This window comes from Malus domestica, chromosome 15, assembly GCF_042453785.1.
Source record: "Malus domestica chromosome 15, GDT2T_hap1".
In the NCBI taxonomy this organism is placed as follows: domain Eukaryota; kingdom Viridiplantae; phylum Streptophyta; class Magnoliopsida; order Rosales; family Rosaceae; genus Malus; species Malus domestica.
The window spans coordinates 19312353-19451672 of NC_091675.1; the positions used below are offsets into that span (position 1 = coordinate 19312353).

Here is a 139320-nt window from a genome sequence, read left to right on the forward strand (position 1 = left end):
AGAATGTAAAAGAGTTTAGGGTCGAGTTGGCTAAATCACCTCTTTATTGAATTCATACCAAATGGTCTTTGTTACATAGGATGGCAAACGGCTATAGCTTAACACTTGTACAATGTGAGTCTATTTGTAATAGTACTTCAAGTGGTCAGCATTCCATGGATGGCCAAGGGTCTTTCCGTCGAAGCTTTTGAGCTTGTAGGAGCCAGGGCGGCTGATGCCGACGACCTCGAACGGTCCGTCCCAGTTAGGACTGAGTGTTCCTTCACTCGGGACTCTATCACAGAGTAATATTTTCTTCAGTACCCAGTCTCCCACTTTGAAATAGCGAGGTTTGACCCTTGAGTCGTAGTAGTTGGAGATGCGCTGCTTGTAGGCGACATTCCTCAGGTGAGCTTGATTTCTGTGTTCCTCGACTAGATCCAGGTTGAGGGTGAGTTGTTTGTCGTTCTCACTCTGCATGTAATTCTGGATTCGGTATGTTGCTTGCTCAAGCTCAACCGGGACAACTGCTTCTGTACCAAAAGCAAGTGAGAATGGAGTTTCTCCTGTGGAAGTCCGATATGAAGTGCGGTATGACCAAAGAACTTGGGGTACGAATTCTGGCCAACAACCTTTAGCTTTGTCCAAGCTAGTTTTCAGAATGCGTTTGATTATTTTGTTAACGGCCTCGACTTGTCTATTAGACTGGGGATGGGCTGGAGAGGCAAAACATAAGTTGATGTTGAACTTAGAGCAAAACATCTTGAACTTCTTGTTGTCGAACTGCCGCCCATTGTCAGTGACTATCGCATTGGGAATGCCGAATCTGCAGAGGATGTTCTTTTATACGAAGTCTTCTATTTTTCCCTCAGTAATGGTTGCCAAGGGTTCTACTTCAGCCCACTTTGTGAAGTAGTCAACTGCAACGATTGCATAGCGGACCTTACCCTTCCTTGCAGGCATTGGGCCGATCAAATCAAGTCCCCATTGGGCGAAGGGCCAAGGGCTGATCATAGGAGTAAGCGGCTCGGGAGGGGAGTGAGGGATAGTTGCGTAGCGTTGACACTTATCACATGAGCGAGATATTCTGATGGCATCTTGGTGGAGTGTTGGCCAATAGTATCATTGGCGAAAAGTCTTGTGTGCTAGGGATCGAGACCCAGCATGATCTCCGCAGACTCCTTCATGTATTTCCCGAAGGATAATTTCCTCCTCTGCAGGTGTAAGGCATCTTGGGTATGGCAGGGTAAAACCGCGCTTGTAGAGTTGGTCATTAATGATCAGGTAGCGGGCAGACTTGTATCGAATCTGCTTAGCTTGGACTTTGTCATTTGTGAGGGTGCCATGGGCAAGGAATTTATAAATTGGGGTGATCCAACTATCTCCTTGTTGTAAATTGCACACCTCCGCGACCATGGTGCTTGGTGCTGCCAATAATTCGACACGAATTTTTCTCCCAATCTTGTCTTCCACTGCCGAGGCAAGGCGAGCCAAAGCGTCTGCATGACTGTTTGCCGCTCGAGGAACTTGGGTGATCTGGTAGTGGAAGTGCTTGAGCAAAAGTCGTGTTTGCGCAAGATATGCTGCCATGGAGCTATCCTTAGCATCAAAGTTGTTCGTGACTTGGTTGACCACTAATTGGGAGTCATTGAAGATATCAATTTGTTTAACCCTAAGGTGTTTGGCCAAACGTAAGCCTGCTAGAAGGGCTTCGTATTCGGTCTCGTTGTTCGATGCCTTGAATTTGAAACGAATAGCGTATTCTATCGCCACTTTGTCGGGGGTAGTGAGGACTAATCCTGCTCCGCAGCCCTGTTGGTTGGATGAGTCATCAACATACAAACTCCATGCTAGGGTTGTTGATTCTATCTTCTGAGCTTCCGATGGTAATGAAGCTACTGCTTCAGGTGTAGAAGCAATGTCAATAGGATATGTGAAGTCGGCGATGAAATCTGCTACTGCTTGCCCATTTTCAGCTGGTTTTGGTTTGTAGGAGATGTCAAACTCACCCAATGCTATCGTCCATTTAATCATTCGCCCAGACATGTCAGGATTCTGGAGTATCTGTCGAAGAGGGTGATTGGTAAGCACGATGATGGCGTGTGCTTGGAAATAAGGGCGAAGTTTTCGAGCAGACATGACCAATGCTAGAGCTAATTTCTCAATGTTGGAGTATCGTGTCTCCGCATCTTGTAAGGCCTTGCTAGCATAGTAGATGGGCCGTTCGACACCACTGTCCTTTCGAATAAGAACAGAACTGACTGCTGAAGCCGAAATCGATAGATAGATAATGAGAGTGTCACCAACTTCTGGTTTGGAGAGCAGAGGGGCTTTACTCATGTACTCTTTGAGGTTCCTGAATGCCTTGGCACATTCCTCTATCCATGTAATGTATTTCTTATTTCTCTTGAGTGCTTTGAAGAAAGGAGCACATTTGTCTGTGGCCTTAGAGATGAATCTGGTTAAGGCTGCCACCTTGCCAGTAAGGCTTTGGATGTCTTTTGAAGTTACTGGCTCTTTCATGTCGAGGATTGCTTTGATCTTTTCGGGGTTAGCTTCAATGCCTTGTTGGCTAATCATGAAGCCTAAGAATTTGCCAGAGCCCACGTCGAAGGCACATTTGTTGGGGTTCAACCTCATTCGATACCTCTTTAGGATGGTGAAAGTTTCAGATAGGTTGGTGATGTGTTGGTTAGCATGTTTGCTCTTGACTAACATATCATCAACGTAAACTTTCATGCTCCTCCCAATCTGCTCGGCGAACATTGAATTGACCAGTCTCTGATAAGTTGCTCTTGCATTCTTTAGACCGAAGGGCATGACTTTGTAGCAATATAGTCCCCTGTCAGTAGTGAAGGTTGTGTGTTCTTGGTCTGAGGGGTTCATGAGGATTTGGTTGTATCCTGAATAAGCGTCCATGAAGCTCAAGAGCTCACACCCTGCCGTAGAGTCTATAAGTCTATCAATGAGAGGAAGGGGGAAACTATCCTTCGGGCATCCTTTGTTTAGGTCGGTGTAGTCGACACACATTCTCCACAAGACCTTTTGAAGCAGGAGACTTTCCTTGGTCGGATTTTTCTTAACAAGGACAACATTTGCTACCCATGTTGGGTAATTGACTTCACGGACGAAGCCTATGTCCTTGAGTTTTTCAACTTCTGCTTTCATCGCCTCGTATCGTTCAACATCATAAGATTTCAACATCATAAGATCTTCGCTTCTGTTTTACTGGTTTGGTCTTGGGATCAATACTCAAGTGGTGACAGATGATATCGGGAGAGATGCCCGGCATATCTTTATATGACCAAGTGAAGACCTCGACGTTCTCTTGCAAAAATGAGATCAGCGACAACCGAAGGGGTGGTGACAAAGTGGTGCCAATCTTCACCATGCGATCTGGATGGTCTTTGGAGATAGAGACATTCTCTAACTCTTCAGCGGGTTGTGCTTGCTGGGTGAAGGAGTCATCTCGAGGGTCATCGGGTTGACTGTTGCCATTATGAAGATCCGAGTTGGCTTCATCTGGACTGGTCTTTACTGCTTGGTTATGTATAGAGAGGGTCTCCTTAGGGACATGCAGGTGTTGCTGCTTAACTGAAGTGTTGTAACATGATCGAGTACTAAGTTGATCTCCCCTGATGTATCCATTGCCGAAAGGGGTTGGTAACTTCATCAACAACATATGTGTGGATACCATGGCCTTGAGATCACTGATGCCTGTGCGCCCAAAGATGACATTGTATGCCGTCGGGCAATTGACCACTAGGAAGTTAGTGGTAATAGTAGCTGTGTAGGGGCCTGTACCAATGGTGATGGGTAAATGTATACTCCCTAAAGGTTGCAAGATATCGCCAGAGAAGCTTATCAGAGGAGAAATCGAGCGATCGAGCAAGTGTTCAGCTACATTAAGTGTCTTGAAAGCTTCAGCAAACATGATATTGACTGAAGCACCTGTGTCTATCAGGATTCGTTTCACATCAAAATTTGCTATGTGAGCCTCCACGATCAGCGGGTCGTTGTGATGGTAGATGATACCTCTTTCTTCCTCAGGGTAGAAACATAATGGATCCCAGTTAGGCTTTTGATACTTACCTCCCCTGATGTCTTCCACGTGAAACACTTAATGGCCAGGTCTCAAAGTTCGTTCACTGTTTTTCATGGCCCTATTGGAAGATTCAGACATAGGTGTGCCGCCGCTTATAGAATATATCACATTCACCTGGCGTTGGTTACGGTTATCCCTTGGAGGGTGAAGGAGGAACTGATCAATTTTTCCTTCACGTGCCAAAGCTTCAATATGATCACGGAGGATGACGCACTTCTCGCCATCATGGCCATTATACTCGTGGTAGCAGCAAAACATGCCCGTGTTTTTCGTGGACTTGTAATTTGGCTGTCTTGGCTTTGGCTTTGGTATCAGATAAGCTATACTGGGGTAGATGGCCGCGCATGTAGCGTTCAAAGGTGTGTATGTCTCATACCTCGGGGTAGGGCCTGTCTTGACACGTGATTGGCCCACTGCATTGACTGCCTGGGGACGGGCGTTATTGTGACGATATCCTGAGTTATCGCGATAGTGCCCCTTATTCTTTTTATTAAAATGAGATTGGTGAGGATGGAAATCTTTCCTTTTGTCCTGGGATTGATATGTCTGCTGACTTGGCGAAGCATTAAATGAGGCAGGGGGTGTGCTGCTACCGTTTGGAAGGTTGAGGTCTTCTCATTCGGTTGGATCTGGCCTCCACTCCCTACTTGCTGATAAGGGGTGACTGTAGGGGGTTTCCCTTGATATGTCCTTGCCTCGGCAGAGGCATGGTTGTAAGCTTGTGCCATCACCTCAAAGTAAGTCTTCCAAGTGTTGGCATTGATCATGTACTTGAAGAAACAATCACGTAAGCCTGCCGTGAAAGCCTTGAGGGCGATCTTGTCATCTGCCTCAGCGCAACGAGAATACTCATGGCTGAAGCGGCCAGCATACTTTCGTAATGACTCGTTCGGCTTCTGGCAAATAGTGTACAAGTCATCTGCGAAATGCAAGCGATCGGTTTGGAAGATGTGTTGAGAGACAAACAGCTTCCTCAACTCTTCAAATGAGTCTACTGTCTCAGGCGGAAGACGGCAATACCAGTTTAAAGCTCCGCCAGAGAGGGTGGAGGGGAAGAGAAGGCACCGTTCTTCGTCGGTGTGTCTCCGGTATACCATGGTGGACTCAAAGAGGTTAAGGTGTTCAATCGGGTCTTCCTTTCCAGTATAGAGTTGTAAGCCAAGCTTCTGCTTTGTCTTTGCTTGGAGGGGGTGTTGAGGATCCTTCTTGTGAGGGGCCCATGCCTGGGTTGGTTCCAGTCAGGTATCTCAGCTTGACGTTCAGCCTTCAACTTGTTTACTTCCTCCAAGAGCTGTAGGACAAGGGGGTCCTGAGTGGAGTCGTGCACCACTGAAGGTTTATTCCGTAAGTCCCCATCGCCTCTTGTAAGTAGGAAAGTTTGATCAAGATAACGTGATTTTTTCCTTGGACTCGCCACACTGACTCCTAGAGTGAGTATGTCGAAATATTTCCGAGTCCCCTGTACCTTCATGTTCTTCTGGGACTTGTTGCCCATTCCCTAGATTGGCCGCTGGCCTGGGTCGTGGAAGAGGACCGAGTCTTTCAGAAACTCTTGGGTCGTTGATCTTCGAGCTTATGTGGATGAGATTCTCTCGACGTTGCTTTAGGAAGTCTCGACAATCACGATAGACGGCTTTTGATCCTTCCACTCCCTCTGTGAAGAGGTGTTTTCCTCTACTTCTTCTGCTTCGGGTTGAAGCAGCTGGGTTGAGAGAAGTCTCATGTTGATTATCACATTGATGTGTAGCTCGATCCCTATCAGGGATGTCCGTGTTGGATATCGGTGACCCTCCGTGTTGGGGGGCATTCAGATGATTATTGACCTCAACAGGGGCGACGAGCTTGTGTGCTTGAGCATGCCTAGCCTCGTGAAGCATCTCGAAAAGTTTTTCATACTGCTCTTGGAGGACCTCGTTCCTCATCACTATCTTGTTGTTCTGAGCTTCTAACTCATCGACTTTAGCTTGAAGAGTAACTCTATTTCCTTCCTGCTTTCGTTGCTTCATACTAGGTCCAAGGGGGGTGTCATTCTGTGTGCTATGGCTTCTTTCGCTCCCCATGTCGGAGAGAGATGCTTGGCCAAAAGAGAGTGTACAAGCGGTGGAAACCAGCTTGACAAAGCTGAAGAGAGTGGGAATAAGTGTCGTTTCCCACAGACGGCGCCAAATGTTGATGCACAAAATCAGCGAGGACTTTGGTACAACAGAAAGTGTCAGGTTTGTGACCTTCGCTTGGTTGCTTCGATCACTAGTGAAGATAAGTACGTAAATGAATAGGGACAGGAAAGCAAACACAAGATGTACGTGGTTCACCCAGATCGGCTACGTCCACGGAGTAGAGGAGTTCTCATTAATTGTGAAGGGTTTACACAAATACATAGGTTCAAGCTCTCATTTTGTGAGTTCTAGTGAATAGTTTAGTACAAAATGACATTAGAGATTATTGTGGGAGAATGATCCCTATTTATATAAGAGAGTTTCTAGTTTTGTTCTAACATTGACACGTGTCGTGTTGTGATTGGCTTCTGATGTTGACACGTGTCGCGCTGTGATTGGCTTCTGATGTCGACACGTGTCGCATTGTGATTGGCCTCCTGGTTGAAGGGAAGCTCTTCTGGGTCCTTGACGGTATAACGTTGACCGGTGCTCAGTAGTTTCGGGATTGGTCAAGTATGGTACAAACAAGCTCCAAAAAAATAAGGAGCTTTTCTCTCAATTAATAAATTGCCCGGAACCATCCACATAACAATCAAGCACCTCTAGTACTCCCCGAATCCTGTACTCTCGACAAAAGATCACCGAATCATCCGCAAAAAATAAATGTGAGATAGACACACCCCCCAGGGCAACCTGCATACCGTGGAGCACTCCAATTTCTTCGGGATACTAAACTTAGCTAGAAACTTTTTTTTTCTTAGTTTTACATATATTAAAATAAACGGTTAAATGGGTACCCGTTTATAACCACGGATAATACCCATAACCGCCCATTTAAATTTCACGGGTAAACGGTTATACCCATAACCGTTTATTTATTTAAACGGTGATCCATAACCGTAACCATGAAATTTAAATGAGCGGGTAATCGCAGTTATCCATAACCAATGGGTATTTACCCATCCCTACTTTAGGGGAACTTTTAGGGTTGGACTTGCCTATAGCCTAGGGGGACTTTTAGGGGTAGAGTTGCTCTAAATGATGTGTCACTGATAAGAAATAAGCACGTTAATCAACACTTGATAATCCAATCATCAACTTCCATATCATTTAGTTTAAAAAAACTTGGTTTACAAATTTAGTCTAACATTAGCCGGGAATAATCTCAAGGGTAATGCTAGGGTAACCAAAATTATAAACCAAATTTGGAAATCAAATGATATGTCACCAATAGGAAATAAGCACATTAATCAACGTTTAAGTAATAATCCAATCATCAATAACCACATCATTTAGTTTAAAAGATTTGATCTCTCTAGTATTATCCTAATAACTCCCAAAACACAGAATCTTGTCAGCAGTCGCATCCACCACCAGGTGTACATACATGTAAAAACGAGCAAAGGTTGAAACTTATCCATGCAAAAGTATGTGTGCCTCATTTTTTAGTCTATCTGAATACCAAAACAACAGCTAAGACTTCAATAATTAGAAATATGATGGCGATTTCTCTGACATGACACCCCCATTAATCCTCCCTCACAACCATTTTCCAAAATTGCTCTGATAAAACTGCAAAGCTGCATTGCAATCTGCAAATCTCAGATACCAAAAACCTAAATAATTAGAAATATGATGGCGGTTTCGTCTATATCATCCTCCTCTTGCTTTACTAGCTCTGCTGCAATTCGACATCCTTCACTTCTTTCTCACAAAAATCTCATCCACAAATCTTCATTTTCTCTAAACGGGAAGAGACTTGGCACTGGACTCCAAAACAACTTCAACTTCTGGTAAGTAGAAGAAAAAAAAAAACCCAACAAAACTAGAAAAATAAAATTATTTTTAATTATGTAAGTATAATATTGTTAGGTAACAAATTTCAGACTTGTGCTTTCTCGCACCCCTCGCCTTTTGTTAATGTCTCTTGATTCTTTTTGATTATTCGATCCCAATGCGAGCAAAAAATGGATGGCGCGAGTGCATGGGGAGAAAAATGGGAGTAGGAAAATCATTACTTCCAGATTGTTATTGTGGTTTTTCACTAACTGGATCTTATTTGGTAACTGGGAAAGTGTGAAAGTTTCTCAGAAGAGGAATTTGGAGGCCGTTGGAGTTCCAACTTCGGTGCCAGTTCGTGTGGCTCACGAGCTTCTTCAAGCTGGACACAAATATTTGGATGTCAGGTAACTTCTCTGTTTTCTTTTTAAGCCTATTTAATTTTTTTGTATTAAGTTAAGCACTTTGTTAATCTTTGATTAACATTTTGTTTAACTGTTCTTTTTTTTGAGTTTTTTTATTTTTGTGTAGGACTCCTGGGGAGTTTAGTGCAGGGCATGCACCTGGGGCTGTTAACATCCCTTACTTGTACAAAGTTGGCTCAGGTTCAGTATTTTCTCCATTCTCCACCCCTTTTTCCTCCACTATTTTGTTAAATTATTTTTCAGAATTATAATCACCAAAAAGAGTGGCTCAAGAACCACATTTTATTAAACAACTGCAGAAAAATTAATTAATTAACATTGTTTTTTCTTGCCCTAGTTGAGTAACATTGAAAATGTGCAATCTTCGTTGCAAAAAAAAAAAAAAAAAAAAAAAAAAAAAAAAAAAAATTCTGAATTGTGCTTTGGAATCCTTTAGACCGTCATATATGACTGTTGCATCCATAACATTTACATCTAGCCGTAATTTTAACAATGTATTTAGTAGAAAAATTCATAGTTTTTGTGTCTTTTTTACAATGTATTAAAAGTGTGAGGTGTGGGCAGTCCGAGGGATAGCTTCGCCTCACGGGACCTAAATTTTTTAATATATACACTGAGCGTACACATATATTACATAAAAAAAATTATTAATCAATAATCACCCTGAGCACACACATATATTATAAATACATATACACACATATATATGCATATTATATATATATATATATATATATATTATATAATAGAGGATAAAAAGCACAATGAGCACACATATAACAATGCACGTAGACAACACACACATCCATTATATAAAAAAATAAAAATTAGAAAAAAAGGCAGAGAGATGATAGTGCAAGGAAGAGGTATGAGGCAGTTAAAACCCTACCTAAACTTTGGGTTTGGGAGTAAAAAGAAAAAAAAAAAAAAAAAAAAAAAAACTCCCCTGAGGCATGCCTAGGCAGCTCCAGTGACACCTTATGCTGCCTTCCGCCCACTCCCTCAAAATAGAGGCCGCAACCCTCAAGCCCAGCCTCACAGGGTGCCTAGGCAAGCCCTGAGGCGAGCCTTTTAAAACATTGTTTTTTTTATTACAGTTTGAAATTGAACCATAGGGGTCATCTCTCATATTTAGGCAAAATTTTTGGTCCTACTAGAAATTGTAGTGACATTATGGTGAGAAAAGTTTATTTTTATTTTTCGAACTCGAACGATCAGGGAATTCGAATAAAGATGTTGTTTGACAAGGTTTGGCATGTTTTGTGTTATAATGGTATAGTAAAACATTTTGGCAATGTTGTTCTATGCAGGGATGTCAAAGAACCCAGAATTTCTAAAAGAAGTGTCATCACATTTCAGAAAACATGATGAGATTATAGTTGTGAGTACAATTACTCAAAATGTTTTACTCCTAATTTCTTCTTCTTTTTTCTTTCAATAGTTTTTTTGTAAATTTCTGTCGTGGTTAAGCTTTGTTCTTATGCCTTTCCACAGGGATGCCAGCTTGGGAAAAGGTCGATGATGGCTGCAACTGATCTTGTAGCTGCTGTAAGCACATTACCCTTACTTACCTTTCACTGCTTTTTTACTTTATCTCTAAGTAAGTGGTTGATGAAGATGAAAAATGTGCATCGCATTTTGGTTGAACGTCATTGTCAAATAGGTTGCATAACTTGTATTGCCGATTAAAATTCCGAAAAGAATTTATCCAAAGCCAGAATGTGTGTTTTAGACATGTTTTGTTTCAGTAATCGGTACTTAACGTTAGTAAGAAACACTTCGAGGATCCAATTATAGAAAGAGAAAGAAAAACTCTTACCTATCAATTATTAACGTCGGTGAAATAATAGTCTAGTGAAATAACAGCTCGATCCAATTGTTAATGTTGGTGAAAAAATAGCTCAAGAATAAAGTTAGAAGACAAAATCCCTCAACTAACAATTAAACTAATAATCGGTGCAATCTTTGTTCGGGCAACCAGGTCCTTTTCCTTATTCAGAACGGTGCTTCAAGTGTTTTTGGCTAATTAAGGGAGTTACAAGGGACTTATCTGCGAAGAGTCCCCTTGGAATTGGTATCCTTGCAATCAAAGAATTGATAAAAACTGACCAGAGCTTTGTTCTTTGATCTTCTTTTTGCAGGGTTTCACTGGCATTACAGATATAGCTGGTGGGTATGCTGTTTGGACACAGACTGGACTTCCAACAGAGATATGAAATGTGATTGTTTCTTGCCTTGCCAAAGGGGGAGAGAGAGAGAGAGAGGAGAGAGAGAGAGAGAGAGAGAGAGAGAGAGAGAGAGAGAGAGAGAGAGAGGACTTTGGAACCAAAGGTTATGGTGCAGGAAAAATAAAAACACAGATAAAGTGGCAGTAGAGCCCTGCGGAAGCATAGAAACTTGGTTCCAAAGAATATTATTGTAAAAATGTGGCAACAGGAAAAAATCATGTAAAAGCAAAATTAGTAAATAAATTAAGCTATCACAACCACAAAGTTGGCATCCAATATTATAGTCGCTTACTAATCGACGCTCTATTAAATTGAAACTATTTTAGTTCTTGACTTTTAAAGGCGTTGTTTGTTATAATTTATATTTAAATTATTCTAATTCTTGACTTTTAGTTTTACCTATTTATATTGCATATGAAATAAAAAAATATATACTCATGTCACGTTAAAATCAATAATCTAACAAATAAAAAAAAGCGGAAACTGTTTGTTGTTCATCTGATTCTCATCCTCTTAATCCTTCACTATTTATGATTTCCCCTGTTTCGTTTAAGTAAACATGTCATAAAACTCGAACCAATCAATCTCGAAGCTTGAAAAACCGACATGTCGTTTTCTAATTGAAAAAAGATGGAGGTTGTATTTTATTAGTTTTCAACCTATTATTTATGTGTTTGAGACTCTGTGTTGGTTTGAGACTTCAGCGTAGGATTCATCCCACCACGTTCTCCGTCTCAGACAAGCAGAAATCATCTCTCTCTCAACATGGTGGCCACATCTCCTTCCTTTACGTCACCGTTTCAATTTGCTTTTAAGTGGAAAATGCCCCAACAGAACTCTCATACTTGTTAGATATCACACGCAAAACTATACAAGAACATGGGAACTACTCGCAAGTGGTTCAGAACAATCCGAAGAAAGTTAGTCGGATCATCCAACAGAGATATCGTCGTCGTCCACACCAACACCACCCCAAGCACTCACGATGAATCAGCCTGGTACGAAAAAATCCACGGCATTGCTTCGTCATCATCGTCGTTCGTTGCTTCGTCACCTTCGGCATTCGAAAGGAGAATTTTCACCAAGGAAGACACTGCAGCCATCAGACTCCAAGCCTTTTTCAGGGGACACCTTGTACATTACCCCAACTTGTTCTTTTTTTTTTTTATACGCCAAGTTTTGCTTTGATGGATGATAATTGTGATGATTTGAACAATTTGACAGGCCAGGCAAGCGTTTCGAGCACTGAGGAGCCTGGTGAAGCTGCAGGCGTTGGTTCGTGGGGTGTGTGTGCGGAAACAGGCACGTATAGCTCTGTATTGCATGCACTCGATGGTCCGGTTGCAGGTCAAGGTTCGTGCACGGCAGCTCCTCAGCGGGGTCTACTGACGGCAGATCCGTCGCAAGTTAACCAGTGTTTGCTGAACAAGTCTAGTGATGTATGATTTTAAGAATTTGTAACAACGATTTGGTAAGTGAATTTCCTAGTAAATGGATGTGTAATTTTAAGTTCAAACTCTCCGGCTAACCGGAAAGATAATTCGCCCGGAAAGTTCCTGCAGTTCAATGTCAATAAATAATATTTCAATGTCAAACAAAAAATATAATACCATACCATATGGGTAGTTAACATTATCTGTCAATGACAGGCTCATTAATATTTACTGTTAACCAGCCGGCCGGACTGAACCAGTAGATGCAAATTCAAGTCTCTGAAGAGAAGACCACTAGGAAAACACAACAAACAAACTACAATAGAACAACTGTGTGATTGGAAAAATCTGTACAATGCAAAAAGTATGTGCAATGAAAATGGTCATGTGCAAGATCAGATTTCTCTCATCAACTGTTCTCTTCTCAGTGATTGCCCCATCTAAGTGCCGAGAAAAAACCACCAGATCTGCGTCGATCTTCTCCCTCATTTCCAACCTGTGTTGAGATTATAGGATTTAATCATTTGAATATGTTTAACGGCCCAGAAGCTTTATGGTTGGGCAAGAAAGTACCTCTTTGGCCAAATTCTGTAGGATTTCTACAATATCGGAGAAGGGGGGCCTTTGAGTCGGGTCTTGTTGCCAGCATCTCTCAAGCAGTTCGGCGAATCTTGGGTGAGTGGTCTTGGGAATTGTAGGTCGTAGGCTCTGAATGCCGTGCCAAATAAAAGTTAATCCATAAGAATATCATGTGGTAGAGTTATGCCAAATTAGAAATTGGGTAAGTACCTTTTGCACCACACCTACTGCTGCTTGTAACGGTGTCAAGGATGAGTAGGGGAGCTGGTAAATACACCATAAAGATGACCGTGAGTTTTGAAATTAATGCCATCATCAACTGACGCGCTGAATAGCAAAGGCAGAAGCAAGCATAGTAACATAAACTTCTTGCAAAGTTAAGTAAGCACTTACTTGTCCAGTTAGAAGCTCCCACAGAACTATTCCAAAACTGAAAACATCTGCCTTGTGATCATATGGTTTGTGTTCGATGACCTTCACAAGACCATGGTAAAAAGAAGCTGAGAGATAGGTTATGTTAAATGAAGTCAGCACAAACTACCAACCAACTTAATTATTGTTGAACCCGATGATAGCAGGCCAAAAAAGCCGCATGATAGCTCTAACTCCCCTTGAGTTGAACCCCATGAATATTTAAAATATGAATTGTATCACTTCAAACAAAGTAGGATTTAAAGTAGATGTCCAAGGAGATTACTACCTCAGGAGCCATCCAGCGGTATGTACCAGTTTCAGCTGTCATCACTCCAGATTGAGTCTGCACTCTGGCAACCCCAAAATCAGCAACCTTAACAACCTGCACAGGAAGGATATACGATTCCAAACATTAAAAATCCGCAAACATGTTAAGAAAGAATAGTTAATTGAGAAACAAAATTTTGTTTGAATTTTGATCTATATAAATGCAAAGGGAAAACATATGTGGCTGACAAATGAATTTTTGATTGAATAGTCATGAATTCCACTTACTTCATGTTCATCCATAAGAAGATTGGCAGTCTTAAGATCCCTGTGGATTATATTATTTTGGTGCAAATAGTTCATTCCCTTGGAAACGTCAATTGCTACTTTGAGTAGAGATGGAAGCTTAAACACACCCTTGTGCTTATGCAGAAAATCGTACACACTTCCTTTGGACATAAACTCTGATAAGCAGGAACATGAGCATCAAAAGGTGGTCATCAGTGAATTCAAAATGCACTATATTTCACAAAATAAAAATTCATAACTGTTGACAATCAATGACACTATTTTCTTCTAGTTGTAACCAATTAGACATTGTATAACAAGGATGAAAGTATGGCAGCCATCCATAGCAAAAACGACTACTCAAGAAATAAGATAGATGCACCCATGAGAATCATTAATATATATATACACACACAACATTATACATACATACATATATGTATATATACATGTATATATATATATATATATATGTGTGTGTGTGTGTGTGTGTACAATCTAAGATATACCTGTCACAATACATAGGTTTGGAGGTCGTGTACATGCACCGATAAATTGCACAACATTCTTGTGCCGAATCTTCCTGCCAAATCTCATGATATCAAGAAGCTTACAAAGCTGCACTGAAAATGACAACTGCCATCAACAAGTATAAGCAGGTATATGAGTGAACCTCAAAATGTAAACTTCCTGTGAAAAATCCCTCAGCATCTCTGCATTGACACGCTCAGGTTTGAGAACTTTTATGGCAACTTCCTGAGTACAATATGTGCCTCTGTACCTGAAAGAAGTTGGAAACAGCATGTCAAATGAGAACCTGCATAAAATACAACACAGATTCAAAATGTAACTTACAGATCACCGAAAGACCCAGATCCAACTTTGTTCTCAAATTTCAGCTGCCTTGTATCAATCTCCCAGACATCTGTTCCATCAGTTGGTATTTCTATGCTACTGGGGAAGGATTCATTCCTTGTTTGATTGTCCTCACCAATAGCAGCGATTGGATGTTGTTTTGACCAAGATTGATCCTAAAATACGAAATCACAGTAAATTGTGTGATCAGATGGGAGCAATGAACCCAAATTTTCTGCATGATGGTAGGTGGTTTCCAGTTTTCATGAGACAAAAACAAAGATTCACCAGATTTTAAGAAACCAACCCAAGTATTCCCATACCACACTAGTCTGAGTCTATTCAAAGAATGAGATATTTTAAATTTTGTTCTACAAGATACAGCCATAAAATTAAGCAAGTCAAGGAGAAAACTTACCTTAAATTTTGAAATTTCCTTTTCTAGCACACTTTTGAGCTCCTCGGTTTCCTAAGTTTTACATGCAAGAACATTTTGTTCAATGAACAAGAAGCATGTGAATCAAATATCCATGAAGAAACATACAAACTCGTACCTCATATTTCCACCCATCAACCACAAAAACATCAAGAGAAAATCCATCAACAGTGGAGAAAGCATGAGCTTCTTGAATATTCAGTCCAATATCAGCAAGTAATGAAGTTAACTGGAAAATTAATCACTAATATGTATCATTTAGTAAGTGAGTAGGCCAAAAACTCACAGAAAGATAACACAAAATTTGCCATAGAAGTGTTGAATCTTAAGACAATACACAATTTAATGTTAACAACCTAGGAACTGCTCCACCAAGCATATCTCATGAAAAAAGATGAGTAACTCTTGAGCTACAGAATTCCAAAATTTAATAGCTACAGGGTTAAAAATACAGAAATCAAGACTTGAGCCCCACTAGTCAGGTCATCCTATTACAGGATAATCTTCTAACAAAATAAAAAGCCTTTCTATAAAAGTAAACAAAGATCGATATGAATTGTCTCTAGAAATAATCTCAGTTGAAGCACAAATTGCCAGTTGCAGACAATGGCAATTGATAAAAGAATGTTCATTTTCAGAATCCATCCATCAGTAACCAGTCACAGCGGAGACAGGATGAGTATGAAAACAAAGAATATGTTACTGCTTAAGATATTCTTTAAAAGATGGAACAAGGTTGAGATAAATATTACGTCAAGCTTGATCTAAAATGTGGAAGGTACAAAATGTGTAACAACAGCCACCTAATAGGATAAACGGTTTCTGTATCTAAACAGAGTTTTCATTGTATGTCTAGTCCATCCAAAGGATCCAACTGTAATGCATTGGTTCCAAGTCAGGTACGAAATAAATATATAAATTATAAGGGACATTCTAAAAGGAAAGTTCAAACATACCAAAATGTCCATAGATATGAACGAACCTATGAACAGAATCAGATGTGCACAGCATTGAATAAAAGTTGGTAGAAATAAAAGGTCAATGGCATGCATGTGGATATATACAGATGAGGACTACCTGACTAAGAAGTTTGGGCTTGTCAACTGTTGAAAACGTGATCTCATGCATAGGCCTACACAATTAACAACAATAATTAACAGTGACATTTACAAACAGCCAACGCAATAAATTACTACCAATATTGTGTCTGTATCCATGTTAAACAACATCAAACACTTTACTTTGTCATATAGAAGCATCTTGAGTGTAAGCCTAAAGTATGTAGCCCCAGACTTCACAAGTACAAAACACTATAAACTACGAAAAGTCGACAACCAGATGGAGAGAGAAAAACCCAGAACAAACTAAACTGTAAAAGAATTATATAGCATAGAATATTTGTAACATAATGTTAACTAAAATTCCTGTTGACCGTCAAACATATTCCACGGCACATGGGAAACTTCTCAGATTTATCATGAAGTTAAGTGGAGAAACCTTATCTCTTTCTGTCTCTATGTATTTTCATAATTTGAAAGAGCAACAAAGTAGCAGACACCTTATCACCTCTACAAAATTAAGAAATCCGTTTCTCCGTGGATGAGTAACTACTTAAGATTGGAATGTCATTTCTTACCGCGAAAAGACTGGTGTTGCACTCATGGCACTACCTCCATCTTCAACATGGTATCTATTGGCTTGAAGTGCAAGTGCGTCAAGAGTAGGAGATGAACCAAAGGTGGGAGGTGCATGAATCCTGTTGACCGACAATTCTATGATTAGCACATATAAGAGTAAAGTACAAAATGCAGAGTGAGGTAATTGAATGAAAACAAGGATGGAGAATACAAGTAACTGATATAAAACTATACAATGTGACATACCCTTGTCTATTAGAATAATTGAAAGTGCTTTGTGCATCTTCTTTCATTGAAGAATCTGAATGGACAGAATCAACAGAATTTCCATTGAAGACAGGACAAACCTGCATAAAAAAAAACGATTTTCATGATTAGCAAGTAGTCATCATGCATCATAGCCTAAGGTAATTACTTTGATTTTAATAGGTACTTCTAAGTCTTCAACTCAAGACTAGATAACTATATTCAAGCAAGAAAAGTTGGTCGAACGGTTTCCACTAGAAAAGAATGCGGACCACAGTCAAACCATTATACATACACGCATAATGCAAGGATAAGGACAAGCATGAACCCACACACAAAGACGGATGGCATTAGGCATCAACAGAGTTACAGCTAGCTAATATTCAAATTATTCCAAGAAAGGCATAGGTGTTCACCTGCACAGAGCGAACTTCAAAGGCGGGTTGGTTAGCAGGGTCTTCTGCAAATTGCAGCAATCTCTTATGTGTTATAACATCTTCTGCCCTCTCCACATTCACATCCAATGCATAACTACATAGAACCAGCAACAACAATTACACAATTATACAAACTTCACTTCCAAGACTTCAAGATTAATAAACCGCGCCAATTCGGTATCTTTTTCTCCTATTATCACTATTTCCAGCAATACGAATTGAAAAATCTAAAAATATGAAACAAGTAATCATCTGATATTTTATACAGATTCCAACTTTTTATTTTCTTTAAACTTCCCATACTTTCTCAACAACCAAACAAGCAATGCCAAAACCCAAAAAGCTAATTACCGAACATACAAATCGAAATTACAAAATTCTAGGGTTAAGAGAGGAGTACCGAGCAGGTAACCGATTGAAGTGAAGCCAAAGCTGATCATCAAATCCAGGAAGATTAGCCTCCTCAAAATTATAATCTTGTATTCGTCGGAGCACCTCGTTGTACACTTCCAATTTTTGGCGGTGGTGGCGGGGCTGCGCCTGCGACGACAGAGCCGCTCTGCTGCCGCAGCTCTCCACGTCTTCGTCTATAGCCATTGGAGAAGCTCGGGGGAAAAGCTTGCGAGAAGTGAATCAAATCAGGCTGTGGAATTATAGATTAGAGGAGAGGAATATGCAGGGGAAGAGTGAGACGGAGATTTTATAGAGAGGAGAGAGAGAGAGAGGAGAGAGGAGAGAGGAGAGAGGGGAGAGAGAGCTTGAACTGGAAAAAGGAAAAGAGTGATAACGAGAGATTCGTTCTGGCTTTCTACTGCAGTTGGATACATCCAACTGTTTCGGTCATGGCATTTAGACTTTAGCGACTGGGATCCACCACCTTCTGACTCATCGGCGACTTATCTGTCACTGCCGGTCTGCCACTAGGTATTTAGTACTAAATATATGATTATGGATTTCATTTAGAATTGCGGTATAGCACCCCACAAATTATTAATTAAATTCTGTACTAAACACACCCTACACTTACTTTTTTAAAAAAAATTGTCTTAATACACCCATATTAACTTCCTAAAATACCCTCATACTCCATTCACCCATAAATATGAAAAATAAAAAACAAAAATTTTCTCTAAGACGCCGCAACCTGCAGAACTGCCACAACCCTTGTTTCCACGACTCTGCTTCAAAACTGTAGTAGTGGATATAAGTACATATCTATGATCATTCATATATAAGAGTAAAAGTCCTGGGAAAAGTCCGGCCCCATAAATCTGGCATGAATACATTTTATCTTTCTCTAATGAGCAGATATTTTGCAGTGGATGTGGCTAAACATTTACCCGATCAAACTTTCAATTGTTAATATTTACATGGTAGTAATTGGTAATCCTAGCACCAAGTTTAGTGTTTCGTGTCAAACTGCAAATCAGTTATAGTTATTAAAAAAAAAAAAAAGGAAGTCTGAGAGTAAAGTTAATTTGAGAGCTCCAAGAAAAATATTTTTGGGGTGTAAGTTTAATCTCACGTTGGATTTGTGGGTTTTATTAAGAAATCAAAGCCTTAAATTTTAGGCCTAAATAGTCATTTCATTATAACATTTTATTAATTCAGTATTAAAATTTTAAATGGGGTGTAATCAACAATTTATGAGGTGTGAATAAAAAAAACCCTTACGGTATTGTTTGGGACCAAAAATATTGGTTTGGGCCGAATTTAGAATTGTTCTTGGCCCAGAGGCTGTGTTTAGGAGTCCTATTACGGGAAGGAGTTTCGACATGATAAGGATGTTGGAGTTTGAGATTGAATGCGGCCTGATAACGAGTTGAGTTCAAAATCCTAGTAGGAGTAGGACTGACCGAGATAAGGTTGGATTGGGGAAAGAAGTTCTAATCCGAGAATGATTGTGATTCAATGCAAGTTGGCTACTATAAATAGAAGAGGAAGAACATCGATAAACCCCCATCCAATTTAACACACAAACTGCCCTGTGTAAACTCTCGCTCTACGCGAAACCTTTCAACAACCTTGAGATTTTTATTTTCTTTTTCACCAACACATCTTCAGTTTGGATAAACAGCACTGTGAAGGCAACCAGTGAACATCTTCAGTTTGGATAAACAGCATTGTTGCTGTAAAATCAGCCGACCGTGAAGCACCTTCAGTTTGGATAAACAACACTGCGATAGGGCTGACTGGTTATTTATCCAAGTCTCGATCGAGAGGGATTTTCGAATCCTTATTGGCAAAGGTCATCTCATTAGCTTTCTCGGTGAAGTGAGGTGTTACAAGTTACTACATTCGGCACATTGAAAGCATAATTTGATATTGAACTTCGCAGAACTAGCAGCCTTGTCTTCAGGCTCTAGAACCAAAAGGCCGAGACGTGTTTCTTCCTCGGCCGCAGTCGCAAGATCAATAAGTCAGCCACGCGCTTAACGCAACATCAACTCATTTTACTCACCAGCCGAGCTCGGCTGTCGAGTTGGCATGCCCCACACACAAGCGAATGACGTAGTTAACTTATTAGTTACTCGGCCTACGAGCCACGTAGGCTTGGTAGTTTTTAGGGTCAACATTTTGGCATGCCCAGTGGGACCTGGTGCTAAAACTACGAAGTTTATGACCATCAAGACACGATCAGTAAAAAAGAAAACAACCATGGGAAAATCAGCGACCGATCTGCCGATTCAGAGTCCTGGACAAGAGGTGTCACATGCGCGAAATCCTATCGTTGTTGTGACCCCTGAGGCTGCAAGTGCGACACACCGAGAAAATGAAGTGTGCCTCGGTACCCAGCCTCGAAACACAGAAGTACCCAACCGAACCACATGCGTTTTCATTGAAGGAATAGTGGATGACTGTGATGATGACGGTGGTGAAGGCTTTGACCCTCCAACTAGGTCGTTTCTTCGAAGACGACTTGATGAGCAATCTCAACAAGTTGAACTGACAGTTGGTCAAAAAATGAACAATTTGCTCGAAGTGATAAGAAGCAATGGTGAGACCCACACCAGATTGCTCGAACCATTAGTTAGCAAAGTCTTCGAATGAGGACCTATTGATCAGGCTCGGCAACTTCCACTTAAAGGTAATCCGCTACAGGCCGAAGTGGTGTCTACTCGGCCCAAAACGATTGACTTAGAAAAAAATAAAGGATCAAGTATTAGGTCAAATGGATCCGACTAGAAAATGGAAACAGCATCCGTCGATATGATCGAGGTCCAACGGATGATCAATTTGGCCATGAAAAAAGGGCCGAAGTTCCCGAAATTCATCCACCCATATCCAACTTATGTGGAAAAGTTCGAATATCCTAAAGGTTTCAATATTCCAAATTTCAGCCTTTTTGCTGAAGAATCGTCCTTATCCTCGTTAGAGCATGTGGCCCGTTTCACTACGTAATGCGGAGATGTCAATAGTGATTTCCATAAGCTACGATTGTTCAACTTTTTGTTAACAGGCTCAGCATTCGCATGGTCCTACCGAATTCCATCCAAAGTTGGGAAGAGCTGGTCGAGAAGTTTCACAAACAATTCTATCAGTCGGGGATGGAAATGTCAGTTTTTTCATTGGCTAGGATGGCTCAAGCTTCTGATGAGTCGCCAATGGATTATCTTACAAGGTTTAAATCGGCCAGGAATTGGTGTCGAGTACCTTTGCCCGAAGTTGAATTTGTTAGGCTTGCTCTGAACAAGCTCGACGTGGAGTACAAAAAGAAATTCCTGGGGGCAACCTTTTAAGATATGTATGAATTAGCCCAACATGTCGAGCAATATGATTATCTGCTCCGAGAGGAAAATATCTCAAAGTCCCAATCTTGAGGAACAATTTACAAAAATCCCACAGTCAGCTACGCATCGGCCGAAGGCGAAGAATCCCAATACGTCAGTGTGGACGCGGCCGAGATAGTCATAGACAAACCATATGTTTGCAAGGCATTGACTTAAATTAATTCCAAGGATGCCAAAACACGCTCGACCATTGAGGAAACAACTAAAACATCGAAAGTTTACACTTTTGATATCACAAAAGCCGAGGCAATTTTTGACCAATTGTTGTCGGCAAAGATTATTAAACTTCGACCATGACATAACATTCCCAAGGCTAAAGAGCATAAAGGGAAAACATATTGCAAGTATCATAACTCGACTAAGCACGCCACGAACAATTGTGTCGTATTCCGTGATGATATCCAGAACTGGATTGACAAAGGCAAGCTCAAGTTTCCCTAGAAACGAATGACGCTGATCCATTCCCTTCGGCAACAATTGGCATGGTGGACGCCCGTCTGCCCAAGAGCAAAGGGAAAGGGAAGGCCGAGTTTGTCCCAACACAACACGTCCCAAAGAAAAACTCCCAGCCACGACTCAAGATTAACCTATTTTCCAATTAACCACCCACCGAGTTTTCGGGACCAGCCGTAGTCGAATCCATGTCAGATTCCAGTGCAGAAGACAGTGACGGGCCGATAGTTTTATGCAGCAATTGTAGGGCACGTGTCGTACTAATTGAACCCAAGAAGAAACCTCATCAAACTCAGACTCCAACATCACGGCAACCATCTACGACCTCGGCGACACTTCTAAGGAAACTTAGTGAAGGCCAACGCCATAAAGTGTTCGATAGGCTCGGCCCCTAGAAACCAACGGATGGCTCTACATCGGTCAGATGGCGTCTTGATTTTGGCACGTCGTTTTATAATGAGGATTATTATTCACGTAATTCCAGTAGCTCAAGCTCATTAGTAAATCCAAAAACTTTCAGGTCGCCTGAACCACGCGACCAACGTTAGTACAGTTACAATTCTCCCACCGGCATGTATATTGCGCTATCCAAATCCTAGAAATGTCGACATCAACGTATAGACTGCATGGCTCAACGGCAGGCGGCCCAGACTGTTTCGACCACTAAATGGTTGCCGAAAAATGCGGTAGGGAGCACAGATGACCGGCCAACCCCAAAAATCATGGCCGAACTACAAGGGCAAAAGGAAACAAATCGCAACTTCGAAACTACCATTGAAGAGTCCGAGGAGCGCATCAAACTCCTCATTCGGCCCGGGAAGATGAAAGCTCGCTTTGAGCAGTTTAAGAAAGAGGCCAAAAGCCAACTTTACACGTTACCTCTGAAATAGCCGCTAATAAGAGTTCGGCAGAATCTACACCCTTCATTCCTCGGTAAATCCTTGGAATACATGAAAGAGATTCACAAGAAACACTCTGCCAACGATTTGTATGGTTCACCCAAGGCGTGTCAATAAGCTCTCGACCTGGCACTAACTTGCCCCGATGTTGAATAAATCATCCAAAAAACCACTGATCCAACGATGAAAGCTAGATTCCAGCACATATGAGAGGCTAAGGTTCTTGGCTTCTGGGTTGACCCATGCACGGATATTGATATAGCCGAACTCCCATTTTCTCTCGAAAACCTTCAACATCTACGATATCACTTTGAAGTCTTCTCAGCGGTATCCTTATTCGGTCTAACGACCGATGAGAAAGATCGGGTGGCACGTTTGGACGCCTACCTAGACACAAGGGACCCTCGGATCACCTATGAGGAACTAGCTAGTAAGGCACTACAGGGGCAAAATCAGACACCAGATGCAAGTAGGCCCGACTACAACAGTTAAAAGGAAATAAGGTCGGATTACATGGCACAAGAGCAAGAACGTGTTAAGACACCTAATAATCAGGCCGAGAATGTTCTAACAAACGATGTTACAGTCCTTGATAACCTGGAAGATAACGACCATGATCCAATGGGCGCTTTAGTCTTTGAGAACATGGAAATTAGTATGGTCCATGTTCTACCTGCTGAATTTCAGCCACTACACACCAGCCAAATTTCTTGGATGAAGATGTATTGGTGGATGAAGCAACACAAGTTAATTTCATCATGAACATCGAAGAAGAGCAAACAAATAACGACGACAAACTTAAAACAACCCTGGCCATGTTGTTTCCCCACTCATCCTCAGTTAATCTTTAACATTTAAAGCCGTTGTATGTCACAGCCCACTTTGAAGGTTACCCAATCTCTAAAATTTTCGTCGACTGCGGGGTGACAGTCAATATCATGCCCTTAACTGTTATGAAAGCATTATGACGAACTCATCCCCTCAGGGATAACCATGAGCAGCTTCGTCGGTGATAAATCTCAAACAAAAGGAGTGCTCCCTTTAAAGGTAAACATTGTAGGTCGCAATCACATGACCGCATTCTTTATTATCGACTCCAAGACTGAGTATAATGTTCTGCTCAATTAGGATTGGATTCATCAAACAAATTGATTCCCTCTTCCTTATACCAAGTTCTTATTTTTTTTGGATGGCAAATCGGTTGTGGTCCACCCAGCCGACAATCAGCCATTCGAAACCAACATAATTCAGGCCCGCTATTATGATGATCACGTCAGCTACATTACCCTACAGGGTTTTAATGAAGATGGACGGCCGACTCGGATCTCAGTCCAGAAAGCCATCGAGGTAGGCATCGAGACTGTCCACCAGGATTCGGCAAGACTCGGCTTGGCCAACTTGATTCTTAACACTAATGACTGACGCCAAAAATGAGAGGCGTCGGGCCGCGGTTTCATCCACGATGGAATGTCTGTTGGCCCATTGGTATGCTATTTCCAAGTACCCACGTTCGGGTATCAACTTAAGCGAATTTTTGGCTGAGAAAGATAATGGCCCAGTCCTATCGTTAGACAAAGTTCAGGCCGCACCGGCTGATCTCGAAGATAATCGACCCCAGGTTAAGGACCCCTTAGAAGAAATAAATGTCGGAACAATTGATGACCCTCGACCGTTATTTATTAGTGCATTGCTACCCCATTCCATGAAAGTCGAACTCTGTCAATTACTCAACGAGTTTAAAGATTGTTTTGCTTGGCGTTATCATGAGATGCCGGGCCTTGATCGGACCCTTTTTGAACATGAATTACGCATTAAAGTTGGTTATAAGCCTTTCTGCCAGCCCCCTCGTCGATTCTTGATCGAAGTACAGCTCGGCATAAAAGATGAACTAGTTCGACTTTTAAAAGCTGGGTTTATTCGGACCGCTCGATACATCGAGTGGTTGGCCAATATCATCCCAATGCTAAAGAAAAATGGTGCCCTACGCATCTATATCGATTTTCGTAATCTGAACCTGGCAACGCCCAAAGATGAGTACCCGATGCTGATCTCCGACTTGTTAATTGACACCGCAGCATATCATGAGATCTTATCCTTTATGGATGGGCATGCCGGTTATAACCAAATTTTCATCGCCGAAGCTGATGTTTATAAGATCACTTTTCGGTGCCCTGGGGCACTCGGCACATACGAATGGGTAGTCATGCCTTTCGGCCTCAAGAACGTCGGTTTCACATACCAACGAGCTATGAACACCATTTTCCATGATTTAATTGGTACCATCGTCGAAGTTTACATCGACGATGTGGTCATCAAATCAGCCCGACAGAAGACGCATTTGGATGACCTCCGTCAGGCGTTCCTACGCATGCGCCAGCACAATCTGAAGATGAATCTTGCCAAATGTGCTTTCGGCGTATCAGCTGGAAATTTTTTAGTCTTCTTCGTACATCATCGTGGTATTGAGGTGGACGACAAGAAGGCTCGCGCAATCATTAATGCTCCACCCTGACGACTAAGAAACAATTATAGTTGTTGCTCGGCAAGATCAACTTTCTCTGACGATTTATTGCTAATTCGGCTGGGAAAATGAAAGCCTTTTCCACGCTTTTGAAACTTAAAGACTCTGACACCTTCGCATGGTGTGCCGAGCACCAAGAGGCATTCACGCAGATCAAGGTCTCTTTAACGACTCTACATATCCTCGTCTCACCACGACGGGGCCGACCTCTTAAACTATATATCTCGGTGACCGAAGAATCAATCGGTTGCCTTCTTGCACAAGACAATGACGCCGGGCGAGAACATGCCATTTTTTACCTTAGCTGAAACCTCAACCCACCAGAGATTAATTACTCCGCTGTTGAGAAGCTATATCTTGCCCTATCAAAACTAATACATTACATGATCCCGTCAGTTACTCAGGTCATCGCCCAGACCGATGTCATTCGTTACATGCTCACGCGGCCAATCGTAAAGGGCCGAATTGACAAGTGGATGATGGCCCTTTTTGAAATCAGCTTGCAATATGTACCCCAGAAAGCTGTCAAAGGTCAAGCTCTAGCCGATTTTTTGGCCTAACACCCTTCCCTGTATAAATTCACGGGCAATGACGTTGACATCGGCCTGATATAAACACATGATAATTACTGGACGATGTACTTTGATGGTTCCAGTACTTCAGTCTCGGCTGACATTGGGATCGTTATTTAATCCCCCACTCATAATCGTTGGTATTTTTTTCTCAAGCTCGATTTCGATTGTACAAATAATCAGGCTGAATATGAAGCCATTGTTATTGGCCTCAGCGTGCTACACGATTTGCAGGCAACTCATGTCCTTGTTCTTGGTGACTTCAAACTTATCATTAATCAACTCAACGGGGCTTTTCGTTGCATGAGTTGTACTCTGGCACCTTACCACATGGTTGCCAGCTATTTGGCTGAATCTTTCGACGACGTAACTTTCAAACACATTTCACGAGTTTATAACACTGACGCTAACGAATTGGCTCAAATTGCATCCAGAGCCTAACACATACAGGGCAAATTAGGCTGAGAAATACATGTGTCACGACAAGCACTTTCAGCCTTGATTAATCAGCAAATTCTCCAACGTGATTGCGTGATCCATACACGAGTTATGTCCTTGCCTTTGTTGTTAGAACAGAAGGACACTATTGAGGTTTGTGCGGTCGAGGCATTTCCAGACGATTATGCGATATATTGATAACCCTATTGGTACCACATATATTAGGCCTCAGACCTTGACACATTGGGCCTCAACATTTGGGCCTCATTACCGAGCCTATAATTATGTAAAAATATGAGCCTCTTATTCTATAAAAGAGAACTCATCCCCCCTCACAAATCGAACTCGGTGAACCCAACAGAGGGCAATACCCTCACAAGAGTGTTGTTGTGTTTGTGAGGGTATTGCCATCTGTTGGGTTCACCGAGTCCGATTTGTGAAGGGGGAGGAGTCCCCTTTTATAAAATAAGAGGCTATTCCTTTTACATAATTATGGGCTCGGTAATGAGGCCCAATGTGTCAAGGTCTGAGGCCCAATATGTGTGGAACCAACAGTAGTCTCCCAAGTCTTCAGTCAAGAGAGTCTTTTGGTTGGAGACTTGAAATTCAGTCCATGTGTGGACCGAAGTAACTAGATGTCATCTAGAACTAATACTCGATATGAGGCGGTGCTCAATATAAAATAATGCTCAACTAGAAGTAGCACATGTTGTGAGGCTGCTCGGCTTGTAGCTTATGTTGCCTTGGTTGGCTTGCGGCGTTGAAGGTGAGGGAGTCCCTTTTATAGAATAAGGGCTCGCTCCTCAATACATAAATGATGGGCTAGAGTTGATGCTCGCGGCGAGGCGATTGCTCAGTAGGCGGCGATTGCTCAGCAGGCGGCGATGCTCTTTAATGATGGTGAGGGAGTCCCTTTTATAGAATAAGGGCTCGTTCCTCAATACATAAGTGATGGGCTAGAGTTGATGTTTGCGGCGAGGTGGTTGCTCGGCAGGCGGCGATGCTCTCTAATGATGGTGATGGAGTCCCTTTTATAAAATAAGGGATCGCTCCTTAATACATGAATAATGGGTGCTCTCTAATGAAAGTAAGAGAGTCTCTTTTATAAAATAAAGGCTCGCTCCTCAATACATAATTAATGGGTGCTTTCTAATGAAAGTGAGGGAGTATCTTTTATAAAATAAGGGTTCACTCCTCAGTACATAAATAATGGGCTAAGTCCCCCAAGTATTTTTCATGAGGCCCAGTTGCGGAAGCCCAATATATGGTACATAGTGTAGTCCCCCAAGTCTTCAGTCAATAGAGTCTGTTGGTTGGAGACTTCAAATTTAATCCATGTATGGGTCGAAGTGGCGGTTGTTCAGAGGTGGTCTTTGTAGACCATGCACTAAAGCTTTGTAGGTGAAGCTTTGAAAGTGAAGCTTTGAAGCTGGAGCTTTTGTAAATGAAGCTTTGAAGCTAGAGCTCTGTAAATGAAGCTTTCAAAGCTAGAGCTCTGTAAATGAAGCTTTCGAAGCTGATTGACATGAGTGATGCTCATGAATGTTTATGTTGATTGACATAAGTGATGCTCATGAATGTTGACATGAGTGATGCTCATAAATGTTGTGAAGAGGGATGCTCATGAATGTTTATGTATGATTGACATGAGTGATGCTCATGTATGATTTTTTGGAGTACTGGACGTACTTTTGATCACCTAGTTGGTGATAATAATAGCAGGCTGCCGAATAATTTTGGAGTACTGGACGTACTTTTGATCACCTGGTTGGTGATAATAGCGGCAGGTTGTCGAATAATTTTTGAGTACTGGACGTACTTTTGATCACCTGGTTGGTGATAATAGAGGGTGAACTTTAAGTGGATGGATGAAGATTGGAGTTTGAAGCCATAGGGCCTGGCTCTTTTGGGCATATGATCATTCGCCCTCCACATAACATTCCAGCCCATTATATTAGGCTTGCCGTCTTTTTTTTGGCGTGCTGCCTTCTTTCTTTATTTATGATTACCCTCGGTGGGGTTATACAGATGTCTTCAAAAATGATTACCCTCGGTGGGGTTATACAGATGTCTTCAAAATATAAGAAAAGTAAATCACATCATTAAAAAAAAATTGCTGAATGTGGGTATGGCAAATGGTGGGATAGTGGGATATCATGTGCAGCTGGCAGTTGCCCGGGGGGGGGGGGGGGAGGGCCTGCTTAATGGGTCATGCCCATAATTCCCTTCTCTACAATCATGCCATCACCCCGCAATTATCTCTGCTTTTTCCTTCTTTTTATCTTATTCGTTTTTTTCTACTTTTGCTTTCTGTTTTTGCTTTTGTTTCCCCTATCTTGAGATGATGTGCCACGAAGGCCGGTAGCTGTCATCGTCAGTATTTTGGTTATGGAGAAGATATAAAAATAAAAGTATTTGGTGGTCGGTTAAAAACCTTGATCAAAAAAGTCATCCCCAGTAGACGATGACAAGAAACAAAATCCCACTAGAGACTGTCTGTAACCTGAATAATCATACCCCAACAAGTTGACTCGGAGGTGGAGACTCAGCTCACTGAACAACTCGTACATCTGACCTAGATCAGCTGCGTTCCCATGCGAATGCAGAACAGTGAGCTTCGCCGACGGATTCCTTATGTACGCCGCCACGACGTCGTTCCCTCTCTTGGTCCGCAGCTTCAAGACATCGACATTTTCCCTCGTCCCCACCCTGATCATATTCACTGCCGTTACTCGAATGTCTTTCGAAAGAGTTTCTCCCTCTTCTTGTCAGCCTTCAACTGCCGGAAAACCCGCTGGGAACCCTATCGAGCAATGGTTTAAAGATCTTGTGGCGGTTCTCAATAAGGAGTCGATGACTTCTTTGGCAGTGAACATGGGTCAGGTCGACCCTTCCTTTAAACCTCGAGTGAAGAGGATAAGGGGAGGAATAGTGTGCCTAGGACGCGTTTGTTAAAATGTGTGTGTTGTTTGTTGCGTGCGGCTGAGCTCACGGTAGAGAGATCCATTGTTGAGCTGCTTGGAGCAGCGTATACACTTCAGCATCAGAGCGTCTGTGCCAGGTGTGGCGAAGCTAGTCCCCGCTTAGCAATCACCGTCATAGCCAGCCTAGTAAGCTGAAGATCTTGTTCTCAGATAACCTCGACATGGAAGTTTCGTGATGAATATGATCGTACGGCTTGTGATGATTGGGCATGGAAAACAGCGTGGAGAATGAGGAGTTGGATTGGGTGTTGTGAAGGACACTGCACGAGCATAGACCACCGACCATGTTGCCACCATGTGAAGAGCCACCACTGCACCTATGCATGATTTATGTTTCTTTCTATTTCTCTTCCTTATTCTTCAAAAGATTCGAGTAAAAGTTTTGAACTTTCAAATGGGTTTTCTGAAATCTGGAGTGGGAGTGAGAGATGTGGTGGGTTTATAGTTAAGAGAGTAGAGAGAGTGAGAGACGAGGTGGCTCCGTGGGTCTTCTGGGAAAGCTTTGGGTTGTTGGGTTTTTTCCAGATTCACGGTGGAGGTGAAAAATTGAGAGAGAACTGACATAGCTTTTCGTGTCGATTCCTACAGACGGCGCCAAATGTTGATGCACAAAATCGGAGGGGTCTTGGAACAACGTAAATCCGACCATGAATATGCAAGAAAGTAAATAACACAAGATGTATCGTGGTTCACCCCAATGTTTGGGCTACGTCCACACTGATGTTGATTGTGTTTCTCTGTAACTGTATGTATGTATTACAAGCTCAAGGGGAGTCCCCCTGAGAAAGAGAGTGTTGTTGTGTTTGTGAGGGTATTTTGTGGCTTGGATGGACAGGATTCAATAGAGGATCTCCATTTGCAGCAAACGTGATTTCATCTTTGGCCTACACCCATATTTGCACCGCCGCCAGCCTTCTGGTGTGGGTTTCCCTTGACATGTTGGTGTACCGGAAAAGCTCTTCATCGGTGCGGTCCAGGGGATGATCACCGGCCTCGTCTGCATCACACCTGGTGCAGGTAAACTACTCATTGCTCAATTGACCTAACCAATGAAAACATCCTCTTACACGAATGCATGACATGTTATGTTATTATAATATCAATTAATCGTATATTTTGTTTTGAAGTGTAGCGTAAGATACTTTAATATAACATGTCACATATCAAATGATGCTTATCAATATATGTGAACTAGGTTTTGATTAACATTAATTGATATAACTAGGGGTGCAAAATGGATTGAAAATTCTAATTCAAATCGAAAATTTTCATTCCAAATTTGAAAATTTTCCGATTCTGAAAAATTTTGAAAAATTTGGATGGCAATTGGAATGTACCTATCCAAACCGAAATTCCTAAATTCCAATACTATAAAAATAAAAAAAAACCATGGATAATCTTATTTTATCAAGTTTATTGTTGTATTTAGATATGTCTTGTTGATGCACAAAATCAGCGAAGACTTTGGTACAACAGAAAGTGTCAGGTTTTGTGACCTTCGCTTGGTTGCTTCGGTCACTAGTGAGGATAAGTACGTAAATGAATAGAGACAGAGAAGCAAACACAGGATGTACGTGGTTTACCCAGATTGGCTACGTCCACGGAGTAGAAGAGTTCTTATTAGTAGTGAAGGGCTTACATAAGTACAAAGGATCAAGCTCTCAATTTAGTGAGTTCTTGTGAATGATTTAACACAAATGGCATTAGCCAATATTGTGGGGGAATGACCCCTATTTATAGAAAAACTTGTAGCTTTGTCACATTGACATGTGTCATGTTATGATTGGTTCTTGATGTCGACACGTGCTGCGCTCTGATTGGCTTCTAATCTTGACACGTGTCGAGTAGTGATTGGCCTCCTGGTCGGAGGGGAACTCTTCTGGGTCCTTGACAGTATAGCGTTGGCCGGTGCTCGGTAGTTTCGGGATTGGTCAAGTATGGTACAAACAGTGCTCCCCTAAGTTCCCAAGTGAGGGAAACTCCTCGGTTGGGGACTTGCAAGATCTAATCCCTTGAGTAATCACGAAACTTCTAAGTACCGAAGTGTGGTCTGATCTTCATCTGCCCTTCTCTAGAAGTACCTTTCCTCCATCCGGGAATGGTGTATTTAGCTGATGTTGACGCACAAGGTAATGTATCAATTTCACTTGAAGCTTAGTTGTAGTTTCGGGCTTAGTCAAGTGTGATACAAACCCTATAGTAGGAGTCCCCCAAGTCGCCGAGCTAGGAGATCTGCCGAAAGAGGTGACAGACAAGGTAAGCAGTCAAACTTCCAAGTAAGCAACCCAGGATCAGAGGTTTGACTTCGGCTTCCGGTTGATTGTTCTCCTTCTCCTTGTCTCTCATTCAACTGCCAGGATAAGGAGAAGCAAATGGATAAGAGATGATATGAGATACTTTTGCTTTTGAAGAAGTAACTTTCCACAGGCTTATTCTTGAACTGTGCTGGAGGGTTTTCTGGTGCCCTTCAGAGTATAAGGCCGACTCAAAAATTTGAGGGTCAAAACAAGTCCAACAAATCTAGAGTACGTTCGACCTTGATGATATGGGATACTTTTGCTGTTGACGGAATAATGAATGTGGTATGGAAAGGTGTCGTGCTGTAGTGATCTGTTTCAGCTCACCGTTGAACCTTCTGCTTCAATCTTTTGCATGGCAGAAGTGGTGTGCAACCTTTGCATTTAAATGGTCCTTCAGAACATTCCTTCATAGTGACTCATCCACGCTTGGCAGCTTCAGTGTAAAGAGCCAATATCTGATCAACTGTCATGAGGTATTTGCCGGTGGAATTCGTGACCTTGACATCAGTTGAGGATGAGTACTCGAGAGCAATGCTAAGTAAGCAACCAGGCAAAGACTCCAGGCAGTCAGTTCCAAATTGGAGGTTTGATTTCAGGTTCCGACTGACTGCTCACTTTCTCCTTGTCCTGCAGGTGTGGACAAGGACAAAGACAAAGATAGGGAGAAAGCATGATATGGGATACTCTTGTTTTCGACCCTGATGATATGAGATACTCTTGTTCTTGGTGTGGCTTATTTGCTGAGGTATTATCGGGGGGAAATAAAGCTGAGTATTTCGAGAGGTTATGTTGAGGGTGCCTTTTCGAATGCGAGAAAGGGTTAAGCATTTTTGCAGGTTTGCCTGTCCGTTGAGGAGGGAGGTCAATGTATATAGGGATTTCCCAATAACAAGTAGTAATGATATTCCTTTACCCTTCTTGGTCACAGCAATGTAGTGGGAGCTGCCAGCTTCACGTGTTTTAATTTTGTCAGAGCACTTTGAAAAAGTGGTATGTGGTATCTGGAAAGCTGATGTTACGTGTGAAGATTACAGACAAGCTTTATCTAAGGAAATCTGGCTCTCGAAGTTCTGAGAGTTGTGCCTCTTCGGTTTTCGAACAAGCAATCCCGTCGAGGATCTGACCCTCGAGATTCGGAAAGCGGTGCTACTCCGGTTTTTGAGAAAGTAATTATGTTGGGAGTCTTTTCTCGAATGTGAGTAAAGGTTGGACGTTCTTGCCAACCTGTCTTGCCGCAAAACACGGAGGTCGACACACATAGGGACTTTCCAGTTGTCAAGCAGTGGTGCTGTTCCTTTACCCTTATGGGTAATAGTAGGGTAGCTGGAACTTCGAAATTCTCGTGCCTAAACTTTGTCAGAGATCTTTGATAAAGTTATATGTGGTACCCGAGGAGTTGATGGTGCATATGGAGAGCGGTGATTGAACAGTAAGATTCACGTGCTTTCTACTTCACCAGAAATCTTCGACAGATTGCCCGTAATTTCCGCAAAGCTGAGTGTGCATGTGACAGGTGCTGACGAGGCTGAAAAAGCAGGTGCTTCTTCGATTTCTGAGATCGGCCCTCGTGGTCTCTGAGCAGCCCAGCTTTTGAGAAAGCAAACGCCTCTTCGATTTCTGAGATCGGCCCTTGTGGTCTCTGAGCAGCCCAGCTTTTGAGAAAGCAAACGCCTCTTCGATTTCTGAAGCTCCGTCGAGTGCAGATTTTTATAGAGGCTGGCATTAAGTTCCACAGCACACCTGAATCTCTACCAGTAGAAGCTCATTTCTTGCACTTCTAAGATCTTGATTTGTCTGACCTCTTCCTTCTTCAACACATTTGAAAATGTCTGGACCCTCCGACCGTCGTTTTGACCTGAACCTTGGAGAAGAGACAGCCACACCTTCTCCAGACAACATATGGCGCCCATCCTTCATATCCCCTACTGGTCCTCTTACTGTTGGGGATTCTGTGATGAAGAATGATATGACCGCTGCAGTGGTGGCCAGGAACCTTCTCACTCCCAAAGATAACAGACTACTTTCCAAACGGTCTGATGAGTTGGCTGTTAAGGACTCTCTGGCTCTTAGTGTTCAGTGTGCAGGTTCTGTGTCTAATATGGCCCAACGCCTATTTGCTAGAACCCGCCAAGTTGAATCATTGGCTGCTGAAGTGATGAGTCTCAAACAGGAGATTAGAGGGCTCAAGCATGAGAATAAGCAGTTGCACCGGCTCGCCCATGACTATGCTACAAACATGAAGAGGAAGCTTGACCAGATGAAGGAATCTGATGGTAAGGTTTTACTTGATCATCAGCGGTTTGTGGGTTTGTTCCAAAGGCATTTATTGCCTTCGTCCTCTGGGGTTGTACCTGGTAATGAAGCTTCAAATGATGAACCTCCAATGCCTTCTCCTTCTGGGGTTTTGTCAAGTACTGAGGCTCCGGATAACCACCCTCCGGTGCTTTCTCTTTCTGGGGCTCTACCGACTGCTGAGACTTCCCCTAAGCAACCTTTGTGAAGGCTCCCTTTTGTTTGTTTATTTTGACTCATGTATATGTACATATTTGTGGCTTATCGAAAATATTAATAAATAAGCTTTGCTTCATTTCAATATATTGTGTTAAATACACCAAAGCCTTCTTCATAAAGTTCTTTGAATTTTTGCTTTTGTTGAAACCTGTATTGTTGAAGCTTTGTGAGTGAAGCATGTAGTTTGAGGTAGTGTTCCCTTAATTTCCCGAGTGAGGAAAACTTCTCGGTTGGAGACTTGAAAAATCCAAGTCACTGAGTGGTTGTGAGACTGCCGAGTATTAAGGTGCAGTAGCATATGGTGGGAGTCCCCCAAGTCTTCAGGCGAAGAGAGTTGCCGAATGAGATGTCTCACTTGTTACTAATTTGTCAAAGTAACGAATCCTTGTTTCGATGTCACACATTCGCATATGCCTTATCTAAAAATATTTCCAACTTTTGTGTGTTTGATGCTGCATGCTATTGACTAGACAAGATCAAGTGCAATTAGTAGCTTTTCTCTCTTTTTCATCTTTTCTTTGGTGGAATTGCTTTTCGTTTCCACTAATCAGCCTGAGTGGATGCAAGATAACACCATTCTCTATAACTCAGATCGCAAAGTCTTCTTCATGAAAGTTGTTCCTTATCTTGTGAACTACAACATCTCCAAATTTGAGATCCATCGGAGTAGTACAACTCCAGAAATTCAGGTATGATGAGTAACTGTTCATCAATTTTCTGTTAACCCGTCAGACTTGTTGTGAGCTTCTAAACTCCATTTTTTCTTGTTCATCTCAACATACTTTCTTCATCGAAGTTGTTCCTCACCTTGTCAGCTACAACATATCCAAATTTGAGATCCATCGGAGCAGTACAAATCCAGAAATTCAGGTATGATGAGTGACTGTTCATCATTTTTCTGTCAACCTGTCAGACTTGTTGTGAGCTTCGAAACTCCATTTTCTCTTGTTCAGATCAACATACTTTCTTCATCGAAGTTGTTCCTTAACTTGTGAACTACAACATATCCAAATTTGAGGTCCCTCGGAGCAGTATAACTCCAGAAATCCAGGTATGATGAGTGACTGTTTATCATTTGTCTGTCAACCCGTCAGATTTGTTGTGAGCTTTGAAACTCTATTTTCTCTTGCTCAGATCAGCATGCTTTCTTCATTGAAGTTGTTCCTCAGCTTGTGAACTACAACATATCCAAATTTGAGATCCCTCGGAGCTATATAACTCAAGAAATTCAGGTATGATGAATGACTGGTTATTATTTTTCTGTCAACCCGTCAGATTTGTTGTGAGCTTCGAAACTCCGTTTTCTATTGTTCAGATCAGCATGCTTTCTTCATTGAAGTTGTGCCTCATCGTCTCTTTCATAACATATCAAAAATTCAGAATGAACTAATGGTTAAATATTTCCAGATCTTCGAAACATCATAGCAGCTTCGAAATCTGCAAGAATCCGACTGTCATGTTTGGAGCTTCAACACTTTAATTTCCGTCGCTCAAACAGAAATGGTTCCTTCTTGAAAGTTGTTCATATGCTCAAAAACTATAGGGTGTCCAAAATTCAGCTCCATTGGAGAAGAGCAGAGGTTGCAGAAATTTGATAGATGAAAGGAGGCGGAAGAGGGAGAGAGAGAAAAAGTCTCTTGAGTTGGATTTCTATTTTGGGGCAGATTCCAAGTTTTGTAGCACCTTCATTATTGATGAATTGCTTGTACTTTTGTCCATTATGAAACTTGGGACTTTGGCTTGTTGTTGGATCTATTATAATATGTTTGGAAACATATACATAATTGCTTGTTTGGTTATGACAGGGATGTTGTGGGTGTAGAACAAAACAAATGTTTGTGTTGACCTGTGTTTTTGTACAAGTTCAAGGGCATCTTGGGTTTTGTGAACAAAATTTGTTTATTTGGAGCAAGGTTTTGTGTTGAAGCTTTGTAGGTGAAGCTTTGGTGTTGAAGCTTTCTAGGTGAAGCTTTGATGGTGAAGCTTTCTGGGTGAAGCTATGTAGGTGAAGCTTTCTAGGTGAAGCTTTTTTAGGTGAAGCTTTGTAGGTGAAGCTTTTTTAAGTGAAGCTTTTCGGGTGAAGTTTTTTGGGTGAAGCTTTGTGGGTGAAGCTTTTTAGGTGAAGCTTTGTGGGTGAAGCTTTTTTAGGTGAAGCTGTTTGGGTGAAGCTTTTTGGAGGTGAAGTTTTTTTTGGGTGAAGCTTTTTTAGGTGAAGCTTTTTGGGTGAAGCTTTGATGGTGAAGCTTTGTAGATGAAGCTTTGTAGATGAAGCTTTCGAGGTGAAGCTTTGATGGTGAAGCTTTGTAGGTGAAAGTATGTATAGGGAGCTTTCTAGGTGAAGCTTTTTTAGGTGAAGCTGTGTAGGTGAAGCTTTTTTAAGTGAAGCTTTTCGGGTGAAGTTTTTTGGGTGAAGCTTTGTGGGTGAAGCTTTTTAGGTGAAGCTTTGTGGGTGAAGCTTTTTGGGTGAAGCTTTTTTAGGTGAAGCTTTTTTGGTGAAACTTTTTGGATGAAGCTTTTTGGGTGAAGTTTTGGAGGTGAAGCTTTTTGGGTGAAGCTTTGTGGGTGAAGCTTTTTAGGTGAAGCTTTGTGGGTGAAGCTTTTTAGGTGAAGCTGTTTGGGTGAAGCTTTTTGGAGGTGAAGTTTTTTTTTGGGTGAAGCTTTTTTAGGTGAAGCTTTTTGGATGAAGCTTTTTGGGTGAAGTTTTGGAGGTGAAGCTTTTCGGGTGAAGCTTTTTGGATGAAGCTGTTTTTTTTTTTTTTTTTTTTTTTTTTTGGCGCTTGACACGGTCTTCATTTGCTTGTTTTGTAGTGACTGTGGAAGACGGATTGCTTTCTGATTGAGAAGGGTTCCGGCATCGCTTTGCACCATCTTCATGTGGGTAATATAGGAACTTCCTTATGTTTTGATCATGCATGTAGTGATAGAATTTGTTTCTTCTTATTGTAGATGTCAGAGCCTGGAAGTTCTAGTGATGAGGGCTCTTCTAGCTTTAGCTCTAAGTCTGAGTCTGCAATGTCGGAGTCTTCAGGGTCTTTGTTAGAGTCCTGTACTAGAGAAACATTGGATGATCTTCCCAACCGTCAAACTTTAGCTATTGCTAGTTCTTCCTCCATGGCGTTGGGTGAGGGGGTTTCTCCTGATATGTCTTTGCCTCGGCGGAGGCATGGTTATAAGCCTGCGCCATCACCTCAGAGTAAGTCTTCCAAGTATTGGCATTGATCATGTATTTAAAGAAACAATCACGTAGGCCTGCCGTGAAGGCTTTGAGGGCAGTCTTGTCGTCTGCCTCGGCACACCGGGAGTATTCATGGCTGAAGCGGCCAGCATACATACGTAATGACTCGTCTGGCCTCTGGCGGATAGTGTACAGGTCATCTGCAGAGTGCAAGCGATCGGTTTGGAAAATGTGTTGGGAAACAAATAGTTTCCTCAATTCCTCAAATGAGTCTACCGTCTCAGGTGTAAGACGACAATACCAATTTAGAGCTCCGCCAGAGATGGTGGAGGGGAAGAGAAGACATCGCTCTTCGTCGGTGTGCATCCGGTATGCCATGGTGGACTCAAAGAGGTTAAGGTGCTCAATTGGGTCCTCTTTTTCAGTATAAAGTTGCAAGCCAAGCTTCTGCTTTGTCTTTGCTTGAATGGGGGTGTTGAGGATCCTCCTTGTAAGAGGGCCAGGCCTGGGTTGGTTCCAGTCAGGTATTTCAGCCTGACGTTCAGCCTTCAACTTGTTTACTTCCTCAAGAAGTTGTAGGACAAGGGGGTCCTGAGCGGAGTTATGTGCCACTGGAGCTTTCTTTCGTAAATCTCCATCTCCTCTTGGAATTAGGAAGGTTTGATCAAGGGCATGTGATTTTTCCCTGGACTCGTTGTACTGGCTTCCAGGGTATGTCTGTCGGAACACCTCTGAGTCCCCTGTACCCTCATGTCTCTCTAGGACTTGTTGCACCTTCCCCAAGTTGGTGGCCGGCTCGGGCCGTGGCAGGGGACCGAGTCTCTCAGAAATCCTTGGGTCATTGATCTTTGAGCTTATATGGATGGAATTCTCTCGACGTTGCTTCAGGAAATCCCGACAATCGCGAAAGACGACTTTCGATCCTTCTGCCCCTTCAGCAAAGAGGTGTCTCCCTCCGCTTCTCATGGTTCGGGTCGAAGCAACTGGGTTAAGAGAAGCCTCATGTTGATTATCAAATCGATGGGTAATTTGTTCCCTATCAGGGATATCTATGTCGAATGCATGTGACCCTCCATGTTGGAGGGCACCCAGTTGATGGTTGACTTCCACGGGAGCAACAAGCTCGCGTGTCTGAGCTTGCCTAGCTTCGTGGAGTGTCTCGAAGAGCTTCTCATATTGCTCCTGGAGGACCTCATTCCTCATTGCTATCTTGTTGTTCTGAGCTTCCAACTCATCGACTTTAGCTTGAAGAAGAACTCGTTTTCCTTCCTTCTTTCGTTGTTTCGCACTATGTGCAAGGGGGGTGTCATTCTGTGTGCTGTGGCTTCCTTCGCTTCCCATGCTGGAGAGGGATGCCAGATCAAAAGAAAGTGTACGAATGATAGAAACCAGCTTGACACAGCTGAAGAGAGTAGGAATAAGTGTCGTTTCCCACAGACGGCGCCAAATGTTGATGCACAAAATCAGCGAAGACTTTGGTACAACAGAAAGTGTCAGGTTTTGTGACCTTCGCTTGGTTGCTTCGGTCACTAGTGAGGATAAGTACGTAAATGAATAGAGACAGAGAAGCAAACACAGGATGTACGTGGTTCACCCAGATTGGCTACGTCCACGGAGTAGAGGAGTTCTTATTAGTAGTGAAGGGCTTACACAAGTACAAAGGATCAAGCTCTCAATTTAGTGAGTTCTTGTGAATGATTTAACACAAATGGCATTAGCCAATATTGTGGGGGAATGACCCCTATTTATAGAAAAACTTGTAGCTTTGTCACATTGACATGTGTCATGTTATGATTGGTTCTTGATGTCGACACGTGCTGCGCTCTGATTGGCTTCTAATCTTGACACGTGTCGAGTAGTGATTGGCCTCCTGGTCGGAGGGGAACTCTTCTGGGTCCTTGACAGTATAGCGTTGGCCGGTGCTCGGTAGTTTCGGGATTGGTCAAGTATGGTACAAACATGTCTTATTTCGGATTTTGTGTATTTAATAATACTATTATACTTTATAGATGGACAATATTATATCTTGTCAAATATAATTTTATGTCAAACACAAATGTAACGGTCTACAAATATCGCAAAAATTTAGAAATTGAATTGAATGGCAGACATATAAAAGTTTGAAAATTTTCAAAATCTTGCAAAATGTAGGAGGTCCGAATTAAGTTCTGAACATTACGAGATAAAACTGATTCCGAAATTTCTGATAAATTTTGATAATCCAAAATTGCGAGATTGGAACTAATATTGATTCCGAAATTTTTGGATTGGCATTGGGAATGCTTGTTTCCAATCAAACCCAAAATCACTCCTAGATATAACAAATGCAAATGCTCTCGTATAATAAAATACATGACATGTTAAATTATCAGACTGTCACTCTTCGCTAATTGATCAAGTGGATTGTTGTTTTAAAATCCATCATCAAATAGTCTGACAACATAATGTGTCACTTATCTAACAATTAAACATAATGTAATCATTGCTTTCATAAAACAAGAACATGATGGTTAGGAATGTTTATGAACTTGGCTTTGATTCATTTAAGAAAGTAAAAACAAGCAATTTTGCAGCATTCCACCAATAATATGAACATGATCGAGCAGGGATTGTGGAGCCATGGGGAGCACTAATAATGGGAGCAATGTCTGGCTCAATACCTTGGTACACGATGATGATGTTGCACAGAAGATCGGCCTTCTTCCAAAGCGTCGACGACACGTTGGGGGTCTTCCACACGCACGCAGTAGCCGGCCTCTTGGGGGGACTCCTCTCGGGCTTCTTTGGCCGATCCGACCTTCTTCGAATGATGCACCCCCACTAAACCTACGGTCCTGGCGTAATGTACTGCATCCTTGAAGGGAAAACAAAAGTTGGCCTCCAACAAATGGGGTACCAGACCGGCGGAGCACTTTTCATCATCTGGTGGAACGCCGTTGTCAGGAGCTTGATTTGTATTTTGATCAACCGCATAGTTGATCTTCGAATGAACGAAGAGGACCTCGACATTGGTGATGATGCTGCGCACGGAGAAGAAGCGTATGCCCTGTGGGGAGACGGTGAGAAGACGTCTACACAGATTCGATGGCAGAATCCACGGATTCCTTCGATTTGCAGATGCGAGGAGCATAGTTTTGTAGCGGAAATGTAGTAGGTTTTGCAGTACTTTCCCCCGGTTTTTATCGTCCAAAGAATGCGTGGAACTAGTTCAATCCATCATTTTGTTCTCGGCTGTAAAGCGTACATGTTCATACCGGTGAAGAATGTAGCTACTGGAGTACAAGTTGTGACATGTAATTTATGTTCGCGTCACACGTTTTATGTAATTTGGTGAAGAAAAAATAACAACATACTGCAATAATCCAATTTTATCGCGTTATGATTCGAGTTACAACTACTGTTGGAACACAATCGAACTGCTATCGCTGTCAAGGATTCATACACGCAAGCTTTAGAAGAATGTAAATGTAGTAGAAGAATCACTGCACAAATGTAATAAAACATCCATCTTTTGAAACAAGATTTTTTTTCAATTCGATTACGGGCAAACACAATATGATCATTCTTTTCATACAACATTTTGGTCAGATTTACAAACTCTGGAATTCTGGATATCTCCAAGGAAAACTGACCGTCTTTAGGGTTTGGAAGATCCAACTAAATACATGATTTATATTTACAAATTTGAGGAAAACATACTAGGGTAGCTGTACATTCAATAATTTGGAAGTTCCCTCGTCATTGAGTAACTCGTAAAGGTGTTGCTTGCACCAGAATCTTTGTGATGAAAAGCTATGCCAAAAGCCTCAAAAGGCATATTTCTAAGAAACCATTAGAAGAGGATAACCTTCTATAGTGATTAAGGCCCTTGAATTGACTTGCGAAGCTTGAATAGTTCGTCTTTCCACATGGCTGCAGGAACCGGTCGTTAATTTGCAAATGATACGATATATAAAAACATGAATCAGGCAATCAGAAGCAAATCGATGAAAAAAAGGGAAAATGTAACGTGACTTGGTAATTGTATATGTTACAAAAGCAGTGAAAAGTCCTGATAAAATACCTGCATCTTTATATCTTTCCTCTTTGATAGCTAAATTGATATTCTTAACCAAACAAAGTTCTTGAATTAAAGAATCTGGGCCCTCTATAGCACTGAAAAGAATACAACATATGATCATACACACACAAAAAACTGACGAAACAAAATTGAGACCCCTAAAATACAACTCAGTACCTGTCAAGAGATACGTCGTAACAAGACTTTGTATCGCGCACTCTGCCCATCCCATAACTGATCCTCACTGCATCTGTTAAGACAATCTGTTTGTTTACATATATGGGTGCCTGCACGTGGCAAGTGTCACTAGAACTTAACAGCAAGTTCAACGAAACGGTCATGTGTAAACTGAAGGTTTCTTGCTTGGACATGAAGCAGCAGGAATATTTATGTACATAAGGTCTATGAGTATTTGTGTTGAGGAGGGCAAGAGATGTAGATACCTTGCATCTATGTGCGAAATTTATGGCATCTGACGGGCGTGCATCTACACTAAGAAAGCCATTTTCCCCTGGCTGCAGATAGATAACAGGAACCTCAATGTCATAAGGTTGCTTCATTTTCTTTAAAAGATTAGGACATAACTCATAAGGTATTTAACTTTTACCACCTTGCTAAAGTACAATCTGGCAAAGTAAGTATTCCGCACTCTTTCCGTAATTCTCACCATATTCACCTGGAATTGAAGTGGTGCAAAAATAAGACAATGACCCTGAATGGTATTACCTCCCACCTTGTACTTGGAAAACTAATATTGTACAATCAAAGTGCAATGCTACCATTAGGGATCTAAAGACTATCAATGTCTTCTTAAGTCGGACGAATTATATACTTGCGATCCCTTCTCAACACTCACTTTTTTCTACATTCTAGTTATTGGAATCGTCAGAAATTTTATGAACATGCAATAAACATAAGAGTGAGACTAGTGAGTAGCTAAAGCAGGAAAAAGACAAACGACAAAAGCCTTCTCTTCGACCCTTCAGAAAGTAAACTTAATACACACAAAAAAATTAGCTCCATACTTGATAGCCGAGTTTGTCAACAAGGTTTCTAAAGAACTGGAAATGATCAGGGGAGTCCTGCAGCAAGACCATTTACGGGATCAATATACATTACATAAGAAAGAACCAACTTAATTAACAGAGCTCAAACAGTTACCCCATTCTCATCTCCCCACTGGGCATCTATGAGATTTTGTATTGCAAATTCGCCTGAAAACAAAAATCAGATAACAACATTAATAACCGAGGACGTACACTCCAAATCACATTCACAATCATTCATATGACACACATAACTTCATATACCTACAACAATTGGCAGCAAAAAGTCTCCATCACAAGAAATCTTAAGAAAAATCGTGGGAGTTTGGAAACGCTGGACAAAGTTTCGGCCTAATGTATCAAGAATGTTTTGTTGTCGGCTGGCGTGGACCGAAAAGGGACGCAATTTACCAGATAACTGCCATTTCGATTCTTCTTGAAACCCTCGCCTCTGCATACGGTAGTGCGATATAGTTTCTGCACTAATTAAACAGAAATAAACAACTTCAAAGACCTAATCACACTCAATTAGCAACAAATTACTCCACTTTATGTCAAAATTGCTGAATTTAGGCAACAAAGACCATCCTTTGAACGAAATAGTAAGAAACAGAATCAAAATCAATTCAATAATCACAAATACATAGAAACGTACGTATTTGTATATGTATATAAACATGTATGCGATCACACAGAGAGAGAGAGAGAGAGAGATGGGACCTGAGAGGAGGAGGGAAGCTTGGATGTGGTCGAAATCGTGATGATCGTCGGCATTGCTGGATCTAGAGCGAGAGGAAGAGCTGTTGCAGGTAATGCGGAGAGATTTGAGCGCACGACACCGTTTTGATGGTCTGATGAACCCTAATCGAACCGTGAAGACCAAGCGGCGCGAAGAGGAAGAAGAAGGCGAAGTTTTTGGGACCGGACGGATGGCAGCTGAGCGATCCGTCACGTGGAAATGAGCTCCGGCTCCGAGCATTGTTCCAAACCAAAATATCAACGTCTGAGAGAGAGAGGAGAGAGAGTTGATCTTTACTTCGGCTGGCTGCCTTCTTAACTCTTTTTTAATCAATGTGATTAACGAGTTTAATTAACGATTAATTTTCTATAATTTTGTTCTAATCCTCCCTCTCAGGGATATGTCTCCCCGATTAAAAAAAGGGAATCATGTCAGAACATCATTAATTTAAATTATATTTTGTAAATCATATGATATGTTTGTTGATGATTAAATTATTAGTATTAACGTGCATATTTGTTTTTATTAGTGACACATCACATGATTTACAAATGTGATCTAACATTAATCATGAAAAAACTCAAACTCGACCAGTTTCTATGGACCGGGGGCAACTCGATCTATTTCGATTGCGCGAATGTGACTCGGTGCTTGCACAAATAAATGTGCGTAACAATAACAAAATGCAGCATGTCGACGTATCATAACGAGTTTAATAAAAAATATTTAGCATAGCAATGACATATCAGCATAAGATAGCATAATGACACGTGATGTATCATTTTTTCTTCTGATAATACGATATTTTAAATTACTATAATCAATATAATCTATAAAAGAAAGAATTTTGAATTCGCGTGCACGCTTCACCTAAACCCACATAAAACACGTGATTTTACACGTTCAATGAGTTGTCCTCAAGAATTGATTGATGTAGCACACTTTTGTTTCATGTAAACATCATGTATGTACGTGTCCTGCCCCTTTCAATTGCGTTGAGCACGTGCTGAGCTCGTGCTGACTCGAGCTTCTTTTGTGCCTAACACGAACAGTCCAAATATGTAACGAGATATTCTGCAATTCAATTTCAGTGACTTCAAGTACAAAACATTACAAAGTTGGTGCATAGCTAATGATTTTGAGCTTCAAATGTTCTCCTTTCGATATTCCAGTTGGCGTTCTCGCAGTTGTAACAGCATCAGCTCGTGAGTTGGAAAGATGGATCGTCGGATGATAGCTGGACATGCTGAATCTTTGATGTAAAGTTATGGCGGATCAAACCCTGGTTTTCCATGAGATCATTTGGCCAGCTGACACACTGATGAGTCGAATATGCGATTAGAATATCCAACCATTAACGCGACTTCGGAAGAAGCTTCAACAACTTAATTAGCTCGTAAGTCCTCGTGTCTTGACCAGAGTAGAGGCAAAGGTCAAGAGGGGTTAAACCATCCTGCAAGAAAGTATAGATGACTTGCAATCATTCATCATAACATTCGCAAATCTTACGGTCCACATCAAGGTGATGAGATGCATATACTGGAAAGTCAATAAGTTGCTTAAACTTGAACAGCGTTATATAAGAGGAGATATTATGGAGGACAGTTCAAGCATGTGCAGAATCCAGAACTACTATGTATACCTTGTTCTTCAATGTCTTATTCGCTCCTTTAATCAGCAAAAGCCTCACAACATCTGTTCTTCGGCCTTGAACAGCTAGGTGTAACGGCGTCCAACCATCCTATATGGTGAAAGTAACTTTTTTAATTATACTTCTCAGGATTATTATAGATTGAAGTTGCATAATAAAGTGCTAGGGGAAATTAAAATCCGTACGTTGTCCTGAAGGTTTAGATCAACATTATATAACAGAAGAATTTTGATTGCTTGACTGGAAGCTGTTCGAACAGCATAATGCATCAATGTGCCGCCATCCTGGTTTTTACCATAAACATTTAATTAGGACAATAATCTTCACACCAATTCTAAACTGGATACAGTGATACACTAGGTGAATTTGTACTCACTTTATCACGAACAAATGGATTAGCTGATTCTCTCAAAAGATAGTTCGTGATGGCCTGGTTTTTACCAAGAATTGCTTTGTGGAGAGCACTCCAACCGTGCTGGAGACGAAATGAACCAAATCTTAAATCAGGTAATGAAAAGCCAAGAACAATATCCTGCATTCAACATTCTAAGGTAAAAGGCGGCCATTTACGTACCTTATCCACAACATTGATATCAGCATTATGTTTCAATAAAGCATCCATAAGGTAAAATTCTCCCGATGCAGCAAGAGTGTGCAGGGGTAGCCATTTGCTCTGAAAGAGTTTACAAATACTTTACAAACAACTTAATAACTTCAAGTGCATCAAGTTGGAAGTACAAAAACGTGATTATGTTTTATCCTGAACATGTACAAATGATCATAAGAAGGGGGAAGCTTACAGAGGTTGCAGCAGCTATATCAGGTTTTCGCTTATTAAGGAGGGCTTTTTCCTCTTTCGAAAATAACTTTCGGGGTCCTAATCATCCAAGCAACAAACAATGCCTCAAATACCTTATGAATTAAACAAAACCCAAAAAACCCAATTCAAGTTCAACATAAGAAAAGTTATCCATATTGAAAAATTGGTTAAGAAATAGAGTTTGGATACTTGATTATCTAAAGTTTACTAATTTTCCAACAAAATCCAGAGCTCACATCTGCAATCTAATATCCAAAAAAATAAATCGCAGTCACATCCGCAAAATTCAGTATAAACAAGCAATTACCTTCAGATTTCTTAGCACCAGGCTCATAATTCCCACTGTTAAAGTAATCTGCAACATCCTCCAATCCCTTCCCATAAACCGCCCACCTCGGATTCTTCGGCGCCACTCTCTCACTCAATTTCCTAGCATCCCCTTCATTCTCCTTCAACTCCTCCGCCGGAGCTAAACCAGAAGCATCATCCAAAACAAGTGGCTTCAATTGGTTCAATTTCGCCTCCCTATACGCCAAGTACTCCTCCAAATTCAAATCCCTAATCGGCTCCAGCCCCTTCTTCTGCTTCTCCACCCTCGTCCCGAACTGCAACTCCTGCGCAATCTTCCGCCGCTCTTTCTTCGTTATGTTAATCTCCGCCTGCACCTCCCGCCACTGGTCCGGAACCAAATTCTCCGACCCGATTTCGGAACCATCTCTTCTGGGTTTCGCTTTCTCGGGTCTGATTCGGTCGGTTTTGGTATCGTTTTGGAGGTAGGGGTCGTCGAACACGCCTTCTTCGAACACGAGGCAGTCGCCGATTACATGGTCCTCGTCAAAATGGTCGGTTTGGACGGAGTAGGAAGAGGTGAAAGAGGGAAAGAGGCCATGGAGCTTTCGCGGGAACTTTAGGGTAGCAGGCGCCGAGAGCTTGCGAGGTGTGGTGGGGAGAGAGAGGGGTTTGGCGAGGAGGAAGGTGGATTGGGGGTTTAGAGAGAGTGGCATGGCCTTTGCACTTGCCATGCTTTCCCCAAAAATCAAAGATTTAAAATACCTTACAGCTACAGATTTAAGATTGTACAAGACCAGCAGGGATTTAACTTCGCTGCTGCTTACACCCAATTTTGGCTGGACAAGTATATGAGTTTTGATTAATAAAAAATTAAAATTTGGAAACTTGTTCAATCGGATTTGGGTGTAAGCTGTTGAATTTGCAGCAGCCAAGTTTAGTTCGCTTAGATCATCTTTAAATCTGGGCTAAAAGCCAAATTACCCCCCCCAAACACTCTCCAACCCATGTTAAAATTTTAGGCTAAATGCTAAATGTTATTTCTGGGCCAAATACCAGCTTTCCCCCCGGGCTAAATGCCAAATGTTTATCAGAATTTAAATTTTTTTAGATTAAAATGTTCATAAAATTAATTTACAATAATCTACATATTTATTTATTTTTTTAAATTGATTTAAGAAAAAAATTAGCCTAAGTTCATTCTTTAATAATTCCGGGCTAAAATTTTAGGGCAGAAGGATTGGAGCAGAAAAGATGTTTCTGAGCTAAAAACCAAATTTTCCGGGCTAAAAAATTTGGCTTTTAGCCCAAGGGTTGGAGATGGTCTTAGCAGAGGTAAAACAGCAAGCACAATGTGCTTATCAACATTGTTTCAAAGTGTTTTAGGTTTTAGTATAGATTATATTATATTTACAGAGTTTGAACCGAAATTGAAGTAGAACGGGACTAAAGTATCACTATGTTTACTTTTTTTTACTAGTGTCATGAGAAATGAATGTAGAAAGAAAATGTGGGAGGAAATAGAAGTATTACTAAAACAGTAAAAACCAAACTCCTACTATTTAAGTTGTATGCTTTTTACTTCTATTCTTCGACTTCATCCATGGTTATATGTGGTTATTTGCTTTACATAGGCATTGACACCATTTTCGCAACACGTTCATATTTTAAGAAATGTTAAGGAGACTTTCGCAAAATAAGACTTTATAGTGATTCTTAGATATTAACATCTAAGATTTTATAGCGATGCATGTGTGTTAAGAGTATCTGCAATGGAATATTCGGATTAATATTTAATTTCGTTGAGTATGTTGATTATTAAGAGGTCGTACTTGGTGCGATGGCAAGTGCCTTCGCCCATGAGCGGTAGGTCTCGGGTTCGAGACTTGGGAGCAGCATCTCATAAATGGGGGTAAGGGTAGCCGACATTCACCTCTCCCAGACCCTGCGTAAAGCGGAAGCCTTGTGCACTGGGTACGACATTTTTTATGTTGATTATTACTTGACTCTGCATCAGTAGCTATCTGGCCACGAATATGTCTAAAGTAAAGAAGAGTTGCTATTTTCCACTCATAATCAGTTATGGGGCAACTATTTGAGTCCCTATAGGGTGGGACTCCATTTTTGGTCCATTGGAGGATGATTCCCTATATATAATGTGTGATAAAGTTTGAATAGATAAAGATGATTAGGAGAAAGTTTCAATTTTTGGTGAAGAAGATTTTAACTCTATTTTTTCCAACCATGACATGGGCAAAGGCGATCAGCCAACTCAAGCTGATTATGACAAATTATATTTCATGCCTTAGGTAAGACTTGTTCCCTCAATTATCAAAAAGCAGATGCCAAAAGCAGACCAAAATCGACGAAAAGGAAGCCACATACATATTTAAACACCATATCCAAGGTCTAAAACCAGCAAGATCCTACAATTAGTTAAAAAAAAACACGAAAAAACGAAACAAGAGGAACAGCAGACTCCGAGACACAGATCGATACACTCCTACATCGTGTTTCCAGATTCGTCACTTTTGACAGACGGGAGATACATCACATATAGACTCATCTAGAGCCACGAGCATACTTTCTTTCCGGGCTTCCATAGGGAGAATAAGACCTCTCTCTTCTTGATCTTCCGCCATAAGGTGAGCCGCCCCTTGGAGAATAATCACGGCCACCTCTATAGGGTGAGCGCCTTGGAGACCTCCTATATCCATAGTCATCACGAGCTGATCCCCCACGGTACCTACCACGATCACGATCACGATCACGTTCACGATCTCGATCACGATCACCTCGGTAGCCTGTGACCAAGGCAGAGATAAAATATGAGAGAGAGGCAAACAAACCACAGAAAGGCAATAGACCATTTATTATTAAAAGCATATCAAACATACCATAGTCTCTAGTATTTTTCAACCCAAGATAATGCCCAGGTGTTGGCGTTCTTGGTCGCTTCCTCCGAGACTGAAAATAATCATAAATCCTCAATTACTGAAACTTCCGGTACACAATCTCAAAATGAATAAAAAAAGAATCATAAACAAAGTTGTAAAAAACAACAGAAACAGAAATCTCCAAGCGATGTCATTTTTAATAAACAAGGATTCCAGAGTATATATTTTAACAACTTAGAAGAATCTACATAAAGTAGTAAATCTGGACACAGAAACAAGCACAAGATATCTGGGCACCTACGTGATATGATTAATGTCCACAAAATGAATGCCAGTTATGAAATACCATAAAAGCCTGATTAGAAAGTTGTTCGTAATGTCCGTGGATTAGTTGAGGGTTGAAAGTTGAAAGTGAATGCTGAAGTTGTATAGTTGTTGGAATATAGTTGCTATGTTTAGTTGATCAGGCGCATTTGAAATGCTGTTTAAGCTTGCCATTGATCAAGCTGTTTCACTAAAGTTGACATGGATAAACTCATCATCTGTGATTGCTGCCAACATAGCTGACGCAATGACTTCTGAATATAACCAGAAAACTTCCAAGTCAAGAAAAAGTAAACCCAACTAGATGGTTTCAAGTTTATCACCGTATTAAAATCACATTACCCTCTCAACAGTTATGTATCGACCTTCCAGAACTGACTGATTGAGATTTTTAATGCACCGTTCAGCATCTTCAACTGAGTCCATCGTAATGAAGGCAAAACCACGAGAAATCCGAGTCCGAGGCTCCATAACAAGAAAGCATGAAGCTACCTGAGGATGAATGCAAGCAAATATTATAAATGAAAAATTCATCAGTACACCATGTTTCAATAAAAAGTTCTAAAACAATTAACTTTAAAACAAACAATAAAATCGAAGCACCTTTCCCTCCTTTGAAAAGTGCCTTTCAACATCCTTCTCTGAGACCCTTGTAGATAGGCCGGTCACATACAATGTATTTCCAGGATTTATAGCAGCAGCCCTACCACACAAAAAAGACTAAGTTGAGCACTAGCAGCACCATCAGTCCATGTGGCCAGCACAGAAAAATATCAGTGTCATCAATGGGAACAAGGTTTGACAAGATTCAACTTTAGAAACACGCATACTACCCAAAACCAAAACCAAAACTTACACCAACCTGCCAGGACTTCTGGACCTTGATCTGCACCAAAAAATGCCAACCATGTATCAGAAATATAAGTGGTACATGGCCAAAATATTAAAGTTATTAAAGTCAATGAGTAACATAGTGAAAAGTACATATAAGAAAAAAATTAACACCAACCTGCCACGACTTCTAGAGCGAGACCTCTGCCTTGGTGGCCTAGACAATGATCTTGACCTCGACCTCGGCCTAGACCAAGACCTAGACCTGGACCTGGACTGAGCTCTCCAAGGAGAAGGGGATCGTGAATACCTGATTTATCCATACACAATATAAATTTTTTGAACAACTTGAAATAAATAAAAAATAAACATTGATAATCTTATTTGAACTCTGCTGCATAGTGAATATACATAATTAAGACCGCAAACTCAAACCTAATATTCTATCCAAAATAACATTTATCTATAGTGTGAATTTAACAGACCCTAGAATTTTCCAAAATGGAACCATATTAAACCTTGCATAAACATATTAACCTTATTGAGGGATGCTAGAATGTTCCAAATTGGGCATTTCACCCACTATTCAAGCCAAATTTGAAACATTCTTGAAATCGCAATGGAAAAATAAACAAATGCTCAAAGAGCATAAACTTTCAGGTCACTTGATTCTAAATTTCTATAACACATTGAACAACTTCAAAGCCTAATAGTAAATTACAAACATCTATGCTACAATTACAGCACTTAAATGGTAAACAAACCCTCTCGCGTAAAAACAGTTGCCACATTATGGTCTCTCGAAGAAACCCTCAAATTTCACATCGGAATATCTTCCATAGACTATGGCGAAGCACATCAAGCACAACCACATGAACCTAACATAACGCACATGCGCTCCAGCATATCTCAACTGTATTTCTAAAACAATTAGCTAATATTGAAAATCCTAAAACAGGGAATTTGTGTATTGTTCCTTTCCTATAATCGCTAAGGGAGGGCCTTAAAGTATCGGTTTCGAAACAAAAGTTTACGAAAAATAAGAGATAACCGGAGACAAACATAGCAAAAGAAATGTTCCCAATCCATCGCCCAAAAAACCAGTTAAACACACAGCAAATTATAAACTCCAACAGATCGAAAGCCTGGATACATACATAATGTCAAAATACAATTCTTTCTTTCAGACAAACATGGTAGGATGCAATTCCAAACCAGAAATTGAAAACAAGAATTGGGATTTTAGGGCTTACTTTTTGCGTGGAGAATCCGCCTGCACAAAAATTGTAAAACATAAAAGGGATTAAAATTTTGAACCTTTGTCGAGCATGGAACAGCTGCATACGAAGTTCAAGAGAGAAATTACCATTTTCAGAGGGCAAAGGCGAAGGACTCTAGAGAGAGAAAGGGGAGAGAGAGAGAGAGAGAGAGAGAGAAGAATGGAGGTAATTAGGGTTTGGGGTCAATGAGCTTTCTTGGATGGGAAAGCGCTGTTTTGCATCTATTTTCTGCGTAGGACCGGAGAATGACATTCAATATTTGTTCGGGAACGATCCTCTACGGCGAGGCACATTTTTATTAGGTGTAATTTTCTTTTTATTAAAGATTCTTGGGTACACTTTTTAAGTTTGAGTGCAATTACAATGTGGTGAAAAGAATTAAAGAAAAATTAAGAAATAAATAGATTAACTAACAGGCGTATGACATTAAAATAAGTTTATAAGTTTGTGTATGACATTGCAAAGTTTTAGGTATGATTTTACAATTGCACTCATATTTAAGGGTGTAAATTGTATTTATCCAAGAATTAAAGACAAACATAATGGCATAGATGAGTCTCTCGTAGTTACATGAATTAGTCTAAAATATTGCTTAAATAAAAATAACAAAAAAATTATAAATAAAAAAAAAACTAATAAAAATGACTTTAATACTTTAAATTTTAATAAAAAAACCATATAATAACTTTATTTAATGGTTGGAACAAAACACAATATCAAACCAGCCCAATAATGACAGGCCCAAATAAATAATTTATTGAGCTTCCAATTTTACCCTACCGTCAGTATTGACCGTTTATGTTTTCCGTTTCCATCACGGGTGTTCTCATCTGGAGATTGTCTCCTCTTTCCCTGCATGCACTCCTCCTCCTCCTCCATGTCTGCCACGAGGTCATCTCAGTACCTCATAAACCCACCGTCTCTGCAACCACAAAAGCCATCCACGTCTTCCAAAGCGCTCGCATCCACCATCTCTGGCATCCTCAAGATCAAACTCAATTTCCCGATATCCACAAGCTTTCACCTGTCGATGATGGCGTTGTATTTCAAATCCCGCAGGATGCTATATTGCTATATGGACGAGTGGACGGATCCATGGTTGAACTAGAACCATGTTTCAAGAAGACCTCGTCAGCTTTAAGAGCACAGCTTGTTTTAGTGATTATTATTATTTCTCTTATATATGTCAATCCACCATCAATATCTAAAGTTCATCAATCATTCCTATGGCCACCAAAATTAATTCAAAATTCAGAAAACCTTATCAGCTTTGCCTTTCGTTGTGAACTGTTATCTCAAAATTGCCAAGAGCTATTTGTGTGCAACACGGCTCTGCATTTTGTTTTTTGTTTTTTTTTCTTTCTATTTGTGGTCTTTCGAGTTATCGAAATTGAAGTTTTGAGTTTACATGCATTAGGGTGACAAAGCTTTTGCTTGATTTTATATATTCTGTCAAGCTTGAGTGAAACATTAACCAAATAAATATTATTCTTTAAGCTTTGGTTTGGATATTGGAGTAGGATTCTCTCGAATCTCTCCCCTCTTTTTTCCCCTCCCCTTCTCTCCCCTCATATTTGAACAATCACGGTTAAACCACTTCAACATCTTATATTATTTTTTTATAGCAAGAGAAAGACAAAATAAGAGAATGTGAGAGGAGGGGATGGAAAGAGGAGGGGAGAGAATCCTAGTCCTTGGATATTTCTTATTATTTCGATTTTAGACCTTCGGTTAAGATCGGTTCGTCTTGCTAATGTCATTGCGTTTAGTAGTATTCATGTTTATTTGTAAGTGAAAATTACGGGCAACAAATATATTATGTTAAAGGTCTCAATGGTGCGATAGATAAAATTATCATGTGTTTATATAGTACAATTTGCCTATTATGTACTTATCAGGTGGTATCACCGATTACAAGATAGTTTTCTTGACTCTTATAATATTTTGGTTGTGAAATTTTTTTTCTGGTTGTTTGAAGTTTTGGTTGAAGTTGCCAAGAGAGGAGATTCATGTTATTATAAACTTTGATTTTTATGTGCATACATTTTATATTGATAGTACCTATATTCAGTTTTAGAAATAGTATATTACTTGAGTTCAGTTTCATAAATAATCGGTTTCCTAAATAGTATAATACCCCTATTAAGTTTCAAAAATAGTGTAGTACCCGCAGTCAGTTTCATAAATAGTCAGATTTATAAATAGTGTGGTACATGTGTTCAGTTTCATAAATAGTGTGATACTTGTGTTCAATTTCAAAAATAATGTAGTACTCGTGTTCAATTTCAAAAATAGTGTAATATTCGTGTTCAGTTTCATAAATAGTGTGATACTTGTGTTCAATTTCAAAAATAGTGTAGTACTCATGTTCAGTTTCAAAAATAGTGTAATATTCGTGTTCAGTTTCAAAAAGAGTGTACTACCAGTGTTCAATTCAGAAATAGTCAGTTTTCAGAAACAGTGTAGTACTCGTGTTCAGTTTCATAAATAGTGTAGTACTGTTTCAGTTTTAGAAATAGTATAATACTCGTTTTCATTTTCAGAAATAGTTAGTGTTCCGTTTAAGAAATAATGACTGGTATTAACTTTTTTAAACCCACAACAATCTCAAACAGACTATTTGTAAATAACTAAAATGAAATTTATATTAATCTTACTTTGATTCTATTATTTCAATAAGCATTTCAACACGATTTTGATATGGTATTTTAAGGTGGATGCACATATATTTAAAGGCCTCATTATAGTGCTAATAAATTAATAATTAAAATAATAATAACAAACTAATAATTGGGGATGAAGGTTATAATTTTGGAATGAGGATCCTCGCCCGATTAAACTTTCAATAGCAGCATCATATATTTCATTACCATTTAGCACAAAGATAAGGTTAAGGAGTCAGAAGATGAGGTTAAGGGAGTCAGACTCCACAAGTACTTGCTCCCTTCTCAACGTAGGCCCATAAGGCTAAACTGAAGGCTGCCCTCACTCCACCACGACCTCCTCCCAATTGGAACCAACCACTGCTGTTTTTAATCATTCAACCCGTACCACCAATCATCGTCTCTTATCTTTATGCACCAGCAAAATTAACCTTCCACCAACCAAATGCTAGTTTCCTCCACACAACTATCTCCCTCCTTGTATTCTTTTCCAGGGTGACCTGCTCCTCTACACCCTTGCATCCTGACGCAAAATCTACTCCTTCCATGGGAGGTCTAGACTATTGAAAGCTTCAAATGGGATAAGTTTCTTGTTTATTAAATTGAATTTGAAAAGTAATATTTTTGGTTTGTGGGAAATGTGGAGAGGAAAAATGGAAGTGGGGATGGTGGACGCGAGAGAGGAAAAATGGAAGTGGAATGAAATGGGTTTTAATTGGGAGAATGGTTTGCTGCTGGAAAAAGAATTGAAAATTAAATTAATTTTGGTTTTAGATGACTTTATGGGCTCAATGGCAATTTCGTAAATAATGCAAAGTTGTATTATCAGAAGTGGGTTAACTTCTATCAGGGGCAAAACTGGAAGAAAGATTAAATGCTACATGTTGGGTTTTGTTTCAACCCGTGGGATTTAATTGATTTTAGCCTATTTTATGTAACTTTGATCATTTTTCATTAAATTTCAAGTCTTTTTTATTAAGTAAAAGTTGTAGATGATTTTTTATTAAGAAAAGGTTGACTCAAACCTTTTTCATTGCTCCCTAAAAAAAATTCTTAACGGTGGGTAGATAAATAGTTTTTTTGAATCGGGTAAACTTGAAAATATAATTGAAGGATACGTTTTTGTTTAGTGGGATAAAAGTTCAGTATGAGTTAAGTCAATTGGTCAAATAATAGTTTAGTACATCATCAAAAGTAATTTTGAAATTGTAAATTAAAAATACAAAATTAGTCCATTTTCAACTTCAGAAATTACTCCCAGAATAATTTTTTTTTTGAAGTAATGATACTTGTACAGCAAAAAAAGTAAAAAAGTAAAAAATATCACAGTTATAGAAAAAGAAAAAGATTACTGCTACTTCACTATTCACGTTGTCGAAATTCCTTATACATACAATAAATTGAAAGAAAAAAAAAAGACTGCTGCTTCATTTGATACAAATTCACAAAGTGACATCATTTCACCGCACAAATTTACAGATTGAATCAACAACAAACAACGCCCACTATTTTCATCTGGTAACTCGAACACTAAGCAATGTCTGGCCTCAAATTGATTGCACAAATCACGTTTGAACATAAGAATGTCGAGAGATTATGTTGTGAGCATATCAGGAACTGTGGCGGCATGAGCTCCAAGTACTTTACCACCAAGATCAGGGAAGTTTTCATGTCCCGGAAGGGGGCCAACCTTCCCATCAACATCTACCTGTATAGGATACTTCAGAAGGTGACCCTGCAGTAGTGTAAAGTCTGGTGTTGTGAATCTCTTCCAGTTTTCGTCCGCTATCGCATTTACTTTCCTCATACATTCCAAACTCTCAGGCTCTTGGAAGCATGGATCCAACATACCAAGGTGCTCGGCCCAAAGTGACATTCGATATCCAAATATCTGTATAAACGGAAGATTGGAGGTCTCATCAGAGCATGTCCTTCACTATTTCCTTCCGTTGTATACCATCAAAATATTTTTAAGACAGAAGATGAAGGAAGGGACATTTCTGATGTTGTCAACAAATTCTAAATTTGTGAGATAATTAGCTTAAAATGCACTTTAACTTGTTCTTTGAAGATAATGGAATAAAGGGGCAAGAAGGAACTGCTACTCTAAACCAAGGGTCCAAGACAAGAACAATTACGACAGCTAGTGCTAATAAAGTCTCGTGGACGCTAAAGGTAGTGGGCCACTATAAGTTGCGAAAAGCAAGAGAGAAGTACAGCAAGCTACAGACCTGACCAAACGGATGTTTCTTCCTCGCAGCCCAAGTGTGATGGGGTTGATACGCACCCATAGCTATCTCAGTGTCTTTTGTACCAGCCATTGACCTTTGGTTGATATTGGCAGATCCCAGCATTACATACTCGTCATCTACAACCATACCCTTGGCATGAACATAAATCATGAACCGCTTATATTTAAATGAATCGGAAACCTGAAAGAAAATAAATTATGAACACCAACATCTGAAGAGTTTCTCGCAGATGATAAATTAAAGCAGATATCTTATCCACTCCAAAATATAGTATACATGTGACAGATCTTGATAATAACCGTCGAACCCAATAAACAAACCATTTTGTTTTTTTTTTGTTATTAGCCATAGAGATCAAGGGCCTACAATTTAACTTAGGTCAACCAAAGAAGTTAGAATTCAATGAGTTAGACTGTTAGAGTGGTGCAGATGACAATTATTTTCAAATAATTACCGAAGATGCATTGTCATTTGCCATATCCTCAGGAGGTATTTCCCGTTTACCAAGGCAATAGAAACTTAGGTAATCTTGAGGATGTGAGTCCTGAAGCTGCGCCGATTTCAGTGCCTGTGCAACGACACCATACATCGCTTGCATTGTCTGGCTCTGCAAAAAGCAAATATACACAAGTCAGAAAGAAACTTTCACGTGTCCTTTCGGTTCTTATTTGTTATGCAGTTTCTCAATTCCCCTTATCCTAGACATCTAAAGATTAGATACCAACATTATGTGCAACATCAAACAAATAATTCTAATGCTAAGCCAATAATTTCCATGAACAAATTCCTGTTGATTCAGGTATAGTCAAGCTGCTAGCAAAGAGAATCAATCATGTCGAAGCAAAAAGTCCATCACTATTTATCCTAGTCATTAGAAGATCATAACATCCAATTTCGTAGTCCTATTTAACAACCATATGATTTCCGCGTATATTTATATATTAGATAACCACATACCTGCCAGAAGAGAATTTCTTGCATTGCAGCAGTTTTTGGATCACCTTCAGGCCACATAGGTAAAACGACATAGACTGTAAATCTCTCATTAGCTTTAATTTTGCTAACAATCTTTAATGCCAACTCCATTGGGATAAGATTATCAGCTCCTGTACACACCATGAGAGAAAATAATGAGATAAATTTGAATCATAAGAAAGGAGATATCTACTATCAATTAATAACGATGTTTTCTTAAATGTTTGCAAACAGAAGAATTATGAATTTGACATAAGCGAAGTCGTTACTGGTTAGGTGGCAGGTGCAACAATATTGGGTAATTGAGGCTAAAATTTGTGTAAACCCAACAACGAAGAAACAAAACGCAGATGCAAACTTTCAATATTTCTAGACTTATAGTCAATTAAGGATAACATAACAGCAAATTGAGCTGCTTCCCATGTACAAAATGCTTGAACCATAAATTCCAAGTCCAATTATGCACACATGAAATAACAAGCTAATGTACTGTTTTACAAAACTAAAATTTTGCTCCCAAAATACAAACATTAATTCCTAGAAAACAAGCATTAAACATTGTCATCTCACCTGCATTTTCATAATCTGGCCACGCATATGATGAACCAAGAAAATACTGATTTTCAATATATATAAAATGTTGGGCCGATCTGATTGCATGGATGTATGCTGTTTGAATGCTTTTATCTATTACCAGGTTCTTTGAGCAAATAAGATTCTGCAGTTACAATAAAGAGGTATGATCAGATTTAGACCGCACATTTAAAAGTATAAAAATGGAAGACAGATAGAATGGGGGACAAGAGGGGGAATCAAATAAAAACCTGGGCCTCAGCTGCACGGCCAGCTTTGGGAAATCCCTTCAGTGATCCTGAGTCAATGGATCGGAAAATCTACAAGAGAAGGAAGAAATTACCCACTTGATTCTCCTTTTTACTACAGAAACAATATATCGTGTGCGTGTGCATACACACCAATATAAAATTATTAAAAGAAACAGAAAACAACAGAAAGGAGGGCAAGAAAGTTGCATCTCCACCTGAACATGCCAATCTTCAGGATCTTCTTCACGGTTAACCCACAAGGAAGGGTCGTCTTCTGGAATAGTTGTACTATCCTTTGAAACAGATAGGGGAGGACTTAGTATCCAGGAGATGCGGTCAATTTTTATCAAAGCATCATCATGCCAATGTGAAACCTTCTTACGTAGTAGTCCAAACTCCTTCCACTGTGTTGCTTTCCTCCAACGTTGCTCAAAGTTTATAAGAACATCATATGCAGCAGGCCCATCTATTCTACAGTGCAAGTCATGCCATGGTTCTCTTGGAGCCTTGGTTCCAGCCTATTACAAGAATACAACATGAACATGCGGAAAGACACGCATTACAGCAGTCTCATTATATATCATTCTAATTACAGCATAATATACAAAAGAAAAATGGATACAGTATGCTAGAGCATAGAAGCAATGCAGATAATAAAACCCCCATCGCCAATTACTTACAGGAAAAGTAGGTTGATGAAAATCACCCTCAAATACAGTGTTAAGATCACGAAACAGTCTGTGCTCGGGTGTGTCATAACGACCATCACAAAGATCAAGACCTCCTAAAAACGCAGTTATCTTCCGATTATTACCATATGCCTGTGTGTCCACAAGAACACATTTTTGATGGTGGGTGAAGAGGGTTCCAACAACCTGTTCAAACCCATACAGTGCTTGTTAAATTCAACATGTTGATCAGCAGCTCAGTAGAAAAGAACGTCAACTAAACCGTAAACTATTCTGAAATAAAACAAAATCTCCGATAAAAGCAATAAGTGGAATGCAATGAAAAAGTTATTCTCAAAACACAGAAGGTTCTGGCCAATTGTACCCAAATGGTCAGTATTCGGGATACATCCATAACTTGGAGATTGCATTAAACAAAAGAGCAAAAGCAAAAGGGATAAAAAAAACAGTGTCAATACCAAACTACAAAATGTCATAACTGAAACCTGCCTGTTGTTTTATGATGCTAAGCTTACTGCTAGCGTAGCGAGTTGCCAGAACACAATTTACAGATGAATGCTTGAAAAACCTCCTTGTTTCTTCATCATGCGTCGCCATCATTCCTGCCTGCATGCAATCCAACTTTCACGTTATGACCCAATTTCCAGACTATTGGAGTTTTCAAGTTGTATATTCATTGTAAGGAAAAAGATTAAAAGACCTAACCAATATATGTATATCGAAGAGAAGGAACAAGCCCCCTATCCCTCCTTGACTTAAGCCTAAAAGCTAACAACCAAAAGTAAACAACTACTAGATACACATCCCTTGAATTAAGGGGATTGACAACAAGAAACACTATTGGTGACAACAATGTACAAGAGGGCAGAAAACAGCCCACTCTACACGGTACATCAACCCACCCCCCTAAAACTAGGTTAACAACAAGTACACTTCATCTAATACTCCCCCTCAAGTTGGATCAAATGGGTCAATTGATCCAAGCTTGAACCAAAGACGCTGAAAAACAGCAGACATCAATCCTTTTGTGAAAATATCTACTAGTTGATCATGACTGCGTGTGTAGTGAGTTTGAATCACCTTTGACTGAACTTGATTGCGAACATAGTGGCAGTCAACCTCGATATGTTTAGTTCTTTAATGGAATACCGGATTCAATGCAATGTGTATCCCAGCCTAGTTATCACAGTGCAGGGACATCAATTGCTGATGAGAAAAACCTAAGTCCAACAGAAGGTGTTTGAGCCAAATTAGTTCACACACAGTGGATGCCTTAGCACGATATTCAGCCTCGGCGCTGGAGCTTGCAACAACACTCTGTTTCTTGCTTTTCCAGGTAACTAGGTTGCCTCCTACAAAGGTACAAAAACCTGTGGTAGACTTGTGATCGAGAGATTTGCCCACCCAGTCAGAATCTGTATAACCAGAGATGCAAGTGTGACCATTGTTGCGCATAATATTCCTCTACCAACAGAACCCTTGAGATAACAAAGCACACGGTGAACAATCTTCAAATGATACATGGTTGGAGAGTGCATAAACTGGATAACAAGACTGACAAGATGTGATATATCAGGGTGTGTGATAGTCAGATGAATGAGTTTGCCAACCATCCTTTGATAGTAAAGTATGTTTGGAATGACATCGCCGTGAGTTTTCAGCTTCAAGTTGCTATCCAAGGGAGTGCGAGCAAGCTTGGAATCTGTCATATTTGCTTCATGAAGAAGGTCAATAACATACTTGCGTTGGTTGAGAAAGAAGCCTTTGTGAGAGTGCCATCTCGATTCCCAAAAAATATTTTAGAGTGCCAAGATCTTTGATTGCAAACTTCTTGTTGAGATACTGTTTAAGAGCATTGATCTCTGACATATTATCACCTGTCACACTTAGATCGTCAATATATATTAGCACAATGAGTTTACCCACTGAGCTAGAACGAACAAATAGAGAGGAATCCGCAGTGCTTTGACGAAAACCAACTCTTTCTAGAACATGACTTAGCTTGGCATACCATGCACGTGGACTTTGCTTGAGACCATAAATGGATTTATGAAGTTTGCACACCATTTCTGGGTTATTTGATTGAGGGTGACCTGTGGGAAGCTTCATGTAAACCTCTTCTTCAAGCTCACCATGCAGAAAAGCATTTTTTAACATCCATTTGCAAGAGAGGCCATGCATTGTTGATTGGAACTAACAACAACACCCTAACAGTGTTCATTTTTGCCACGGGAGCGAATGTCTCCTTATAGTCGGCCCCATAGGTTTGTGTAAATCCTCGAGCAACCAAGCAAGCCTTATCTCTTTCAACCGTGCCATCTGAATGGAACTTGGTTTTGTACACCCATCGGCTCCCCACTGCCTTTTTCCCTTTTGGCAATTTCACTATGGTCCATGTGTGATTTTCATGAAGAGCTTGAAGCTCTTCTGCCATGGCAGTTCTCCACTCATTATGAAGATTAGCTTCTTGAAAACTTTGTGGTTCACGAGCTTCATTAATAGCACTTAAGAACGCAGCAAAACATGGTGAGACATTGCTATAATCAATAACATCAGTCAAAGGATACCTGGTAGTGTATGTCACATAGTCATGTAACTTGGAGGGAAGTTTCCTCTCACAAGCAGGATTGCGACGAACTGGAGGAGAGTGGACTGTAGGCAATTGAGTAATGTCATTGTTGGACGGAGCCTCTGAAGGATGAGACTCTGAAGGAGTAGAGAATTCCTCTTCAGGATGTGTCACGGAGTGAAGGTTGCAACCATCTAGTTCATGCTCACTAGAAATGCATGTTGCATCTTCTTCATATGGAGTTGGAAATAAATCCAGTAAATGCTCCCCCTGTCTAGAATCATCCAATGGTCTTGAGAAGTAAGGAACTTTTTCTTCAAATCTAACATCTCTTGAAACAATCATTTTTCTAGTTGTTGGATTGTAACACTTGTAACCTTTTTGGGTGGATGAATAACCTAGAAAGACACATTTGGCAACCCTTAGGTCTAGCTTGTCACAATTTTGTGCTTGAATGTGAACAAAGCATGTACACCCAAAGACTCTCAAACGTGATAAATTGATCTTTCTGTCTTTCAAGACCTCATAAGGTGATTTAAAGTTCAACACCTTACTAGGTAATCTATTAATGAGATATGTTGCAGTGAGAACTCCCCGAGACCAAAATTTCTGAGGCACATTCATGTGAAACATAAGAGCTCTAGTCTTCCCAAGTAGATCTCTATTCATCCTCTAGGCTACACCATTTTGTTGGGGTGTTCCAACACAACTTGTTTGGTGTAGTATACCATGCATGCTCAAATATTATGACATGTAATGAGACATATATTCAGTGCCATTATCTAATCGTAAAACATGAATTTTTGAAGCAAATTGTGTGATCACAAATCTATGAAAATCTTGAAAAACATTTATCACTTCATTTTTAAATTTCAATAGGTACAACCAAGTGATCCTTGTGAAACATCCACAAAAGTTACAAGGTATTTGTATCCATCAAAAGAACTCTAGAATTGGTCCCCAAACATCGAAATGCACGATTTCAAAAGGATTACTAGCCCTAGACAAAGAGGAGGTAAATGGTAGTCTAGTAAACTTAGAGAAGTGACACACGTCACAAGAGCTTGTAATTTTGCACAAGTTTGGGAACAAAGTGGATAGGACTTTTTCAGAAGGATGTGCTAGTCGTTGATGCCAAAGTTGTTGTTCTTGAGCTAAGCTTGAAGTGACTTGAAAAACCTTGGGAACTTGAGTATGCTTGGAAAGGTAGTAGAGACCACAACAACAACAAAGCTTTTTCCCACTAAGTGGGGTCGGCTAAAAGGTAGTAGAGACCATTTAAGAAAAATCTCTCACTAATCGTCTTCTTGGTGACTAAATCCTAAAAAATCACATTTTTTTATAGAGAAAATGGCAAGACAATTTAATGAGTTTGTGATCTTACCAACAAATAAAAGTTGACAAAGGGAATGAAGGAACATAAAGAGCCTCAGACTCGACATCACTGGAGATTAAGTGTGTTTTTCCTTTTCCCACAACCATAGCACCCTTTCCATTAGTAACTGACACTTGAGATGGAGTTGAAAGTTTTTCAAAGTTATGCAAGTTTGTAGACTTGTTAGTCATATGATCAATGGCTCCTGAATCTATAATCCAATAATCATGCACATTACCTACTTTGAGAGCAGTTGAGAAAGAGTGTAAGATACCTGAGATATCTTGTTGTATCACACCTTCATTTTCAGCCAGAAAACCAGCAAACTGTCCTAGTAAGGTAGTTTGATTGTTGTCACATTGATTCGTTGGTCCTTCACTATCTCCATGACCTTGCTTCTTGTGAAGGAAGGCATCAAATTCATTGATTAAAGTGGCTGGATTGGAGGTGAACTTCAATGCTCCCTCGGATGAAGTAGTGGCAACATGATTTGCCTTGTAAGAAGAGTTGTGTGAGCCCTTAAAAGAACCTTTGTTGTTGTCCCTAGGGAACTTTGGCCTTAGCTCTGGATGAAGAATCCAGCAATGATCTCTTGAATGCCCACCAGCATCATAGTGACTACATTTCAAACCAGATCTTCTTCCTTTGTAGCCCTTCTCCTCACCAGGTTTGTGGTTAGAAATATATACCCTAGCTTTTGGTATATTTGCCTTAACTTCCACGGTCATGACTTTTTTGCAAACTTCTTCCCTTTGAATCGTGGCACACACACTTGAGAAAGAAGGCAGGTCTGGATTCATGAGGATGTGGCTTCGTATTCAGGACTCAGGCTTGCTAGAAGCTGGAAGATCTTGTCCTCCTCAACTCTCTTAGTTAACACTGCAACATCGATGGTGTGTGGTCGGTACACATTCAACTCATTCCACATGGTGGTCAACTTTCCAAGGTGTTGCACAAATGAATTTCCTTCTTGTTGCAGGCTAGCAATATCATTCTTTAACTGAAACACTCGAGCTACATTATTTTGATTCCCATACATTTCCTTGAGATCTTTCCAAAGAGTCAAGGAGGATTCAGCATAACTGAAAATTTCTGCAATCTTACAATCCATAGAGTTGAGTAGCCACGACATGACCAACTGGTCTTTGCACAACCAAGCATCGTAATTTGGTGAGCACTATTGACATAGCCAAGCTTTGATCGTCCTCCCAAGGCAAGAGTGACTGCTCTCTCCCAGGGCAAATAGTTAAACTCATTTAGTAAGACAGAACTAAGACGTTGATTTGGGTTGACATCAATGCTTGAGCGAGGTGATGATCGAGCAGCATGAGAGCTGTCTCCTTCGCCATTAACTGAACTTCTCTTCAGCCATGTTTGAAGAACAAAAACAAAAACAAAAACAAAAAAATGCTCAAAAAAATCCCTCAAGAGAGTACACAGAGACAGGCTGGTTAGGGTCACTGCTCTGATACCATATTGGAGTTTTCAAGTTGTATATTCATTGTAAGGAAAAAGATTACAAGACCTAACCAATATATGTATATCGAAGAGAAGGAACAAGCCCCCTATCCCTCCTTGATTTCAACCTAAAAGCTAACAACCAAAAGTAAACAACTACTAGATACACATCCCTTGAATTAAGAGCAGTTCCACCGGAGGTGGAATAGCCCAGCACCAAAAATCAGCCCAACACCCTGTCAATCTGCTCCAGCCCGCAAAACAGCCTCGCACCCAACCCATGCTGGTCTCTGGGCCAGCCCAAAACAGACTGACCAAGAAGCCGGGCAGTTTACTGACGCGTGCATGTCATGAGGCCAGTGGCGCGAGTGCCCGACAGTATTTCAGATGCGGGGCCCACGCGCAGGCGCATTCAGACCACAACCCGAGTAGGCGACGTGGCCCACTTTTAGCCGTTGGATTTCCAAAGGCTATTTTTTGTAGACCGTTGGATTTCCAACTGTAAAAAAATTTTAAATTTGACTTTTAAAATGGACCGTCCGATCACAGATCCAACAGTCCAGATTAATTAACTAAATTAAAATTTATTAAAAATACAAAAAAATTATTAAAAAATACAAAAAAATTTAAAAAATATTAATTTTTTTTCTATAAATACCTAACCCTCATCTACCACCTTACATCACATTTCAATATTTTCTACACTTTCTACCAAAGCTTTCATATACTTTTTGTGTGAAAAAAAATACCAAAAAGCTCATCCTTAATTTTTTTGTCCATATAAACCATACATCCCTACATCCATCTTCATCGTGTATTTGAAGAATAAAGTTTGTGGTTGAAGAATAAAGTGTATTTGATGAGTTTATGTAATTTCATTTTAGTGTGTTTTTTTTTATAGTTTATGTAATTTTATTTTAATGTGTATATTTTTTAAGTTTATTTGAAATTTTATCCGAAATTGGTTAAAAATCTTATCTGAAATAAACTGAAAAAAAAAACACACCAAATAAATGCGCTGGGTGCCAGCGCATTTTTTTTAGGAGGGGAGATGTCTTGGTCTATTATTGTTCACTCCAGTCTATTACTATTCACTTGAATGGATAAATGCGCTGAGTGCTGACGCAAAGTCCTTAAGAGTGGACTTGCTCTAAGGGGATTGACAACAAGAAACACTAGTGGTGACAACAATGTACAAGAGGATAGAAAACAGCCCACTCTACACGGTACATCAACCCATCCCTCTAAAACTAGGTTAACAACAAGTACACTTCATCTTATACTGACCGTCCTATTTAAACTAACTCAAGCATTACACAAACTACACAATGCAGTTTATTAGTCTAGAAATGATGGCATACTTCAAAGTCTATGCAAGCTTCAAAAGTGTCTTTTTTTTTTTTTTTTTTTTTTTTTTTTTTATATATAACGATATTATCTACAGCAAGGCTAGTACCGACATGCCATATCTAGTACCGACATGCCATATCAAGAAAAAGTAAATCAAAACGACAATGCAGGTTTAGAAATGTCACCGTTTTGAAGCAGAACTTGTCGTGCGAGGTCTTATCGTCCCACACCAACAGCAACACCCTCACGCCCTCCTCCGACTTGTACTTCAGCAAATCGCCGAGCGTCAAATTTCCGCCGCGCGGCAGCGGCCGGCTCGGCTCCCGAATCAGCCGCACCTTGTGAAACACCGACCAACCCACAATGTAAATCAAGTGGTGCGCCTCCGAAATCGCATAGCAAATGTCCTCCCACGTATTCTCCTGCTTATACACCTTCCCGCCGTCCAACTGAATCTCCGGCAGCAGCCCCTCCGGGCAGTGCGCGTCTTGGTACAATCGCACGGAGCTTCCCTTCCGGAGCGGGAAATACGTGTGCGGCACGCCCTTGTGTTCCGGATCCCCCGCTATGCCTCGCTTGTACAATGGGTTTTTCTCGAACGGCGTGAACTGCAATTCGACCCGGATCGCCGAGGCGGGTTTCGGGGGCTTCCCGGAAGGTCCGATAATCGGGAACCACCCGGAGATGGGCTCTCCGGTGGCGATTTTCTCGGCTGGGATCTTGGCGGTTCCGATGATCTCGGCGCCGAAGACGTCGTTATCTTTGACCTGAAACTCGAGGTTAGTCACGGGGTGAGCCAGCGGGATAAAGAAGTGCTCCTTCCACTGCGGGTTCTGGGAGTTCTTCATGACACGTGTCCGGGCGACGGTGGTCTGGGGGACGACAACGGTGACGTAGGGGTCGCTGGTTATGATCTTGCGGTGGGGTCCGTGGGGCTTGCGGTCTCGGCCGTCGTCTTCGGCGGAGCGGTTGCAGGATATGTTGATGGTGTCGCAGGCGGTGAAGCAGCGGCGGAAGCGCTCGGAGACTATGTCCATGTTGGGGAGGTGGCGGGCTTCGATGATTGTGAGGTCGAGGTCGCCGTGCAGGTAGGTCACCCGCTCCGACGTCTTTTCGGCCATTTCCGGAGGTCAGTGTACAAAACCGTAATTTCGCGTACCAGATTTGCTGGGTTTGCGGTGGGTGTGAATAGTGACAAAGCTGGGTTTATGGGGGGTTTGGCGTTGCTTATAGGCAGAGAAGGTGGGGGTTGCAAAGGGACCTGATGGCGCCTCGGAGGGATTTGGGGGATTTTTAAAAAATCCCGTGAAAACAGAGTGTGAGTGGGGCCAGGAAGTTACTGTCCGTTACCAAAAAAAATTAAAATAAAATTGGGTTTATATTTCGGGAAAGTTCGAGCAATGACATGAATCTTGAGAGGGGAGGTGTCAATTTTTTTCCGTATTTTCGACATTCCTTTTTTTTCTTTTTTTCTTTTTTTCTTTTTTTCTTTTTTTCTTTTTTTATGATAAAAATTTTCGACATTCCTTTTGTCTCGGTCTATTTACACATAATGAATAAAAAAAGTACAATTTTTTACTTAAAAGCCGTACTAGTATGCTATGATTTCATTTCCTTCTCCTATTTTTAATTTTTGATTCTTTTTTTTTCTTCATTTTTGTTAAGTAAACATGCTCTAAAATGTGTATGCAAAATTATTTTCCATTTAGTTATGAGGATGGTGCAAGTAAATGTATTGGAGAATTTAAGCATCAGAGATCCCAATAAAAGTTGAGAATTGCGTCAACTAATCTCATAACTTATCAAATTTATGATTATAGATTTGAAAGTGAGATCGTATTTTTATTTTTTATGCGTTAGTAAACATGAAAGAAGTTAATAATTTGAATAATCAAATCAAAATTTTATCAGAGACCGATAACAAAAACCTTCAAGAAAAAACTCCAATCCTTAAATGACAAAACCTAGCAGCATACCCTTTGACTATGATCTTCGGATCGACATCAATTCATCTTTATCTCTTTCCCTTTTTTCTCTATTTATAGAAATTATCACTCTCTCGTTCTTTCAAAAATAGTTATTGTGGTTATAATCGCTCTCTCGCTTGACTCTGTTCTTGATAAAATTTCTTTTGACGGGAAGAAGATTAGGGGATTCCAAAAATGAGTTGGGGTGTTTGGTGTGCAATAATTGGGTAGGACGCATGGAGTGTGGGTGAGACCCATGAAAATAATTGAGCATGTTCACTTCATATTTTAGGTGAGTTGTGGATCCAACTACTTATACCATCAATCAATACCTACCCATTTTAAAATTAAGCACGAAATCATTGAAAATCTCCGATGATAAATGATGTCAATTCCCAAATGGGATTCTCCAATGTTTATGATGCTTTGGGAACTACATGTTTTCATAATATTATTAAATGCATAGAATCTATATAGTTTTTATGTGTTACGCACAAAGTAAGAGGTTTGCAAATTAGGGGTGGAGAGATTTCTAAGCATTTAATGATTCCTTTTAAATGAGAGAGGTAGAGAAAATAATATAGAGAAACAGTTACTGTCACATCCCGGCCCGGGGCGAATCACTTCCCAGACCCATTCCACCACTGTAGCACGATATTGTCCGCTTTGAGCTTACCATTCCCTCACGGTTTTGTTTTTGGGAACTCACGAGCAAAATGGGTCATCCATCCTAGGAGTGCTCTGGCCTCCTTCTCGCTTAACTTCGGAGTTCCTACAAAACCCGAAACCAATGAGCTCCCAAAAGGCCTCGTGCTAGGTAGGGATGGAAATATACATTTAAGGATCACTCCCTGGACGATGTGGGATGTTACAATCCACTCCCCTTAGGGGCCCAACGTCCTCGTCGGCACACTCGCGACCATAGTTTAGGCTCTGATACCATTTGTCACATCCCAGCCCGGGGCGGATCACTTCCCCCGCCTGTTCCACCACCGTAGCACGATATTGTCCGCTTTGGGCTTACCATTCCCTCACGATTTTGTTTTTGGGAACTCACGAGCAACTTCCCAGTGGGTCACCCATCCTGGAAGTGCTCTGGCCTACTTCTCGCTTAACTTCGAAGTTCCTACAGAACCCGAAGCTAGTGAGCTCCCAAAAAGCCTCGTGCTAGGTAGGGATGAAAATATACATTTAAGGATCACTCCCCTGGGCGATGTGGGATGTTACAATGACCCGGGCCGGGATGTGACAAATGGTATCAGAGCCAATCCCTGGCCGGAAGTGTGCCGACGAGGACGTCGGGCCCCTAAGGGGGGTGGATTGTAACATCCCACATCGTTCAGGGGAGTGATCATTAAATGTATATTCTCATCCCTACATAGCACGAGGCCTTTTGGGAGCTCACTGGCTTCGAGTTCCGTAAGAACTCTTAAGTTAAGCGAGAAGGAGGCCAGGTCACTCCCAGGATGGGTGACCCACTGGGAAATTGCTCGTGAGCTCCCAAAAACAAAACCGTGAGGGAATGATAAGTCCAAAGCAGACAATATCGTGCTACGGTGGTGGAACGGGCCCGGGAAGTGATCTGACCCAGATCGGGATGTGACAGTTACACTCAAAATTTTATACTAAGAGCGACTATTAAGTTTGCAGCGTATCATCATCTAGTGTTTTTGTCAATGGATGAGTACATTATTATATTAGTCATCTCTAAATTTATTTTCTTATCACGTGACGAAGATAATAAAACACAGTACGCATGCTCGATTGCATTGTAGATTCTCTCCATAGGAGACAGCCATATTTGTGGGGTCATCTCCTAGCAGCTTCCAAGCTAGGTGGTCAGAAATTCAGAATGCAGTCCACAAACTATAGGAGTAGTGTCACATACACTATTTTAATAACTTGTCCCTCCAAAAGCAGAAGCAGAAAGTGGATTAGGTGCTTATTACTTTTGTGCTTAATCCAACTTCCCTAATCCAAACGTGAAAGCATCATTCAAAAGCAGAAAAAAAAAATGCTTATTTTGCTTTACAGCTTCAACCTACCGGCCCACAAATCACAATCAGTCTGGTTGGGAAGTTGTCCCCAGCCTCACACTCGTTATCACAAGCTTTCCACATTTAGCTATATGCCAAGTGCCAACTCAAATTATCCATAGACTTTCATGGACCATGATATTGGTATGCTGTCATCGTGTTGTCATGCGTTAATTATACAACACAATACTGTAGCATTTTTTGCCAATTTTACATGTGATATGAATGAAAGAAAACTTCACGATAATTGTATACTCGTGTCGTAGAAGTTACTTTCTCAAATATCTATGGTTCCATCATGTTTTCCAAATTTTAGTTTCCAAATGGAGAGAACCCCACATGATTGTGAAGGACGGCTTGCAGATAGTGCCAAAGGGACTGCAACATAGGGTTTGGATGATTTTGGTATCTTTGTAAGAATGAAGTTTAATTATTGTGGGCTTGAAATGTTTCATAACGGGTCGATTTTGGGCCCAAATGAACCACCAAACTAGTCCTACTAGAGAGCCCAAAATGCAAATCTCCAGCGAAAATGAACATTCATGTAATGAAAAGCGAGTTAACAAATGTTGGACATGAAAATGCAAGTGATTTTGGGTATGAAAGCACTTGAAAGTTTTTGTAGCCTTTTCAATTGCTTCTTTAAAAATCACTTTAAAAAGCATTTGAATTCTTAATGCAAAGTTTAACTTGCTTTTAATTATAAAATCGCTTTCTATAAAAGCACTTATAAACATAAGTGAATCTCTAATTGGCCATTCCAAAAGCGTTCTCAAATTCAACTCATTCAAGTGGTAGTTGTTTGGTTCTCAAGAAAAAAAAGCATTCTAGTTAAAAATCTCAATAGTCATGAAATCATGGTAGAACAATTCATATTTACATAAACCTGAATTAAATCCACAGATACTTAATTTCTATTTCGAAACCTAAGTTTCAAAATATAAACAATGATCGATTCGTGCATATGTGTTTTACGATTGAAGAGGCAAAGGGTGAGAAGAAAAGGTCCTCCATTTCCTCAAAGCAACAGCTTCACATCCCTATGATCTTCATCTTCTTCTCCCCTTACCTCATGTGTCACGTCATCCTTCTGATCATCACGAACCTCCAGTAACAAATCAATCCGCCAACGTGCTACGACCACTGGCAAACCTCTTCATCTGACCCAAAGAAGGCACCCTTTCTGGAGCTCCATCACGGTTCCTATTTTCGTTACCTTCTTCCGGGAGGGCTACTTCTTTCGGAACCTTGCTCGAAACCCTAGCCGGCTTGTTCTTCACCTCTTTAGGAATACATGAAACTGGAGCAGAACCAGTACTATTTGATTTGCTTTTGTTCTTCTTCTTGCCATGGACTTGCCCCATGCAGGAGACCTTTGGGGAGGTGGGTTCTTTGGAAGCAAAGGTAATTCCACTCCTGGTTTTCCTTCTGGATTCAGGAGGAAATATCCGTATCATCGGACCGGCTGCTTTTCTAGGGCTCGGAGGTGGGCTGTGGAACGTGATCACTGCCGGCTGTGCAGCTTTAGATAGAAACGTTAAAATCTTGCTTCCCATTCGTTTTAATGGTTTCTCCATCGACTTAATTGTTGTGATTCTTGTCTACTTATATATACATATACAGTATATATATGTGTGTATATTTGTATATATAAATTTATGCACGCAGAAATGCCTTTAGGGGCTTTGGGGGAGCCGGAATGGGAATGAGAATGTTGACCTCTTCACAATATCAGATTGTGTGATGGAAAAGCCAAGGGTTTTTGCCGGCAAAAATAAAAAATTTGGGTTGACAATGCATCCTCCACGTGGCAAACAGCAGTGCAATCTCCAAAGTCGAATGTGATTTTTAATTTTGTTATTTTTCAGTTTTCAGTTAGGAGGTTTACATCCGCATGTCAAAAGCTTTTGTTTATGACTTTGGATCAAGAGCAAATATTTTGACACATATTTTAACAATTTTTTTTTTCAAGGGTCATTTAGTAGCTTCGTCAGAGATTATGGGCAATTATTGCTGGTTCACTTTTCCATTCATGAATATGTACTTGAATTTGATTCCAACAGAAAAGAGAGTCAAAACCAAAACATGTGATCAATATCCATCGCTTTTGCATGTGAACATCAATCTAATACCCAATAATGAGGAATTACCATTCTAGCTAAATGGGCCTAGGAGAAGTTAGGAATCACAATAATTTTACTGTTCATTATATTAGAGTAATATGTATGTCATCTTCCATCCAAATTCAATCTCTCTTCATAGCTATTTGAAAATATTTCTTGTAGAAAAGCAAGACATAAATTAAACCAACAGCATTTTGTAAGCTTTGTGCGTAACCTCTTGAGTAAAAACTTTCTTTTCATCAATTTGCTCATCTAATTAGGCCCTCGAATTTCCGTGAACGGAAGCTTAATTTCAAGATCGCAGAAAAAACAACACTACGGTATAACAACGTATGTTTGTGGACACTCAAGTTGTAAAGCCTTTGACAAGGTTCATTGGATTGTGTAAGCTTGTGAGTGAAGGCCATGTAATTTTTTTTTCCAGGAAGGCCATGTAATGAACATTAAACGGTTAAAGAGTAACATCTCTTCATTTATAGTAGAATATCGTTGTATCAGAAGAAAAAAAAATATCGTTAACTTGATTATAAGTTCAAAACAGTAAAGGATAGCGACGTAGGCAATTCTATAAATCTATAAATTGGTTACAAGTTCAAAACCAGAATTCTCAAAACACTCGTCATCCTCACGCTGATAAAGAGAGGAAAATATCCGACTAGAATGTAAACTTTCGACACTTACAACACATTTCGAGAGGAAAATATTGGACTGATGCCAAGTTTTAGGGCACCGAAAACAGAGAGTTACACATTCCCCCTGCATATCTGAACTGATTAATGGTAAAAACTAGTCCTGGGCATATCCTCGACTATTAACGGGACTGTAATATGTACGGCAAGCTTACATCCCCCAGCGAAGCGGCCAACTTGAACCCGGCTTCTCAGTTCCAATTAGTCCATGTTTTCGGATGGTAACAGGCGAGCTGTAGACTTGGACAAAAGAACCATGAATAAAAGCCGATCAAGTATCATTTTAAATCATTTTCATTCTCTAGCTACCTGGGATTGAATATCGACTTGCTTACATGCTTCGTCTCCCTAACCACAATACATGCAATTTCCTTTTTCCGAAACGAAAACAAAGAGGACCACATACAATTTAACTATAACACTGTACTATGAACAGTACCGAGAGCTTTTCGTTAAAGTTCTCGTAAAAAGGAAAATTAATGAAAAGGGCTTGAAAACTTTGAGTTTTAACGATAAAGACAAAATAAAAGGTAAAATGAATAGTACCAGGATTGACTTTATGCATACAAATGAATGAGATAAACGAATACGAGTGCTCGAGTCAAAAGCTTAAGGAGGCACTGACGTTCAAGAGACGTGGAAATGTAAATAACTGGTGGAATGAAATTAATCCTGATAACCCAAAGATAAAGGCTTGAAAAAGAAACTAAAATCTCCATTTGAATAAATAGGCACCCACAAGATGAAGGATTCAAATAATATACCTCCACATCATCTACTGGCTAGCAGATGATGGCGAGTAACCGGGTTGACTGGGTGAGTATCCAGCACTTGGACTGCATGGAAATAAAAGTGATGAGAGGAAAATTCACAAGCATTATGGCACATTTAGTGCAATGGCGATCAAAATAGAAATATTCGGAGAAAAACAAAGATTGTTTCACAGTTTACCTATACTGAGGGGAACTCGAGCTATAGTCTAGGCTCACTCCAGAAGTCAATGGGCTGAACAAGAATAAATATTAGAAAAAGAAAAAAAAAATATTCAACAAACTTACACATCAGGAAAACCAAGTAGAGTCCCAAAAAACTAAACTGGGCAGGAAAATATAGAACGGTGCAGTCAGAGAGGTGACCAAAGAAAGTAAGTTTACCTGCCGGGACTGTATGTGGGGCTTGAGGGAGAGTAAGATGGAGATGTGGGGGAATATGATGGTGAGGTTGGGCTGCAAAAGAAAAGAAAACATCATTGGTAGGCTACATGATTTCCTCAACACAATAATTATAATAATTGGAAAAGACAGAGGCAGCAAAACAGAGAATTAGAAACTGGAGACTAATCAACTGTGAGAGTAATAATCCTACGCATCAGCCCACATACAGCAATTCTAATACCATAAGTGCAGTTCAAAAGATAGCTCACCTGTAGTTCGGAGAGGTAGGACTGTATGGACTAGATGGTGACAATCTTGGACTGCTTGGAGAGTAAGCTGATGACGGACTGTACTTGGCAGACTGAGGATTATAGCTTGGAGATGTAGGGCTGTAACTGGGCGAGGTTGGACTATAACTAGGCGAGGTTGGGCTGTAACCAGGAGAAGTTGGGCTGTAGGCTGGCGAGGTAGGGCTGTAGGATGGAGATGTTGGACTGTAGGAAGGAGAAGTTGGGCTGTAGGAAGGCGAAGTTGGGCTGTAGGATGGCGAAGTTGGGCTGTAGGAAGGAGACGTGGGACTGTAAGATGGCGAAGTGGGGCTATATGCGGGGGAAGTGGGGCTGTAAGCAGGTGAAGTGGGGCTGTAAGCAGGGGAAGTAGGGCTGTAGCTTGGTGAAGTGGGGCTGTAGCTTGGAGAGGTGGGGCTGTAGCTGGGAGAGGTTGGCGAGTATGATGGACTCGTAGGAGAGTAAGCTGGACTGGTGGGACTATAGCCGGGAGAACTAGGACTATATGTCGGAGAGGTGGGACTGTACCCAGGAGAAGTGGGGCTATACCCTGGAGAGGTGGGACTGTAGCCAGGAGAAGTGGGGCTGTATCCAGGGGAGGAAGGGCTGTATCCAGGGGATGATGGGCTGTAGCCTGGAGAGGAAGTAGGAGAGAATGCCATTCCTCCAACATAAGGAGAAAACTGAGCATCCGAAATTGGTGACAGCCGAAGATTTGGGCTCAGCAAATAATTAGGGGACATCATGCCCTCGTGATATGGTGTTCCTGACACTGGAGAACGAGATGGTGTCATACCAAAATCAAGACCATCCATGTAACTGGGCAGCTGGAGTTCGATGGCGTTCTTCAGCATCTCATCATTGAGATACAGGGCACAATCTCCCGTCCCAATTGGTGCAAGTTGCCCTAACATTATATTTTCTGTCACGCCTCTTAAATAATCCGTCTCTGCGAACACTGCAGCATCAAGAAGAATATCAACAGTCTCTTCAAAGGAGCACCTCATCATAGGACCAGTGTCATTTCTATTAATGCCATGGCGGGTTATTGCCATTAAGTGCCCACGGTACGTCATTGTGTCACAAAGGATAGCGAGATGCCTATAGTTAACATAGGACCCATCAAATGATATAACAACCCTCAACTCATCCAACAATGACCGACGAACTGCCTCAATTCCGAGAATTTCCAGAATTTCAATCAAATGATTACTAGTTGTGCGCCTAGCATCAACATCATCATGGCACAGAACAGCCAAGAGATTAACCCCTTCCGTATCCAGCATCCACTCTTGCTCTGCTTTAAACCCTTCATTTGGATCGAACTTATTAACTTTACCATGTTTAATGAACACTTTGTTAATATCTGGGATACCACGAAGAGCCATCTCTGTCAGCATGTTACTCTCAATCTTCTTCAGAAAAACATCATCTTCAGCAGATTCATCAACCATCTCCCCTTTTGGAGCTTCAGCATTCATGATACGGATACGAAGGATCAATTTTTCTGCATTGTCATCATTGAAGATACAAGTTAAATCATCATCAAATTCAAGGTTAATCTTCTCAGCAATGTCAGCCATGCTTAACTTCTTATCCACCATCATTTCGCGATTCAACTCGATGCGAAGCAACCAAGGTGAAATTTTATCAGGATTAACTTCTTCATCTGGCATTTCATAGTAAGCTCTCACAAAATCTATATCCTCATCAATTATTGTGCTTGTGGGTTCTGGATCGTACCATACTTCTGTAGCTTGAGTTACACTTCGTAGAGTGGTGTATTCCAAAGCACACTGCACATTCTTCGCCCTCTCCTTCGTTTTATTAGCTTCAGGCTTTAAGTAGACAGACAAGGATGGCGTTTTGATTCTCTTGGCTACATTAATAATTTCCCTCAACCTGGGGACACCTAGGGTAACATTCTTTGCACTCACACCTGCGTAGTGGAAAGTATTCAGTGTCATCTGAGTGGCAGGTTCTCCAATAGACTGTGCAGCAACGCAGCCAATCATTTCCCCAGGTGCTACAAGCGATTGCAGGAAGCGTGATTCTATCTCCCCAATAACCCATTCAAATGCTTCACGAGTAAGCCTGTACTCATCCAACACCCGTTTGCTTGCAAAAGTGCTGCGAAGTAAAATGTTGAAAAACAATGTTGCGTTCTTCTGCGCTTCGACACTCAACAAGTCATCACCAGGAACAACTTTCAGTCTCTCCTGGAGCTTATCAATAGCTTCCACAATTTCCATCGGGTGCATATCAGAAGTCCTTCGGAAGTCAATCTTAAAGGTTTTTTGTGCATTCCAAATAAGCCTCTTCAAATTAACAGGCAGTGGCCAAGAATTATCACCTGTGACTGCAATCTCTGTTCCAAGTTGTAATCTATCTGTTTCAAGTTTCTGAACTTCTGCATCAAACACATTACGGAACTCTCTAATCGTTTTGAGATCCTCAACATGTTCGTGCAACATGTAGTCGGGATTCCAATATTCATCATCCAACTCGTACGTAAAAGTCTTATCAAATTCTGTTTTCTTCATTTTCAAAGAATCCAGCTTTTGCGATTCTATCCAAACAGCATCCATCCCATCTTCCCCATATAGAAACTGAATGACATCACCCAAAGAATTACGTACTGTGCCATCATATTTCACCATAATATCCTCCATAGCCTTCACCAGTCTCCTTTGGATGTACCCAGTCTCAGATGTCTTAACAGCAGTATCTATAAGACCTTCCCTACCACCCATAGCATGAAAAAAGAACTCCTGTGGAGTTAGTCCACGCAGGTATGAATTCTCTACAAATCCACGACTTTCTGGTCCATAATCATCTTTAGTAAAGTGGGGCAACGTCCGGTCTATGAACCCGTACGGGATTCGCTTACCCTCAACGTTCTGCTGTCCCACACAAGCAGTCATCTGTGATATGTTGATAAAACTCCCTTTGGACCCTGCTGTAACCATGGCCTTAAGATTGTTGCTCTCATCTAAACTCTTTTGAGCACTACTTCCAGCATCATCACGAGCCCTATTCAACACCTGGAAAAATCACATACATTATTACTCAACAATATGCAGGCAAAAAAGAATATTGCAGGCAAAAAGCCATGTAGCACACCTGGTTCACTTTGTTTTCAAACGAATCCATCATGGTTCGTCCAGGTTCAGCCTCCAGCTGCTTAGATTGGGCTTTACTTATAAGATCTTTCACCTCATTTTTCGCCTTGGAAATTGTTTCATTGATTTTCTCCATTGTGGCTGCATCAGCAATCGTATCTCCAATTCCAATGCTAAAAGCATTCTGCAGCAGCCAGTAATTCACAAGCCATTGGGTATGGCCCAGAAACTTGCGGGCTGCATCTGGACCAACCTCTTCCCTGCCCAACAAGAAGTTTCAATGGATACAACTTCTCTTTTGGTCAAATTATATGTTTGATACTCAGATGGAAGCAAAGGTCGTATTGTATGGTGCATCATAAACTCAGAGTATGAACTTCACCAAGATCATACACACAAATGCATTTCTTAACTTAATAGAGTGAACTGAATAGAGAAAATCATACCATATAACATGAATAAGACTTCCTGTAGAAGTCCCAAGGGCCTTCTTGCACAGAGTTCCAGAAAGCAATTCACCCTTTTCTATTCTAACAAGAGTATCCCCTGGAGTTATGTTCCCACTCTCTGATTCCGAGTGCCATGCAGAAGTTCTTTGGAGATTTATTTGTTTTGGTATTATAAGATTGAACACCTGTTTTCCAGTCCAAAGTGGCCGGGGCTTCAAAATTGCAGGAGCAGGAACTTTTCCATCAAAATCCTCCCACCACATCAAGATATTCATGAAAACATCCTGAAAAGAATTAGTGAGGGTAAGGCTCCTTTTGCGTGAAAAGAGAATATTATCAAAACATGATATTCAAGAGGTAAAATAGGGGTGAATCAGTTACCTTCTCTATGAAGGTGTCCCTCTTGGTGATCTTACGACAACCTAGAAGTGTGTCCTGCACAATTCCCATGACAGGTCGATTTGACTGAGGTGAGACGATGCATTTTGGCACCATCATGAGCTCCAATACTTCAGCCCTGGTTTCAAAGGACTGGGGCACATGCATGTTCATTTCATCCCCGTCAAAGTCAGCATTATATGGCGATGTCACAGACAAATTCAATCGAAATGTTGAGTATGGCATGATCTTGATTCTGTGGCCCATGATAGACATTTTATGGAGACTAGGTTGTCGATTGAAGAGGATAAAGTCTCCATCATTCAAATGACGTTCCACCTGAAGCCACAATAGTAGAAGTTCAAAATTTACTCTCAAACAGAAAAGATCCAAATCAAAACTTATCAGAATGAAATAGCAATGCCTTATATCCAAGCTCCAAATGATGATCACTGCTTTTCTTCAAATAACGAAGATCAAGCCTTTGCCCATCATCTCTTATTATATACTTCGCACCAGTTTTACCGGGCGGAGGATGGGGGCCATACTCAACAAGCTCCTTTAACCTGTTTGTTATTGATTGATATTCCATCAGTAGAAATAGAATAAACTAAGGAAGATGAAAAACTGTAGAAAAGAACAAGATCGGAAAATTACAAATAAATACATAAATAAAGTTTACCTTTCAATATTATATGGAGTCACAGTCTCAGGGTATGTGAGATTCAAAGCAATGCTCCATGGCACTCCTAATTGATCAATGTTTATGTTTGGATCGGGAGTAATCACTGTTCGTGCTGAAAAGTCAACACGTTTCCCCATTAAGTTGCCTCTTATACGCCCTTCCTTTGCCTTCAGTCTACTACAAATTGATTTAATAGGCCTCCCTGATCTCTGCGTAGCCTGTTCAGTGTGGAAAAATTTCAGAGTATGCATGAAATGAAGTTCTACTGCTTAACATAAATTTATGTCCACAAACAAAGAAAGATGCAACATAAAAGCATACAGCTACTATGCAGAAATATGTTTCCATGTATGCATACCCTTGGTAGTCCTGGCAACTCATTGTCAAAATAAGTGGCAATGTGGAATTGCAGAAGTTGTGCAAACTCTGAAATGATATGAGCAGGAGAACCGTTTCGTTCCTGCCGCCTCAGATTGTCATTATGACGAATAATCATCGCCAATTGATGAGTCAAATCATCCTGAACTCAGAAAATACATGAAGCCGGTTATCAACTTATCACCAACAACGATAAATAACTAGACTTTCCTTTTAGCTCCTAAAATTATCAGCTTGCCACCTGTTCTCTGGAGAGAAAGGAAGAAACACAGCATGAAAGAAGTTTACCTCACTCCTGGATGAGGTGTCCATCATTACAGAGGGTCTCACAGGTTGTGGAGGAATGGGCAGAACTTGTAGAATCATCCAATCAGGCCGAGCATACTTTGGGTTCAACCCCAATATTTGGGAGTCTTCATCACTTATTCTCTTTAAAACACTAAGAACCTAAAACAAATTTAACAATGTTTTAGCACCATGAGAAGTTGGTCTGACAGAAGGAAAATCTGTCTAAATAAAGTACACCAACCCTTTCCGCAGTAAGGGTCTGTTTCCTTTCCACAGGTTCAGGAAGCTGTTCCTGGTCATCATTTTTCTTCCTTTGGGCTTTGTACTCTGCATTCATTTTCATACCCTCAATAGAGAGCTTGGGCTGCTGAGCACCACAGCCACCCCGACTTTTCTTTACAGGCTCTTCAGTATCTTGGCCTTGGACATCAATTTCATCACCACCTTCACATTTGGATTTGTTTTTGCAGGCATCCAAAATCTTTTTCAGCCTGTTTTTCGGATTTTTTATTCTCATAGCTTGCTTAAACTTGTGGTCGTCCTGCAAAATGAAGTCACACAAAATTTGTCGAGGTTAACAATTGTCCGCATACTTGAGTATAAGATCCTTTTTTAAAACAAAATTGACGCTTTTGGGTTCCGTGAGGCAACAGACTCATTTTATGCATCGTATTCTTTCAAGCTACCCAAAACATGACCCAACGAGTTTACAATGAGGTATACAACAGGCTAGGGACATCCAAATGACCTTTCAACCTATCTTACAAGACTAACAAGCTTATCAACTATAATGTTAGTCAACATTACGAAAACAGTAACTGAAACTCGATCGTGTGGATTAGAAAACTATTCTACTGGAAAGTTTAAGGGCAATAACTATAAGTACCTCATCGACTAGAATTTTCGAGCAATTGAAGCAAACGCATCGCATTACAGATAACACAGTCTTTATGAATCCGATGTGAAACATTGGTTTCGCAAGCTCTAGGTGCCCAAAATGGCCGGGGCACTCAGCCATGTTGGCTGTACAAGTCTCACATTTCAACTTCCGGTCAATTGTACCGAGCCGAGGATCACTCAAACCAGCCGTCTTCGGTTTGCCTCCCAACATAGTCTCGCTGTGCTCAATCTCCACCACAGACATTTGCCTCTGCAACAAAACACAACAGACTGTTTCAGAACACTCCAATTCACCAAAATACGGCACTCATCAAACCCTAGCATCATCCAATCACTACCAAATCGAACAAACTCAGTAAACAGCTTTCGAACAAAGAGGAAGTGGAAAGTTACGATTTCGTCGGGGCTGAGAATGCCGAACTGCACGCATTTCACCTTCGCCACCTCCGCTGGCGAGAAGGGAAACCGGATATCCATGGCGACGACGACGACAAACCCTAGGGTTTTTTTCCGAGTCAAATTCTCACTGTAACTGGTACTTATTCAGCTCACGGTGTTTGTCGATCAAATAGTTTTCTGATTTTTTTTTTAAAAAAAAATTCTGACTTTTTTTTGGTTTAATTGTTTTTCTGATTGCAGCGAAAACCAGGGATCGACTAGCTCTCGACTTGGGAGGAGAATCTCTCCAACCAAACCGAATGGAAACCGAGGCCTTAAGGCTGCTTTTATAGGCAAAGTGGGTAGAGGCTAGTGGCTACCTACTTGTCTTAAAGACGAAATTGCCCTCTCAGGTTGACGTTTGACTAATCCATGCGGGTTGTGGGTCGTGAGCTGTGGCAAAGCTAATCGAAATTTGAGGAACTCGTATGACACGGTTAATGGTGAGGTCTAGTGTTATTGGTATATAATATTTCGTGCCAAGAACATGTGGAGAGAAAATAATACATGTTGAGTATTATTGGCACATTATGTCATCATGATAATGTACTAATGTCATACATGTCCTGCTAAAAGTGCATTCAAATAATCACAATGACTTTCATTTGCAATCGGAAAATATAATTAGAAATGTCTTTTGAGTGTGTGACATTATTCAAAAGTGATTCTAAATATGTGTTTACTTAATTATTTTTACAAGAGGCATTAGTTTGTTTAGGAATGCTTATAAAATGACAAAGAATTTTTTTACAGTTAAAAGCGTTTATATGTGTGTTTGGCAAAAAACTTAAAGTATTCTAATAATCATAGAAGTGCTTCTTATGGATACACATACCAAATGTTTATTTAAGAAGTAATTTCAGCCGTTTTCTATGAAACACTTTAGTTCTAATAAATTTAAACGTATTTATTGTATCACGTTATATGTTTTTTTCATGATTAAAACCCCAAACTAGCCCCTGAAAGTTAAAAGGCACTTTGATTTTTCGCAAATCTTTTGTTGTTCTTAAAAATTTAGAAGCATATTTAACTTGTTTCTTCCAAATATACTGTCAAAATAGCTTTTGAATCTCTCTTTTTTTTTCTTTTTTTGACGTAAAGCTTTTGAATCTCTCAAAAGCGCATTAAGCCATGCCATAAGCATTTCCAAACATGCAAGCAACAATTGCTTGTCTTGTCTGTAGGGATGGGATGTGGATTGGCATGAGTTATTGGTAGTCAAAAGCATTTAACTTCTTGCATCTGCTTAACTTGTTGAATGTGTATGGTGTATGGTGTATAGGAGGACGACTATACATACCTTTCGACGAGTCCCTGAACGACGATGACAAAGACGGCAAGGACAGCGCCCCCGCAGTCCCTAATAACAGCAACGAGAACATGGATGACAATAAAGTTCGCAGCGGAATCAAGGTCTGGTTGGTTCATTTTCTCAATCAATCAAATGCTTAGCAAGTTCACTAAGCACCCTACTTGAAGTTCTCAAACAAACATTTTTGCAGGTGGACCAGGAGAAATTTAAGCTAAGTATGCATGCTTGAATCAACCAGCCATAGAATCCTCCATCATGGACATCCAAAACCACCAGCAATGGCCTCTTCCGATTCGACAATCTACACCTGCACGGAGTGCCGAGCCAACCTGAACCTTACCGCTGCGAATCTCTATCCGCCGGACTTCTTCTTCGAGGCCGGAAACAAGGGAACGGTGTCGTTTGCGGCGGTCGACGCAACCAAGTTCCGGTTCGACAAGGAGGACAAGATCAGACCGTTCTTCGAGACTAGAAACTACTGGGGGATCCAATGGACGAGGACGAAGATCAAGGGCGTGTTTACTAACCCGGAATCGGAATAGAAGTATGGAGTTCGATTCCGATTACGGATCATACCTGTGTTTACTAAAATTGTGAGGAATCAACAGTGCGTGGGACCCACACAAAAAGTGGAATTCAATTCCTGAAATGGGAGGAATTGGACTCCCTGCATCGATGTGGTAATTGAATTCCGGGAGGATGAGGGAATTGGGAATCCATTTGCTCTTCCTATTATGCCCTCCAATCAATCTGCCGTTTAACCCAACAAATTAATCTCACGAGCTTGAAATCTGGTAGGGTGAGGGAATTGGAAATCTGATAGGTTCAGGAGATATGAGGGTCGCATACGAGATCTTGTCCCCGAACACCGGATCGCCGTCATTCAGGAGGCGATGGTCCAGCCGCTTCGATACCGCCAACACGCACTCGTGGACGTAGCTCCGGACGATGACGCCAACATCACGGATGTGCTTCTCGCTCGCCGGCTCATGTTTCTGGGTTTTTTCTTCTGCGAGGAGGGAAGATGAATGCGGCTGGGTTTTTTCTTTTGCGGGGAAGGAAGGTGAGTGCAGCTGGGTTCTTTATTTGGTTATACTAATTAAAGTTTAATTATATTACGAATAATTTAAGTAGTAACAAAATAATGGAAAAAACAAATTAGACCATAAATAATTTTTTATGAAAAAGTGTGTTTTAGTAATTATATTAAATTTAGATATTAAAGTAAATACTTAAATTTATAAAAAAAAAATTAACAAAATTATTTTAGTGTGTCTATGAAATAAAAAAGTAATTTAATTTTTCTTACTATTATATACTATATCAAATTTTATTAAAAAAATTATATAAAATATTTGATTTGGGACAAGGGCATTTTAGTAATCATACTGGTTTATATTCCGATTCTGCTGAATTAGTAAACAGCTTTATGGAATTCTATTCTGATTCCAGACAGTTTTAGTAAACAATTCAACAGGAATCTGATTCTGATTTCGCCTCATTTCAATTCCTCCTCAATCCAATTCCTCCTCAATTCAATTCCTCTCAATTTGATTACGGATTAGTAAACGCGCCACAAGTGCAATGGCTGCCAGAAATTTTTTATTGAAACCGTACACCATACATTTTTATAAAAATGATGAAATTTTTAATATTTAAGTTATTAATTTTTTAATACATATATCTCATAATTTGTATAAAAACACGCCATCCAAAAATCTTTAACTGTTGCGGACGGCTCGTCGGATACGTGTACGGCGATGGGCCGCTCATGATTGACAGTCCCGGTCAGTTTCACATGGGACCCAGCCAGGTGGTCCCTCGAGCTGCCCGGTATCGATTCAAAACGAAAGCCCTTCGCGTTTCGTCTGGCACTTAGGTGGAATTGTAGCGATTGTTTCTGAAATTTTGTATTTTACTGTATACTAAATAATGATATGGGTTGTGACTATAATTTCTTGATCCTATACATTTTGTTGTGATTGAAGATTGTATCGAATTTGTTCCAAGCTCGAGCTTCCATTTAGCTCTCTCGGTTGTTTCTCTCTCTTCTGTTGCGGGATTAGAGTTAAAGCCATTGCTCCGAAGCCGACCTTTCTCTTCCAATCACAAGGAAATCTGAGATCTTTTTCGGTTCTTCTCAATACTGGGAGCAAGCAAATGTTCGTAGCCTTGTATTTCAATTGTTGGGCATGTGAAGTGTGAAAGCGACGGAGACCAACAGAGATAGATTAACCCTCCGTCCTGCTCCTTCTCTCTTGCACGAGACCTGCTCGACGAAATTCCCCAGAGGCAAAAAGCAAATTCAAGGCACAGACGAAGAAGAATATCGTCTTCAGTTTGAGGTGCCTTGTACCTGCTCGACGAATTGCTCCAGAGAATCTCCCTTTTTTTTTTTTTTTTTTTTTTTTTTTTTTTTTTTTTCAGGGCGCCCAAGGTTATTCTGCGTTCAACCTTGCTATATGGTGTTGCAAAACTGAATTATCATGGGCACAAATATCTTTTGTCCATGGGGTTTTCTTGCAGAGACGGTTATGCCGACAACTAATATGCCCCCCGCTCAACCACTTCTGAAGGCTAGGACTTTTGCTTCTGTGGTTTCCACCCCAATTGAAGACGTCCATCTCAGCCAACTTCCAACTCCGGTTGTGCGCGGGGACAAAACATATGTCAAGATTAGCGAGGATCTATACCAAGAACAGTTGAAGTTGTTTCAAAATAATCTCCTTGGGCGTTTGCTCCTAAAAAAGGGTTCTACGCCAATGAAGACCGGTGCTCTAAAATCTTGTTTAGAAGATGCATGGCGCCCTACTGCACCATGGAACCTGGTTCCTATAGGTAAAGGCTATTTTGATATCCATTTCAATAAGGAAGATGATATGCGACGGGCATGGGGTGGCGGTACGTGTACTCTCGCTACTGGTTTATTCAGGTTATCAAAATGGACACCAGATTTTAAACCAGGTGATGTTCTCCCTCAAACTCATGCTCAGGTATGGATTAAAATTTTTGGTTTGAGTCAGGAATACTGGCATCCTAGACACTTGATGGAAATTGCGAGAGGGGTTGGCACCCCCTTGCAACTAGATTCAGCTACAAGGGAAAGGCAATATGGTTATTATGCACGTATATTAGTTGATGTCAATCTTGCAGGTGATTTACCTACATCTCTTATGGTTGAAAGAGAAAGTCATGGCTTCCCGGTTGAGGTGGTTTATGAAAATTTACCGCCCAAATGTAGTCACTGTGGTTTGATAGGGCACTTGGCTAATAGTTGCAGACAACTCAAACAGATGTCGAGAGGTCGCTCTCGTAGCCGGACGCGAAAGGGTGGTAACATGGGGGACAACAAAACCGGAGATCACTCTCGCAGTCAACTGCACATGGAATATCGTCCCAAAATAGATACAACAATACCAGTTAATGTCTTTTGTGGGTCACATGCCTCTGAACCTCTTCAACAGGTTGATCAATTGTTGCCTGCAGGTATTGAGGCAGTGGATGATGGTAATGATGAGTCCCTGAACAAAGCTCTTGAACCGGTGGTTGATGAGGCCTTAGGGACCATTGCCCAAGCTGTGAATAACTCTGAATTTGAAGAGCATGGTATTCAATCCCCTGGGATTTCTCATATTAGCAATTCTATGACCGGATCGCTGTCTCCAGATGGATCACATCATCAGAATGGTCTTTCTTATGGTCAGCATTTGGGCAACACCAATGTGCCTAATATTCTTGGCCCACATGATCTCTGTGACGACTCTAGCACTCCTCCTGGCTTTGATCAGGTCGAGACGGTAGCTCAGAATAGTCAGCACTTGGGCAACACCGATGTCCCAAATAATTTTGGCATGCAGGATCTTCATGACAACCATAGCATTCCCCCTGGTTTTGAACATGTTGCGACATTAGCTAAGGATGTCATCGATATTGTCAATCACATAGAAGGCTGTGATATGGATGGTTTTACTCCTGTGCTATCTAACAGTCAAAAGAAAAAACAAAAGCAGCTTGCCAATCTTGATCAACCCTGTGATAAACCATATCCGAGTAGGGTCCGCGGATTACCGGCTCGTTATAAATGAAGGTTCTCTTCTGGAATATCCGTGGCATTGGTAACGATGACTCTCGGACGGAGCTCTCTAACATCTGTCGGTTGCATCACCCGGATTTGGTTTGCATTGCGGAGCCCATGGTGACTTTTAATTCTATTTCAGCTGCTTATTGGGATTCTTTAAATTTATCTGCTCTTACTTTTAACTCTAGAGGAACTCTTGCCCCCAACCTTTGGTTACTAACATCTTCGGCTTGTGCAGACCCTTTAGTTATTTCTATATCTGATCAACAGGTTACGGTTCGCTGTACTTTTGATCATATCCCAAGCCAGTTCACATTTGTTTATGCAAGCACCTCATCTATCAAAAGAAGAGACTTGTGGGCTGAATTTATCTCTCTGCGCCCACAAACACAAGTTCCATGGATGGCTATTGGCGATTTCAACGCTATCCTGGGTGCCCACGAGCAGATGGGAGGAGGCAGACCGTCCCAAGCTTCATGTGCTGAGTTTAGTAACATGTCTGACACTTGTAACTTTACCCACTTGAACACATCTGGGGCAGCCTTTACATGGTCTAATGGCTGGAGGTCTCGTGGTCGCACTGAACGAAGGTTAGATCGCTCCTTGTGTGATATAAGTTGGTTTGATTCTTGGCCCCACTCTAACTGCATAGCGTTGCCAAAGGTAGTCTCAGATCATAACCCCCTTATTTTCTCTGGTTCTAGAGTTTTGCGCAATGGTCATCGTCCTTTCCGTTTTCAATCAATGTGGGTTCAACATCCATCTTTTCGAGAAACTGTAACTCATTGCTGGAGCAATACAGTTGTCTATGGTTGTCCTATGTTTATCATTCTGCAAAAATTGAAAGCTCTAAAAACCTGCCTGCGCCAATGGAATTTTTCGGTTTTTGGTGATGTTCATAATAGAGTGGCTAATGCTCGGCATAATCTTTCTATGATTCAACAAAGAATTTCAATTGAGGGTATAAATAATGATCTTTTCGAGGAGGAGATTGTCGCCAAGACTACAGTAATGGAGTCTCTTCAAATGCAAGAGGCATTTTGGAAAGATAGAGCTCGTGTTAAGTGGTTAACTAAAGGGGATAGAAATTCTTCTTTCTTTCATGCTTATGCTCGTATTAAATCATCCAGCTCTCATATCAGTTGTATTCTTGATGGAAATAATCTTCTTACCGACCCGCTGGCTATTGAGAACCATATTGTTAATTTCTATCAGACTGTGTTCGGCTCTTCTTTCAACCCTTCAGGTATTGATGAGGTTTGTGAGGTCATCCAGCCGATGGTCACAGACTCTGAAAATGATCTCTTATCTGCATTACCTACTGATGAGGAAATTAAGGAGGCAGTTTTCTCATTAAGTGCTTCCAGTGCGCCAGGGCCAGATGGTTTTCCAGGTTTTTTCTATCATCACTGTTGGGATATTGTCAGCTTTGATGTCATTCAATTTGTGAAGCAATTCTTTCAATCAAATTGGCTATACCCCAATACCAATAGTAACTTCTTAGTTTTGATACCGAAGGTGGAGGACGCTATTTCCATGACTCATTTTAGACCTATTGCTTTGGCAAACTTTCTCTTTAAGATTATTCCCAAAATTTTGGCAGTTCGCCTTTCTCATGTTGTTCAACGCATTATTTCTCCACATCAAGCTGCTTTCATACCTGGCCGACGTATCACTGATTGTATTGGCCTAGTTTCAGAATGTTTCAATGTGCTTGACAAAAAAACTCGTGGTGGCAATATGGGAGTCAAAGTTGATATAGCTAAGGCTTTTGATACTTTAGATTGGTCATTTCTATTGCGGGTGCTTACTAACTTTGGGTTCTCCACTTGTTTTATAGACTGGATTTCTACCATCTTACGATCTGCTAAATTGTCCATCCTAATCAATGGTTCCCCGCATGGTTTTTTCTCTTGTTCACGAGGAGTGCGCCAAGGGGATCCTCTCTCTCCGTTACTTTTCTGTCTAGCTGAGGAGGCTTTATCAAGGGGCTTGAGTCGTCTTCAACTTGATGGGCTTACTAAGCCAACTTTTGCTCCAAGAGGTTGTATCTTTCCTTCTCACGTTCTCTATGCAAATGACTTATTCATTTTCTGTAGAAGTGATGGTGTCACCCTGCGTAACTTGCAAGGTTTCTTCGATAGATATAGTAGAGCCTCTGGTCAATTTATCAATAAGGCAAAAAGTACTTTCTACTTGGGCTCTACCTCAAGGCATCGCAAAGCTGTGGTTGAGAGTTACTTGGGTTTCAAAGAAGGCAAAGCACCTTTTGTCTACCTTGGAGTTCCAATCTTCTGTGGCAAGCCTAAAAGGAGTCATCTTCAAGCCTTGGCAGATAAAGCTAAAGCTAAGTTAACTGGTTGGAAGAGGAAACTTTTATCTATGGCAGGAAGAGTTCAACTCACTCAATCAGTTTTTCAAAGTATGCTCTTGCATAGCTTTTCTGTTTATAAGTGGCCCTCTTCCTTGCTAAGGTCTCTTTCACGATGTGCTCGCAATTTTATATGGTCTGGTGACGTAACCTCCAAGATGTTGGTTACCGTTTCTTGGCATCAGATATGTGCTCCGAAGAATGAAGGTGGTTTGGGTTTGCGTGATCTTGGCTCTCTTAACACTACAGCTCTCTTAAAGCTTGGATGGCTTATTATTACTACTGATTCCCCTTGGAGTATTTATATTCGGAAACGTTTCAAGCTACATGGTCGCCTATACTCTTGTAGTTATATGCGATCTTCTATATGGCCTGGTATTAAATCCATTCTTCATATCTTGTTTCAGAATTGTCGTTGGGTGATTGGAAATGGTTCTACTACTTCCCTTTGGGTTGATAAATGGCTGGATAAGCCTATTGTGGACGTCGTTGGTGCAACAGAGATTGCCCCTTCTCTATCTCGTACTAAGGTCTCAAATATTATTCGTATGGGACAATGGGTTATTCCTTCTATCTTTTCTTCTACTTTCCCAGACCTAACTAAAGAGATTTTAGAAATGCCTCTTCCAATTGATGAGGATAAGGACGTTTTAATTTGGGAAGCTTCTACTTCTGGTGGTTTTTCTTTTTCCGATGGCTATGAAATTGTTCGTCATCGGTTTCCTGTCAAGAGTTGGGCTTCCATTATCTGGCATCCTTTCATCCCACCTCGTTACTCTATTTTAGTTTGGAAGATTCTTTTCAACAAGCTCCCAACGGAGGATCAACTTCAGCGCCGAGGCATCCTGTTGGCTCCAATATGCCAACTATGTCACAAGAATTCTGAATCTATTGACCACTTATTTTCTAGCTGTGACTTTGCACAATGTGCTTGGCGTTGGCTAGCTACCCAATTTGGCACTATTATTCAACCTATGGGCTCCCTCTCTGATCTATGGCTTGATTTTCTGTCAAAGCGGTTCTCTCCACATCTTCGCAATGTCTGGCTAGCTTCAGGGTTTTTCTTACTCATGGCTATTTGGAAGATGCGTAATAAAGTGAAGTTTGAAGGCAAACCTCCCTCATTCTCACGTCTCTGCCGCTCCACCTCGGCCTGGATTAGGCAGGTTGGAGCTCTCACCCCTGGCCATGTACGAGGCACTTTGGATCGGCAACTTTTAGTCTCTCTTGGAATATCGCCTAACCCCTGTAAAGCTCCTTCTATTGTCCATGTTCTTTGGCACCCCCCTCCTTCTTCTTGGGTCAAAGTGAATACTGATGGCCTTGCTAAAGGTAATTCGGGTCCTGCGGCATGTGGCGGGGTTTTTCGAGATTCTGCGGGTTATTTTCTTGGTGGTTTCTCCCTAAGCTTGGGCCATTGTACTTCTTTCTATGCGGAGCTCCATGCTGTCATCCTTGCTGTCGAATTGGCCCACGCGCGAGGCTGGCAAAATTTATGGCTTGAAAGCGACTCTTCGAGTGTAATATCATGTTTTGCTTCTGGATCTTTCTCTCCCCCTTGGTCGCTCCAGACACGCTGGAACAATTGTACTCTCCTTTTGCAGAACATGGTTTTTCGTTGCTCTCATATTTTTCGAGAAGGGAATGCTGTTGCTGACAAATTAGCCAATTTAGGGCTTCTATCATCTTCACTTGTCTGGCATTCCACTCCCCCAATTGAGATCCTCCCTCCTCTGCACTCAGATTTCTTGGGCATGCCAACCTACATGTTTGTCTCCTCTTCTTGATGTGTTTTCTCCTTTCTTTTCCTAACCTTTTTGGATTCCCTTTTGTTTTGCAGTTTGTTTTGCAGGTTATTACCTTTTAAGGTTTATAGAGGGGTTTGGGCTTATGTCCGCCTAGTCTTTTCCTTGTATTTTCTTTTCCAAGAGGGGTACGGTCTATGTCCCCCCCTCTTTTTCCGGCATTTCCTTTCTCAAAAGGGGTAAGGTGCATGTCCCCCCCTTTTTCTTTTGTATTTCTTTTCTCTTGTTCTATGAGGGGTTAGGTTTATGTCCCCCCCTGTCTAGGTGTAACTTCTTTTTTCTTATCAATAAAATTCCCTCGTACCGCCGAGGTTCTCCGAAAAAAAAAAAAAAAAAAAGTGAAAATTGAGGTGGGTTTTCTGGGAAATTTGGAAAAAAGTCCTCTGTTGCTGTTTCTGTCCGAGCTCTGGAGTTTTTGTTTAGGAATTGATGCTAATTTATATGGCTGCTTTTGGGCAGGGGCAGATTTTCTCTTCATGTTTGAAGAACATAAATCCAACTACTAAAGAGATCACTAGGAATAGATGAATCATATCATTATTTCTATGTTGCGGTTAAATGCACTGATAAATAAAAATTTGCAATCAAATGCACGTGCGATGATATATTAACAATATATAAACGATATATAAACAACTGTAAGTTGACAATATTAACTGGTGAAATACACGATGGTGGCGAGATGAATGCTACCACGTCTCTATGAATCTTTCCGGCATTTGGAAGGATGGACTGCTGCACTGACTGGTCCTTTTTAATAGAAAAAAAAGTATATCATTGATATTGATGGAAAGTGATTATCTCCGGATCTCTTCCATCAAATCCATCAATCCGAACCTTTGAAATTTAATCCAACAGTTAAAGTTATTATAACTTTTAAAGCAAACCCTTATTTTTAACCGTTGGATTAAATTTTAAGAGTCTGAATTGATGAATTTGGTGGAAGGGATCCAGATAAGATCTGATGAGTAGATTTTATATTATATATTTTACCCTAATTTTAGTATATTTTGGTTAATATTGTGGAAGAATTTTGATACTTTAAATTGTATTTCCAATATAGGACTTTCGACTTCCTCTGGAGCAAAACAGAATCAAATGGACGAATTTTGGAGTAATTCTAGTTGGAGGACGTTCGTGAGTCACTTAGCTTGATCGTATCAAAATCTGGGATTTTTCCACCAAGCGATTATTTTCTGGCGATAAAATAAAGGAGTGATGCGCAGTGTTGGAAAATGACGTTTTTGGGCTTAAATTGCATTTTTGGAGCCCAAGATGATCTCGGATGGGTTCGTGGCCTTCTGGAAAAGTGTTCAGAATATTCCAAACATTAAATCCAGCTATATTGGGCCAGTTTTGGAGCAGCTTATAGGTCCAAAACGTGGCTGTTCAGATTTTAGGCGAATTTTATTATTTAATTTAGGATTATGTTTCCTATTTTATTTTATTATTAATTTTAGTTTCCTAGGTGGAATAAATGACTTGTTTTTAGGGTTTGTGTGGGGGCTTAGCAGATATATTGCTTGGCCGTCTACAGTTTTTCTCTACGCTTTCTTTTATGCAATTTTGGAGACAAAGAGAATTGTTAGGGTTTTGGAGACTTTTTACTTGAAGGTGCTTTCAATTATTTTCTTTAATAATATTTTGTATGATTTCAATTATGAATATGCGTAACTAATTCTTTTTACTATAGCGAAACCTTGAGCCTTAGCATGAATATGTGATTTTTATTTAATTGCTTATGATTAATTGCATGCATATTTTGAATTGTTAATCACCAGGATAAAAACTATCTAATTGTCTTAATGTCTGATCACCATTAGGATCTTTAGAAAAGTAATTTGATGCAATTTTGGTCGGAATGTTCCATAAAATTGACGCTGGCTTCTTGTGATTAATAATTGTAATTTCACTTAGGATGAACACCACGTCTTAAGGGTTGCATGGTTTTTCAAATGATTTTTATAAAGCATAATGAGTCTTTCATGTTCAAATTTGATCCGAACGTCCGGACGGGTTTCATGTTAGATATACGTTCTATGTTGGAGGTTCCAAGTAGAATATGAATTAGGAAAATCTAACCTTCAAAGTGGCATGTGTAGATCATAAGTAATTGGTAAAAGTTCATAGGATTGCTAGGTGATGGTGGAACCATAGTGCTTTCTTAATTTGATTCTTCAAAAACTGTTTTCTTTTTCCCCTGTTCTAATATTGTAGATTGTTTATTTTAATTAATTAATTTCGTTTTTAATTTAAGTAGGTTATAAAATCAATCACCTCAATTTCTATTTTACAATAATTAATTGGAATTTGGTTAGTTTCGAATTATTTAATAATCCTTGTGGAGAACAACCTTGCGAGATTCGTTTATACTACAACAACCTTGTGTTTCTTACAAGTATAATAGGAGTTTTTAGCTCGTTCACATAAGTAGTAAAATCGCTATCAAGATCCCTTTCCGATATTGACTACCGTTGCTATTGATCACATGTTGACAAGTACAACATTAAAAAATCTTAAAATACATATGAAGACCTGTTAGCTACTGGAGGTTTTTAGATGGTTGGCTTTTGCTACGGCTGCTAAATTTTAAATTATGACTTTGGAGACTAGTTGAACGGCAGTTTTCAGTGTGACAATATCATTTCTTGCGGTACGGTGTTACTTTAGTGTTTGGTTAAGATTCTCTTATTTTTATTTATCTTGAAGTGAAATTCATTAATAAAGGCTAATACAAGGTTACAAAAGTCTGTAAACAAACCAAAACAACCAAGTAAGCAAAAGTACAACCAAATAAAATACAGGAAAAGACCAACAGAACAACCATTGGAGTGGAAGAAAGCATGAATCCCGGATATGAGATGAGAATCGCCATAAGTTGATAACAAGCCCAGGAAACTTGACACAGAGCCAAAGAAACAGAGACTGAGCTCAGATAACAAAATCACCAGATACAACGATCAAAAGCAAAGCAAGAAAAGTAAGGATAGTTGAAAGTTGCTGGAAAAGTAAATTTAAGGGTTGCCACCGACCCCAACCAAGGGAGGGGCCAGCAGCTGGGAACAAAGTTAATAAAACGCGTTTAGATATGTGGTGTTCCCACCATGATCTCTAGTATAGTGTTACTAAATTCATGAGACATATGGTGTTCCCACCATGGTATGGTGTTACTAAATTCATAAAATGTTGACTCTGTCCACCTTATTAAGATAATAACACCGATAAAGGATGTCACCATCACACAAATTTTTTTCTTCGTTAGATGCCTCAGTTCCATGTACTATCTGCCAAATATTTCTTGTTGAAAGTTGCTGCAATCCCAAGTTCTCAACTCTTACCGGGAAATTTCAGGTTGCAACTACCAGTCAATTTTCCTTTGTATTATAAAGCCTGACTGGGAAATGTGCCGGGAGAACCAAATCCATCGGTCACATTTGAAAGTTAGGTTGGAGTAGTAGCTACCTCTAGAGGGTTGGTACTTGAAAGTCCATGTCCAAGACTAGCAATTATTTTATTTCTTCCACCACATTCCAATCTTAATCTTGTACTGTTAGAACTTCGACAAAATAAATTCATCGATTCGATTTGTCGAAAAGAATTGATGAAGATGAAGCAAATAGAGCAGGGGAGTTCACTGCTGCCGCCACCCCCACCGCCTCCACTTCCAAGGTTCTGGGCTAATAAGGCTGTTACGGAGAGCGTGACAAAGCGAGAAATCGCGAGGTTCTGGTATCGGAAGCGTATTGAGGAAGAGGAGCATCTCCTCGCCGCTATCAAGGCTGCAGCACGTATTCGAGCCCGCAAGCTCTCGGTAAGATTCTATCTCAATCATCACGTGTCACGCACTATCGAGCTGAGACATGATCAGAAACATGTGCAAAAGAGCAATTAGTAGCCATTTTTATTTGCTTACATTTTCTTAACTAGTTGAAGGTGTATGGTATACAGGAGGAAGATTACAGACGTTTCGAGGAGTCCTTGAACGACGATGACAAAAATGAGAACGACAGATCTTCTGCTACTAATGACAGTAACAACGAAATTCGTGTTGGAATCAAGGACTGGTGAGCTAATTTTCTCAATCAATCAAGAAGAAGTTATCAATTTTTTCTTGAACATATATATATTTTTAACAAATATCTGTGCAGGTGGACGAAAAGCAAGTACGCATACTTGAACCAACCCGCCGTGGCGTCCTCCGTGGATCCCCCGAAAAGGCGGACGTCCACATTTGTTCCGAATTGTTTCGCTTATAAGCCGGCGCCGCTCTACCCTACTTCTCTTGGTGTGTTTTAGACCGGCTGATCATCATCAGTCGCTTCAGTTGACTGGACTGAATATTGTTCGTGAAGTTTTTGTGTTGCCAAATATATAGACGATTTAATTCCATTTGGAATAAGTAAAGGTTAGCAGCCTTTGCAAGCATTAGTTTCTGCACAGAATTAATCATCTGCAGGTCATGTATATGTTTCTGCTTTCTGTTCAGAACGATGAAATGTTTGTATTTCTGAATATTTAATAAATTAATTGGAACAATGGAAAATACTTCGGTGTGGAGCTGTGATTGCAATATTTTATCCAATCTTAGTTAATTAGCACATTTTTTCCCCAAATGACACTGTTAATGGATTAACTTGTTAGTTGTTACAGAGAGAAATATTGGTGTGGATAAAAACCGCGCCAATAAAATGTGCTCAAAATATAATTAATATAATCTAAACTACGTATTAATAAAACCCTTTTTGTCAATTGTCAATCAAAAGAGACTGAAAAACTATTTAGTCTTCTATACCATAAAAAATTTAAAAACAGTAATATAACTACATGAAACGAAATTTAGTTGTATGCCTCGCGACAGCTATGAGACCAGAGGTGACCGTTGTATATGCATGACGGCCTAACCACCAAAAACCAAGGAAATTTACGACCGTGTGTGTGTGCAATCAAAATTTATAGCAACGTTATTGACCTTAACTTTTGTGGTCTGGTCTCTCTTTTTGTCATTCTAAATTTCTAATTGCTTCGTATGCCGTTTGCCGGTGAATTGCACTTTAGTCGTATGCCCACACATTATAGGTGTGAATTTAATTTGAGTATTATTTGTTACAAAAATATTTATGTCACTTTTATTTATTTATTTTAAATCAAGTACGATATTCATTTCATAAGGGAACAACGTACAATCAAAGGGAAATGATGCTAACAATGGGCCCCAATAAAAATTTTCCCGGGGAACAACCCGAATGAAGGGAGAAAGAGTGTTCCGCAGCAAACTAAATTTAGAATTGAAACCACCCTCCAAAATAAGATCAGAAATTACATCGGAGGTTCCTCAAACCAAGAAACTGGCAGTGCCAAAGTGAGACCACTCCGAGCTAACCTGTGAGCCACTGCATTGGCATCACGTCGCACAAAATTGGCCTTCCACTGCTGAACAGGTTGTAACAGCCTCTGTATATCAGTTAATATATGGCCAAAAGGTCCATCATTAACATCCAAGTTATTCTGAACAACAACAATCACCATCAAAGCATCATCAAAGCATCACCCTCCAATATCACTTTCTGACTATTCCATCGCTGAAAAAGTAGTGCAACCTCACGAGCCGCTGCAATTTCAGCCATTAAAGTCGAAGCAATCCCCTCCAGTTTTAACGCCATGGCAGCAATAAATTCCCTAGTCGCATCTCTGATAATTATTCCTACTCCTCCCCTTTTGTTCTGCTCATCCCATGCCCCATCAAAATTGCACTTAATCCACCCTTACTCCGGCTTCCTCCATTTCTGTACCTCGGCAAGCTTAGTCTTCGGTTGCACCGCATTCCACTTCTTAAATTCCATCAACCAAGTATGTGCTTGAATTTGGATATCCTGTGGTGATAAAACCGAGCCCTTTATTTGTTACAAAAATATTTATATCACTTTAAAAAAAAATACATTGAAAATAAAGAAAATAAAATTGGGCTTGTGAAATTTTTGTTGAACAAACGATAATATCGAAGTGAGAAACGTTTAAAAAAAAAAAAAACCTTGAAAATAAAGAAAATAAAATTGGGCGTGAGAACTTTTTTTTTGGTTGAACAAACGATAATATCAAAGTGAGAAAAGTGTAGAAAAAATCCTTCTCAATATTTTTATTAAATTTTTAATTTTTAAATAGAGTTTGTTATGTTTACCTAACTGTGAGGTTTGTGTAAAAAAAATAAACAATTGGTGTTACATGTAATTACCATATTGCCCATGTTTTTTTTTTAATTTTTTTTAGTTTTGGTGAGTGGGTTAGTGACACATCCCGACCGAGATCGAGGCATGCTAGCAGTCACGTGAGGGTAACGTAGTCATGTGCACAGTGCGGAAGCAGTAAGGATAAGAAATATACGAATAAATAAAAATAAAAAGCTACTAAAGTGCACTAATAAACCGGAAGTGTTAGGAGTGAGATACAGAAGTAAATACTCCTAATCAGAGCATAGAAAGTCTAGGTGCAGTTCAGTAGGACAAGTACTAATTATACAGTATCATAAGATGTCCTACAATTATTTTAATATGTCAGAACTGCCGAAATCCTCGTACGCCACCAACAACAAGCTTACCAAAAACCTGGAGGGGTGCAAAACAGAAAATGTGAGTGGGCAAAAACAAATGTTTTACAAAACCATTTCATTTCTCAAAAGTTATAACATCTCGCCGTAAAACGTGTATAATCTTCCCAGAAATAGAATATAAACATATGTATAAATATATATGTAAATATCTCAATTCAAATCATGCTTCACATAACTCACTTGTTCTAATCTTCACAAGCAAAGAAAACTAAACTCCTTCTTCCTTAGATTTTCTTTTTGACAAGTGAAAAGCTAAAAGGGGTAAACCCCCTTCATTACTTTCGGCTGGAGGGAAAGCAGGAAGGGAAAACAGCTAAATGGGGATTTCTAGAACTCATCCTCTTTTTTTTATATCCCAAACGTCAACTTTACCCTCTTATTTATTTTTTTTATTTTATTTTTTAGAACTTTTAATGGCCAAAGGCCAATTGATCTAACCTCAAATAAGGCAAATCAATTTTTGCTAACAAAGACCACAAGTGATTCACTCTTAATCCCCACTTAAATTTTTTGGGATATTACAGAGTCCGAGGAAAAGCGAGCACGGGAGAGAAAAGAGAGGAAGGGTTTGTGTGTGTGTGAGTAGTCCACGTGGGTCACCAACCAAAACCACAAAAACTAATTTCCAATTTGTTCCCCAAAATTAGGGAAAAATGCAAGTTTGGACCACTATTTACATGCATAATACACCACAATGCTCACATCCAAGGGTAAAATAGTCAATTCACGTCATCGATAATTTATTTCGGGACGGGCTGTGACAGTTAGAATAGTAATTTTCTAGAGTTTTGGTTGACAAATATGATTCTATTAATATGTACTTTAGATAGCATATGCTTACACACTTTTTAGGGAGTTTTAACGAAACACTTCCGGTATTGTTCACTTTTAACAAAAAATCACATTTTTACCTTTCTCTGGTACTATTCACTACACCTTTATTTGTCATTTTTCATTAAAATTAAAGTTTTTTTGGATTTTTCGTTAGTTTTTCTCACTTGTTATATATGTTTTTTAAAATGGGAAGGAGAGGGAGAGAGAGAACTTGGGTGGGAGGATAAAAAACAATAAACTTTGGACATGTGAAATGACATTATTGCTCTCTTTTTTTGTGATAAAAGGCTAAATAGTCTTTTCACTCTTCTTTATTTGACAAAGAGAGTTTAGATAATAGGTAGTTTATGTATCGTTTGGTATGCAGACGGGACGGGTCGGGATATGACGGACGAAACGGAGAGGGAGCAAAGATGCATTCGGATGGAAACAAAGAGGAAGAAAAAGGAGATGGAGAGGTTATAATTTTGTGTTCCATGGATGTGGAACGAGTCGTTCCACGAGGTGAGGCGGAACGAAAATTCACCAAAAATTCGTCCCGTGGCCCGTTTTAGGCGCACTGAACATGGGACGAAACGCCTCGTCTCACTTCGTGTCGTCCCGTCCCACGTACCAAACGGTATCTTAGATATTAATATAATTCTCTTTGTCAACCAAAAGAGAGTGAAAAGATTATTTAGTCTTCTATTACAACAACAAAAATTAAGGACAGAAACATAATTTTACGAAATAAAATTTTGTTGTTTTTTGTTTAAACCTCACCTACATGTGAGTTTAACATCTCTAATTTAAATAAAATAAAATAAAATCTCTCTCATGCTCTTCTCACTCCCAAGTTCTCTCTCACGATCTTCATCTCTCATTCAATTTTAGAAACAAAAATAAAAAATTTTACACACACAAAAAATTCGGGCATATACTAGTTAATATTAATCACTCCTGCCAACCCAATTTATTGCATTACGTCACATAAATTACTCTTACCAACCCTATGTCATATTATATAGGGTCAACTTGGATGATAGCATTCAATAAAAATCAATTTATAATAGGTTACAGTATTAGTTATCCTATCATCATTTGTTCACACTAAAACAAATCAACGTTTCTAATACAAGTAAAATAAATCAGCTTTCCAATGTTACAAATTGATCGACCTACAGTCTGTCCTGAATTTTTTTTATGGCATGAAAGGACTAAAGTATCCTCGAACGTTTTGTGGGGTTGTGGGGCCTAAGCTTAGGATTTGGACCTATTTCTTTTATTCCTAAGTGTTTGGAACTTAAGTTATTTTCTTGTTTTTGGTTGGGGACCAATTTGGACCACACATACACCCACACACACACGTTGACTCTCTCTCTCTCCTCCTTCTCTCGGACTTCTTTCCATTTCCGTACAATTGTACGAACAAACTTCAAACCAACATTTGCAAGCGCGGATCAAGGCTGTGAAGGTGGTCTTTGTGCTCCTTATGAGCTTAGGAGCTCATTCATACCCTTAGTTCGACGTGAGAGCTCGTAAAACCCGAAAACCAGAGAACCCCGATCGTGAGCACTGTTCATGCAGTCGTAAATGTGGACCTTTCAGTGAATTTTAAGGTTCTAGAAAGCTTTAGGATGTCTTCACGAAGCTCGGGGAAGAAAGTTGGAGTGTTTTGAACGTCGGGAAGTCCCAGTTCGCGAGTTTCAAGTTTTGACCAGATTATCGAGGTTTGTCCGGCGAGATTTTGTGGATTTTAGGGCTTAAAATTAGTAAGGTTTCATTCTACTCGTTATAAGCTTCATTTTGAGACAAATTTCATGAATTTTGGTTAAGAAATGAAGAAGATACGAAGGTTTCAATATTTTTCCAAAAATCGGCGATCACAGTGGCGCCGGCGAACCAAGGAAGACGAAGGGGAATATTCCGTCAAGTTTGACGGAATATTCTAACGACGTCGGGTAACACCGTTAAATTATGTTAAGGTTTTAACGGAATATTCCAAACGGCAATTAAGGTTCAGTTAGGGTTTAGCAGCGTGTGGGGGTGCGTTTGGCCGTGCCTTGGCCGGCACGTGGGTGGTTGGAAATTTTTTCTAAAAATATGGGGATGTTCCTGAGGTTGAGTAGGTCATGATGATATATTCAAATACCCCATTTGAGCAATGTATACGAAGTTATTTCCTAGTTTTGTATATATGCTTTAAATAACATTTATTTAGTTATTTCGCATATAGGTGAGACCTATCCGAAGGACGAGCGCCATCAATCGAGGCTCAGGGGCTACGACCATTTGACATACCAGTGAGTGGGCTTTTGGTTTTCCGTATATACTTATATACTTGAGATTTTTCCAGAAAATGAATTTGAATGATTATACGTTTTGAAATGCCATGCCAAGTATCTGCCTATTTTATTTACGCATTAATAGTTGCATATATTTATGATTGGTGCTGCGGACTCACAGGTAAGTGTCAGGTAAGTTCATAAATTAAAGATATGAGATTACTTCAGTTATGCGAAATATGATGTGATGCATTAAGAGCTCATAAACCTGCACCTCGATGCTCCCGCCCAGAGTTAGGGCACAGTCCTTCACGTGATGTTCACTTTCCGCACCATATGCTCACCTTGGATCCAAGTTAGGTGCACAGGCTTGTTGTACAGACCACTTTAGGTGGTTCTGACTTGTGGCGCACGGGGATTTCGACGGTGGTTCTGACAGAATATCATAAATGTAGGATCACCTTTGGATGTAGTATAATTAGTACTTGTCCAGTCGGACTGCACTTAGGTTATTTATGCTCCAATTGTGTATTTCACAGCTAAATCTCGCACTTGCACCTTAACTTAATTAGTGCTCTAGTTGATTTGATTTTTATTTATTAGCATTTCCTTATATCATTTTTGCTTCTGCACTGTGCACATGGTTACGTTACTCTCACGTGACGGCTAGCACGCCCTGATTTAGATCGGAGTGTGTCAATTTTCATATAATTTATGTCAGTACTAATAACTTTTAACGATTGTTCAATGAATCCTAACCAAGGAAGAAAATATCGGTAATATTGGAAATATCGGTAGTCCGAAAACACGGAAATATCGATGGAAATATCGGGATAATATCGATATCGATAAAAATTACATGGAAACCACGGAAATTGTAAGAAAAACTTGGAAATTTTTATTGAAACTTTGCAGGATGTTTATTTAGTCAATTATCTATTAGTTTATCACAAAAAATTGGAAGGAAATACATTGCATGATGGATTTAACATTATCAAGTTGATTATATAGCGAGCTGACAAACATTGTGAGTGTAGAAAATATGTAGTAATTAATGAAAGAAGTCTAAACACACCATAATCATTTATATATAATGAATTAGTACAATATTTTACACTTGATACATTGTCGGGAATACTGAGTGAGTCATGTGTCCTCTTGACAGGAGGAACCCACACACACACACACAACGCACGCAACCACACACGCACACAACACACACACACAAACATCACACACGCAGACACGACCTCAGTCTCTCTCTCTCTCGATCCTTCTCGATCTCTCTTCTCCCTTCTCCCCCCCACACACACACACACACAGATCTCTCGATCTCTCTTCTCCCTTCTCCGATCTCTCTTCTCCCTTCTCCCACACACACACACACACACACACACACACACACACACACACACACACACAGATCTCTTGATCTCTCTTCTCCCTTCTCCGATCTCTCTTCTCCCTTCTCCCACGCACACACACACACACAGAGATCTCTCGATCTTTCTTCTCCCTTCCCTTACACACACACCACGGCCTTCTGCTCCTCAGTTCGACAATCTCGAATCCCTCTTCCTTTTCAGAAACCAGCTTTCTGGGTGTCGCCGCCGTTGATCGTGGCTCTGGCGAAGTTGGAGTTGGCTCAGTCGTCTGTGGCGGTGTGCCGCTGAGCAAGGAGTTGGCTCAGTCATCTGGTTCGTCTTCGACTCGAAGAAAACAAGTTTTCAGGTGAGATTCCATTGAAACCCTAAACCCTAAACCGACATCACATATGTTGAATCATTTATTACCTCTTGCATGCGTGAAATTTGAAGTTTATATGTGAAATTGAAGTTAAAAATCGTGTTTTTGCAAGGTTTTTGGGACGAAATCGGCTCGGGAATAGGCACACCATCTCCGGTGTTCTTCTCCGACGTTCGGCTCGGAGTCCGATTGCACCATTCAAAAAAATATCGCGATATTTCCAAAATATCATGATATTATCGATAATATCGCGATATTTTGACGAAAACCATTCAGATACCTATTTAAATATCCATTGCGCGAAAAACCGATAATATCGGCGATATTTCGCCGATATTATCGGCATTTTCTTCCATGATCCTAACATATCAAATTATCTATTGCCATTAAAATGTTAGAGACCATTTGATATAGAACACCTAACACAATTAATCTTTACCCAACACTATCAAATTATTATTATTTTTTTTTGATAGACATGTAACACCATATGTTGAGGCCTAAATGGAAATTTATATAACTAAAATTTCTCTTTTTTAGAATATTAAGTTACCAAAAAAGAAAAAAAGAATTAAATAGCAGTAACAGACTGACACTGCTGATCTCAAATTCCATATTTCCCAAAGCAGAAGACTTTTGAAAAAATATATATATATATATTTTTTTTGTCATTAGTTAAATTTGAGGGTGGGGAGAATCGAACTTGAGTGAGTTGGGAGTTTTCTTGGCTATAGTGCCACTGTAACTAGGCCCCCATCCTCAGACTTTTGAAAATATTAGAAATTGTAGACTTTTCGATGATTTAATCGAATCTTTCCTCACGGAGCTCCAGATCTTGCTGTTCCAATTCCCAAATCGAACCAATCGATCTCAAACCCCTAGGGTTTTTTCTCAATTCCTTCGCCCAGAAGCAACTATGGCTTTCAGGCCACGGCACGCGCGCCTCCCGGGCCGCAAAACGTCGTCGCCGTCCACAACGCTGGTCCTGACCTTGCTCGTCATGTTCACCTTCGCCATCCTCATTCTCCTCGCCCTCGGCATCCTCTCCGTTCCCAGCGGCTCCTCCGGCAGCTCCTCCAAGGCCAACGATCTCAGCTCGATCGTACGGCACAGCGTTGAGGGGTGCGCGATGAGTCGGTTTGCATTCTTTGCTTTGATTGATTTGGTTGGCAATTCGGTAATTAAATTGAATTTTGTGGGTTTTGTTAGGAATGTGGAAGATGGGGCAGGGGAGCAGTGGGTCGAAGTCATCTCGTGGGAGCCGAGAGCTTTCGTGTATCACAATTTCTTGGTGAGCTGAGCTGAAAATTTATGATTTTTCGGAAAATTTTGGATTGAATTTTCTTTTATTACCTTTGAAGTTACCGAATTGAACAATCCATTGGAATGCTGGATTTGTTATAATTGTGCCAATGTATCTTGCATTATAGATTGTGCCAATGTATCTTGCAGACTTCCAAAAAAAATGTATCTTGCATTTGTAATTGGTAATTACATTGCATTTAGTTTTGGAAGGAATTAATGCTTCGTAAGTGCCGGGATTTGATGTAATCTAAAGCCGGGGAAATTCTAACCCTCGTTGGCTAATGTTGGCAGACCAAGGAGGAATGTGACTATCTAATCGATCTTGCCAAGCCGACTATGCACAAGTCAACTGTAGTTGATAGTGAAACCGGAAAGAGCAAAGATAGCAGGTATTCGTTTCTCACTTCATTCTTTGGTGTGATTTTGGTTGAATGACGTGGATGGGAAAACCTGTTGTCTTTGTTTTCATTCCCTTACTTAATCCCCTCATGGCGGTACAATTGTTTTACTTGTTTTATGCAGGGTTCGTACAAGCTCGGGAACATTTTTGGCAAGAGGCCGCGATAAAATTATCAGGAACATTGAGAAAAAAATTGCTAATTTCACCTTTTTACCTGTAGGTATGCTGTTGAGCTCATGTCTGCTCTCTTATTTATTTATTTTCTTGTGCTTTTTAATGAATTTTTTTTTTTTTTGCCTTCAAAGTTGAAGGTACTACCTTTATGTGGGCTACAATCTTTAGGGTATTCATCTATTAATGGTGTAGCTATGTGTGTTTCGTACAATTGACAAGCTATTTTTAAACCAAATACAGAACACGGGGAGGGACTTCAGGTTCTCCACTATGAAGTTGGACAGAAGTACGAACCTCACTATGACTATTTTCAAGATGATTTTAACACTAAGAACGGAGGCCAACGTATAGGCACGGTTCTTATGTACCTGTAAGTTTCCTAGCATTGCTGCCTAAAATACTCATATTTCTGATCATTGACCCACTTATATGTTCGCAAATGTTTTCTCCTCCCATGTGGTGCAGCTCAGATGTTGAAGAAGGGGGTGAGACTGTGTTCCCTGCTGCCAAAGGGAATATTAGTTCTGTGCCTTGGTGGAATGAGCTATCTGAATGCGGTAAAAAGGGACTGTCGGTTAAACCCAAGATGGGTGATGCATTGCTTTTCTGGAGCATGAGGCCTGATGCAAGTCTAGATCCTTCAAGTTTACATGGTTAGTAGCTCACTTATAATTAGCTTTGCAAAGCATCAATTCAGGTTTCACTGATTCCAAAATGTCCACCATGGAGTATGACATTTGTTTATCTTCGCTTTCCTTGTCAATTTTGTGCCTATTCAAAATGTAGATATAAGAAAAAATTATTTTTGCATCACAATTTCGTAACTTTTATTACTTATTCCCAAGTGTGCTAACCTTTATCAAGAATGAGTTAACTTACTCCGGTGTTTATTTCAGGCGGATGCCCTGTGATTAAGGGGAATAAGTGGTCATCTACTAAATGGATCCGTGTCAACGAGTACAATATTTGAACTATTATACAAAAGGTTACTATCTTGACCCAAAATAGATAACTAACAGTACTTATGGTTGCTACATTCTGTGAAGCTACAAAATTCCGTTTCTCAATTTCCCAAAATATGCCATTGACTTGCTCTATGCTCTTGTTCTTGTATATGTCTTGGTTCGGGTTATGCTGATATACGCTATTTCTACCCGTAAATTATATGTATTATTTTCTCAATGATTGGCAGGTACAAGTTCTTTTGTCGGTGTGGTACTTGTCAATATCTCAAGCCAGAGCCTTTGTACTTGTGCTTCAAGTCTCATTTGTAACTTAGTATACGGATCGGTGCCTGCATGCCTTAGATTTTGATGTACCACCGTCTATCTCTACTACTAATTCAATTTTTGTTTGCAGAGCTTCTATATTCTTGTTATCAGAACCCCTCAATGAAATAAGTTCGATTTCGTTTCTTTTTTAATGCAAGTTCTTACTGTCAGAAGCTTTTGAACGTTGAGTTGATGAAAAGAAACTGTAAGAGATATTCGCGGAAGATCGAAAGCATTACATGTACTAATCATTTGTTTATTTCTTAGGGATTTCCTGCTGTGGAGCCAATTGCATCTTTTTTATTGAAATTAATCTCTAATATGACTGGGGTTAGTTGCCCTATCATTTCACCTATTACTAAGAAGAAAGCGACGTGATTTACTAGAGAGGTTTTAGGTTCGACTTCCTTTCGGTTGCCCCTGCAATTGTTGCCTGGGATTGCGGCTTGGGTCGCCGATCTCAACGAAAACATAAGGGTCCACCACGTGCTGCCCACCAAAGCTTGCTTTCTCGCCGTTAAAATAATTAAAAATTATCAAAGGTGCTAGGTGGCATAATTTAGTGCATCTAATTTTAAAAGAAAATTAGAAATTAACCGTTAAAATTAAATTATCAGAGTTACATAAGGAGTTTTTATTTTTAAAGAACAAACTTAACGAGGTTTATCCTTTCTCTTCTCAAATGGACAGATTTGTATAAAAGCAATTACTATTTGTAAGGACAATTTTACTGCTGTTGATCTCTAAAACGAGTGAACTTGATTTAACGACTAATAATTTAACTCAATAATGCTACTGTTTATTAAAAAAAATCCTAAAAGTTAGGAATATCAATTAATTTTAGGATATTTAATTGAAATGTTTACCGATTCTCATTAGGACTGGAGGATATAATCGTATAAAAGTAGAGCTTTCACCACGATGAGCAAAAACCCTAGACTCCAAGTACCCTGTTCCTCTGAAAACACCACGACGTACAAGATAGACAGACTTGACATGGCGAGTGGTGCAGATAATATCCCACACGAACTGTTAGCGAACATTGGAAACCGCCTCAACACTAAAACCGATGTTTCTAGATTCCGTGCGGTCTGTAAGTCATGGCGGTCCTCTATTCCTCCCTTCAAGAACCTGCTCCAGTTACCCTCAGAAGTGTGGTTTGCAGTCGGAGAGGATGGCATAGATAGTTATTGCGTAGGCTTTACCCTCGTCGAGAGCGCAGTCTATCATATCGCACCTCCCGCGGATGATGATCCCCGGAAAAGAGGTTGGTTGATTAATGTCAAAGAAGTAGGTACTGATCAGTTGAGTGAACAACCAACTCATCGCATGTTGCATCCGCTCTCCCGCTTATTTGGAGGGCAGCCCAAGTCCTTGCCAAAGGTGTTCAACTTAATGGAATTTAGGGTTTTTGAAGTGGCCAAAATGTATAGTCTAGTATACGATCATGAGATGCCTGATGATCATTTGAAGGTGGCCGCATCCTTGAATCTCGATTTCCCTGCTGTCATGGCGATTGATCCATTCGGAACGTTATATTACGGAGAGCTAGGTGGTGATGTCGTAGAGTGCATCAACTTCCCTTTGAAGTTGGACGACTTATACCCTGGTTTTCAAGATGTTATTTTTTACAAAGGAAGGTTTTGTGCTGTGTGTCGTGACGGGAGATCTGTAGGGGTTGATTCTTGTCTGAATACTGAACTGATTGCATCTCCATTGGCGACTAGCTCTTGCCATGACGACAAGAGGAAGAAGAAGTTGGTGGAGTCGTTGGGAGAGCTGCTTTTAGTCGATATGTATTTGTATGGCAAGCCGTTGGACTTTACATTCGAGATTTTTAAGCTGGACGCTCACAAGAAGCAATGGGCTAAGCTTGAGGCTCAGGCTTTGGATGATCGAATATTGGTCCTCGGAGATGACGGCTGCTACTCCCTTTCTGCTCGAGATTTCCCGGGAGTCGAGGGGAGATGTATTTATTTCAAAGAGGCGAGTTACAAGTGCAATGAGTTGGAAAACATGTCCGGAGAAATTGCAGTGTACAGCTTGGATTCAGGCCGTGTCTCGCAGATAACTGATTTTCCAGGTTTGAACATATTTTGTCCACCCACAACCTGGAGATGGCGCATCATGAACAAGGCAGCGAGGAAGAGAAAGATGTGGTAAGAAGAAACGGACAATGTTCAAGTTCTTGTTCTACTAATGAATCATATGTTCATTGATTCATGTATCTCTTTCTTAACATCCATATTCTTTATGATGGCGAATTCGTTACCAAATTCTTTCTGATGTCAAATTCGTTACCAAATTAGGTTGCTTATTGTGTAACTTAGCCGAATTCCCCCCTAATTATTCTACTAGAAAAAAACATCCATATTCTTTCTTGATTGCACGTGAAATCTAGTCGTTTAGCGGTCTAATAATCTAGTCCTCCGTATCAAACATGACCTAATACGATTGTGGTTAATTCCTTAATACGACTTGACAAGAGTTTTACACAACCCTACGATCAACGACTGATTTCCACACGCAGCACAATTGTGTCGAAATTGAAGAATCTTGGCCCTAGTACAAGTGCTAGAGACTATAAATTAGAAAATTGAAAATTTATGAGCATGAGCTGCAAAATTGAAAGCAAGGTCGTATTGAATGCACTCCACACGTCCAATAAAAACCAAATTTCACAAAGTTAAAAACTGGAAAATTATGAATATTCCTACCAACATTCCTTTATTTATAATGTTGCTGGGGTCAGCGCTGGGATTGAAACATTGTCCTCTTGTTGCCGAACCGGGTCAATTATTTCAACTTGAGAGGATAGTTTTGGTAGAATGTTGATCAACACCTTACGGTTGTTGATCTAACTTTTGATCAGATTCCTGATGACGTATTGCAAAATGCCCCCGTGGTCGAAATAGGCCAGCTCGACCTGCACGAAAGACGAAACAAGGGAACTCTGAAGCAACACGAACTTGACAGGCAATGAAGATAGAAAGAAGTAAAAGATGATGCAGCATGTTACCTCTGTATCGAAACGTAGCGTACATATGAAGGACTTGCCGTTATCTGTCACCACTGTGATATCCTGACCGGGTCTAATTTCACTAACACTGCTTGGAAGATCGATGGTGTAGCGTTCCTCCCCAGTTAAACCAAGAGAGTCGGCATCCTCCCCAGTCTTGAAACATAGTGGAATGATGCCCATGCCAACAAGATTACTACGGTGAATGCGCTCAAAGCTCTTTGCTATGACCGCCTTCACACCCTGAAAATTATTATGATGCAACACAGACTTCATTAGAAGTACGACAAACATATACTGGAATCGAATGGAGTAAGTAAGATACTGCTAAAGGGTATTACCAGTAGCATGGGACCCTTTGCAGCCCAATCACGAGAACTTCCACTTCCATACTCGGCACCAGCCAAAATAATTGTATCATGTCCTTCGCTTTTGTACCTCTAAAAGTAAAGGAGTCAGTATTACAAATTTACGCCAGGGATGAAAGCATCAATATTAAACATCAAATAAGGAGGAAAACCTTCCCGAGGAACTAAAATGATTTTTCGATAACGTTTAGTAAAAGCTGAGATAGGAGGGCATTACCATAGCAGCATCAAACACGGACAGTTTCTCTCCAGTGGGAATGTGGATTGTTTTGGGACCAACTTCTCCTTTCAAAAACTTATTGACCAGCCGAATATTTGCAAAAGTGCCTCTTGCCATAACCTCATCATTACCACGGCGACTTCCATAGGAGTTAAAGTCTCTTCTATCAACGCCACGTTCCAGTAGGTATTTGGCTGCTGGGCTGTCTTTGTGAATGCTACCAGCTGGTGAGATGTGATCGGTTGTAATACTATCTCCAAAGTTGAGCAAACAGTAAGCATTCTTCACTCCATGAGCGCCCGGGGGAGACATGGTCATATCCTTAAAATACGGCGGTTCATGTATATAAGTTGATTTTGGGTCCCAGGCATAAAGAGTGCCAGATGGTACAGATAACTGATTCCACATTGGATTTCCTTTGGTGATTGCTTCATAGGTGGCCATAAACATATGAGGAAGCACATTTGATTGCACAACCTGAAAACAGTACGACAAGACCAACATGAATTTTTGATCCCTCGACTTAAATAGTAGAAACTATTCTTGTGAAAATCATTCCTTTCAAAAAATAAAAAAATAAAAAATTATAACTCACCGTTGCTACTTCTTCATTGGATGGCCAGATGTCCCTGAAAAATATCTTTTTCCCATCTTTTCCCACCCCAATTGGTTCTGTTTCGAAATCAATATCTACCTGCGGAATTGAAATCAAATGAGATATTGCACCAAAACTCAAAAGTTATGAGCATAAAATCAGCTCATGTATAGCATAAAGATGCATACAACATAACATGATACAGAGTGTAACAACTGTCTGTGTAATAGTTTGAGTTCCATACCGTTCCAGCAAGTGCATAGGCAACAACAAGGGGAGGAGAAGCAAGATAATTAGCCCTTGTTAACGGATGCACACGACCCTCAAAATTCCTATTTCCAGATAATACAGCCGCAGCTACAACATCTGTATATGCGCAGAAAAATCAATAACTTAGTGACCGTGCAAGACTCCATAAAGTAGCATTTGTATATGCACAAACTGTAAGAATATTACCATTTTCTGTAATTGCAGCCGCTACTGCATCATCAATATCTCCTGAATTCCCAATGCAAGTGGTGCATCCATACCCAACAATATGAAACCCTAACTGATTCAAATACTTCTGCAACCCACTGCAGAACAATCCATGACTTAGGAATACATCACAAGAGTTGCATTTATTCCAAAGTTGTAGCATATAGTCTTAAAATTACCTCTTTTGCAAGTATTTGGTTACAACCCCAGAACCGGGAGCAAGACTTGTCTTAATCCATGGCTTGACCTAATAAAAGGCACCAAAATAATGCAAAGATAGTTAATAAAAAGATTCACTATGTTGCCCAACGTTATACAATGCAGAAATAAAACTAATCTTTCAGTTATGTGACATCAAAAGTATTCAGTAGACTAAGAAACACGGGGGCAGCAATTTAACCTGCAGAATGCAGGCACACATTTTGTTAATCACATGGAAGGCAAATTGGAAATGGACTCATTCTAAATAGCCCGCCGCAAGTTTTTATCTGACACGAAATTCATTATCCATAACATCATTTTATTCTACCCCTATAGACCAATCCTCTTGTAACTTTTTCCCCTTACTATTATCCTAAAATGAATTAAACAAACATGAGAAATGAGCCATAATTAGAGACATCCAACCTCCAATCCTAAATCACAAGCTTTCTTTGCAACCAAAGCAGCTCCAAGCATTACACTAGGATTTGAGGTGTTTGTGCAACTGGTGATAGCTGCAATAACAACATCCCCATGCCTAAGCTGTGCTGGGGATCCTTGAAAATTGAATTCTACAACTTTACTTTGAGATTCCTTTGGCACAGAAAAACCCTGCAATGCATTGCAAGAAACATAAGCTCTTCAAGAAAAGGCTTTTTCATGTGAACATTAAACTATAAAGTAATCAATTACAGAACATCCAAACGACCCCCACAATTTCCAAGCAGTTCTGAATGAAAATTCGTGTCAATTTATGGCACTTTCTCACCTTAAATCCAACTCTATTGTCAAGGCATGCATGCCAATCCACTTTCATTTCTTTCAAAGCAACACGATCATGTGGCCTAGAATACAAATGATTCTCAGTGTCATCACAAAAGATTGAATTCAATGAAGTGGGCAAGGTGGCTTGATTTACCAAGAAATCCTACCTCTTTGGACCTGATATGCATGGTTCCACTTCATTAAGATTTAGCTCAAGATAGGAGGAGTACACTCTCTCGATCTGGGGCTGTGTTGAGAAAAATATTCACTCAGAAGTTCAGAACCCATATTATAGAAGATTTTGAATAGGAAGGTAGCAAAAATAGTGGGTGCACATATCTTACCTCATTGTAGTCAACAAACATCTTATTAGCCCGTAAATAGGATTCTATCAGAGCGACCTGCATGGTAACTTTTATCTCAACATACAAACAAATGAACAAGAAAAATGAAACGGTGTTTAAACAAGAAGTTACCTTGTCATCACTTCTGCCAGTAAGTTTTAGATATTGCAGGGTGACATGATCCACAGGGAAGAAGCCCATGGTTGCACCATACTCAGGAGACATGTTAGCAATAGTGGCACGGTCTGCTAGTGACAATTCACTCATGCCTTCCCCTGCAAAAGAGAGCAAAGGTCAATATCTGATGTGAGAAGAAATGGAAACCAAGCACCAGCCGGAGCATCTATCATCGAAACACCAGTACAACTAGATAATATGATTAAGCATACGGGTTTACCATAGAACTCCACAAACTTGCCAACAACTCCATGCTTCCTCAGCATTTGAGTTACTGTCAGAACCAAGTCAGTAGCTGTCACACCGTCTCTCAGTTTTCCTAATAATTTAAACCCAACAACACCAGGCAGGACCATGCTCATGGGCTGTATAAAAATAAAAGAGAGATGTAAGAAAAAAAGAGTAAATGTATATTTCTGGATAAGAAAGTGTGCTGCAATAAAACTCAAGTTGTACTGTAATACTAGGGTCAACATAATCAAAAGAAGACATCAAGTTATTCATCAAAAAAAGCGGGCAAGGATCCATGGATGCACTTCTTTACCTGGCCAAGCATAGTGGCTTCTGCTTCGATACCACCCACACCCCAGCCAGCGACACCTAATCCGTCTATCATAGTTGTGTGTGAATCTGTCCCAACAACACTATCAGGATAAAGCAAGCCGTCTGTGTTGAACACAACTCGACCAAGGTATTCCAAATTAACCTGCAATTAGCATTTCATTTTGTACATCTCAGGTTAGCATTCTGGAATAATATATTACAGGTTAAAATTTGTGTTCCCCAAATTGATTGAATTACCTGATGAACAATCCCTGATCCAGGAGGAACAACGAGCATGTTATGGAAAGCATTTGATCCCCATTTCAGAAAACCAAACCGTTCTTTGTTTCGCTGGAACTCAAGTTCCATATTTGCCTGCACTGCATTTTCTGATCTCGCAATATCTACTTGAACCGAGTGATCAATGACAAGATCTACTGGGACCTGCATTCATGAGAAGCCAATGTAGATACTCTTTGAAACAGTTAAAAAGAAAGAAAAAAAAATCAAATGGCATGTTTGTAATGCAACCTGAAAGACAGTCCAGTTATTATAAACAAGAAATGCCAGTGTGAAACAACAATGCACGCATATATGTAGCTCACCAACGGGTTAATCTTGTTAGAATCCCCCTTCAGATTGTTCATGGCATCACGCATACAAGCTAGATCAACGACAGCTGGTACTCCAGTAAAGTCCTGAGAAGCAGATGAACAACACATTGATAATCCACGTAACGCTAAACAGCAATGACTTCAAATTTCAAGACTGACAATCCACACAATGATTTACCTGAAGCAGGACTCTAGCAGGTTTGAATGGGATCTCAACCTGCTTGGGAGAAGTGTTCTCCCAATCAATAATTTTCTCAACATCATTACTCTTCACTTGAAACTCATCACAGTTACGAATTGCGGATTCGAGAAGGATCTTAATAGAGAATGGCAGCTTCTCTGCAACACAAAACACCAACACCAAAGTAAATTTCACCACAAATTTTCACTTGCAAGTACAATAAACAAAAGAAACACTCTGTTTCCAAACAGTAATAAAAAAACCAACTACTTTACACAGCACAAATCACAAAGGTTCAAACATTCTCGGCAAACAAACAGAAAATACAGCAAAATTAATCAGGGAAACAAACAAACCGATTCTGGGATCGTTCAGAGCCGGCAAGCTGTAGTATTTGCCGAATTCGCCGCCGTCCGGCTTCTCGAGCGCCGTCAGTATCTTCTGAAACGGATTCGCCGCCGCTGAATCCACCCCCAATACATCAAATTAAAATCAAAAGCAAAATAAATAAATAAAAAGCTCCGATCAGGAAAAAACAAATTTAAAAGATCGAGCTGGTGGGTAGTTACAGTACCCATTTAGCGATAAAGATCCGAGCTTTCGGCGATCCGGGTCGATCAGCTTTCAGGGTTTCGATTCAAATCGAATTCGGGCCGACGATTCGAGAGAGTGAAGTGATGAAAGGAGGAGAAAGACTTGACAACGTTATATGAAGTTCTTTTGTTGTTGATGTTTTCGTCGTGTGTTCTTGGTCCGATGAATATCCGATCTTAGTGGAGGTGCAATGATTCGGTGGGGTCGAGCCTAATTTGTGTTGCGATTGTTTATTTTTATTTTTATTTTTATTTTTTTGTTGTTATGATTTGGAAATTGGACCGTTGGTTGGGTGACTTTTGGGTCGCTGATGACATGATAAGGCAAAAGTGGGCCTTTGGATCCTTGGAATTAGAGGCGTGTGGCTTTCACCAGTCACCAATCTTGATTTGTTTTTCTATTTATAGAACAAATTGGGTTGGGGTTGGTTGGATATTAAGCTCTTTTTCTGCGAGGTCTTAATTTTAGCAATACAATATCCCAAAACAAATGTTAGAAAACTCCTATAGTACAAAAAAAAAAGTTTGAAATTGCTTATGGTTTGTTTTGTGGTGATATGAATGGAAGATAATTGGCTTCTGATATAACAGATAAATCATAATTTGACACATTGATAGATGAGTTATTATTGCATTTACAAAACATAAGAATAATTCTTGTAGACAATAGAGGAGCCAAATGATGCTGAAGTAAGCGAATTTTGAACAAAATATGGTTCATACTCTACTGTTGCCATATGTTTTCCCACTCTTTATTCCTTATAGAAAAAAAAGAAGTACATCAACCAAATTATATAAGGTTGCATTCAAACAATTAATGACATGTTATCTCAACCATCACCGTCTATCTAATGTGAAAGTGATAATACATTGTAACCGTGATTATCTCTTTGAAATTTCTATTTTCCATTAGGGGAAAAATCATCGTATAATAAGAGACGTGGAGACAAAGCAAATATCTCTTAAGTTATAAGACATTACGTAAAAAATAAGGGTTGTTGAAATTTTAAAATGGCATGGTCCACACAAGACATGGATGGTTAGAGTCTTCATTTTCACCCTACTATGTCTCCGGTTCAAATCGTCCATCTCTTCTTTATTGTAAATTAATGTAAAATATTGTTTGTACTTAAAAAATAGCACAGTCCCCATAAGGATGAAAAGTGAAGGGTATAGGCATTGATGCACTCACACATAGAGATCAACCCTCTTTCCATGAGACAAAGAGTTTGGCAATAGGACCCCCTTTCTCTCTCGCACAGAACCCCTCCAAAATCCTCTGCTCTTCGCCGCCTACTCCTTTTTGGTTGGGATCGGTAGGCAACCCCCTTGCTCTTCCTCCTTTTTCTTCTCCTCTCTAGTCAATATATATGTGTCCTGCCCTTCCGCTACCTATGACTGTTGGATTGTGAGGTTGCGAGTTTATTCTCAGAGTCACGTATAACAATATAACATTGTTTGGAGTTGGCTAGATAGAGCAGCATGTAATTTGTCATACTTTGTGAGAAAGTTTAGGACTGTACAAAAAATAATTCTTACTACAAAAAAGTATACTGCATTTCCAATGCGACAATATCTGATACAAATATAAGTTGAGTAAATTCCTTTTCAAATTTGACTTTGGACCGTAAAAGATCCGGTAGAATTTCAGAGTGATCTGTAGGCCATTTAACTATGTTGTACTTTTACCTAATTACTACACGCATGGATTAGATTACAATATTAACTAACCACGTATCTCTTATGTGGGTTCCAATTAGAAATACTCGTTGTTCTTTATTTCTTTAGTTCCTTAGGTAAACCACATGATATGTTTTATTTCTAAGTGTATTAATAAAAATAATTAATATATTATAATTTGAGTGAAAGAATAACGTTACATAATTATCTGTCAAATACACCGAAAATTTGCTTCAAATTTTAGCCTTAAAAGATGACCAACAATTAAGTGTCCTTGATGTTAACATGCATATATATTCTTTTTTGTTGAGGTTTGCACCTGATTGTAATACAATGTATTGACTAATTGCGTCACAAATTCTTCAACGATCATGACACCATCATTGGTCATTGTTTAGCTTAACCACCAATTAATCAAGTGGAAGAAATAAGATTGAGAAATCGTGAGAGAGCATTTGACACTTAATATATGCATGCATGTATGACTCTCCCTCCAACTGATTAATAGCACGCGGTATAGATAGATTCTAGAACGCTGGATTATAGATCACAAAGGATGTTGATTGTCTGTCCTCTTATTTGGAGGCCCTTCTCATCTCTTTTTATTTGTGTGGTCACGGTTAAGTCACGTCAACATTTTATTTTAATTTTTTATAAAGATAATAAGACAAAAAGCAATAAGAATATAAAATGTTGACGTGACTTAATCGTGACCACACAAATAAAAAGGAATGAAAATGGCACCCAAACAGGAGGGCAGACAATCTGCCTCCAATCAAAAAATCTATTGGCCAAAAGAAAAAGGTCACAACTTATGATTGGACATCGGTACGTTCCTACAGACATTTGTTTCCGAATCCATGCCGCATTTAAATGAACTTAATATAAATTATCCCATCGTTTACAAAGAAAATAAAAGGTAAATATCAGTTTACTATCATCAAGTTTCGTGGTTTTTAATATTTTGTACATAAAGTTTCTTTCGTCCTAGAGTTATACCTAAAGTGTTAATTTTGTCTACAACGACAACGGCTTGGTCTTCCAGCTGAGGAAGCAGTGTAGAGTCGACCCAGATGCCGACTCATTGGTCCCAGCTCCATCGTCCTCGTCCGCCGCGAATTTACAGGATGATCCCTAAAAACTCCGGTGAGAGCAGAGGAGGAAGTTTCTTCTCAAACTCAAAGCTAAGTACCAGGCGGAGATCGAGCAGTGGGAACTTTTGTCAAGCACGTTGCACGCACTAGAGGAGAGGGTGCTGTAGCTTCAGCGGAAACGAGAAGAGGAGCAGCAACATATAGTGGAAGAGCGAGAACGGGAGGATACGACGTCGTTGGATAGGTCTGGGGTGTAAAGATTCAGGGGACAGAGTCTGGTTGTGGGTCGTTGGTGGATGAGCTTCTCTTGTAGGTGAATTAGGGGTTTCTTTCTTTTCGTTTTGGGATTGTTTGGTTTGTGGCAATTTTTTTGAAAATTGAAAGATTTTAGGGAATAAGGCAATGCAAGGGAGCAAATGGGCCTTCTCGAAAGGGTCAGAAACGAGGTAATGGGAGAACTGAAAGACAGAGAGTCTGGTTGCCCAGAAACCCGAGGAGGTGTACCGAGTCTTCAACGCTGTGGCAACCTGGCAAATGACGCCGTAGTACAGTTTCCGCAGCGACGGAGAAGCGGGGGAAAGGAGATGAGGGTTGGGTGGGTTGGTGCAGATGAGAGAATTGAGGGATAAGGAATGAAAGGAAGGTCGCGGGAGGAAGAAGACGACCAATTTTTTTTTTTTTTGAATTTTTAATTTCCACGTGGACCCTTAATGACACGTGGCGTCCAGTCATTGTCCACATTGGTTCCACGTTATCAGTTAACGGGAGACTTAACAGTCAGATTAACGGATGCATGAGATTGTCCCCAAATTAACAATTTAGGTACGACTCTGGGACGCAAAAAAACTTTATGTACCAAATGTTAAAAATCACGAAACTTGAAGGTAGTAAACTAAGATTTACCCAAAATAAAAATATCAATTTATATTTATATTTATATTTTATAATTCACGTTTCAGTCGTTTGACACACTCAAAAATATACGAAGTGAAAATTTTATGTACATTTTCCATCTAGGTAGAAATATATGAGAAATTTTATGTACTTCGCTTGATCCTATCTTGTTTTATAATGTTACTACGAAAATTAATGTAAAATTGTAAGGTGACATAAAATTCATAAAAAATCTCACTTTAAAAAAGATTTCTTAACATTTCTCAATATGTAGAGTAGGTCATTTGTTCTTTCTTTTGAGAATGATATAGGAATTAACTAATATAATATATGTATTGCATCAACTTCTGTACATAGTAATAATTAACTGCTATGATAAAGCTAGACACGAACTTAGTGGATCTTAATAATTTAGTCGTGTGGCGAAAGCAATTTAAACGAAAGGCAAAGAAGAAAAGAAAGTTCTAGCTTCATCAAAGTACATCAAACTTTCTCGACTTCAACGTCAAAACAATTACATGTATATATGCATGCACGTAATTAATATATAAAATATATAATAATATGTTCACTTCTCTTAGATGTGTTGTCTCACCTGTGAGACCCAACGGTCACACATGTTCTATGTTTTTCTGTTATGTTGTCACACACTAAGCTTGAAAATTCGTCGTACAGGAGTAGGCGTGTGATCCCACATTGATAGGAAGAAGGACATTGCATGTGCTTATAAATTAATTAGGCTACTCTTCATATTCTCAATTAGTTCTATGGTAAAACCTTAATTTTTTTCAAACGAAGGTATACAAAATTATAGTATCTAGAACTCTCTTAGTGTCATCATGCATGTAGCATCTACAACTCTCGCCATTGACACTTGACAAAGCCACCCCAACTTCCTCAATCTTTCACGATCACAATATCTCTTTCCTTTTTGGTGAGATTTAATTTCTAGAGGTATGTATTATTGTTGTCTGTTGCCATTGCAAATCTACAAAATTGGACATGACACAGGATTTTTGAATAGTAGTATGCATGCCTCTTCCTTTTAAGATTATAATGGATGATTTACTTTTTTTTCTTTTTGTCAAAGATCATAATGGATATATAATAAGTCGTCTCTAAATGCAATCGTTCACAATTATGCAAGTTACAATATTAAATACTTTACAATATTAAATTAACAGCTAAAAATCATTCATTCATTCATAACAAATGACGCAGCACAGTCGAACGAGAAAAACAAGTAGCTAGCCTTAACTAGGAGCTTAGAAGGGTGTGAGATGGTCCTCATTGGGAAAAACCATGCATGCCTCGAAGACCAAGATCGAAGCAGTCGCCTTAATTCAGCTGGATACTTTTCCAGAAGATTGGCTTTTCTTCTTCCAACCGCGTATTTTGATTAGATGGTTCTCAGAAGTTCTTTTTTGGTGGTCTAAGGTCATCTCCAATCGAGGGTTAACGAGATGATTAGTTTTGATTTTCTGGTCCTCTAAAATATTAATATTTTAATAAGCAATACATGGTCATATATGCCTCCATCTCCAACCCAGGTCCAAAGAGCCATATGACTTGTTTTAGCTTTATCACAAAAAACCGTCTCTAACCGAGGACCAAACGGCCAAACGGCCAAACATAATTTATTATTTAAATTTAAAAACTACAACAACTTGAATTTAAAAACAACAACTTAAATTTAAAAACTACAACTTAAATTTAAAAACTACAAATTAAATTTAAGGCTACAAATTAAATTTTGTGAGGAATAGTGAATGAATGATTTAGGTATTTATAGAAAAAAAAAATTAGAATTTTTAAGAATTTAAAAAAAGGCCCAAAAAACCAAAAAAAAAGAAGAAAAAATTTGAATCCAACGGTAACTGGTGTTAGCTAGCCATTGGATTCAAATTTTGTTTAAGCATACATGTCGGATATAATCGACATGAATAAATTTATATTAAATATATTCATGTCGGTTATATCCGACAAGATTGCTAGAATTTATGGCCAATCCAGGGCTGGCTAGCTTGCCCTTTGGCCCTTTCAAATTCCATGGAGCCCACGAGCCATCTGGCCTAACCTTCGATTGGAGACGATTTTCGGGCTATTTTTGACCCTCTAGACCATTCGGTTGGAGATGACCTAAGTATTTACAAAAGCCACGTTGTCAAATGAGACTGCATGCACTGACTGTGTGGTCATCCTTATTTTTGGAATTGGATCATCTCCGAGGCAAACCCTCGGGATCCTACTGAGCGACAAACACGGGCCGTTGGATTTTGATTCAACGGCTACAATTATTATAACTTTAAGAGGGACCCCCATGTTTGTAGCTGTTGAATCGAAATCCAACGACTTGTATTTGTCGCTCAACAGGATCCTGAGGGTTTGCCTCGAAGAGGATCTAGGTCCCTTGTTTCTGATGCATGCATGCATGCATTCCCCATAAAATATAAAAAAAGAATAGAATTATCTCCCCTCCTATTTTCATCTCCTTCCCTCCCCTCCTTTCACTGTTTCACATATTATTTTTTGTCTTATTATTTCTATAAAAAAATCAATATAAGATGTTGACGTGACTAAATTGTAACCGTTCAAATAGAAATGGATGAAAATAGAAAGAGATTAGGAGGAGAGGGAATCATTCTCCTTATAAAAGTCAGCAAATTACGTAATAAAGTTGCCAAAGTAGAATGTCTCTAGTTGTTGTGGAGCCACTTAGGTATACTGTAGGCGAATTTAGAGAACCAATCCTAGCTTAATTTACTTCCACAAGTTTGATTCATATTTGAATCCGATTGCACTTAGCTCGGATTTTCTTGTTTGATTGTCTCTTTCGCATAAGGTCACTGCCAGAGACTGTTTTGTAGGGTAGTTCAATTGTTTATGAAATATTTTAAAAGATTTCTCAACACTAAGGTTCAAATAACTCCACACAAAAGCTCAATTTATAAGTTTAGTGTATATTTGCATGCATGCAAATTGAGACTAGTGCACCTATATGTTTGTCTCTCTTTACTATACATGTGCATTATGAGCGAAGGTTTAAGTTTGAACATACACTAGGTTTCAAGTTTTGAACTGGGTTCGAACTAGATTGGTTTGAACCCATCAAAGCCAGACCGATTACCAAGGGCAGAGCTACAGTGGGCTTAGGGGGCGGATGGCCCCATTGAGATTTTTTTTAAAGTTTAGAAAAAAATTGTATGCATTCTAATTCCCTATGAGTAACACTGATTAAATAACAATTAAAAAAATGTCTTTTCTGATCAAACTGATCTAGTTCTGCTACGCAGCAGCAGAGCTAGGTTTTATTTATTTTTTATTTTTAAATTCAGACCAAAACGACGTCATTTTGGTTTGTAAAAAAAATTAAAAAAAAAAAGAGTAAACGAAACGGCATCGTTTTGTATATGTTTGAAAAAAGAGAGTATGTATAGTGGGGGACCGCTGGTTCCTTCCCCCCCCCCAAAAAAAAATCCATCTTTGATTCCTTTTTATTGTGGATATGCATTCTAACATTGAGTTTTCAGGTTTAAAAGAGATTGGAGACTTTGCAAAAAAAAAAAAAAAAAAAAAAAAGGTTCAATGCAAAAAACATAAGGTGTATTCGCTGGTTTACTTGCTTGTGACATTAGCACTAACTTTTCTAGTTGCTACTGCAATCATTGAAAGAGTATTTTCGGCTATGAAATTTCTGAAGAATCGATTGAGAAATTGGATGGGTGATCAATGGATGAATGATAACATGATTATTTTTATAAGGAGAGAGATATTTGATGGTATTGGTAATGATGTTGTCATGCAATGCTTTTAGAACATGAAAATGCGTCAAGGGATATTGTAAGGGAATGTTGTATGAAAACCTTTCTGGATTAATATATAAATATTGTGTTTAGTAAATTCTTGAGCTTTTTAATTATAACTTTATTGTTTGAGGATTCCCCTATTTATATAAATCTTTGGCTTCGTCCATGCTGGTTACCGTTCGCTTGTCGAAAGTTGAACATTTTTAATGACTCGTTGGACTCTTGCATACATTGCGTAACTGTTTTCTTTGAACTAAGTCTTATTATTCACTCGCTTTTTCTTTCCTTGTTACTTTTCTCATTTTATCTAAAGCTAAATCGAATAATGAAAGAATAATTAAGAGGTAAATACAAATAAAGGAGTGCAAAAGGAAAATATGAGTGTAGAAAGAGAAGGGGTATACAAAAATTATTTAAGTAATGACTTTTTTCTGTAAAAAAAGTTATTAGGAAAACATAAATTCTAACGTAAGATCTAAGATGTTAAGATGCATATTTTTTTGAACAAACAATATTATCTACAATAAGGAGAAAGGGGTGGGCTTAGCTTTATAATAGACTAACAATAATATGGTTCAAATTTGCCTTTAACTAGAAGTGGCAAGTTAACACATTAGGCGGTTAACAGATACCCATAAAAACTCATTTAGTTTGATTTCACCTTACATCATCATTATCACTACTAATCTCATCTGTATATTATGGTATTATCAAATTAAACAGGTCTTTAATGAATATCATCAACAACCCAATGAGTTGATTTGTCACCAATAGCCTAGCCATGTTAAGGCTACTTGGGTTATAACCCAGGTAGCTTTTCGTAAAAAATTAAAATTTTACATGTAATTTTTATTGATTTTCGAATGTAACACATCGTATATTTAGTCACTAATCCTAATTCTCTTTGTTTAACAATACAAAATTATATAATACAGTTTACAAACCATCTCTTTTTGTTGCATCCTTTTTCTCATCGTTTCTTGTACATGTACAAGTTTGGATTGTTTGAATTTTAACATATATTTGTCTAATAACGAAAATTCTTGACTCACCTTGTGAAAATTTTCTTAAGCTAGAGGATACTTTGAAAACTACAATACTAAATTTCTTTATTTATAAAAATTTAAATATTTAAGCTAGCCACCGGGTAAAAATTTTCTATCTTTTTCACCTCTACTTTTAACAAATCAAACTATAAACATATTGCATTTTTTTATATAGTTATAGTTGTGTCAACTTTGAACATTTATCCCCCCCCCTATATCCAATGAGAGAAATCACTCTTCCCCCACCCACCCTAGCTCTTCCCACTTGTATAAAACGAATATAATACATTTAGTTTGAACATTCCTCAATATGCCACGTCTTTTGGTTGTCTCCATGTTGAGGTGGTGGATCCTCTCCAAGGCAAACCTTCGGGATCTTGCTAAGCGACAAACACGGACCGTTAAATTTCAATCCAATGACTATAAATAGAAGGTCTTTTTTAAAGTTATAATAATTGTAACCGTTGAATCGAAATCTAACGATTTCTATTTGTTGCTCAGTAAGATTCCGAGAGTTTGCCTCGAAGAGGATCCAGTTCCGTGGCAGGCAGGAATTCTCGACAACATGCCATCCAAGGCAAAACCTATTAACCAAAGCAACCCAATTAATTAAACCTAGATATTCAATAACATTTAAAGAATATAAAAAATAAAAAATATTGCAAGAAGAAGAAGATATTTTCGTTGCCTTTGCCTACCCTGTGGATTTAAACCAACCTCAGCGGTGGCCAACTGTCACCAAAGCATACAAAAAACCAACCCCACACCCTTGACTCTCTCTTTCTCTCTCCTGCCTTTCTCTCTCTTGAGTCTTGGTTGAAAAATGGGTGTTTGAAAATTAAAAACCAATTTCAGGTGACGGGATTTGTGGGACCATTAATTTTTTTTTGGGTCAATTTTGTGGGACGATTTTACAGCCTGAACAACTTGATCATTTATCAAAGCAGAAGCTTCTTAATATCGGGTCTCTCTCCCTCTCCTCTCTCACATGTATTTTCTGACCCTATTCCCATTTCTTCATTCTCTCATACATTATTTTTTATCTTATTATCTTTATAAAATAATCAATATAAGATGTTGACGTGATTTAATATGACCGTTCAAATATGAAAGCATGGAAAGGTAAAGAGAGTAGGAGGCAGAGAACCATCCTCCTTTTCTGATACCAAAATTACCAATCTTTTTCTACAAAGCCTATATTTGCTTTTATCCACGAGCAAATATAGCTGTAACGGAAGAAAAACAGAGCTTAATAACCTAGAGAGAGAAAGCGATAGAGAGAGAGTAGCAGAGAGAGATTATGTCAAAGAAGAAAAAGAGCTTTAAATGCGAGTTGGTGATGTGGTTTTCTCTTCTTCATACACCTAGCCATCCATCCCTCCTCACTTTATATATATATATATATATATATATATATATATATTCATGTGCAGGGAGATATTCTTAGTTTAAAAAGGGTTTTAAATTCATATATTTTTGCTTTAAGATCAACTAACATCCAGCTACAAACCCAAAAGCCTTCTTCTTCTATAAACGCAAATGGCAATGGATTTTATTGCGCACCCATCTCGTTTTTCTCCTTCCTATTCGTTTTCGTTGGGGAATTTCATCGAACGGGTCAAGGATTTCTGCAACTTCGCCGTCTCTGCGGTTCTGGGGAACGTTTTCTCTGCGATCTTCACCTTCTTCTTTGCATTAGGTTTGTTTTATTTTCTGTTTTCTGAATTGCGTTCTGCTTGTTCGTTGAAGGTTGTTGTCGTTCTTTTGCTATTGCATTAAAGGGTGGAAATTTTGCAATGAATTGGATTTTGGCTCTTGGAATTAATAATTTCTGCAGGAAAGATCATTTGGGTTTCTGTATCTGTGACAGAGGAAATGAATCCAATAATTGCATGTATTTGGATTCCTGAATTTTGTGGGGAGAATTGAATTGAGTTGAATTTCATATGCCATTGTTTTGTTAAATTCTGGCTCCAATCAAAGTTAATAGCTTTACTGGATGACAAAAGGTTTTTTTTTTTTTGGTAAAGTTTGTTCATCAATATGTGTGTATTTGTGTCTGGATCCTTGGAACATAGCGCGTTTTCGAAACTAAGAACTGTATGTTATATTGTCCTTTTGGGAACATGCGATAAAATTGGAACGATACAGAGGAGAATTGTATGTTATGATAAGATTCTCACTCAATGAAATGGTAATTTTTGTGTGCAGTGGGCACCATGTTAGGAGCAATGACTGGAGCTTTGATAGGGCAAGAAACTGAGAGTGGATTTGTGAGAGGAGCTGCAGTTGGAGCAATATCAGGAGCTGTTTTTTCAATTGAAGTGTTTGAATCTTCCCTTATTCTTTGGCAATCAGATGAATCAGGAATTGGGTGTCTTCTGTATTTGGTGAGCAATTAAAAATTTGGGGACCCCATTCTTTATATGGTTAGGTGGTCACTGTTCAAATGCCTCAAATGTTTGGTTTATTAGAATATTAAGTAGCAAATGCCATTATTATGGGTGCCTAATTCGTGTTTCGTGTAATCTATGCAGATTGATGTCATTGCTAGTCTCCTAAGCGGTAGATTAGTCCGCGAGCGGATTGGCCCCGCCATGTTAAGTGCAGTGCAAAGTCAGGTAATTTCAATGCTTAGATGCTAGTCTTATGTGAGGCAACATAAACTCCAAGAGGCTCATTCATGAGCTTGCTAATTACTAAATTATTATTCGTTCTGCTGTGCTTTAACCAGATGGGTGCTGTGGAATCAAGCTTTGACGAGATCCCCAACATCTTCGACACTGGCGGCTCCAAAGGGTTGCCCGGAGATTCAGTTGAAAAGATCCCAAAGATCAAAATTACCTGCCACAACAACGTGGATGCTTCTGGGGAGAAAGTCTCCTGTTCAGTTTGCCTTCAGGTAAAAAAAAATCTTAAAAAACCGTCTTTCGCTCATCAGCGAGAGAATTAGTCTCTGTTTCGAACTTAGCTATTGATATCGTGAATTTTTTTTACATGATCAGGATTTTCAGCTTGGAGAGACAGTAAGAAGTTTGCCACATTGCCATCACATGTTTCACTTGCCTTGTATAGATAAGTGGCTCCTAAGGCATGGCTCATGCCCTCTCTGCAGAAGGGATCTGTGAATCTGATGATCTTCCTGTAAATTACCAAATGAGTAAAGAGTTGTTTATTGAATTATACAAATTTTGTACCCTTTTCATCTCTACTGTCATTCACCAGGCTGCTCCAGTAGCTTCATGCTACATTGTGAATTCATGTATAAAAATTTTGATTGTGGTACTTATAAACCTTTTCATTGCACAGAATCCCCTCCTTTTAACTGTTTTACAGCACTCCTTTGGCACTGCAAGGACATTGTTGTAATCCTACTTTTTGTACTCGCAAGACAGACATGGGATTTTTACGGTGTCTTTGAGTATGAGGTGCTCCTGGTTTTTTAAACGTAAGATCTTGGAAAAAGCTCGGAGAATCCTATGCTCTGGAACGCCATAGAAATTTGGGTTGTGATTTTCACACTTCCTTAACTACTTTTCTCACACCCATCTCTATTTTTTAATAGTTAATTGGTATCCTACATTTAATCTTTCATATATACCCTTCCTACTCTTTTATGGTAATTAATGAAAGATTAAATAGAGGGGTATATATGGAAGATCAAATAGTAGGATACCAATTAAGTACTAAAAATAAGGAGGGGTGTGGAAAAAGTAGTTAAGGGTGTGTGAAAATCACAACCCTATAAATTTTTGCCCATTTATAAGGGTCTATATGAGTTTTAGTTGAATTAGGAATTTTCAATTGCAATGCCAGATTTGTCTGCACAAGTAAAGATGTCAATAACTATTCTAGCATGGTCTCACCTGTTGTGCATGCCACCATGCCACCATGCCTCCCCTTACAAGGAAAAGTCCTTTTTAGGTCAAACAATATCATGCGGGGGGAAGATTCGAATATATGATCTCGTGTGCAAAAGAAAACGCTCTTAATTATATGAGTTACAAATTTTTCGCTTTGTAAAGATGATTTAGAAGTTATCTTTTCCATAATCCCACTTTAATCCACAGAGCAATTGGGCTTAACTTTCCATTAACATAAAGCGTAACCCAATAATTTCTCTTCTGGTGCAACTGTTGAGTATTAGTTGGCTCCAACAATTGACATAGTTTGGTGTAAATTTTGCTGACGAAGTTATCTCATCAGGTAGGTAGGAACTTTATATCACACTAGAAAACATTTTTCTTTTAAATATGGTTGTGTTTTTTTCATGTATATTTTGTGTTTTCTTTTCTTTCCAAGCCATTTTTCCAAGAACAAAATAAAAAAGCCATTTGTGTGTGTATATGGTGTTCCGAAAAGAATAACCTATGATTGTAGGGAAGTCACTTCCTCACGTATTTTTTCCTTTCATTTTAGATATTTGAATTGAATAAATCAAAGTATGATTAAATACCATAAGTAAATAGGAGTTTTCAGATGGAGAAAATTGTGCCAAGATTTTTTCATCATTGACTATAATGGCATGAAATAACATAAACACGAATTAAGTCCGCTTAGCATCTACAATTTACTGTGTTGGACGGTCGGATCATACCCATGCCGTCCAATCACATGTGTAGCAACGCGTCGATCTTACTTCCTTAGTACTACATAACGTCAACAAGAATATATGATGTTTCTATGACCTTTTATGGAATTACCCTGTGCAATGTAACAAGCAATGACAAACTTTCTAACCAAAGTAGGTAAAATCTCTTCCTGATTTTCTACGGTATATCAGATTTTCAATCTTATTCTTGCAAGACCGGAATGAACTCCGACTCAAGTCACTTGTGAAGAATATATCGTACCTGTAAATTATTAAACATGTACGCCAAATCTTAAAAGTAACCTTGTCATTGGAACCGGATCCCCTTTGAACCTAATAAAGTTGAGCTTGCTAAGTAAGAGATTCGGACTGTTGAAATTTGATCTAATGGTTTCAAACATGGGGCCATCTAAAGTTATAATAATTGTAGTCGTTTGATCAAATTTCAATGGCCTAGATCCCTTGCTCAGCAGACTCGGTTTATTTAGGTCCGGAGGGGATCCGGTTTCCTTGTCATCTACTACTAATAAGATAAGGGAATTAAATTAAGGAAAAGAGATTCCTTGGATTGTTCAAATAAATAATAATAATCCAGACAATGCTCAGTTTAGACGCTTGTTTTATTTTATTTATTTGAGCGTAGTATGGATATCAAATAAAGCTTTTTATAGTAGTTTGAGTAAGTGTGATATTTATATATAGGAATTTGTCAGTTTAAGTTTGAGACCTATAACATTAATGCTACACTAGTTTAAGTTTAGTAATTGTTGGAGTCACACTTAAAAACCTACTAGTTTACACTCAAATATTCCGGCCGACTGTAAAAATACGATTCCAATATAAGCTCAATACATTAGTAACATGCTTTTTTGTTTCGGTCCACTGTAAAAAGCTTAAGGGAGAGATTCTTGAGCGCCGCTTGAGTGTATTCTCATGAATAATAAACGATCATCACATAAACATATTACCTGATCAAAATTATAAACATATAAGAATGTATATCGGTTGTTGATAAGAATCTCCGCACATAAAAAAACATTAAAGCAAACACAAAATATCTTGTAGCCAATAGCCATTGAGCTGCCCCAGTGTCTAAAAGCCCCATAGCATAAATAAATAGAGCACTACTAGAACAAGAGAGTCAAAAGAAGTTAAGAACTTCAGCTACCACATGAATAATTTAGAACTCTCAAATAAAACGTGAGGGCCATAACCATGTTATTATATTGTAGACCTATCATCTGTGGTAGCTTTAATTTCTAACACTATACATGTCACATCCTGGTCCGGGTCTACCACATTTCGGGTCCGTTCCATTACCGTAGCACGATATTATCCGTCTCCTTCTCGCTTAACTTCAGAGTTCCTACGGAACCCGAAGCCAATGAGCTCCCAAAAGGCCTCGTGCTAGGTAGGGATGAGAATATACATTTAAGGATCACTCCCCTGGACGATGTGGGATGTTACAATCCACTCCCCTTAGGGGCCCAACGTCCTCGTCGACACACCTGCGGCCAGGGATTGGCTCTGATACCATTTGTCACATCCCGGGCCCATTCTACCACCGTAACATGATATTGTCGGCTTTGGGCTTACCAAAGCCTCACGGTTTTGTTTTTGGGAACTCACGAGCAACTTCCCAGTGCGTCACCCATCCTAGGAGTGCTCTGGCCTCCTTCTCGCTTAACTTCGGAGTTCCTACGGAACCCGAAGCCAATGAGCTCCCAAAAGGCCTCGTGCTAGGTAGAGATGAGAATATACATTTAAGGATCACTCCCTTAAGCAATGTGGGATGTTACAATCCACCCCCCCTTAGGGGCCCAACGTCCTCGTCGACACACCTCCAGCCAGGGATTGGCTCTGATACCATTTGTCACATCCCAGCCCGGGTTCACCACATCCCGGGCCCATTCTACCACCGTAACACGATATTGTCCGCTTTGGGCTTACCATTCCCTCATGGTTTTGTTTTTGGGAACTCACGAGCAACTTCCCAGTGAGTCACCCATCCTAGGAGTACTCTGGCCTCCTTCTCGCTTAACTTCGGAGTTCCTACGGAACTCCAAGCCAGTAAGCTCCCAAAAGGCCTCGTGTTAGGTAGGGATGCGAATATACATTTAAGGATCACTTCCCTGTGTGATGTGGGATGTTACAATCCATCCCCTTTAAGGGCTCGATGTCCTCGTCGATACACTTTCGGCCAGGGATTGTCTTTGATACCATTTGTCACATCTCGGCCCGAGTCCACCACATCCTGGGCCCGTTCCATCACTGTAACACGATATTGTCCGTTTTGGGCTTACCATTCCCTTACGGTTTTGTTTTTGGAACTGACGAGCAACTTCCCAGTAAGTCACCCATCCTGGGAGTGCTCTGGCCTCATTCTCGCTTAACTTCGGAGTTCCTACGGAACCCGAAGCCAATGAGCTCCCAAAAGGCCTCGTGCTAGGTAGGGATGAGAATATACATTTAAGGATCACTCCCTTTGGCGATGTTGGATGTTACAATCCACCGCCCTTAGGGGCCCGACGCCCTCATCGACACATTTCCGGCCAAGGATTGGCTCTGATACCATTTGTCACATCCCGACCTGGGTCCACCACATCCCGGGCCCGTTCCACCACCGTAACACGATATTGTCCGCTTTGGGCTTACCATTCCCTCACGGTTTTGTTTTTGGGAACTCACGAGCAACTTCCCAGTGGGTCACCCATCCTAGGAGTGACCTAACCTCCTTCTCGCTTAACTTCAGAGTTCCTATGGAACCCGAAGCCAGTGAACTCCCAAAAGGCCTCGTGGCCTCGTGCTAGGTAAGGATGGGAATATACATTTAAGGATCACTCTCCTGGGTGATGTGAGATGTTACAATCCACCCCTTAGGGGTCCGACGTCCTTGTCGGCACACTTCCGGCTAGGGATTGGCTCTGATACCATTTGTCACATCCCGGCCCAGGTCCACCACATCCTGGGCCTGTTCCACCACCGTAGCACGATATTGTCCGCTTTGGGTTTACCATTTCCTCATGGTTTTGTTTTTGGGAATTCACGATCAACTTCCCAATGGGTCACCCATCCTGGGAGTGCTCTGGCTTCCTTCTCGCTTAACTTCGGAGTTCCTACGGAACTCGAAGCCAGTAAGCTCCCAAAAGGCCTCGTGCTAGGTAGGGATGAGAATATACATTTAAGGATCACTTCCCTGGGCGATGTGGGATGTTACAATACATCTCACATCTTTGCAAGTACAAAACTTTAGTAACAGTAGTTAACAACATGGGATAATTTGGTTCTTAGGAATTAGGTTTTATCTGCAAAATTACAATGCGTTGGACAGATTTATCTATATGTGTGTGTGTGTCATTTTCTTTTATTTTTTCAAGTCAAACTTGAGATATCTTCCATACAACTAAGTTGTTATAACTATTACGTACAATTTCTTTTATTTTTTCAAGTCAAACTTGAGATATCTTCCATACAACTAAGTTGTTATAACTATTACGTACAAAATTGTTGACATGTTTACCTTACATGAGTAACGGACTGAGAAACTTAGAAATATGAGTAGTAAAGAACAAGATTTGGATCAATTAATCCCCATTAATTGATCTGATTTTAACTTTTAAGTATCATTACGAATTTTAAAAGAAAACTCACATTTTTTTAGTTATATATGTGTTAATAAACACCTAAGAGGTTAAGAATTAAAATGATCTATACATCAGTTTTGATAAACATATAAAACTCAAGAGTCAAAATTTCATATAAAAATAATGTGATAATAGTTTGTCAATATTTTGATGTATGACTTAGAGCAGTTCCACCGTGGGCAATAGCCCGATGGACTGGCTCTCAAACAGGGCTAGATAGCCCGAGCAATGAGGTCCAACGTGTGCTAGCGATTGAGCCCGAGCAGGCCCGAGGGAGAGGCCTGACATGAGTAGTCGGCCATAAAGCCCGAAGGCCACATGACGCAAGGTTGACGTCTGGGCGACGTCAGCCAAGTTTTATATATTTTTTGCGTTAGACTCGTGCGTCGTCCGACAAGGTTTCAGACATGGGGCCCGCAACATGTTTCATAAATGTAACCGTTGGGGAAGCCACATGGCTTCCTCACGTCCGTTGGATTTCAACAGCAACAATTTATGGACCTTGAATTTCCAACGGTAAAAAAAATTTAAAAACTTTATTTAATTTCAACCGTTGGATCTGGGATCAACGGTCCACATTATTTGGCTTTATAAATTAAAAAAAACAGTTTAAAATTCTGAAATCTTACCGTTGTGCCACGTGGCACAATCTAGAGTGTTGGAATTCAATTTTTTTAATCCAACAGCAGAGATTAATTATGTGAATAAAAAATTTTAAAAAATGTAAAAAATTAATAAAAATCTGAAAAAAAATTTTGAAAAATTAAAAAAAAATTTATTTTACTTTTCTATAAATACCTTCTCATTATCTTTTCGGATAATGACATGTGGCGCAATGAGAATGATTAAAAATCTTATCCGAAATTACAAATAAAATTATTTTGTATTATTTTATAAATAAAAAAATACTAATATTTTATGCCTATTGCCAGGGCTTTTCAGTGTAGAGGTGGAGATGTAAAATGCAGTTACTGTTCATTAAAGACAGTTACTGTTCACTAGATGAATTAAATAGTGAATAGTCCTAGGACGCCTTAACAACGGTGAAGTTGCTCTTATAATAACTTCCTATTCTTGGTAGCTTCGTAGTTAAGGTATTTTTTTGTTTATATTTTCTTGTGGATACATACTTTTGGCTTTTTCAAGTAAACTTTTCGTTTTTGCCTTGTGAAATGAATGCGACTACCTAGCCGGCTACCATCTAATGCATGCATATATCACCTTCAACCACTAGAATAATTTGGGTTTTTTACGACTTGAAATATATGGCGTACATTACTAGCATGCCTTAAATAATATTATTCACGACATTCGTAAAGTTCATATCGTAATACTTGCACATAATATAGCATTCACGGCATCACTTTTGTGCAAGTCTTTAAATAAAAATATTTACGGCATAACCATTGTGTGTCGTATTTGACAATTTACACGATGCACTTTTCTTCTCTTTTAAGGCATTACGTTATGTCGTAAAGTGAATTTTTTATATATTTGGGTCCCTACCTTTTATGGCACAAATGATACGTCATAAATAATAGTTTCTAGCTTCGCGCCGAAACTTTCCCACTCTGCACCTAACAAAAAATGCGCGGGAAATTATAGCGCTAGAATGAAATATCAAACAAGTGAAATTCTAGACCATTCCACTTCACTTTCCCCTTTCTTTCTCTCTGCCTTTTAGATTGCTCGTTTCTTTCACACCACCGTGACCCAACAGGATACCCAGATTTATTTACCCAAACAACAAACCCCTCTTTCCATCGCTTTGTCGTGGTCCATAGCCTCATCTCCACGTCGCTTGTTGTCCACCACCGAAAATTCAAGAACCTAGGAGATCCATTCCACCAAAACTCAAATCGACACCTAAATCTTCCTCTCCTAGACACACGAGACCTCCATTTTTCTCCCAATGTTCTAAGGTTGAAGTTTTTTTTTTCAAAATTTTATTTTATTTTTATATAAATTTGGTTTTGAATTTACCGGTACTTTTCTCCAACAGCCCCTCCACCTGCACATTCGCACTCCGTAGCCTCCAATTTGGGTTTGATATTTCTAAATCTATATGTATTTGTGCCTGGCTTTATTATTCTGTGATTGGGGATTCTTTAACTTGATTTATTATTACATAGGGAGGATTTTTTTAATCAGTTTTCTATTTGCTTTTTATTTTTCAGTATTTTTCTTTTTGCTGTGAATTTGTAGGATGAAATTATTTTTCTGGGATGCTTTTGTTTTTCTTGCTGTTTAAAGGTAAAATCTTTATGGCTTGTTGCTTATAAAAGTTAATAAGAAAAGAAGGTTTAGTAATTTTAGGCTTCTTAGATCCTTTGAAATTGAACCATACATAATTGTTTAAGCTACCACTTTATACTCTCCAGTCAATTCCAAGAGCTATCATTTATGTTTTATGGAGAAGCGATTTTATTGTGTGAGGTTCTCTTTGAATCCAGAGCAGTGAGTGCTCTATACTTGAGTAGTTTTAAAAATTAAAAACATAAGCTGCTGTTTCTTGGATATTAGGATATTAATGCTCTCAATTGTAATGTTTATCTTTTAGTTGCTCTGCATTGTAATCCTACACGTCATGGAGGCTTATCTCCTCATATTGCTTGTGTATACCAATACTTGTATCACTCGTATGAAAATCAATGAATCGATCGGTTTTTACTAATGATGGAACTTGTGCTTATTAGTTATATTTGGTTTTTGGGATCACTATCTAATCCATAGTTTGTTTTGTCTTTTTTGTGTTTTTGGGCTTCTACATTTGGATCTTTCTGAATGTTTGGTTAATTCATTTTTTATATTAATTTTCAATTACAGGTTGGTACTGGGTTGCTTGACTTCTAACCCTTTTTGTAGATTTTCTGGTTTAAAGTTTCAATGTATATTTCATGTATGTTTGTACAAGAGTGATTCCGGGTATCTATGAAAAGAGAGAGGGAAAAAAGATGGGAAGGATGGCTGCAGCAAGTAGTCGACAAGAAAGAAGAAGGCGTGTTGCCTACCTAAGACATTACCCTAAACAGTCTCCTCCCTTAAATCAAGGGAAATGTGATTTACATACCCTTACCCTAAAGATTACAATGAGCCTTACCCTAGAGATTTACCCTAGAGGTCACCTTGGTAGTAGACTCCATATGCAGCATCAGTAAATGCATCATCAGTCATATGCATCATCAGTCATATGCAGCATCAGTCATATGCAGCATCACAACACTTTTATTAACTCATATGAGGAATTTAGTATTTTGGGTTTCATTGTTTTTTTAGGAATGGTCTCTTCATGTACGGTTAGGTCCACTAATATGGAAAAAATGGTCCAAAGATCCAAATAGTCTGGGCAGCAAATAACTTTTGTGAGTCCATTTATGTCATTTGCAGGTCGATCTTCGTTAGATCACCACCTATATTTCCAAGTGCAATGACAAATATATATAGGTTAAGTGATTTAATAACTTAAATAAGTGTTAATATCCCACCTTTTAGTGTATTGTAGGAAATGTATCAGCACTTTTTTTTCTTGTTATAATGTTTTTTTTGTAAGTTATAAACTTATATATGCATTTGAACAACATTTGGGTTACCTAATATTTTTTATTGAGTGAAACAGTTTTTGATAGGTATGCTGGAATGGATTCCTTCCCAAATCTAGAGCGGTAAGTAATGGCACCCATTGAATTATCAAATCTAAGGCACCAAGTATTTTAAAAAATTTAGACTAATATTAATCCAGACTATTCCAATTCAGTTTCCTCTGAAAGAGTTTTAATTATGGTGTTGGGGATTTGTTAATTTTGCTCTCTCTCTGTATGATTTGGTTGGGATTGCAGAGTGACTTGGGTTTCTTTGTATGCATGTCCTGGACCTCCAGGTCACATGGGGTACTCAGCAAGGTTCTACTTTTGCAAAGGAGATTGAGATGTTACATACTTACATTGATAATGCAATCCAAATAATCTAATTTGAAAATCCAAATAATCTGTGAGTATGTTGTAGTAGTAGTAGTAGTAGTAGAATAACACTGGGGCATAGCCTAGTACTCTATGAGTCTGTTGTAGTAGTAGTGTAGTACTTTGTTTAGTTTGTACTATTAGATAAAAATGATAATTTGATGGAGTTCCTTTGGTATGATTTATATTCACTTATTTATTCTATTTCTTTTTACTATTTTTCAAGTAGCATTCAAGTCTTTGGTGAATTTTTAAACAAAGAAGTTGCAAATGCAGCGGTAATGAGTGGAAAAGTTTATACTTGATTTTATTATTAAAGTCTTTATCAATTTCTAAGTTAACATTTTGTTTTGACTAGCTCTTAACTTACCAACTGAATCAATCTCCTTTGACTAGCTAGAGTATCTTGGTTGGGCACTTTATCCGTTCCCAAGGCCTACTTTCCAAAGACGAAGTTGAGACAGGTTGGGAACTCTCTCTTTCTCTCCTTTTGTTTTAGTTCCCAAGAAAGTTGATTGGATTGAAGAAAATGGAACAAAAAGAAGTGAAAAAAAATTGAAATTTGTGGGTGCTTCTGCTAATGTTGAATTTGTAATATATTAAGACCCCAAAACTAGATAAATGGCTAATTTTGATGTAAATTGATAACAGCAAGCCACTAGATAAAAAACAGTGAGTCTTACCTTAGAGTTTTTAGGGATATCATAATTGATAACCATATCCACTGATCGAATATCCAATCTTCTACTTGCCGTATCAATTCTTCATGTGTGAAATGTTAGAGACTCATTAATTTATCTACTTGCAAGTATATGATTTTTATGTAGGTTATAGGAAATAGTAAAACTGTAAAGGGATAATTTGTGTATATTTTAGTCATTTGAGTGTAAAACAATAAAACTGTGAAGGCATAATTTGGGATTTAGGTTTGTATGACAATGATTTGGTTTTCTTTTAGTATTACTTTTCTTACTTGAGATTAAATGTATATTTCTACATATAGTAGTACAATAGATTTTCTTTTGCTCCATGTGCTTATGTGACACACCCCGATCCTAAAATCAAGGCGTGCTGGCCGTCACGTGGGCGTGACGTAACCAAAAGTGCAACGCGGAAGCAAAAGATAAGAGCAATACGAAGAAATAAAAACCAAATACTAACAATAATAACCAAGTAACGTGCTAGAGTGAGTTTAGGTGTGAAACACACATATTCAGAGCATAAATACTAGGTGCAGTCAAGTAGGACCATAACTAAATTACAACATCCGCAGGTGAGTCCTACATTTATGTAGTCTGTCAGTACGCCGTGGAAATCCTCGTGGGCCACCAACGCTGCTATCTAGAACCTGGAGGGGCGCAAAACAAAATTGAGTGGGTCAGTAAAACAAGGCTTTTTGAACACATTTCAATTAATAACATTCCTAACCTCTCGCTGTAAAACCTGTATACTTTCTCAGAAAATAACATAATATGCATATAAATCTTCATATATCTCAATCACCAATCTTTATCAAAAACCAGAAAGTATGCCATGCCATAAACGTCAACAACAGAATAGGATTGCAACATTATAACGGTGAAATAAGGAATCAACCGGAGACCCTGCAGTTGATCCTGTACAGTTAATTCTAAAGCTCAATATCTAATCCAACCGGAGTCACCACAGTGACCTGTACGGCGCTACTCTGCACATAAATCGGAACTACTTGAAGTAGTCTGTATGATAAGAAAGGTGTAAGAATACGCTCTAGTGCTTCTATCATCAACAGCTGTATAATAATCTAAAATCACCTACAAGTCGGAACCACCTCTCATGGTCTGTACGATATGTCGGAACCCTCTAATGGTCTGTACGACATACACCTACTTAGATCCAAGGTGAGCGTGTGGTGCGGGGTGGATAATATAAGCACTAACACCAGGGGTGCAGGTTTGAGCTTTCAATACAATTCACATCACAATAAATCACATGATTAACATAAAACTCACCTGATACTCACCTGTGCGTCCACGACACCAATTCACATATATATATATATATATATATATATATGCATCAAATACTAATTCACATATTTCATAGTATGCATGCATTGCATTTTAAAACACACTTTCATTGAAATTCAATTTCTGGGAAAAATCAATAGTATATAGGTAAATACAGAAAATACTGCCCACTCACTGGTAAGTCGAAGGGTCATAACCCCTGTGACGTCCTTGAATGCGCTCGTCCTCGGGATATGTATCACCTATATGCGAAACAACTATAAAAACATTAATTAAAGCACATAACCGACAATACGTAATAACTTCTCATACGATGCTCAAATTGGGTATATGAATGTACCAAAGTGACCTACTCGACGTCATGGACGTCAAGGTATTTTTAAAATAATTTTTGGACTTGCCACGCGCCCCCACGCGCCAGGATAGGTACGGGTCATTTTCTTCCCCGACGAAAGGACTAGTAGATAAATCTATTGGCTGCTACCTCCCTTCTTTCTTTCGCCCCCACGCGCGTCATCCCCTACCTCCAATCGCAGGAAAAACTTGCCGGCGCCGGAAACTAGGCAAACCTGCAAACACCCTTTTCTCGCTCGATTCTCAACCATTTTCCATGAAATTTTCACCAAAACTTCACAAATTACGAGAGGAAGAAGGCTATACCTTTAAAAACTTCCAAAACCTTCAAAATCACGTCGGGAAATTTCACCCAAAACCGGCCACCTTCGAACCTTATGATCTCGACGTCCAAAACCTTCAAACGAACGTCCCCGAGCTTCGTGAGAACCTCCAAAAGCTCACTGTGAGCTTGGATTGTCCTAAAAACCAACCATTACAAAGTTCGTGAACCGTACTCAAATCGGACCTTGAGTTTTCAACGTGAAATCGAAAGATTTCTTACCTAAAATGGGTATGGGTGAGTTCGTAGGGTCCCCATGAGTACAATGGTGCCCTTGAAACCTTCGATCCGTGCTTGGATGATCGTGGGTGAATGTGTCCGTACGGTTCGACAGGGAAAGAGAGAGTTCTAAGAGAAGGGAGAGATAGAGCACGAGGAGTACTTGTCCCGTGTGTGTGTGTGGTCCATACAAAACAAACCTAAATCCAAAATCCTTTAATCCCTAACCACACAAAATGCATACAATAAATCCACTTAATTTATTTTCCAAGAAATTAGGAGAGTATGCATTATTCCAAATAATATGTTACACGTACCTTAGTACCCGTCAAGGGTAATTTCGTCTTTTCACATCAATGATAATGTAATTCCGGGACGGGTTGTGACATTATGTCTATGCAGATAGAGATATCAATTAGTGTGGTTCAAGCATTAGGAGCAGTATTTCACTCTCAAAGGACTTCGTTTGGAGGTGTTCAAGGAAAAGTGAAGTCTTTCAAGTGACAAATTTCTTTGTTATTAGAGGCCTATTTGGTATTTCATGTGTAGTTTGATATTGACCTTAGCTATGTTCAACTTGTTATACATTTTGACAATATGATTATTTATGAAATTATTGTATTATAGTAAATGTGTAATTTTGTTGATTCTTTTATATATATAAAATTAAAATAAATGTAAATTACTGTATGCAAAATCAGCAGTAATTGTTGATGCTAGTCTTCATTTAAGATGTACGATGTATGCCGTAATTGCTTTCACAATATTACGACACTCAACAAACGCCGTATCAAATATAAATTATGGCACACAGGTATGCCGTAATTGTTTTCGCAGTATTATGACACTTCATTAACGTCGTATCTAATACCAATTAAGGCGCGCAAGGCATGCCTTAAAGAGTATTTACGACACTTCATTAACGTCGTATCTAATACCAATTAAGGCGTGATATGTTTTGCGTAAATTATTCACGACTACTAGAGAACGTTGTATTTGACAAAACATCTTTTACGACAAGAACTTTTACTGCTTGGGGGCTCACACCGTGAATAACCGTTTACGGCGCCCTTTGTGCGCTGCAAAAGACCAGTTTTGTTGTAGTGAACATATCTCAACTTTTCTTTTTTGTGTTTTAGTTTTATTCTGCGGTTGTATTTTCTGCGTTCTTTTGTTCAAAAGCATTGTGTGGATGATTTGTTGAACCATGTGATCTTCTCACATGCTGTGCCCTTTTTCCAGCTTTTTGTGAAATCATGATCACCTGCAGAAAGCCATGGTCTCAAAGTAATTCACGAAGTAATTCACGTGACTTTGAAGCATATAATTCCAAATGATCGATCGTAGGACTTCATGCAAGCAGAGAAAGGGAATTAATCCACTTTCATTTGACGAACTGTTCCGACTATTGATTAACGAATAACGAAGAAAACACCACCACTCATTCTCGTCAACTAGCTTTCTTAAAACAGAAACCTCGAATGCATGCAATTATAACTTTGCTTGGAGCAGCATCAGTGGGGTGCTTGATAGATATGACGGCTCAAGAAAGTTTAAGGCCTTGTCCGGTGTCTAAGATTTGATTCGGGTATTTAAGATATCTTAAAAAAAGAAATGAAAAATTGTTTCAAACTTGAAGGTAAAAAATGAACTACTCATTAAAGAAACTTATTCATTTCAACTTCACAAGCAATGGTAGGATTACTAAAGACATAATAAGTTTATTTTTGATGTTTAATCTCTTAATATTCTCAAAAAAAAAAAAAAATCATTCTCATATATCTTCAGTATACCTTGAATTTTATTTGTTACCCAATCCATTCTAAATCCTAGACATCATATGAACCGTCTCCAGTAAGTAAGAGACAAAGAAGGTCTAAACCACAATGAAGAACTCTGAGACTATTGATTTATATAGGGCAATTTTATTTAAACTCATATTGTCTCAATCTACACCCATATTATATTTAATTTATCTTTTAATGTCTCTTTAAACTCATTTTTACCTAAATTACCCTAACAAACTCAATCTAATATGTAAATTAACTTTACACTCAACAAAAAAAATAAAAAACCAAATCTAAATCCTAGAAGTCACAAAGCCGTCGAAGCAATGAGAAACATTGAACGGTGTAGGCGAATTTCGTTGCTATCTTTCTACGCCGAAACAACCAAGGCACCAAGGTATTCAAAACATTTTTTTCGTTTTTAAAATTGTACTGGATGTTGAAATGATTTATAAATTGGATTAATGGAGAATTGTAAGAAAACTTGATTGGGTTAAGTCATCATCTCATCACTATTATTTGTATCGTTAATTTAAATTCGGCACCCCATAAAACAATCGTGAAAAAATAAATTGGTTGTGCTGAAGTTTTCTTGGTACACCAATTGAGATTTAAGTCTCATTTTGTGTCATTCGGCTATTTAAGCAAAGGTGCTTTAGGAGGGGAGATTTTGTGCCTTTAGGTTCTCAAGCATTTTCATCATATTTGAATCTTTAAATAAGGCATTCCAAACTCATTGCATCCTGGTGCGCCAATTACCGAATATGGAGTTATGGATCAAAAAAATAGTTTTAGTTTTAATGGCATATCATCATTGTACAATAGGGTCAAAAAATGATTCACTTCTAATGTATAAGTGGACTGTAGAGTAAGGTAATTTAGGTTCAAATAAAAATTTCTTTATAATGTCACATGATCAATTAAAACTCTAATATTTTCATAGAATATGGTTCAAGTAGATGATCCCTCTAGCATTACCCTATTATTAGTATTTGATTAAAAAAAATTTAGATTACCCTACAGACATTTGTTAAGTTTCTCTAACAATTAGGTACATAGTTCATGTGGATAAGCTTACAAATCATGCACCAATAGTTGAACTGTTTTAATGGATTTTGTCAGTTGGTTGTAAGGATAAATTTGCTATAAATTTTTAGGGAAGTTAAAGCTTGTTATGAGCCAAAATGTCAAACTCCCTTACTTGTTACAATCAATCTCTACAGGAAGTAATTTTCAATTCCTCGCGAGACTTGATGAATAATGTACCCAAAATCCGCTCTTGTTCTACATTTATATATGCTATGATAAGAGAAATGCTAACGAAACTCTCTCAAAAATGGGAATTTTTTTTATAGATTTTTTGTCTTCTTATGTTTTTTACGCAATGTTTTATTACGTTGACACAAAAATTGACGTTAAACTGTAAGGTAATAGAGTTCATAGAGAGTCTCACCGTTGGGAAAGTCTCCTTAGCATCTCTCACTATGATAAACACAAAGGTTCAATCTCCATAAAAGAGGTTTGTCTCCAAAATAACTACGGTAAAATCTCTCTAAAAGAATACTCTATAAAGGAATAAAAATCATAAAAAGTTCCAGTTCAATTTGGGACCAGTGATGTATAGAAATAAACTTCACATTGTAATACGTTATAATTTTTCTTGGTCCCATCTTAAGGAAACATGTCTCCATGTAGTAATAATTGTCAATAGGTACAAAAATATGCAATATTGCAAATAAAAGCTTAAGATGAGCTAAAATATTC

At 39.5% G+C, this 139320-nt stretch overlaps 16 protein-coding genes, 1 long non-coding RNA gene and 1 pseudogene across 21 annotated transcripts; 10 read left to right on the forward strand and 8 right to left on the reverse strand.

The window, feature by feature from the left end:
• Positions 1–7655: 7655 nt before the first annotated feature.
• Positions 7656–10948, forward strand: LOC103415916 (thiosulfate sulfurtransferase 16, chloroplastic). The gene is made up of 6 exons (XM_008354198.4): positions 7656–8033; positions 8316–8426; positions 8551–8624; positions 9755–9825; positions 9939–9992; positions 10586–10948. The coding sequence occupies exons 1-6, from the start codon at positions 7873–7875 to the stop codon at positions 10658–10660; spliced, it is 546 nt and encodes a 181-aa protein (XP_008352420.3). The 5' UTR covers positions 7656–7872; the 3' UTR covers positions 10661–10948.
• A 404-nt stretch (positions 10949–11352) lies between these two features.
• LOC103401033 (protein IQ-DOMAIN 20) lies at positions 11353–12274 on the forward strand. Its single transcript, XM_008339736.4, has 2 exons — positions 11353–11806; positions 11897–12274. Exons 1-2 carry the CDS (start codon positions 11552–11554, stop codon positions 12059–12061), a joined length of 420 nt encoding a protein of 139 aa, XP_008337958.3. The 5' UTR covers positions 11353–11551; the 3' UTR covers positions 12062–12274.
• Positions 12255–18175, reverse strand: LOC103401034 (serine/threonine-protein kinase STY17-like). Of its 3 annotated transcripts, none has more exons than XR_011576733.1 (16): positions 17665–18087; positions 17244–17358; positions 16828–16928; positions 16581–16700; positions 16022–16076; positions 15063–15173; positions 14927–14977; positions 14509–14684; positions 14327–14434; positions 14163–14236; positions 13654–13829; positions 13385–13480; positions 13078–13184; positions 12895–12948; positions 12679–12813; positions 12255–12601 (listed from the first exon to the last, which is right to left on the reverse strand). XR_011576733.1 is itself a non-coding variant. In XM_070814756.1 (16 exons), the coding sequence occupies exons 1-16, from the start codon at positions 17859–17861 to the stop codon at positions 12530–12532; spliced, it is 1722 nt and encodes a 573-aa protein (XP_070670857.1). In that variant the 5' UTR covers positions 17862–18175; the 3' UTR covers positions 12255–12529. The 3 variants fall into 3 exon arrangements, 2 of the variants coding, with proteins under 2 accessions (XP_070670857.1, XP_070670858.1); XM_070814756.1 differs by having other exon boundaries at positions 13078–13158; positions 17665–18175; XM_070814757.1 differs by lacking the exon at positions 15063–15173 and having other exon boundaries at positions 13078–13158.
• A 10499-nt stretch (positions 18176–28674) lies between these two features.
• On the forward strand, positions 28675–40127 carry LOC114821331 (ammonium transporter 2 member 3-like; annotated as a pseudogene).
• On the forward strand, positions 34118–35637 carry LOC139192532 (uncharacterized). Of its 2 annotated transcripts, XR_011576736.1 has the most exons (4): positions 34118–34603; positions 34687–34784; positions 34868–34965; positions 35141–35637. It is a non-coding gene; the product is annotated as an uncharacterized lncRNA (long non-coding RNA). The 2 variants fall into 2 exon arrangements; XR_011576734.1 differs by having other exon boundaries at positions 34118–34784.
• Positions 40128–40417: 290 nt separating the features above from the next.
• Positions 40418–43530, reverse strand: LOC103401035 (bifunctional nuclease 2). Its single transcript, XM_008339738.4, has 9 exons — positions 42735–43530; positions 42279–42491; positions 42130–42182; positions 41994–42050; positions 41579–41644; positions 41412–41483; positions 41146–41255; positions 40972–41063; positions 40418–40820 (listed from the first exon to the last, which is right to left on the reverse strand). Exons 1-9 carry the CDS (start codon positions 42991–42993, stop codon positions 40768–40770), a joined length of 975 nt encoding a protein of 324 aa, XP_008337960.1. The 5' UTR covers positions 42994–43530; the 3' UTR covers positions 40418–40767.
• A 116-nt stretch (positions 43531–43646) lies between these two features.
• LOC103401036 (ankyrin repeat domain-containing protein, chloroplastic) lies at positions 43647–46440 on the reverse strand. The gene is made up of 7 exons (XM_008339740.4): positions 45532–46440; positions 45205–45281; positions 44979–45077; positions 44781–44879; positions 44590–44688; positions 44396–44494; positions 43647–44206 (listed from the first exon to the last, which is right to left on the reverse strand). Exons 1-7 carry the CDS (start codon positions 46244–46246, stop codon positions 44108–44110), a joined length of 1287 nt encoding a protein of 428 aa, XP_008337962.3. The 5' UTR covers positions 46247–46440; the 3' UTR covers positions 43647–44107.
• A 1434-nt stretch (positions 46441–47874) lies between these two features.
• LOC103425049 (serine/arginine-rich splicing factor SR45a-like) lies at positions 47875–51120 on the reverse strand. Of its 2 annotated transcripts, none has more exons than XM_017329474.3 (8): positions 50931–51120; positions 50818–50837; positions 49743–49874; positions 49596–49619; positions 49337–49436; positions 49076–49225; positions 48410–48479; positions 47875–48316 (listed from the first exon to the last, which is right to left on the reverse strand). In XM_017329474.3, exons 1-8 carry the CDS (start codon positions 50931–50933, stop codon positions 48075–48077), a joined length of 741 nt encoding a protein of 246 aa, XP_017184963.2. In that variant the 5' UTR covers positions 50934–51120; the 3' UTR covers positions 47875–48074. The 2 variants fall into 2 exon arrangements, with proteins under 2 accessions (XP_017184963.2, XP_017184962.2); XM_017329473.3 differs by having other exon boundaries at positions 49590–49619.
• A 3716-nt stretch (positions 51121–54836) lies between these two features.
• Positions 54837–66365, reverse strand: LOC103401038 (phospholipase D delta). The gene is made up of 10 exons (XM_008339741.4): positions 65185–66365; positions 58737–58853; positions 58239–58433; positions 57774–58076; positions 57559–57627; positions 57305–57452; positions 56717–56865; positions 56214–56366; positions 55739–55939; positions 54837–55398 (listed from the first exon to the last, which is right to left on the reverse strand). Exons 1-10 carry the CDS (start codon positions 66118–66120, stop codon positions 55102–55104), a joined length of 2568 nt encoding a protein of 855 aa, XP_008337963.1. The 5' UTR covers positions 66121–66365; the 3' UTR covers positions 54837–55101.
• Positions 66366–70120: 3755 nt separating this feature from the next.
• LOC103425051 (uncharacterized protein At1g76070-like) lies at positions 70121–70579 on the reverse strand. Its single transcript, XM_008363130.3, has one exon. The coding sequence runs from the start codon at positions 70577–70579 to the stop codon at positions 70121–70123; it is 459 nt and encodes a 152-aa protein (XP_008361352.2).
• Positions 70580–71673: 1094 nt separating this feature from the next.
• Positions 71674–80269, reverse strand: LOC103401039 (DNA-directed RNA polymerase II subunit RPB1). Its single transcript, XM_008339742.4, has 15 exons — positions 79849–80269; positions 79442–79705; positions 78797–79096; positions 78556–78714; positions 78248–78409; positions 77887–78107; positions 77629–77770; positions 77208–77543; positions 76824–77110; positions 76379–76637; positions 73238–76299; positions 72969–73040; positions 72766–72819; positions 72579–72650; positions 71674–72047 (listed from the first exon to the last, which is right to left on the reverse strand). The coding sequence occupies exons 1-14, from the start codon at positions 79930–79932 to the stop codon at positions 72590–72592; spliced, it is 5463 nt and encodes a 1820-aa protein (XP_008337964.3). The 5' UTR covers positions 79933–80269; the 3' UTR covers positions 71674–72047; positions 72579–72589.
• Positions 80270–81201: 932 nt separating this feature from the next.
• LOC114821792 (uncharacterized) lies at positions 81202–83084 on the forward strand. The gene is made up of 2 exons (XM_070814467.1): positions 81202–81718; positions 82927–83084. Exons 1-2 carry the CDS (start codon positions 81427–81429, stop codon positions 83082–83084), a joined length of 450 nt encoding a protein of 149 aa, XP_070670568.1. The 5' UTR covers positions 81202–81426.
• Positions 83085–85286: 2202 nt separating this feature from the next.
• LOC139191749 (uncharacterized) lies at positions 85287–89441 on the forward strand. The gene has a single exon (XM_070812758.1). It carries the CDS (start codon positions 85287–85289, stop codon positions 89439–89441), a length of 4155 nt encoding a protein of 1384 aa, XP_070668859.1.
• A 3257-nt stretch (positions 89442–92698) lies between these two features.
• On the forward strand, positions 92699–94004 carry LOC103411216 (uncharacterized). The gene is made up of 3 exons (XM_008349866.4): positions 92699–93270; positions 93408–93523; positions 93608–94004. The coding sequence occupies exons 1-3, from the start codon at positions 93061–93063 to the stop codon at positions 93753–93755; spliced, it is 474 nt and encodes a 157-aa protein (XP_008348088.1). The 5' UTR covers positions 92699–93060; the 3' UTR covers positions 93756–94004.
• Positions 94005–101425: 7421 nt separating this feature from the next.
• Positions 101426–104209, forward strand: LOC103401040 (probable prolyl 4-hydroxylase 10). Its single transcript, XM_008339743.4, has 8 exons — positions 101426–102029; positions 102117–102198; positions 102504–102601; positions 102735–102832; positions 103027–103156; positions 103252–103439; positions 103683–103771; positions 103979–104209. Exons 1-7 carry the CDS (start codon positions 101824–101826, stop codon positions 103754–103756), a joined length of 876 nt encoding a protein of 291 aa, XP_008337965.1. The 5' UTR covers positions 101426–101823; the 3' UTR covers positions 103757–103771; positions 103979–104209.
• A 682-nt stretch (positions 104210–104891) lies between these two features.
• LOC103401079 (F-box protein SKIP23-like) lies at positions 104892–106336 on the forward strand. Its single transcript, XM_008339787.3, has one exon. The coding sequence runs from the start codon at positions 104979–104981 to the stop codon at positions 106218–106220; it is 1242 nt and encodes a 413-aa protein (XP_008338009.3). The 5' UTR covers positions 104892–104978; the 3' UTR covers positions 106221–106336.
• Positions 106337–106675: 339 nt separating this feature from the next.
• LOC103401041 (aconitate hydratase 1) lies at positions 106676–112383 on the reverse strand. Its single transcript, XM_008339745.4, has 20 exons — positions 112136–112383; positions 111918–112022; positions 111559–111719; positions 111372–111464; positions 111025–111210; positions 110768–110929; positions 110444–110588; positions 110179–110321; positions 110047–110103; positions 109870–109949; positions 109707–109782; positions 109364–109549; positions 108916–108983; positions 108716–108834; positions 108504–108625; positions 108260–108358; positions 107662–108141; positions 107418–107516; positions 107077–107319; positions 106676–106983 (listed from the first exon to the last, which is right to left on the reverse strand). Exons 1-20 carry the CDS (start codon positions 112137–112139, stop codon positions 106915–106917), a joined length of 2697 nt encoding a protein of 898 aa, XP_008337967.3. The 5' UTR covers positions 112140–112383; the 3' UTR covers positions 106676–106914.
• Positions 112384–121908: 9525 nt separating this feature from the next.
• LOC103401042 (NEP1-interacting protein 1) lies at positions 121909–123985 on the forward strand. Its single transcript, XM_008339746.4, has 5 exons — positions 121909–122373; positions 122886–123064; positions 123212–123295; positions 123409–123576; positions 123680–123985. Exons 1-5 carry the CDS (start codon positions 122214–122216, stop codon positions 123800–123802), a joined length of 714 nt encoding a protein of 237 aa, XP_008337968.3. The 5' UTR covers positions 121909–122213; the 3' UTR covers positions 123803–123985.
• The last annotated feature ends 15335 nt before the right edge of the window (positions 123986–139320 follow it).

What these genes read in the sequence shown, in the direction of transcription:
- LOC103415916 (XM_008354198.4), top strand. Translation starts at nt 7,873, where the DNA reads ATGATGGCGGTTTCGTCTATATCATCCTCCTCTTGCTTTACTAGCTCT. An exon ending in CTTGTACAAAGTTGGCTCAG is followed by an intron (nt 8,625 to 9,754) that starts GTTCAGTATTTT and finishes TGTTCTATGCAG; the next exon opens with GGATGTCAAAGAACCCAGAA. An exon ending in CAACTGATCTTGTAGCTGCT is followed by an intron (nt 9,993 to 10,585) that starts GTAAGCACATTA and finishes TTCTTTTTGCAG; the next exon opens with GGTTTCACTGGCATTACAGA.
- LOC103401033 (XM_008339736.4), top strand. Translation starts at nt 11,552, where the DNA reads ATGGGAACTACTCGCAAGTGGTTCAGAACAATCCGAAGAAAGTTAGTC. An exon ending in CCTTTTTCAGGGGACACCTT is followed by an intron (nt 11,807 to 11,896) that starts GTACATTACCCC and finishes ACAATTTGACAG; the next exon opens with GCCAGGCAAGCGTTTCGAGC.
- LOC103401034 (XM_070814756.1), bottom strand. Translation starts at nt 17,861, where the DNA reads ATGGCTATAGACGAAGACGTGGAGAGCTGCGGCAGCAGAGCGGCTCTG. An exon ending in ACCGCTGGATGGCTCCTGAG is followed by an intron (nt 13,159 to 13,384) that starts GTAGTAATCTCC and finishes GGTCTTGTGAAG; the next exon opens with GTCATCGAACACAAACCATA. An exon ending in GGGAGCTTCTAACTGGACAA is followed by an intron (nt 12,949 to 13,077) that starts GTAAGTGCTTAC and finishes TGTATTTACCAG; the next exon opens with CTCCCCTACTCATCCTTGAC.
- LOC103401035 (XM_008339738.4), bottom strand. Translation starts at nt 42,993, where the DNA reads ATGCTCGGAGCCGGAGCTCATTTCCACGTGACGGATCGCTCAGCTGCC. An exon ending in TTTGCTGCCAATTGTTGTAG is followed by an intron (nt 42,183 to 42,278) that starts GTATATGAAGTT and finishes TTTTGTTTTCAG; the next exon opens with GCGAATTTGCAATACAAAAT. An exon ending in CCAGATTGTACTTTAGCAAG is followed by an intron (nt 41,484 to 41,578) that starts GTGGTAAAAGTT and finishes ATCTATCTGCAG; the next exon opens with CCAGGGGAAAATGGCTTTCT.
- LOC103401036 (XM_008339740.4), bottom strand. Translation starts at nt 46,246, where the DNA reads ATGGCAAGTGCAAAGGCCATGCCACTCTCTCTAAACCCCCAATCCACC. An exon ending in TGGTGCTAAGAAATCTGAAG is followed by an intron (nt 45,282 to 45,531) that starts GTAATTGCTTGT and finishes TTGGATGATTAG; the next exon opens with GACCCCGAAAGTTATTTTCG. An exon ending in ATAAGACATTGAAGAACAAG is followed by an intron (nt 44,207 to 44,395) that starts GTATACATAGTA and finishes ACTTTCTTGCAG; the next exon opens with GATGGTTTAACCCCTCTTGA.
- LOC103425049 (XM_017329473.3), bottom strand. An exon ending in AGAAGTCCTGGCAGGTTGGT is followed by an intron (nt 49,437 to 49,589) that starts GTAAGTTTTGGT and finishes TTTGTGTGGTAG; the next exon opens with GGCTGCTGCTATAAATCCTG. An exon ending in GATACATAACTGTTGAGAGG is followed by an intron (nt 48,480 to 49,075) that starts GTAATGTGATTT and finishes GATTATTTTCAG; the next exon opens with TCTCGGAGGAAGCGACCAAG.
- LOC103401038 (XM_008339741.4), bottom strand. Translation starts at nt 66,120, where the DNA reads ATGGCCGAAAAGACGTCGGAGCGGGTGACCTACCTGCACGGCGACCTC. An exon ending in ACAAGTTCTGCTTCAAAACG is followed by an intron (nt 58,854 to 65,184) that starts GTGACATTTCTA and finishes GATTGCATGCAG; the next exon opens with GCAGGAATGATGGCGACGCA. An exon ending in TTAGCATCATAAAACAACAG is followed by an intron (nt 58,434 to 58,736) that starts GCAGGTTTCAGT and finishes GGGTTTGAACAG; the next exon opens with GTTGTTGGAACCCTCTTCAC.
- LOC103425051 (XM_008363130.3), bottom strand. Translation starts at nt 70,579, where the DNA reads ATGGAGAAACCATTAAAACGAATGGGAAGCAAGATTTTAACGTTTCTA.
- LOC103401039 (XM_008339742.4), bottom strand. Translation starts at nt 79,932, where the DNA reads ATGGATATCCGGTTTCCCTTCTCGCCAGCGGAGGTGGCGAAGGTGAAA. An exon ending in GGGACACCTTCATAGAGAAG is followed by an intron (nt 77,111 to 77,207) that starts GTAACTGATTCA and finishes AATTCTTTTCAG; the next exon opens with GATGTTTTCATGAATATCTT. An exon ending in TTGAAAACAAAGTGAACCAG is followed by an intron (nt 76,300 to 76,378) that starts GTGTGCTACATG and finishes TGATTTTTCCAG; the next exon opens with GTGTTGAATAGGGCTCGTGA.
- LOC114821792 (XM_070814467.1), top strand. Translation starts at nt 81,427, where the DNA reads ATGCTTGAATCAACCAGCCATAGAATCCTCCATCATGGACATCCAAAA. An exon ending in GACGAGGACGAAGATCAAGG is followed by an intron (nt 81,719 to 82,926) that starts GCGTGTTTACTA and finishes ATCCAAAAATCT; the next exon opens with TTAACTGTTGCGGACGGCTC.
- LOC139191749 (XM_070812758.1), top strand. Translation starts at nt 85,287, where the DNA reads ATGAAGGTTCTCTTCTGGAATATCCGTGGCATTGGTAACGATGACTCT.
- LOC103411216 (XM_008349866.4), top strand. Translation starts at nt 93,061, where the DNA reads ATGAAGATGAAGCAAATAGAGCAGGGGAGTTCACTGCTGCCGCCACCC. An exon ending in TTCGAGCCCGCAAGCTCTCG is followed by an intron (nt 93,271 to 93,407) that starts GTAAGATTCTAT and finishes TATGGTATACAG; the next exon opens with GAGGAAGATTACAGACGTTT. An exon ending in CGTGTTGGAATCAAGGACTG is followed by an intron (nt 93,524 to 93,607) that starts GTGAGCTAATTT and finishes ATATCTGTGCAG; the next exon opens with GTGGACGAAAAGCAAGTACG.
- LOC103401040 (XM_008339743.4), top strand. Translation starts at nt 101,824, where the DNA reads ATGGCTTTCAGGCCACGGCACGCGCGCCTCCCGGGCCGCAAAACGTCG. An exon ending in GGAAAGAGCAAAGATAGCAG is followed by an intron (nt 102,602 to 102,734) that starts GTATTCGTTTCT and finishes TGTTTTATGCAG; the next exon opens with GGTTCGTACAAGCTCGGGAA. An exon ending in TTTCACCTTTTTACCTGTAG is followed by an intron (nt 102,833 to 103,026) that starts GTATGCTGTTGA and finishes AACCAAATACAG; the next exon opens with AACACGGGGAGGGACTTCAG.
- LOC103401079 (XM_008339787.3), top strand. Translation starts at nt 104,979, where the DNA reads ATGAGCAAAAACCCTAGACTCCAAGTACCCTGTTCCTCTGAAAACACC.
- LOC103401041 (XM_008339745.4), bottom strand. An exon ending in CTAACAAGATTAACCCGTTG is followed by an intron (nt 111,211 to 111,371) that starts GTGAGCTACATA and finishes TCATGAATGCAG; the next exon opens with GTCCCAGTAGATCTTGTCAT. An exon ending in CGCTACGTTTCGATACAGAG is followed by an intron (nt 106,984 to 107,076) that starts GTAACATGCTGC and finishes TCTTTCGTGCAG; the next exon opens with GTCGAGCTGGCCTATTTCGA.
- LOC103401042 (XM_008339746.4), top strand. Translation starts at nt 122,214, where the DNA reads ATGGCAATGGATTTTATTGCGCACCCATCTCGTTTTTCTCCTTCCTAT. An exon ending in TTGGGTGTCTTCTGTATTTG is followed by an intron (nt 123,065 to 123,211) that starts GTGAGCAATTAA and finishes TAATCTATGCAG; the next exon opens with ATTGATGTCATTGCTAGTCT. An exon ending in CCTGTTCAGTTTGCCTTCAG is followed by an intron (nt 123,577 to 123,679) that starts GTAAAAAAAAAT and finishes TTACATGATCAG; the next exon opens with GATTTTCAGCTTGGAGAGAC.